The 124775-nt window shown below is 42.2% G+C and overlaps 1 protein-coding gene, 1 long non-coding RNA gene and 4 pseudogenes across 2 annotated transcripts; all 6 read left to right on the top strand.

Annotated features, from left to right (window-relative positions):
- Positions 1–10788: 10788 nt before the first annotated feature.
- Positions 10789–17132, top strand: LOC118664164 (annotated as a pseudogene).
- Positions 17133–23915: 6783 nt separating this feature from the next.
- LOC118664163 (putative selection and upkeep of intraepithelial T-cells protein 1 homolog) lies at positions 23916–27783 on the top strand. Its single transcript, XM_036323994.1, has 4 exons — positions 23916–24059; positions 24526–24664; positions 25858–26205; positions 27383–27783. Exons 1-4 carry the CDS (start codon positions 23916–23918, stop codon positions 27781–27783), a joined length of 1032 nt encoding a protein of 343 aa, XP_036179887.1.
- A 35454-nt stretch (positions 27784–63237) lies between these two features.
- LOC118664162 lies at positions 63238–65541 on the top strand (annotated as a pseudogene).
- Positions 65542–73748: 8207 nt separating this feature from the next.
- On the top strand, positions 73749–75165 carry LOC118664161 (annotated as a pseudogene).
- A 7444-nt stretch (positions 75166–82609) lies between these two features.
- On the top strand, positions 82610–93202 carry LOC118664580. The gene is made up of 4 exons (XR_004970365.1): positions 82610–82719; positions 84116–84298; positions 85843–85903; positions 93072–93202. It is a non-coding gene; the product is annotated as an uncharacterized LOC118664580 (long non-coding RNA).
- Positions 93203–93579: 377 nt separating this feature from the next.
- On the top strand, positions 93580–105491 carry LOC118664159 (annotated as a pseudogene).
- The last annotated feature ends 19284 nt before the right edge of the window (positions 105492–124775 follow it).

The raw sequence follows: 124775 nt of genomic DNA, 5'->3' as shown, positions 1-124775 counted from the left end.
AATTTTCAGGCAATAGCTACATCTGAAAATTTCAGGATGGCCAATCCTCACAAAAGCCACAAAAGTTAATTATCTGGAAAAACCTGACTAATATAGGGGGTGATGGCTAAGGTGAATTTCTGTTTGAAGTAATGAAGAGATTCTAAATACACAACTCTATGTATAGAATATAAAGCATTGAATTATACACTTTTAAGGGGTGAATTGTATGGTATGTGAATTATATCTCAAATTGGTTAAAAATATCTACAACTGCAAAATATTTTAAGCACATTAATTAAACTTATAAAGATAACATCCAAGAAAAAATGACTATAAAAGATGAAGGTTGTTTACTTGATGAACAGAAATTGCAAATGAAACCTCAGCCATTATTTCTTCAAATATTTCCTGCCTGATCTCTCTCTCTCTCTCTCTCTCTCTCTCTCTCTCTCTCTCTCTCTCTCTCTCTCTCTCTTTCTCCCTCTCGCTCTCTCTCTCCCCTTCTCCCTCTCCCTTCCCTCCCTTCTGGGATTCTAATTACATATGAGTGTCAGAATTTTTTAAAATATTGTTACACATCTCTGGATGTTCTGTTTTATTCAGGGTTTTGTGTGGTTTCTTTTCACTCCTTCTGCTCTTTTTATTTCAGTTTGGATCATTTATGTTGACTGTGTAGAGTCTACTATAACCAGGTAAAATTAATTCTTTATCTTTGATAGTACACTTTTTTTACTTCCAGCCTTGATGTCTTTTATCATAATTTCTATCTTCCTGCTGAAATACCCCATCTGTTTTTGCATGTTGTCTACCTTTTCCACTAGCTTTTAGCATGTTAATGATAGCTATCCTTTTTTATTCCTTCTCATTCTTTTTTATTTTGGTTTTTATTTGATTTTTTTTTTAAATGTTGACATTTAAATGTTTATTATCACTAAAGAAGCTTCTAGTGATCATATTATCTGAGCCTCTCAAGATTTTTTAAATTTTATTTTTCAATTACAATTTACATACAATATTATTTTGTATTAGTTTCAGGTGTACAACATAGTGGTTAGATAATCATTTCCTTTACAATGTGGTCCCTTCTCCCCCTATATATCAAGTAGCTATCTGGCACCATACATAGTTACTCCAATATTATTGACTATATTCCCTATGCTGTACTTTTATATTCCTGTGATTATTTTTTACCACAAATTAGTACTTTTTAATCCATTCACCTTTTTCACCCAGGCTCCTAACACCCGTCCTCTCTGTCAATGATTAGTGTAATCTCTGTATTTATGAGTCTGTTCTATTTTGTTTGTTTATTTTGTTCTTTAGATTTCACATGTAAGGAAAATCATGGTATTTTCCTTTCTCTGTCTGACTTATTTCACTTAGCACAATACCTCTAGATCCACTTATGCTATTGCAAATGATAAGATTTCATTCCTTTTTATGGCTGAGTGATATTCCACTGTCTATATGTACCACCACTTTTTTATCCAGTAATCTCTGGATGGGTCTTTGGGTTACTTTCATACCTTGTCTATTATAAATAATACTGCAATGAAAATGGGGTGTATATAATCTTTTGAATTATTAGTTCAGGTTTCTTCAGATATATACCCAGAAGTGAAATCACTGAGTCATAAGGCAGTTCCATTTTTAATTTTTAAATATATTTTTATTGATTTCAGAGAGGAAGGGAGAGGGAGAAATAGAAACATCCCATCAGTGAGAGAGAAACATCAATTGGCTACCTACTGCAAGCCCCCTACTCTGGATTGAGCCAGCAACCCAGGCCTGTGCCCTGAATGGGATGGAATTATGCTCTCTTGGTGCATGGGGTGACACTCAACCAACTGGCCAGGTCATTTTTAATTTTTTGAGGAACCTCCATACTTTTTCCATAGTGCCTGCCCCAATCTGCATTTCCACCAACAGTGCACTAAGGTTCCCTTTTCACCATATTCATGCCAACACTTGTTGTTTGTTCATTTTTTAGCCATTCTAACAGGTATGAGGTGATATTTAAATGTGATTTAAGTTGGCATCTCTCTAATGATTGGTGATGTTGAGCATCTTTTCAAATGTCTATTTGGCATTTGTATGTCCTTTTTGCATAAGTGTCCATTCAGGTCCTCTGCCTATTTTTTTTATTTTGTTTTATTGTTTAAAGTATTACAAATAGTAGTACATATGTCCCCTTTTTTCTCCCATTAACCTTCCCCCGGCCTCCTGTACCCCGCGCCCCTCCTTTGCCTATTTTTTAATTGAATTGTTTGTGAGGACTTGGGGGTTTTGAGTTGTATGAGTTCTTTATAAATGTTGGATATTAACCACTTATCAGACAGATCATTGCCAAATATCTTCCCTCCACTTAGCAGGTTCTCTTTTCATTTTGTTGGTTTCCTTGGTTGTGAAAAAAACTTTCTCATTTGATGTAGTCCTATTTATTTTTTAGTTTGTTTGTTTCCCTTGCCCAATGAGTTATATCAGAAAAAAAATATGTATTGCTAAGAGGAATGTCAGGTTTTACTACCTATGTTTAATTCTAGGAGTTATATGGCTTGAGACATTTAAGTCTTTGATCCATTTTGAGTTTATTCTTGTGTATGGTGTGAGAAAGTGATCTGGTTTCATTTTTTGCATGTATCTTTCCACTTTTCCCAATACCATTTATTGAATAAATTGTCTTAACCCCATTATACTCTTTCCTCCTTTGTCATGTATTAATTGACTGTGTGGGCATGGTTTTATTTCTGGGCTCTCTATTTTGTTTCATTGATCTATGTGTCTGTTTTTATACCAGTACCATGCTATTTTCTTGTACTATAGTTCAATATCAGGTAGTGTGATGCCTCCAACTTTGTTCAACTTTCTAAAGATTGCTGTGGCTATTCAGAGTCCTTTGCAGTTTCACATAAATTTTTAGATTATTTGTTCTAGTCCTATGAAAAATGACATTAGTTTTTTTATAGGGATTACTTTAAATTTATAGACTTTATGGGGCAGTATGGATGTTTTAACAATGTTAACTCTTCCTAACCATGAGCACAGTATATGTTTCTATTTATTTGTATTTTCTTCTAATTCTTTCTTATAATTTTCTAAGTATAGGTCTTTTACCTCCCTGGTTAAATTTATACCTAGGTATTTTATTTTTTGAGATAATTGTAAATAAGAAATTTTTCTTAGTTTCCTTTGCTGATAGTTTATTATTGGTGTATAAAAATGCAATCAATTTGCCCTAGCTGGTGTGGCTCAGTTGATTAGGTGTCATCCCATACACCAAAAGGTTGCTGGTTCAATTGCCTGTCAGGGCACATGTCTGGGTTGTGGACTCTATGCCCAGTGGGTGTGCAGGAGAAAGCTGATTGGGCGTCCCATTGATGTTTCTATCTCACTCTCCCTTCCTTTCTGAAATTATTAAAAAAAAAAACCACACACATATTTTTAAAGCAATTTCTAAATATTTATTTTGTATCCTACTATGCTACTGAATTCACTCATCAGTTCTAGTAGTTTTTTTGATGGAATCTTTAGCGTTCTCCTTATATAGTATTATGGCATCTACAAATATTAACAATTTTACCTCTTTCTTTAAATTTGGATGCCTTTTGTAGGGTGAGGTCAGACTAGAAGAGGTCAATGGGGGGAAGGGGGACATATGTAATACTTTCAACAATAAAGATTTTTAAAAAAATAAATTTGGATGCCTTTTATTTCTTTTTCTTGTCTGATTGCTGTGGCTTGAACAAGAGTGGTGAAAGTGGTCATTCCTGTCTTGTTCCTGCTCTTACGGGAAATGTTCTTAGATTTTCCCCGTTGAGTCTAATGTTAGCTGAGGGTTTGTCTTATTTGGCCTTTATTATGCTGAGACATGTTCCCTGTATTCTCACTTTGCTGTGAATTTTTATCAAAATGGATGCTGGATTTTGTAAAAAGCTTTTAATGCACCTATTAATATGATATGATTTTTATCATTCATTTTGTTTATGTGATGTATAATATTAATTGATTTGTGGATATTGTACCAACCTTGTATCTCAGTAGTAAATCATTGTTAACTTAATATCCTGCTTGTTGGTTCCAAATTTAGGTCATTATCTTGTTTGCTTGTATTCACTGCTTTATTTCTTACCTAGAGGCCCAGTGCACATTTGTGCAATGGGAGGGTGGGGGGTTCCCTCAGTCTGGCCTGCACCATTTTGCAGTCCAGGACCCCTCAGGGGATGTCTGCCTGCTGGCTTAGGCCCGCTCCCCACAGTCAGACATACGCCGAGGGGTCCTTAGCACTTCCACTGAGGCGGGAGAGACTCCAGCCACCGCCAATGCACTTACCAGTAGTGAGTCCGGCTTCTGGCGTTCCCACTGTGGGAGCACACTTACCACCAGAGAGCAGCTCCTGCATTAAGCATGTGCCCCCTGTGGTCAGTGTGCATCATAGTGACCGGTTGTTCCACCGTTTGGTCAACTTGCACATAAGCCTTTTATTATATCGGATAATTCTTTTCTTTTTTCTTGCTTTTTGCTTATCTCATAATGTTTGACTGAATGATGGACATTGTATGCAAAAGAACAGGAGAAAATGAGAGAAGTAATATTTGTACATTTAAATAGCTCACTTTGCCATCTGTCAAGCCACTAGTGTGTGGGATTTAGTCAGTATTGAGCTGGGTGTGTTGGTGTTTTGTTGCTGTAACTGCATGAAGTGCACCACAGACCACATTAAGCAATTCTTAATGTGAGGCATGAGGTGTCAGGAATCTTTCTGAGTGCACACTATCAGCTTTTAGCATGCACTATCTACCTTTGTCACACATGGGGGGGTCTCTGTTATTGGTCTCAGAGTAAGCTGATATGGCTTGTTTGTTGTAAGATGTGTTCTGAGGGCATTGCAAGTTCTTGGATTCCCTGCTCCAGGCTCAGTCTTAGACAAGCCCTTAAGCACTTGGACTACAGAAGTGGAACTTTCTAAACATTCCTTCCCCTTCCCACTGTGACAGGTGAATTCTGCCTTACAGGTGCTCCTATATGGGTAACTTTCCTGGAGGGCCCTTAATGGAGAAAGGCATTCATTTTCTACAATGTAGGATCCCTAGCTCAAGAGAGTTCCTAGCCTTCCCCACCAGTAAAAGATTATTTTGCTTCTACCCATTTCCCAGCAGAAATCCCATAAAAAATTCAATAAGTTTTCCTACCGCATCCCAGTAGCTGACAACTTTTACTTCATATTAGAAAAGAGTCTGGGAAGTGGATGGGGTTCTGTGCCTATGTCCCAAGGGTTACTCTTCCTGGCTTTCTGCCCTGCCTCTATCTTCTCATGAGCACTGGTGGACACCTGCAGAAAATGGCTGGTAAGGGGGTGCAGATTCCTCTTATGTGTGAACCTTCCAAGAATTCCAAACTGTCCTATCAACACTTACTCAATCTTCAGAAATTTATTAAAATCCCAGACTTTCTTTCCTTCTTCTTTTTGGGTTCTCCAACATAAAAAGAGTTCATGTGTCCTATCTCCCCTTGGAGAGGCCTGTCACCCTCTCGAACTCATTTCACCTCTTGCCTCATTACCTAGTTCTCTGATGGGCTCCAAAAAGCCTATGGTTTTATAGATCATCCTGATTTACCTGTTTGTTGAGGTATAAGTGGTAGTTTATAGTGATAATTTATAGATTTCATTTATAAATGGAAGCAGAACTCAGCATTTTTTAAAAAGTTGAAATTGGTGCCTGTTAGTCCATTCAATCTTTGTATTACCTGTGGGTCCAGGTATACAAATGCTGTCACATCCAACTCTTCCATAATCTCCATCACTGCTCCAGAAAATCTCGTCAGGGGTACCAGAAAGCATTATTTGTTGCACTCTCTGTCCACCTTGATTGTACAAGCAAGAGTATAGTCCAGGAACTCTAGATGCCCCACCAAGGCTGTCCTATACATCCCTAGTCCCAGACCTACCTCAGCCCTATGGCATGCTTCCAAGACTTTCCGTAGCCCGTGCCCTCTTCAGGCATAGCTCTGGGGCCCAGAGAAGCTTGCCCTTAGGACTTCATGGAAACAATCACTGAGAGACAGCCCAAGTGAGGAAATTGAGAAATATGTTCCAAGCAAAAGAATGAAATAAACCCCAGAAAAAGAACTAAGTGAAACAGAGATAAGCAATGTACCAAATAAAGTGTTCAAAGCATTGGTTATAAAAATGTTCAATGAGCATGGCTGTCATGGCTCAGTGATTGAGTGTCGATCTATGAACCAAGAGATCACAGTTCTATTCCTGATCAGGGCACGTGCCCAGCGTTTCGGGCTCAATCCCCAGTGTGGGGCATGCAGCAACCGATCAATGATTCTCTCTCATCATTGATATTTCTATCTCTCTATCCCTCTCCCTTCCTCTCTGAAATCAATGAAAAGTATATATTTTTTAAATGTTCAACAAACTTGGAAGAAGAATAGATAAACTCAGTGAGAACTTCAACAAATATACAGGGTATCCTTAAAAAATGTATATACATGTATTATACTTTATTAATTCCAATGGGTTAAATCTGAAAAGAAAGAAACATCAATTGACTATCAGCTCTTAAAGTGTGTATACATTTTGGGGACATGCTGAATATGTACAAATTATTTACTTATGTAATATTTCATTTAATATTTTTGTGCCACAGTTGACCATGTGTAGCTGAAACTGTGAAAAACAAAACCATGGATAAGGGGGGATTAGTGTAGTTCTTACTATTGAGCACTACATATGTGAGAGGCACTATTTATTTTTATGATGGGGAAAAAATTCTCTTTACCAGATAGTGTTGGGAAAGCTTTTGTACACTATTTTTAGGACGGGAAAATGACTGTCTCTACTAATTAGTGTTGGGAAAGCTTTTGTGCAGTGAAGAAAACCATCAACAAGACAAAAAGGCAACTTACTGAATAGGACAAATATTTGTAAATGATATATTCAATAAGAGGATCATATCCAAAATACATAAAATAATCATACACTTAACATAAAAAAACAAATAATCTAATTTTAAAATGTGCAGAGGACCTGCATATACATTTCTCCAAAGAAAACGTACAGATGGCAAACAGACACATTACATATGCTAAAAAAAAAATAAAAAAGAAAAAGATGCTCAACATTACAAATATCAGGGAAATGCAAATCAAAACAACCTGTCAGAATGTTATTATCAGAAAGACAACAAATAACAACTTTTGGCAAGAATGGGATAAAAAAGAACTTTCATGCATTGTTGGTGAGATTGTAAACTGGTATAGCCTCTATGGAAAATATTACTACTAAAAATAGAACTACTAAATTGTTGAGGAGCACACAAGACTTGTTGGAAAGTTTGTAAGGAGGACATTCTGAGAAAAGGGAATTGTGTGGAAGGCCACTCACCCTGTTTATCGAAATTCCAACTTAGGGGAGTGCCAAAGGCGGTGCCCCTAATTATTCCTTGACCTTTCCAAACAAGTCTGCGTATGTGCAGACCCCTGGTGTTTACTGGAATCCTTATGCTTAATCTTTGGGTGTCCTTGCTTAAAGGACACTGAAGACACATGTGGCCTCCCAAGATTACTTACCCTACTGATTATACCTAAAAGATAAACTTTATCTCAAACAGCTGCTACAAAAAAGCCTAATGAGACAGGCAATTGAGGCTGTCTGGTTCCTTTAGCTGGGCAGTCCCTTAGCCATCTCTTTCACAGCAAAGATTGTGTCAGATTAATCCATTCATCCATCACTCAGGGTCTGCTGGTCAGCCCCAGGACTGCATGATCCACGAATTTCACTTATGGGTATTTATGTGAAGAAAACAAAAACAATAATTCAAAAGATATATGCACCTCTGTGCTCATTGCAGCATTGTTTACAATAGCCAAGACATGGAAACAATTAAGCATCCTATGAGAGATGAATGAATAAAGAAGGTGTGTTGTGTAATATACATATAATGGAATATTTGTTAGCCATAAAAAAATATTTGGAACAATATGGATGGACCTAGAGAGTATTGCATTAAGTGAAATAAGCTGAACAGATAAAGACTAATACCATCTGATTTCACTTATATGTGTAACCTAAATAAAAAACAAATGAACAAACAAAATGAAACAAAAACAAACTCATAGATAACAAGAACAAACTGATGGTTGCCAGAAGAAAAACAAGGTAGAAAAAAAATTCAATCAGAGCAACAAAAAGCAAAAAGAATTTTTTAAAATGAGGATAGCTTAAGAAAACTGTGGGACAACATGAAACATAATAATATCAGTATCTGTATTATAAAGCCACTGTTCTTAAAACAGCTTGGTACTGGCACAAGAACAGACATATAGATCAATGGAATAGAATAGAGACCCCAGAAATCGACCCAAACCACTATGCCCAATTAATATTCGACAAAGGAGGCAAGAGCATACAATGGAGTCAAGACAGTCTCTTCAATAAATGGTGTTGGGAAAATTGGACAGATACATGCAAAAAGATGAAACTAGACCACCAACTCACACCATACACAAAAATAAACTCAAAATGGATAAAAGACTTAAACGTAAGACGGGAAACCATAAAAATACTAGAGGAATCCACAGGCAGCGAAATCGCAAACATATGCCGAAGGAATTTCTTCTCTGATAATGCTCCTAGGGCAATGGAAACTAAGGAGAAAATAAACAAATGGGACTACATCAAAATAAAAAGCTTTTGCACAGCAAAGGAAACCATCAACAAAACAACAAGAAGACCTAATACATGGGAGAACATATTTGCCAATGATACCATCGATAAGGGTTTAATTTCCAACATTTACAGGGATCTCATGAAACTTAACAAAAGGAAGATAAACAATCCAATAAAAAAATGGGCAATGGACCTAGATAGACACTTTTCGAAAGAGGACATACAGAAGGCCGAAAGACATATGAAAACATGCTCAAAGTCACTAATTATACGAGAGATGCAAATCAAAACGACAATGTGTTATCATCTCACACCTGTCAGAATGGCTATCATCAACAAATCAACAAACAACAAGTGTTGGAGAGGATGTGGAGAAAAAGGAACCCTTCTGCACTGCTGGTGGGAATGCAGACTGGTGCAGCCACTGTGGAGAACAGTATGGAGCTACTTCAAAAAACTAAAAATGGAACTCCCATTTGACCCAGTGATCCCACTACTAGGAATATATCCCAAGAAACCAGAAATGCCAATCGGAAAGGATATATGCACCCCTATGTTCATAGGAGCACAATTCACCATAGCTAAGATTTGGAAACAGCCTAAGTGCCCATCAGCAGATGAGTGGATTAGAAAACTGTGCTACATCTACACAATGGAATACTACACTGCGGTAAAGAAAAAGGAACTCTTGCCTTTTGCAACAGCATGGATGGAACTGGAGAGCATTATGCTAAGTGAAATAAGCCAGTCAGAGAAAGATAAATACCACATGATCTCACTCATTTCTGCGTTATAGAGAACAACATAGACTGATGAAAAGGGACAGATCCAATGACTGAGAAATAGCGATCAGGCTATCAATCCCCAGAAGGAAAGTAGGGGAGGGCGGGGGTAAGGGGAAGAGATCAACTGAAGGACTTGTATACATGTATATAAGCCAAACCAATGGACATGGACAACAGGGGGATGGGAGCATGAGTGTGCGGGGCAGAGGGGGGGAGGAGGTTGGGGGTTAATGGGGGGGATGAGGACACATTTGTAATACCTTAACTAATAAAAAATAATAATAATAATAATATCAGTATCATAGGCATACCAGAAGAGAAGAAAGTGAATAAGAAATAGAAACCCTATTTGAAGAAATAATGACAGAAAACTTCCCTAACCTAGTGAAGGAAAAAGTCACACAAGTTCAGAAGCAGAGGGACTACTAATCTAGAAGATCTTAAGATATATCATAATTTAAATAAAAAGGTTAAAGACAAAAAGAGAATCTTAAAGGCATCAACAGAGAAAGTTAATTACCTACAAGGAAGGTCCCACAAGGCTATAAGCTGATTTTTCAACAAAAAAAACTTCATGTCAGAAGGAATTGGCATGGTATGCAAAGTAATGTAAAGCAATTACCTGAAACCAAGAGCCTCCCAGAACAAACAAACAAAAAGGCTAAAGAACTCATTACCATCAAACCAGTAGTGTAAGAAATGTTAAAGGGACTGCTTTAAGAAAAAGAAGAAATAGTGAGAGAGGAATACATGTATTTTAAAAAGACAATAAATAATTATCTATCAATAATAACCTTAAATCTAAATGGATTAAATGATATAGGGTAACTAAGTAAATGAGAAAATATGACCCATATGTATTCTGTCTACAAGAGACCCACCTCAGAACAAAAGAGTCACAATGACTTAAAATTAACAAATGGAAAAAAATATTCTATGCAAATGGAAATGAAAAAAAATGCTGGGGTAGCAATACTCCTATCTGACAAAATAGACTTCCAAAGGCCATAACCAGAGACTAAGAAGGTCACTACATAATAACGAAGGGATCAATCCCACAAGAACACATACCCTTGTGAAATATATGCACTCAATATAGGATCAACAATAAAATCATGGTATAGGACATTAGCACTACACAAGAATACACTGGATAGCACTTCCAGGCAAAAAAAAAAAAAAATTACTGACCTTAAACACCACGCTGAACCAAGGCAGCAGAGTATACATTCTTGTTGAGTATACCTGGAACATTCTGAAAGACAGAACACATGTTAAAACACAAAATAGGTTTTAAAATATTCACGAAAATTGAAATCATATGAAGTATCATATCATAATAGCATGAAACTAGAAATCAACTACAATAAAAATAACTCAGAAATACTCAAACACATGGAGGCTAAATAGCATGTTATTAAGCAATGAAGGTGGTACCAAGGAGATCAAGGAAGAAATAAAAAATTACCTAGAAATAAATGAACTAAATGAACACACAACTACCCAATATCTAAAAGACACGGTGAAAGCAATTCTGAGAGGGAAGTTCATAGCATTTCAAGCATACTTCAAGAAGCAAGAATAATCTCAAACAATCTAACCCTACACCTAAAAGAAATAGCAAAAGAATAACAAGAAAAGCCCAGGGTAAGCATAAGGAAGAAAGAAATAAAGATCACAGTGGAAATAAATAACATAGAGTTTAAAAAAAAAAAACAAAACAACAATGAAATCAAAAGTTGGTTCTTTGAAAAGATAGGCAAGATTGATGAACCCTTAGCCAAATTCACCAAGAAACAAAGACAGAGAACCCAAATAAATAAAATCAGAAATGAAAGAAGCAAAGTAACAACTGACATCACAGAAATACCAAGGGTTGTAAAAAAGTATTATGAACAACTATAGACCACCAAATTGGAAAGTCTGGGAAAATGGACAAATTCCCAGAAACACATAATCTTCCAAAACATAAGGAAGCAGGAAGAAGCAGAACACCTGAATAGACCAATAACAACTAAAAAAAAAAAAAAAAAAAAAAAAAAATACTAAAGCAGTAAGAAATACATTTTTTAAAAACTCCCAGCAAACAAAAGGCCTGACCCAGATGGCTTCACAGGCAAATTTTGCCAAACAGTTAAAGAAAAACTAACACCTATGCTCCTCAACCTATTCAAAAAATTCAAGAAGAGGAAACACTTCCAACCACCCTTTATGAGGCCAGCATCATCATAATTCCAAAAGCATGTAAACATACTACAAAGAAAGGAAATTGTAGGCTAATATCTCTGATGAACATAGATGCTCAAATCCTCAACAAAATATTAGCAAACCAGATCCAACAATACATGAAAAAGATCATACACCATGATCAAGTGGAATTTATTCCGGAGATGCAAGACTAATACAATATTTGCAAATTAATAAATATACACACATCACATAAACAAAATGAAAGATAAAAATCACAAGCCATATCAACAGATGCAGAAAAACATTTGAAAAAATCAAGCACCCATTTATAATAAAAATTCTCAGCAAGATGGGAATAGAAGGATAATACCTCACTATAATAAAGGCCATATGTGTAAAACCTATAGCCAACATCATACTCAATGGGCAAAAACCAAAAGCATATCCCATAAGATCAGGAACAAGACAGGGATGTTTACTTTCACCACTCTTATTCAACATAGTATTGGAAGTCCTAGCCACAGTGATCAGACAAGAAAAAGAAATAAAGGACATCCAAATTGGAAAGGAGGAAGTAAAACTGTCATTATTTGCAGATGACATGATATTGTACATAGGAAACCCTAAAACTCCACCAAAAAAATTTATAATAAATGAATTCAGGCAAGTTGTAGGATACAAAATTAATATTCAGAAGTTGATGACATTTTTATAGACCAATAATAAACTCAGAAAGAGAAACTAAGAAAACAATTCCATTTACTATTGCAACAAAAACTAAGGTACCTAGGAATAAATTTAACCAAGGAGGTAAAAAACCTATATTCAGAAAAACTACAGGGCATTGAAGAATGTAATAGAGGAAGATGCAAACAAGTGGAAGCAGATACCATGTTCATGGATTAGAGAATTAACATAATTAAAATGTCTATACTACCCAAAGCAATCTGTAGATTCAATCTATTAATATATCAATGGCATATTTCACAGATCTAGAGCAAATATTCCAAGAATTTATATGAAACAACAAAAGACCACAAATAGCTTCAGTAATCTTGAGAAGGAAAAACAAAATTAAAGATATCACAATACCAGATATAAAACTATACTACAAAGCCTCTGTAATCAAAACATCCTGCTACTGGGACAAGAACAGGCATATAGATGAATGGAAATGAAGAGAGAGCCCAGAAATCAACCCATGCACCTATGATCATTTAATATTTGACAAAGGAGTCAAGACCATACAACGGAACAAAAACAGTCTCTTCAATAAATTATGTTAGTAAAATTGGACGGATGCATGCAAAAAAAAGTGAAACTAGACCACCAACTTATATGATACACAAGAATAAACTAAAAATGGATAAAAGACTTAAATTTAAGTCACAAAAACATAAAAATCATAGAAGAAAACATAGGCAGTAAAATCTCAGTTATCTCTTGCCGTAATGTTTGCCAATTTGTCTCCAAGGGCAAAGAAAACAAGGGAAGAAATGAGCAAACAAGACTACATCAAACTAAAAAGCTTCTGCACCGCAAAATAACCATCAATAAAATGAAAAAGGAATGCCAATGATTCATCTGATAAGAGGTTAATATTCAAAATATATAAAGAACTTATACAACTCAACATAGGGAGACAAACAATCCAAATAAAAAAAGGGCAAAGGACCTTAATAGACACTTCTCCAAAGAGGACATACAAATGGCGAAGACATATGAAAAAATGCTTAAAATCATTAATCATCAGGGACCTGAAAATTAAAACTACAATGAGATATTACCTCACACCTGTCAGAATGGCTACAATCAATAAATCAACAAACAAGTGCTGGCAAGGTTATAGAGAAAAGGGAATCCTTGTACACTGTTGATGGGAATGAAGACTGGTGCAGCCACTGTGGAAAACAGTATAACATTTCCTCAAAAAATTAAAAATGAAACTGCATTTGACCCAATGATCCCACTTCAGGGTATATATTCTAAGAATCTTGAAACACCAATCATAAAGAATACAGGGTGTTCCAAAAATGTATACACATACTTTGAATAAATATAAAGGCAGTCTTTATTAGAATGCATTTAATTTTCAAAATTAAGCTATCAGCTGTTAAAGTGTGTATACATTTTTGGGGATACCCTGTGTGTGTACACCTATGTTCATAATAGTGTTATTTGCAATAGCCAACATCTGGAAATGACCCAAGGGCCCATAAGTAGATGTTTGGATTAAAAAAAAAGCTGTGGTATATTTACACAACGGAATATTATGTGATTGTAAAAAAAAGAAAAAAAGGGAAAAAAAAGGAACTATTACCCTTTGCAACAGCCTTGATGAACTTGGACATTATTATGTTAAGTGAAATAAGTCAGTCAGAGGGAGACAAATACCGTATGATCTCACTAATATGTGGAATCTAATGAGCAAAATAAACTGATAAAATATGACCAGAGGTATGGATACATGGAACAGACTGACAGATTTCAGAGTGAAGGGAGGTGAGAGGGACTGAAAGAGGTGAAGAAAATATACATGCATAGATGCATAGCCCATGCACGCAGACAATAATGTGGTGATGGCCTGGAGTAGGGTAGGGGCTGGGTGGACAGGGGCAATGGGGTAGAAAATAGGGGACATCTGTAATACTGTCAACAATAAAATAAACTGTATCAATAATTAATAGCCTTCCTAAACAAGAACCACCTATCTGATATAAAGCATGAGGCCTGCATGATGGTAAATGATGCAAGAAGGTCCGAGTGGAACACAGGGAGACAAAAAAAGTTTCTATCTAGAAAAGCTATCATCTACAGTTTTGACAAAGATGAAGAGAATCACAGAAGCCTACCTTGGGAACTGTTACCAATGCTATTGTTACAATCTCACCTCACTTTAATGACTCTGCATCACTGGAATCATTGCCAGTCTCAATGAACTTAGAATCATCAAGGATCCAACTGCTATTGCTTTTGCTTATAGCTTAAACCAAAAGGTTAGAGCTGAAAGAAATGAGCTGATCTTTGAGTGAGGGGGTGGCACTTTTGATGGTCAAACCTTACTATTGAAGATGGAATCTTATCTTTGGGATTATATCTACAGTTGGAGACAGCCACTTAGGTGCAAAGGACTGTTACAATCTAATGGTGAAACATTTTGTGGCAGAGTTCAAGTGCAAGCATAAGAAGGATATCAGTGAGAACAAAAGAGCTGACCATCATCCCTGTACTGCTTGTGAACATGCTGAGAGTGCTCTCTCGCCCAGCACCCAGGCCAGTATTGAGGTTGAGTGACTTTATGAGGAAACAACTTCTTTCCTTCCATTACTGCCGGAGTCCATTCATTGTCTTCACTAGCTGAGTTTAGACAGAGACCCCCCAAAAAGCTAGTAGCCCTTGAAAGTCCTAGCAAAGGTCAGGGCTGTGCACCACCCAGTTAATCTAGGAACCACTCAGTTAATTTAGGTAATAATAGTTGAAGCATCCCCACCTTAGTTCACTTAATTCCTTAGATACTTTTGTAGATCCTTGTTGATTATTGTTAATCAGATACTCCCGGAAATCTATTGATGAGCTAATCAGATACTTTGTCTATTCCGGGAAATTGTCTGCTGATCTGTGTGTCATTGAAACCTCCTTACCCTAAGGGCTACTCCAGATCAGAAAAAGATTGGAGCGGCCTGAGCACAGAGGAAGTCCTTCGGGACTTGCCCGCCTGGTCCCCCAATAATGCAAAATTATCTCATGTCTTTTTCTCTCATTTGTTGTGCGGCTCCTCTTTCAGATACCGAACCCTACTCCACGCAGAACGTGGAGGGAGTCTTACTCGACAATTACCAATGCCCAAGTTTAAGAATTGAATGCTCACTTATTCTGTGGTACACTGGACACTGTACAGAAAGCTCTTCGGGATGCAAACCTAGACAAGTACCAGGTCCATAATAATGTTCTGCTGGGTAATTGTACTCATATTCTCAAGATTCAGAAACTTCTACATGACTTCTTCAACACAAAGAAACTGAATAAGAGTATTAACCTTCATGAGGCTATAGCTTGCTGTGCAGAGGTCCAGGAAGCCATCCTATCTGGAGACAACTCAGAAAACATTCGAGATTTGCAAGTCTTGGACATCACTCCTCTTTCTCTTGGCTTTGAAACTGCCGTCAGAGTCATAACTGTCCTTATCAAGCACAACACTATCAATCCATCCAAGCAGATGCAGACCTTCACTACCTACTCTGACCACCAGCCAGGTGTGCTCATTCAGGTTTATGAAGACAAGTGCACCATAACCACAGATAACAACCTACTTGACAAGTTTGAACTCACAGATATACCACCTGCACTCCGTGATATTCCTCAGATTGAAATGACTTTTGATCTTGATGCCAATGGCACTTTCAATGTCTTTGATGCATAAAAGTACAGAAAAAGAGAACAAGGTTGCCATCACTAACCACAAGAACCATTTGACCAAGGAAGAAAGCAAATACATGGGGCCAAGAAGCAGTGACATACAAAGCTGAATATGAGAAGCGATGGCACAAGGTACCTTCCCAAAATTCCCTTGAATTCTTTACTATCAACAATAAAAGCAACTGCCAATGATGAGAAACCTCAAGTTAAACTCAATGATGAAGATAAACAGAAGATTCTTGTCAACTGTAATAAAACTAGATGCCTGGTGCACAAAATTTGTGCAGGGGAGGAGTGTCCCTCAACCCAACCTGCACCCTCTCCAATCTGGGACCCCTCGAGGGATGTCCAACTGCCCGTTTAGGCCTGATCCCACCAGAACTATTTTTAATCCTGGTGGGATCGGGCCTAAACGGGCAGTCGGACATACCTCTCACAATCCAGAACTGCTGGCTTCCAACTGCTCACCTGCCTGCCTGATTGCCCCTAACCACTTCTGCCTGCCAGCCTGATCACCCCCTAACCACTCCCCTGCCAGCCTGATCACCCCCTAACCACTCCCCTGCCAGCCTGATCAACCCCTAACTGCTCCCCTATGGGTCCAATTGCCCCCAACTGCCCTCCCCTGAAGGCCTGGTTGCCCCCAACTGCCCTCCCCTGCAGGCCTGATCACCCACAACTGCCCTCCCCTCCTGGCCATCTTGTGGTGGCCATTTTGTGTCCACATGGGGGGAGGGGCTCTCTTGTGGGTTGGTGTGATGGTCAATTTGCATATTACCTGTTTATTATACAGGATTACTATACAGGATACTCAACTGCCTTGATAGGAATCAGAGTGCAAAAAGGGAAGAATTTGAGTATCAGCAGAAAGAGTTAGAGAAAGTCTGCAACCCCATGATTCCCAAGCTGTCCCAGCATGCAGGAGGTAAGCCAGGAGAAATGCCTGGGGTTTTTCAAGTGATTGAGCTCTTCCACCTGGTGGTTCCTCTTCTGGGCCCACCAAAGAAGAGGTGCATCATGCCAACCTGAACATGCATTTAGTTGTTGTTCCATACAAAGTATTGAAAGACCAAAGTTTATAGCAAATTCCATGGCACTTTTAAGGCTGAACTGCTACCATAAGTAACTGGAATTCTCAATACTTAAATTTGGAACAGTGCACAGAGAAAAGAAATAACCTTGCTCTTTCTGGGCACTGTATTGTAAGTGGAATGTCTTAAATCAAACTGTATTTGAAATTGTCAAATAGATACACACACACACAAAAAAAAAATAACCCCACTATACAAACCATAAACTTTTACTACATTCAGATACAGTTTAGTTCTAAGGACATAGGACAAAAACATGGAGGTATGTTTCCCTGGGCCTGAATACTGGTTAATTATAAGAGTGGAAGTTTGAGGATACACTTTGTACTGAGCACTGAATAGCATGTGACAGTGTTGTCTACATTTTCTTGATAAATGCATTTTGTATGAATTTGTGACATGTGAGGCCTCTAAAGTGTGGAACCCAAGCAAGGACCCATCTCTCCCTGGTGTTGCAGTTATTATTATTAAACCCATTTAACAGATGAGAAAACTGGGACTTGAGTGTATCATTCAGTATAAAATATAGGAAATAGGAAAATCTCGACAGGCTTTTAGCAGAATAGAATTTAATACACAAATTATTAGTTCACAAAATGACAGGAAGTCCTAGGACATGAAGGTAGAAAACTACTTTCTCCATTACAACAGAAAATGATGAAATTAAAGATAGATGAAGTTGGGCTTTGTTTTTTGGAGAGTGGGTATAGGTATGTAGATCTGATGTACAGAAAATGGAACCATTTTCATCCAGTGGCTTCTTTGGTCAATAAACCGAGGCAGTTGAGAAAACTTATAGGATGAGGTTGGAGGATTGAGAAGAAAGGAAAGATATGTAAGTGGATATAGAGCATCTTCAAGAAAACTTGTGTGGTTGGCAGACAGCATTTCAGATTCAGTTGATGATGTTAATCAAAAATTTGTAGGAAATCAATATATCTAATTATAGGCACTTTTTGTTCATGACCTTTACCAAGATACATATCTGGTTATCAGTTTCATATTCTAAAGTAGAGATGATGAAAGGACCTCGTAGTATTGCTTTGTGGAATTTAATACTTGTTCCTACCCTATTTATGCCACACATATAGTCCCAGCCCAAGTCCAAATTCCATCAGAGAATGAACCTCAGTCTCATGAAGTTCCTCCCCTTTCAGCACCTCTGCACATTCTTCCTCTAACCCAGACCGCCTCCAGCTCCTGGCCCTGAGCTCCTGAGAGAAAATTCCCTAATCAGAGCTACCACAGATCAGGAGAGACCCAGCTCCAAAGCATAAATAAAGGTAAGTCTGGAGGCCCTGCCTATGGAGTCAGTCCAACGTTGGAGAAGGAGGCAGTTTGAAGTAAAGACCAAGTTAGAGTTCTGTGAAAGGTTCTACTGCACAGAGGAGGTGTGGATGGAGAGAGCTGTGCTTTTTGACAGGAAAGTGGGATAAAAGAGGCCAGGAGGAGGGAAAGGGGTGGGGAGGTAGAACAGTAGAGGTTAGAGTAAAATAATTGTGATAATTAAAAGACTTTGGGCCCTGTTTGCCAGGGTTCAGAGGTGGGAAGTCTATTCCTAAGTGTTTCCTTTCTATTATTAATCTGTGATGCCTAGATCAGTGGTCTTCACAGTACAGTGTACATACATCTGAGGGTGTGAAAAGACTCTTCAAGATACTCAGATAGGAGTAGTGTGAACAAGGTGAATGTTCATACCCTCAGACCCCATATGTGTTCTTCCTTAACGTTGGCTAGACAGGCTTATTTCCCATTCAATCTCTCACAATCATCCTTCTTTATTTTAAAAAACAGGATAGCCTTTCCCTCCTCTCCCATTCCTTTTTTTCTTTCATTTCCCTTCCCTTCTTTCCGTTCCCCTTCCTTCCCCTCCCTTTCCTTCCCTTCCCTTTCCTTTCCTTTTCTTTCCTTTCTTGTCCTTTGTCTTCCTGAAAAGCCCAGTCTTAAACTAGTCATGTAGGCAGAGCAAAATTGATAACTGTGCTGGCACTCAGAGGAACAGGGTGTAGAAGTGGAACTGAGGTGGCCCACAGTAAGGGATCAGAGCCCAAGCAGTGAAGGGATACCAATCCATGGAGGCAGCCTTATGTGGGGGAGGTGAAAGTCCATTGTGGGAGGGAGTTCTCTTATGAGTGTCAGAGCCAGAGCACAGTGAGGCATTGGGTGGGACATAGCAGACTCCACACAAGGTAAAGAAGCGTCCATGTGGAGGGAGTGCCCCGCATAGTTCTGGAGAGGGTTGAGGAGGGCATTCATATAGGAGAAGGGGCAGAAACAGAGGTGAGAACTTGGCTTCATACAGGGAGGTTGATAATCAAGAGCTATGATTCTCACTTTCATAGAAGAAAATTACAACTATGAATGCATGGGAGGGAGGAGTAGACTAAAAGTGGTGGGAGAGACTAAAATGAAATCACTAGCTGGTGATTTCAGTGTAGCTTGAGGAAGTAGCCAAGGTGAACCAAGTGAAATCCCTGAAGAAATTCACCAAGAATATCAGACTGATCCAGCAAAGTATGATTGACAGCTGAAAAAGTACTCATCCCTTCTCTTAGAAAGTAAGGCCCCTCATTACAGCTGGTGTGCTTGAGAGTTGCCTAAGAGAACCCCAAACTGCTATGTCATCCTCCAGCTTCTCCTGAGACTTTATAGAACAAGAAGTCTTGTTTCTGTTTTCTTTTTATCAAAACCATTTGCTTTGAATTCGACTAGAAGAATATCACGTGTGGCATGGAAGAAGTACAAAGGAACTAGTGGAGAAAATGTATTGGATATTTTAATTTTTTTTTTTTACCATCCAAAATATTACTTCATTAAACATCAGCACTATTATGGTACTTAAAAAACAAACAAAAATCCTAATACCTGTTAATCTCACCAAAAAATGGCAAGGCTCATCAGCTATCAAAGTCTTAAAAAAAGCATTAAGCCAATTACGGCCCAAAAGATTTTGGGAATACTCATTGCAGCCATTATCTTGGCTGTTGTTATTCTTACTACTGCCAGCATTGCAGTTGCGGCCCTTTCTAAATCTGTGCAAATGACCACATTTGTAGACAATATGGCGGATAATATAACTAAAAATTCACTATACAACAGCACATAAATCAAAAATATTAGCTAAACTACAAGCAATAAAGGCCGCCATTAAATATCTTTTTTTAAAAAACACAAAACACTATAGCATACAGGCAAGTGCTTAATTGTAATTAAAAACATAAGCATATATATATATATATATATATATATATATATATATATATATCACCCCTTTAAAATAAAAAAAATAGTCACCATTGTTAAATTAATATTAAAAAACATCTATAAAAAGTCTTTCATAATAACCTTGCTAAAAAATAAACATATTATAAAGGCAAAATAAAAAATCCTTACTTGCTATCAATAAACATAAAAAACAGACTACTACTTAAAATACAATAAAAAAAAACAATTAAAATAAATAAACCCCACCACATGGTTTCCTAAAATCAATTAAAACCTAATTGAACTAACCATTGCTGTCATTATAATTCTCTTTGTTTTTCTTATAGTCTACAAAATTAAAACTCCAGCAATAAAACAGGCTTCGCAAACCCCAACCTTCCAAAGCAGAAAGTTCACCGCCTCCCTCTGTCTTCTGCAGCCAGAAAAACAAAAAAAGAAGAGATGTGGGAAGCACGGGACTTGGTTGGAATGTCTGTAAGGAGGATTCTCTGAAAGATCAGGGGCCTCTGAGGGGACCTTCCCTAGGGCAACAGCTCCTACCTTGATTTTTCCAAACAAGTCCCATCCCTGGTGTGTTTTGCTAGAATCTCTATGTTTAGTCTTTAAAGACCTGATCTTGTAGCAGCATATACTTTCTCAAGGGCACTTACCCTGCTGATTGTATCTAGAGATTAATTTCAGTTCAAGCTGTTGTTACAATAAAAAGCAAAGGAGGCAGGTGAACAGGACTGCTTTTACTACTGAAGTAAAAGATTCCCTTAGCACTCTGTTTCACAGAAACCTGTGTCAGAGTAATCTGTTCATCTATTGCTCAGGGTCTGCTGGTCAGCCCCGGCAATGCTCCATCATAACATGTGGATTCTCAGGTCCCCAGTAGGTGCAGCTGTAGTGATTAATTGAACCATTTAATTTAAATGTAGCTTCATGACTTCATTCAATCTTTGTTGGAAAGTGTGCATCTTCTACACACCTTGCCAATTCCATTCGCAATACTCCACGCTTAGGTCCAATCATCTTCATTGGTTGCATGGACTAACCTTGGAAGTCACTTTTCCAGTGGTAGTGCTTTAAAATACGATGGACAATTTTGAAATTCCTACATCATGACTTGTTTGCCGCACAGATTTTCTTGGACTTTGTTGATACATTTCCAGTTCCCTGTCTTGCTTTGTGGTCTTCCAGAACGCTTTTTGTGGACATTCTGAATATTAGTTCCATCTGCTTCAAACTTATCTCTAATTCAAGTGATGGTAAGTCTCATAGGGGGACCTGTTTGAAACTCCCTCACAAATTGTCTTTGTACTTCGACTGCATTTTCAAACTTCCAGTAGCATTTTAGGATGAATTTCCTTTGTTCAAAGCTGAGTCTGGCTGCCATTATTAATTCCAATGCGTTAAATCCAGCCACCAGGCCGACCCTCCCCATGGATCACAGTGGCGCACCAAGGACCAAGCGCCAAAGTGAGGGAAGGCTGCGTGCAATTGGCATAAGCCTGGATATTTTAATTTTAAAATGATTTTCCATAAAGAGGTTTTAGGTAGACTGGGCTATTTGAAGAGCTCAGCACTAATAGCCTTGAACTCTTTGCTAAGAACCTCCGCATCTTTATCAGCAATCTCAAAAGATTCCTAGGTCTCTGCATTGATTACACAGTGTCCCCTCCCTGCCATTGGTGGGGAGCTGGTTCTGTGATATGTCAGGGACGAGGGGCAGATAAGTTTCTCTAGCTCAAGTGAAACAGTTGCCATAAAATTTTGTCCATAACCTGTTATTTTCTACACTTTCAAGAGATTTGGAAACAGATACCCACTTAGTTGAAGGTACCGTTTACCAGTACAGATACCAGTAGGACTTCATGTTTCATCCTTAAGCATGTCTTATAACAATTGCCCCACCATTTGGGTCCTTCAGATGGCTTTGCAAGTTGAGCAGCAAATGGGAAGAGCAACTTCTGACAACCTCTGTTTGGTGTCTGGAACTACACACTCTGCTTGATCAACTGAAGATTTAGTCTTCAGTCCACTGCCCTGAGTGCTGCTGCCCTTCAGAAAAATGATCCCATAGATCAATAGGAAGATTTCAAAATGCAGGTGAGCAAGAAACCCATGTGTAGCCCTACCTGGAGAGAATGGGAGGAACAAAGAGGCCAGGCAGGGGTTCCTGGTGGAGCTCAAAGCAGCAGCACCCAAACTCTGTTCTCAGATATGTTTTGTCAATTTGCTGTTAATATGTGCGACCTAACTGCAAAGTGATTACCTTAAAGTTGCATGAACTTTCTACAAAGAAAAACTTATTTTGAAACATTGGATGAGAAAAAATTCAATTGGATTTTAAATCCACTCACATTTTTTAAATGTCATCATTACATTTGTAAATGAAAGAAAAGAAAGAGCTGTTAAGTTCTTAAAATACAACTTAAAAGAAAGGAAATAAAAAAGATTTTAACATTTGTAATACCTGCTTATTCACCTAAAATATCTCACCAATGGTGACTGCCAAGAAAATCAAGAAATTGAACAGATCATTACTGATCATTATAATTGAACATTGATAATTATCTGTAGTTATTTCAAGTATACAACCAAAAATCAAAAAGCTATATTTATTAAAGAATCTTCAAAAATTATAAGAATTCAAGATTTCTAGGTGTATTCCTTCTAAAATTTACATTTAACATATTTATTAATCTTTTTTATTTCATTTTCTTATAATTATACTAGTGACCTGGTGCACGGATTCATGCACATTAAAAGGAAATTAATTAGAAGGTGGCCGGCGGGGTGGGACTGGGCAAGATGGGCCAGACATGCCCTAGAGCCAACCTCCTGTGGTATCTCCCCAGGGTATTCAGAGTGAGCGGGGTCCCTCCAGCAGGTGGGGTCCCCCAGCCTGGCCTGTGGGGATCGGGCCAAAACCAGCTCTCCGACATCCCCCGAGGGGTCCCGAAGTGCGAGAGGGCACTCTGCAAAGTTGGTGTCGTACAGGGTGTGAAACACAAATGCCAGTGTGCAGTAAACCAGATTTGGGGCCAACAGTGCCCCAGCAACAACATAACCCACGGCTGAAGGTGGAATTGTGCAGCCCCATGAGGTATTGGGCTCCCTCCTCTCTGGTTTCAGGGTGCATCACCCAAGAACCACCACTGCCAAGTCACTGTAGCTCGGCAGTTCCTGCGTTGAGCGTCCACCCCCTGGTGGTCAGTGAACGTCATAGCAACCGGTCCGACACTCAGACATTTAACATATTAGCCTTTTATATATAGATAGATAATTTCAGATAATGTCATTTTTTCCCATTAAGTCCATATAGGCTAATCCCCTTCCAGTTTACTATAGTGGGCCCAAAAAATAACATCATTTTTTCTGTGTACTGTGATATAAAAAAAGTTTGAGAAGTGCTGCCTAGTCCATGGAGAAGTGATATATGCTCCATGTCTGCAGTTGGTTCCATGCTCCTTAAGACCCTGCACAATTATATACCACATGCCTCTACCAGCTCAGGATCCATTCCCCACATATAAAGCATAGTCCCCTCCACTTCATGAGAGCATGGCCTTTGAAATGTCTTTCCCTCTATTCTTTGGACCAGTTCTTCCTAGAGAGTCCCTGAACAGCAATATCTCTGGGACCCGGACCTGGGCAACTAACTTCATAGCCATGGCCACCAAATTCCAAGTTGAAGTGGTTGTTGAGGTGTGTTACAGCCCCTTCCTCACTACTACTACTAATTTACATGTTCTAGAATGGGATATCAGAAGCTGGCCTTGGCCAGTCTGGGGACGGAAGTGAGGTGGAAAATGATAGAGGCCACCTGATTTTCTGTTAGTCCAAGGTAAAGGGGCCCCTAAGCTCCTGGTACCTCTAGAAGCAGGGCCTACCGCTGGGTCACCAGACATTATGCACAGAAGGTGTACATTTGGGAGTGAGCCATCAGCATGTAGATGGTAGCTGAAGCAATGAGTGCCCTGCAAAGTTTTAAACATCAAAAGTCCCAACACTTGTAGAAAAAGGAGCAAGAATCTTACCCTGTCCCTCACCTTCCTACCATAAATGAGACATGCCCCTTACCTGTCCAAGAGTGAGATTCCTGCACTCCTTCTTTTCTCTGCCCCTTGACTTAAGTCTCAGAGTTCCCTTTTTATCTTTCTGCTCATTACAGTGTTTCCCTCCATTTCCAGTGATTCATCAGCACAACACCTTGGAATCACCCTGCCTGAATCACCTGAGGAGGCAGCGAGTCTCTACAATGTATCATGGCAGCCTCATCTCACTCTACCTCTGCCTCCAGATTGTTACAGGTTGGAATTCTTATATGAGCCTCTGATTCTCTGATATGTAAGGGAAAGAAAAAGAAAAAGGGTAGGAAGCTGAAAGGAAATTTTTGACAAAAATACAAATGCTGTGAGATCTGGGAAAAAGTAAAGAAGTTCAGTTATTCTACTTACTAAGTACCAGGCAATGTACTAGGCATTTTTACTCATATCTCTTTGTCCACGCCTGCTGGTGTGTGTGCGTGTGTGTGTGTGTGTGTGTGTGTGTTTGTGTACACCTGAGTACAAATGTGCTTAGGATGGAGCAAAGATTGAGAGAAAAAGTAAAATAAAGAAGCATAAGTCCTTAGGGTCTTAAGATAATATAGAATAAGAGTGGCAAAAATTAGCTTGTATGCCCCCATTTTCTCATCCCAAGCTCATGGCAAACATTATTAATGATTTCCAAACATTTTTACCACTGAGCTGCTTCAGATGCTTTCTCAGCACAGTTATCCACTATCCATCCAGAGCCATCGGTTCCTGTGTGATCCCTCTCTCCTACAGACAAGGACAGAACCTGACCTGAAGAAACTAGCATGTCTATTTCCCTTCTCCTGCAGTCACATTCCTCAGATCCCTCCCTAAGTTAACTGAGGAACCTGTGGCCCCAAATTTAAAACAGTTTTTTAAATATATTTTATCGATTTTTTACAGAGAGGAAGGGAGAGAGATAGAGAGTTAGAAACATCGATGAGAGAGAAACATTGATCAGCTGCCTCCCGCACATCTCCTACTGGGGATGTGCCCGCAACCCAGGTACATGCCCTTGACCGGAATTGAACCTGGGACCCTTCAGTCCGCAGGCCGACGCTCTATCCACTGAGCCAAACTGGTTTCGGCAAAAATTTAAAGAGGCATTTTCTCTCAGGTCTTGCTGACCCTAAAACCAGAAAGGGAGTGCCTCCTCCTCAATATTTCTGCCCTGAGTTCTTTGCATACCTCACCTTAGCCAGGCCTACACCTCCTCCGTTCAACATTTCCAGCTCCTTCCTAGCTTTGTGTGTATATCCATGTCCCAAAACAGACCTCCTTTTCTCAAGATTCAGCAACTATTTTCAGAATTTGTTCCCAGGACTTTGTTAGGATGAAAATAGCCAATCATGTGTGTAGTCAACCCGCCTTCATCTGCACAAATCCTGCCCCAGCCCATCCTGACTCTATCTCTGTTCTATTTTTAGGAGCATTCCAAATCCAGGGGCCCCATGAACCTATGGTGGCCATGCTGGGTGGTGACGCTGAGCTGCGCTGCCTACTCTTGCCTCATCAAAGTGTTAAAAATATGAAAATAAGCTGGACTCGATTCCTACCCTCCCAGGTGGTGCACCTATATGAGGATGGGAGGGACAAGCCTGAGGAAGCCCATGAGGAGTATTTTGGAAGAACAGAGCTTGTGACAGACTATATGGATAAGGGGGCTGTGACCCTGAGAATCCTCAATGTCCAACCTTCTGACAGCGGCCAATATCGCTGTGCATTCCAACATGGCTCCTTCTACAGTGATGCAATTATTATGCTGAAAATGGAAGGTAATGGCCCACATTTATCCCCTTGACACCCCACAGATGTGAATTTATTCTGGGAAGGGCTCCTTCCTCTGATCCAATTTTCCTGAGAAATATAAAAATAGTCTAGGAGACAGGGAGATGGTCATTACTTCTATTCACCGCATTACTCCATGTATCACTTCTTGGGGCTAAGCTAAGTGAAATAAGTCAGTCAGAGAAAGACAAATATCACATGATCTCAACTCATATGTGCAAACCAATTAACAAAATGAACTGATGAACAAAATAGATCCAGAGACATAGAAGCATTGTACAAACTGAAGAATCTCAGAGGGAAGGCGGTGGGGGGGTGGGGGGGGGAATGGGGGGTTGGTAGGGAGAGATTAACCAGGGAACTTATTACATACTAGAAGCCCAGCACAAGAAATCATGCGCAGGTAGGGTCCCTAGACCTAGCCTGAGATCAGGGCCATCTCCTGCTCGCTTGCCAGTCCCCAGTCCTGCCCTGCCGCTTCCACCCACCCGGTTCCTCTCACCAGTCCCCAGTCCCACACTGCAACCCACCCAGTTCCCCTTGCTAGTCCCCAGTCTTGCCCTGCCACTGCCACCCACCCAGTTTCCCTCGCCAGTTCCTAGTCTCGCCCCACCGCCACCCATCCCGGTTCCCCATTGGCCATCTGGCAATCGGAGCCTGCAGGCTGGGGTGGGGGAGTTGGGAGAGACCAACAGGTGGTCAATGCACCTCATAGCAACTGGTTGAGCAGTCGTTCTGGTTGTTACACCGTTATGGTTGCTGGGCTTTTATTATATAGGATATGCACAGCCCGTGGACATAAACAATAGTGTGGCAAAGGCCTGGGGGGGACAGGTGTGGGATGGAGGGGGTCATCAGGAGGAAAAAGGAGGGACATCTGTAATACTTTCAACAATAAAGATAAAATGTTTTTAAAAAGGAAATAAAGAAACACAGAGTGGGAGTCAAGAAATAGGCAGGGGCCATTTGTTTTGGATTGTGTTGGACTCCTCTCAAGCCCAGGAGTCTAGGTCCCATTTTTGTTGCCAAAACCCCTTTAGAGGCTCTGTTCCCTGTTCTGCACATTGAGATCCAGTCAGCAATAAAACCCTTCAGAAGCAGGGGAGGGACATCTGCACACAAAAATTAGCTTTGGACCCGACTTTATTTTCTTTCTCTTCCCAGTTCTCGGCTCACGTCCTCAGTTGCATGTGGAAGTCACTAAGTCCAGCCAATTCCAAATAGAGTGCAAATCAGAGGGCTGGTTCCCTCAGCCAAAGGTCCAGTGGATGGACTCTGAGGGAGAAGAAATTCCAGCTGAGTCTGAGACTCATACCCTGGATGAAGGTGGCTTGTTCCATGTAACAACATCACTGTTACTCAGAGAACCTCCTCAGAAGAATCTGACATGTTCTATCTGGAACCCAGTTCTGAATCAGAAAAAAGAAGAACGATTATCCACAGAAGGTCAGTTTTCTCTCCCTCTTCACTATGCCCACAAAATGGGCTTGATGCTCACACTCCATAAAGGTGGCAGCTCTAAGCACACAAGCTTGGTTCTGCTCTCTTCATCACACCCACACTAGTCTTGCAGCCAGGACCCAACTTCCCTCCTGTTTTTCTACCTTCTCCCATCCTTTCCTGACTAGTTTTCCAGTATTCATCTACTTTACCTCTCCATGGACTTGGACCTTCTTGTTTTAGTCCATTTAGGCTGGCATAACAAATTACCAAAGACTGGATAGCTTATAAACAACAAGAAATTATTTATCACAGTTCTGGAGGCTGGATGTTCAAGACTAAGATGTCAGCACAGTCAGGTTCTGGTGAAAACCCTCTTCCATGTTATGAGAGCCAACTTTTCTTTGTGTCCCCACATGGTGGAAGGGACTAAGGAGCTTGAGGGTGTGGGGTGGTCTCTTTTATAAGAACACTAATCTCATTCCTGAGCTTAGGACCCCCCACTGGGCATTGGGATTTCAACATATGAATATTGAGGGGACACAGCATTCAAACCACAGCACTCTTCACCAAAAAACACTTTCAGACTTTCTCCTTCTAGCTCTCGAGTAGGAAAATCTCTCCTGCTTCTCGTTTTACAATGATTCTCCTCAGTTGTTTTTTTTTTACTCAATAATATCATATGTATATTGATTTTTAGATGATAGATAAATAGATAGATGATAGATATATACAGATAGACGATAGATAGATAGATAGATAGATAGATAGATAGATAGATAGATAGATAGATAGATAAGGATCAATTGCCGGTGGCCAGTCCATCCTTGTTGCTTGACACAGTCACTGCAGGGAAGAAACATCTGCACAACATATGTTTCAAGGGACCTGGCATACTGTTCTTAATATGTTTGCTCCCCTTCTTAGCACTCTGTGTTCTAACCAAGGCCACCTCCCCGAGACAGGTTGTTTTCCCAGGTGGGGATGTTTCCCTGGAGTTAGGGATTAACAGGACTAAGGAAGGGAATAAATAAGTAAAACCCCTTAACTAAGTGCCAGTCAGGTAGTTAATCACCTTAACTACGAACAATCACGCTTAAGCTACATAATCTTTACTTAGGATAATCTCCTTAAGTTACTTCGTTGTAGCTTAACAGAACAGTAGAGTAGTGGCCTTGCAATGGAGATAACTAGCCCTAGCCTTTGGAGTAGAATGGATAGGATTAAATTCAACAGAACTAGATGGAGATGGGATTTTTGGCAAAGGTCAGATAAGAAACTATGGGCATGAAACAAGGAACTGTAGGTCAAGGGAGGACCCAAAACATACCATGAGATGATTAAAGAGGCATGCTTATAGGATCAAACGGTATAAATACAGATGTAACAGGACAATAAAGAGAGAACCTGGGGGAGAAACCAAGATGGCAGCATATGTAAACACCGGAAATTGCTGCTTCGCACAACCACTTCAAAAACACAACTAAAAGACAAAACACACATCATCCAGAACCACAGGAAGGCTGGATGAGTGGAAATTCTACAACTAGAAGGAAAGAGAAAAGCACACTGAGACTCAGAGGAGGTGCGGAAGTAAAGTGCAGAGGTACGAAGGCACATGCCAAAAGGGCTGGCAACTGAGGATGCGGCACATGTGGAGAGGGCTGGCAACTGAGGACACAGTTGTCTTTTTCAATCGGGAGGGAGTCTCAAGCTCCCAACTGCTCTGAACTCCATTTCCGGGTGAGTCTCTGGGGACCCAGACTCATATGGGGAGAAACTGGACTGTCTGGCATCGGGAAGAACTCTAGGGCAGCTTTCTCTCAGAGATGCTTGCAGCAATTACTGGGACACTGAGACACTGGGCCTCTTAGGGTAGGACTGGGGAGCAGCCATAGCTGCTTGCTCCGCCCTGTTGATCCCCTTAGAACCCGCCCCCACCCAAGCTATGTGCAGAGGCTTTTGCATATGAAAGGCCTGGCCCTTTGCAACCTGAAAATTACCTAACAAACTGCAGCTGAATCAGAGAGACCCAGAACTTCCAAAAGAAGGCCCAAGGCACCACAGCAGCTTGCATTGCTTCACAGCTGGGCCTCATCTGGGCACCTCCAAACCCCAAACAAAGAAGAGGAATCTCTCCATAGCTCCTGCTGGGTAGCCTCAGGCAGAGGCTAAATTAGCACATCCTTAGAGATCCAAGAGCCAGTGTACCAGTGGTCAGAGTGGGACCATCCAGATTACAACTCCTCAGATCCATAAGGGACACACTCAGGGGGAAGACTCAGTGAGCACCAAAGCCCCACTGAAGCAAGTCTTGCCCCAGAAGGGTGTCTCCACCACAGAAGTTCTTCCAATGCAGACAGAGCTGATTCTCACAGCCAATTGGCCTGGAGGTCAATTCCTCCCAGTGATCCTACAACAATCAAGGCTTAACTACAACAAGACTGTGCACAAAGCCCACAAAGGGGTGCACCAAGAGTGTCCACCTCAGGGAATTGGGGAGGCTGAACCACTGGGCCCTATAGGACACCTAGCACAGAAAGCCACTCTACCAACACAGGGAAGGTTAAAAAATGTGGAGACAAAGAAACAGGTCACAAATGACAGAACTGGAGGGAAGCAAACTACTGGATATAGAGTTCAAAACCACACTTTTAAGGTTTTTCAAGAATTTTCTAGAAACCGCTGATAAATTTAGTGAGACCCTCAAGGAATCTGGTGAGATCCTCGAGGTTATGAAAAAGGACCAACTAGAAATTAAGCATACACTGACTGAAATAAAGGATATTATGCAGAGTTCCAACAGCAGACTAGAGGATCACAAGAATCAAGTCAAAGATTTGAAATACGAAAAAGCAAAAATCACCCAACTGGAAAAACAAAAAGAAAAAATAATCCAAAAATATGAAGATAGTGTAAGGAGCCTCTGGGACAACTTCAAGCATACCAATATCCGAATTATGGTGGTGCCAGAAGAAGAGAGAGAGCAAGATATTAAAAATCTATTTGAGATTTGTGTTTAGTGCCTGGTACGTGGTGCCTTGTTGTGTTGTATTTTGTGCCTTTAAATCAACGCAGCAGATCCAAGAAACAGCAGCCTCCTGAGCACCACACCCTCTGTCTGAGGAACAGCAGCTGTCCGTGAAGCCTCCCCCGACCAGCCAGAAGAGCCACCACAGCTGTGAACAGCACCCACCAGAGGAGCTGCTGCCAACTGAGGAGCAGCTGCTACTGCAACTGCCCGAGGAGCAACCACAGCCCAAGGAGCCACTGCCACCCAGGGAGTAGCCACTGAACGACTCAACGTCTAGATATGTCAGTGAGATCAAACATGGGTAGACAAAGAAACCCCCAAAGGAAAGAGAAGGAGGACTCTCCAGAAAAGCAGCTAAGTAATACAGAGGCATGCAACATGACAGAAAAAGAATTCAGAATAAGGGTCCTAGAGTGCATAAACCGGATGGAGGAAAAAATCAACAACTTCTGCAAGAAGCTAGAAGAAACATGAAAAAGTCAACTACCTATGCAAGAAGGAAGAAGAAACAGATGAAAAAATTAATAACATATGGAAGAAGCTAGAAGAAACAGATGAAAAAATCAACAACTTAAGTAAGACCCAAGAAAGAATGAAGAGTGATATAGCTGCAATAAAAAACACCATTGAAAGTATCAACAGTAGACTAGGAGAAGCGGAGGACCGAATTAGTGAATTAGAAGACAAGGAAGCAAAACACACCCAAAATGTACTGCAATTGGAGAAAAAAATTAAAAGACAGGAGGAGAGCCTAAGGGAGCTTTGGAACAACATGAAACAAAACAATGTACGAATAATAGGGGTGCCAGAACAACAGAAAGATGAACAAGGATTAGAAAACCTATTCGAAGAAATAATATCAGAAAACTTCCCTGAGGTGGGGAAGAAAAAAGTCACACAAGCCCAGAGAGTCCCAAACAAGGTGAACCCGAAAAGACCCACACCAAGACACATCATAATTACCATGGCAAATGTTCAGGACAAAGAGAGAATCTTACAGGCTGCAAGAGAGAGACGGAAAGTTACATACAAGGGATCTCCCATTAGATTGTCAAATGATTTCTCAACAGAAACACATCAGGCAAGAAAAGAATGGACAGAAATTTACAAAGTGATGCAAAGCAAAGTACTGAATCCAAGAATACTCTATCCAGCCAGGCTATAATTCAAACTTGAAGGGGAAATAAGAAGCTTCACAGACAAAAAAAGGCTAAGGGAGTTTATCACCACCAAGCCAGCAATGCAAGGAATGCTAAAGGGACTGGTGTAAAAAGAAGAAATAAAAAGCTCAGAAAGAAAACAGCCACACAAAAAAAGAAATGGTTACAAACAAGTACCTTTCAATAATAACTTTAAACGTAAACGGACTAAATGCTCCAACCAAAAGACATTGAGTGGCTGAATGTATAAAAAAACATGACCCATACATCTGCTGTCTACAAGAGACCCACCTCATTAGAAGGGACTCACACAGACTGAAAGTGAAAGGATGGAAAAATATCTTTCCAGCAAATGGAAAGGAAAAGAAAGCTGGGGTAGCAATACTTATATCGGACAAAATAGACCTCAAAGTGAAGGCATTACAAGAGATAAGGAAGGCCACTTCATAATACTAAAGGGATCAATACAACAAGAAGATATAACCCTGGTAAACATATATGCACCCAGTGCAGGAGCACCCAAACTCATAAAAAAAACTCCTAGAAGATATCAAAGGAGAGATCGGCAACAATACAATCATAGTAGGGGACTTTAATACACCACTAACAGCACTGGATAAGTCCTCTAGACAAACAATCAGCAAAGAAACAGCAATCCTAAATGACTCACTAGATCAGATGGACTTAATAGACATCTTCAGAACACTTCACCCCAAAGCCATGGAATATACATTCTACTAAAGTGCTCATAAGACATATTCAAAAATAGGCCATATATTGGGTCACAAGCAAATATCCCCAAACTCAAGAAGATTGAAATCCTAAAAAGCATCTTCTCAGACCACGATGGCATAATATTAGAAATAAACTACAATAGAAACAACCCAAAATACTCAAACACCTGGAAGCTGAATAGCATGTTATTAAATATTGATTGGGTTACCAATGAGATCAAAGAAGAAATTAAAAACATCCTGGAAACTAATGACAATGAAAACACAACAATCCAAAACCTATGGGATACAATGAAAGCAGTCCTGAGAGGGAAGTTTATAGCTCTACAGGCCTATCTCAAAAAACAAGAAAAAATGGTAGTAAATCATCTAACTCTACAACTCAAAGAATTAGAAAGAGAGCAACAAGAAAAGCCCAGAGTGAGCAGGAGGAAGGATATAATAGAGATTAGAGCAGAAATAAATGACATAGAGACCAAAAAAACAATACAGAAAATCAATGAAACCAAGAGCTGGTTCTTTGAAAGGATAAACAAGATTGACAAACCTCTAGCCAGACTCACCAAGAAGCAAAGAGAGAGGACCCAAATACACAAAATCAGAAACGATAGAGGTGAAATAACAACAGACCCCACAGAAATACAAATGATTGTTAAAAAATACTATGGACAGCTCTACTCCAACAAAATAGACAACCTGGAGGAAATGGACAAATTCCTAGAAAAATACAACATTCCAAAACTTAATCAGGAAGAATCTAAAAATCTCAACAGGCCAATAACTATGGAAGAAATTGAAGCAGTCATCAAAAAGCTTCCATCAAACAAAAGCCCAGGACCAGACGGTGTCACAGGGGAATTTTACCAAACATTCAAGGAAGAACTAAAACCTATCCTCCTCAGACTACTACAAAAAATTCAAGAGGAAGGAACACTTCCAAGCTCATTCTATGAAGCCAGTATCACCCTAATACCAAAACCAGGTAAAGACAACACAATGAAAGAGAATTACAGGCCAATATCCCTCATGAACATAGATGCCAAAATCCTCAACAAAAACAGCTTAAGTGCCCATCAGCATATGAGTGGATTAAAAAACACTGGTACATCTACACAATGGAATACTGCACTGCTGTAAAAAAGAAGGAACTCTTACCATTTGCAACAGAATGGATGACCTGGAGAGCCTTATGCTCAGCAAAATAAGCCAGTCAGAGAAAGAGAAATATCACATGATCTCATTCATTTGTGGAATATAATGAACATAAACTGATGAACAAAAATAGAACCAGAGTCATAGAAGCATCGAACAGACTGTCCAACCTATGAGGGAAGTTGGGAGGAGAGGGGGTAAGAGGTCAACCAAAGGACTTGTATGCATGCATATGAGCATAACCAATGGATGGGATGGGGAGGGGAGGAAATATGTTGGGGGTGGGGCTGTGGGCAGAGGTCACTGGGGGCAAAAGAAGACTTATGTAATACTTTAAACAATAAAGAATTTAAATTTTAAAGAAGATTTTTATTGATTTTTAGAGAGAGAGAAACATTGATAAGAGGGAAACTTTGATAAGCTGTCTCTGTCACACTACCCAGTAGGTATTGAGCCCGTAACCTGAGCATGTGACCTGAATTCAAATGGCAACATCTCAGTGCACAGGGCATCGTTCGACCAACTGAGCCACACCACCCAGGGATTAAATTTTTTTATTTCTGCTTTAGGGTAGTCCATCATAGAGGCTATTATTCATTCATAGTTTTTAAGTTCATGGTTAAATGTTTGGCTACAATATTCATCTATTCTATGAAAGCATTTTTTTTAGTAAATCTTCATTATTCTTTTTCTCATTTTTCCATGTATAATCTTTGTATTGTTGCTATGCCAATTTGATTGTGTTACTCATTATTACAAGCGTTGAATTTTCCAGGGCCAGCTACTTTCACTATTTCTTAAGTCGGGGAAGCTAGCGTAGTCTTCCAGAAGAGCTGAAACTCACAATCCAACTGCTGCCACAAGACATAGGGTTCTTCTTACCAATATGGCTTGTGTATGTGAATATTTGCATATCGCATGCCCTCTGCTTCTCTAAACAAAAATATATAGGATTCACACCTCAGTTGCTGAACCATTTGTTACAAATAAGCATGTAGCTTTTGATTTTCAAGGTATGTCCTTCCTGCTCAATAAGGATATTTTTGCTCGTGCTTTTCGATATTTTAGCAGTGTTTACATATATTTTGAACTGTGGTGTTTGAAGTTTTTTAATTTGTTTGTTTGTTTTTTGGGGGGCTGACATTTTATTTCAAAAAAAAGAGGGACCACATTGCCTTATGCAGCCATTTTCAAATTGGAAATATAAAAGTTTGAATTTAAGTCAGATGTAGGGCTATTGTAGGTAATGACAAGGCCAGGAATGGCCATGAGAGCAAGTGGAGAAAAGTGCCATCAAAGTGAAAACCTACATATCTTACCCTCTCTCTAGATCTCAAACTTCATCCCAGTTTATATCCCTCTCTCACACTGAGCTCTGGGCACACTGGCTTTGACCAGGTTCGAAAGACACCAAGCTTTTTCTTACATCGAGCCTTCATATTTGCTGTATCTCTGACTGAAACACTCTATTCTGGCTTCTTCTTAGTAGAATTTATTTGAGAGGGTCGCATGGGGGTTGGGGGGAATCACACCAAAATCCGCTAGCTTTATCCTAGCTCCAGTGAACCTCTTCTCCATCCACACTCACTCTTCATTGCTTCATTCCTTTATTCTGAACTGTGTCTCACAATTACAACACAAACACACACACTAAATTATTTACTGCTATTATAGATAAAAACTCAAATTTCTTTAACGCCTACCTCCAAATTTGCCTGTCCAGACCCACAAATCCTCAGCTGAACTAAGGGCCTTTCATCTTAACCTAGTCCTTAGATGGAAGTTAAAATAAAAGTGCACTGAAAATAGTGTGTACCTGCCAGTACAATACCCTCATACATTCCAAAGAGAACATCAGAGAAAACTGACATGTAGAAGGGGAATAAGACTTGCCCATGGCAATGTGTCAAACAAAACCAACTGTAGCTGAGCACCAAACTCTCACAGGTTCTCAGTCTCCTAGCTCACAACTAATTTCAGAGAGAGGGCGATTAACAGGGATCAAGTTTGAGAGCTAGAGAAAGGGCAAATTAAGTAGGTCTTCACTTTGACTCCACCTTTGTCAGCTTGTTCTCATGGCCATTTCTGGACTTATAATTGCCCCACATGTGACTTAAACTCTTAGATTTTGAATATGAATATGGCTGCACAAGTCAGGGTGTTCCCCAGAACATTTTACCCCATTTCTATGTGGTAGTTTTTCAATTATTCTCTCTATTCTTTATCTGGATACCTACTACTTTTTCTCTAGTCTTGATGAAATATAACTTCCTTAGAGAGTCTTACTTTTACTTCCCCTCCTGCTCAATTAGGCTTCAGTATTATTCTCTCTTATAATATCCTGTTGTTTTCATAACATTGGTGCTAAAACAAATGTGTGTGTGTATATATATATATATATATATATATATATATATATATATAGTATGTATTTATATTTATTGTCAGTGTCACTCAGAATATAGTAAGTTTCTTGAAGATGGGAGGCATGAATTTTTTTAATCACTCTAAACCCACTGCCTAATATAGTGCAGGGAACAAAGAAAGCATTCAAAAAATATTTGTTGTTAAAGGCTTCAATAAAGACAATGGCAAGTGTTTTGAATGGCTTGTCCATGTGGACACTGAAGTGACTAAGGATACTGACAGACCTTGGTCTGGAGGGTGGCATGGAAGACAGGGCCTGGTGTATCCATGAATGGAGAGAATGACCATGAGACCAGACAGGGGGAGATAAACGGTAGTGCTATGAATCAAAATCAAAAGAATAGAATTTGTATATGATCAAGTTTTAAGTTGTGATACAGGCTACTCACCCCCATTCATCCTCTAATTTGAATCAATCTCCCATGGTTCCCAGTACCCCAACCCAAGCTTTTCCTCTGGGCCCTCTAGAAATTTATTTTATATACATATATATGCCTAATATGCAAATTGTCCCTTCAGGAGTTTGACTAGGAGACCCAGAGTTCGATTGCTCACTATGACATGCACTGACCACCAGGGGCTGGTGCAGGGAAGGAAGGCCCTGGCCAGCAGGCGGAAGGCCTCAATCGGCCCTGATCGCCAGCCAGGCCCAAGGACCCTACCCATACACAAATTTCATGCATTGGGCCTCTAGTTGAAAATAATTCCCAAGACATCGTCCATCTCTTCCCTTCAGTTCCATCTACCATCTTGCCTTAATTAAAATTAAAACTTAAATTTCCCCTAAGGATCCTACTCTCCTGGGATTGCATTCAGTTCCTAGGGCCAGCCCTTTCTCCTTTTCCAATCATATAAATACTTCCTGTTTTTTAAGGTTTTATCCCAACCTCCTGTTGCTCCTCTTCATTTACTTACAACTCAGTTATAAGTCTGCCATCATCTTAGCTTACTTCAAGTCCAAGGAAACAGTTTATCTAATATAATAGCATCTCAGCTCTATGAATGCCACATGTCCACCATTATACATTCATCCATAGGATAGCATGGGATATACTTTTATCCAACACATATTTATTGAGCAACTTTTGTGGGCCAGCACAATGCTTAACACGAGAGAGCCATAATTGCTAAGCATAGTTCATACTTATGAAATGTACACTCTAGCAGGAGGGAAAGGCTGTGCAAAAGAAAAAGCATTTCAGGGTTAGACCATGTCTGTCTTATTCACCACAGTAATACTGACACATATCACTAAGTGGAATTCAATGCATATTCTTTGAGTGAATTAAATTCTGCTATAATGCAATGTACAGAGCAAGCAGAGGATGCCATGAAAACTCAAAGGAGAGATATATATGGAAAGGGAAAGAGAACAAGTCAAAGTGCAATTATCAAAATGTAAAAAACATAATTCTCATAAAAATATATAGAAATCAGAAATAATTTTAATTCATAAATGAGAGAAAGAGCAGATAACAAAGCTGATTCAAAATCAATGAAAAATTCAATTATAAAATAAGAAAGTACTAAGTTAATGTTCTGTAGGTCAATAAAATCATAATAAAATTCTTATTTTCCTAAGTCAGATGATCCTTACATAAATTGTTATATAATCTTTTAGCATGATATTAAAAAGACATGGAATTTTTTTGCCTTATTTTCATATTATATGCCCTTATTTTCAGCAAAGGCTTCTTTGAGATATTATTGCACCTGATGACTGGAGAGGGAGTAGAAGTTGTCCATTAGGAATGGTAAAGGGAAAGCCAACAAGTATTCCAGGAACAGAGACAGTGCAGAGACCCACATCACTTCAATCGCCCACTGCCAGTGTCAGAGCCTGGGCTTGATCCAAAAGTAAACATGTTTCAATTCTAAAAGATTAAATTCCAATATCTTGCATTTTTAGCAGAACTTTCAGTTCCTCCAATTTTTATACTTAACCTCTTTTACACAGGCTTTTCAGCCTCATAGAGATCTCTGGTGCCTTGATTCTTTCATGCTATCCCAGGTACCAGCTTCAGTCCCATCTAACCTCCTTGGATTGACTCCCTGACCTACTCTTTTCCCAATACTCTCAATTCTGTTACATACTGTTACATTGCTACTCTCCCATGGAAGAAAGGAATTATTTGCTTAAATTTATTTTCTGACCAAGTAAGCTGAGTAAGATAGCAATTAAATGGAGGCTTGAACTTACTAATTAATAATAATCTGAAAGGGATATGGAGGTAGAGGGAGGATCCATGATGTATTCCTGTTAGAGGGAACATGATTGGGGAGTCACTGAGCAAAAAGTGAATGTGGGAACAATTCTCTTCAGGGAAACTGATTGTGGGACATCTATATTTCAGTTGCTGCATCCAACAGTACAACACTCAACGCCATGATAATAGTTTTGGCAACACTTGTGATAGTGCTGATTATTTTCATACCCACTGGACTTTATTTAAACAGAATCGGTCTCAAAAACAGGTAAAGGTATTTCTTTTTCAATATTCAAATATCCCTTCTCAAGGTATCTGTGCTTTACCTGTCTGCTTAGGAACAAGATCAAAATCAGCAAAGGCTCTGCTCAGAGGAAGTCACACCAATAAGATGATAACACCTAAAACAAATATATGAAAAATAATATTTTATTTATAGAACTTCTGTGTGAATTAAAAGAAATAATTTACATAAAGCATCCATGCCTCATACCAACACAAAGGCGTTCAACAAAAGGCTATTATTATTGTTATTATTATCACTTTGTGGGAGAAGGAGGAGGAGGAGAGATAAAGGATGGAAAAAGTGACGGCAGGACCAAATATTCATGATACACAAAATACGCATGAGGCATATGAAGCACTCATTTATGAGGTCTGAAATTGAGCACCCATGTGAAATACTCATTTTGATATCATACATATTTTGTACAAGAAATGAGGATAAAATATATAGCTGCTCATTAGGCCAACAAAGAGCTACAACTATGCTGGGTATACTTGCCCCAGAAGTATGGGTATTGGTCCAGCTAACACATTCCTTATGCCCCCTGTTCAAGGTCACTTTAGTCTTTAGACCATACAATCAGCAAGAGGATTGATGAGTCTGAGAAAAACAGGACCTATGAACAGTGCTCAATACAGGATTTGCATAGTGTGCTTGCAAACTCTTGTAATGTGTTCATCTAAAGCATCTTTCCCTTGGCTTCTTGCTATATCTTAAATTGATTCAATAAACTCTGTTTGGAGCTTCTTAATTTGGCATAGAATTGTTCAAAACATTTCCTTATTACTCTTTTAATGTTAAAGGGTCTGTAGTAATGTCCTGTCATTCCTGATATTGAAATTTGTGTGTTTTATCTTTCTTCTTTGATCAATCCCCCTAGAAATTTATTCATTTTATTAATTTTTTCTAAGTACTATCTTTTGATTTGTTGAATTTCTTATTGTTTGTAATTGCTTTAAAATATTTATTGTTTAAAGTATTTCATATGTCTCCCTTTTTTCCCCATTGACCTCTTCTAACTTCCCAACCCCCCACCCTGTGTCCATGTGTTATGCACATATGCATACAAGTTCTTTAGTTGATCTTTTCCCACCCACCTGTACTCCCCCGCCTTCCCTATGAGATTCAACAGTCTGTTCCATGCTTCTATGTCTATGGATCTATTTTGTTCATTAGATCTCATATGAGTACGATCATGTGATATTTATCTTTGACTGGCTTATTTCCCTTAGCATAATACTCTCCAGGTCCATCCATGCTGTTGCAAATGGTAGGAATTCTTTCTCTTTTACAGCTGCATAGTATTCTAGTGTGTAAATGTACCACAGCTTTTTTAATCCACTCATGTGCTGATGGGCATTTGGGCTGTTTCCAAATCTTAGCTATTGTAAACTCTGTTGCTATGAACTTAGGTATGCATGTATTCTTTCTGATTGCTGTTTCCAATTTCTTAAGATATAGCCCCAGAAGAGGAATCCCACTGGGTCAAATGGGAGTTCCATTTTTAATTTTTTTAGGAAACTCTATATTGTTTTCCACAGTGGATGTACCAGTCTGCATTCCCACCAGCATTGTACTAGGGTTCCCTTTTCTCCAAATCTTCACCAACACTTGTTTGTTGATTTGTTGATATTAGCCATTCTGACAAGTGTGAGGTGATACCTCATTGTCATTTTAATTTGCATCTCTTGGATGACAAGTGTCTTTGAGCATTTTTTCATGTCTCTTGGCTATCTGTATGTCCACTTTGGAGAAGTGTCTATTTAGGTCTTTTGCCCATTTTTTAATTGGGTTGTTGACTTTGGCTCTTAATTTAATTGTATCCTTCCTCTTTTAATTTAATTGGCTCTTCTTTTGCTAGTTTCTTGAGGTAGAAGCTAAAGTGATTAGTCTTTTACTTCTTTCATCATATTATCATTTAAACATATAATCCTATAAATTTCTCTCTATACGGATATTATGCTAAGTGACATAGGTCAGAGAGAGAAAGACAAATACCATGAGCTATCACCTATATGTAGAATTTAAGGAACAAAATAAATGAACAAGAAAAACAGAAACAAACTCATAGATATAGAGAACGAACTGATGGCTGCCAAATAGCAAGGGGATTGCATGGGTGGATAAAAAAGGTGAAGGGAGTTACGAAGTAGTCACAGGAATGTGAAGTACATCAGAGGGAATGTAGTCAATGATATTGTAATAACTATGTATGGTGTCAGATGGGTACTAGATTTATCAGGGTGATCACTTCATAGGTTACACAAATGTCTAACCACTATGCTGTCCCCCTAAAACTAATCCTATATAATAAAGAAGTAATATGCAAATTAACCCTCACATTGTTGCACAAGATGGCCGCCCCCATGTGGTCAAAGATGGCCGGAAGGGGAGGGTAGTTGTGGGCAACCAGGCCAGCAGGGTGTGGCAGTTGGGGGTGACCAGGCTAGCAGGGGAGGGCAGTTAGGGGTGACCAGGCTGGCAGGGGAGGACAGTAAGGGGTGACTGGACCTGCAGGGAGGGCAGTTGGGGATTACCAGGCCATCAGGGGAAGGTGGTTGGGGGAAATTGGTCTGGCAGGGAAGCAGTTATGCATCAATCAGGCTGGAAGGGGAGTGGTTAGGGGGTGATCAGGCTGGCAGGCAGGCAAGTGGTTGGGAGCCAGCAGACCTTGATTGTGAGAGGGATGTCTGACTGCCGGTTTAGGCCCAATCCCTATAAGATCGGGCCTAAAACGGCAGTCGGGCATCCTCCTAGGGTTCCCAGATTGGAGAGGGTGCTGGCTGGGCTGAGGGATTCTCCCCCAACCCGTCCCCCAGTACACGAATTTCATGCATCGGGCCTCTAGTATAAAATAAAATATCAAAAAAGTACTTTAGCATTGGGGCTAGCAGAACCTTCCATATTAGATGAGTTTGTGAACAAATTAGACTGTTCTACAGTAGTCAAACAATTCTTCTAATATCCAAAATTATAGTTAAAAACCTATCATTAAGCAATATTCAAACCTAATTCAAAATAAAGTGAAGAAAATGTAGTATTTCTGATCTATCATTAAAAAATCTTTGAACCCAATTCAACAACTATATTTATAAAAAATCAGCGACCAGAATGCCATAATGACCAGAATGACCAGTTGCTATGATGCCCACTGCAGCCAGCGAACAAGCCCAATCTTGGAGGGGGCTGGGCAGCCAACCTCCTGCGGCCTTTCCCCCAAGCTGGTGCCACCCCTTATCAGCCTCTCCCACCCTGATGGAGGGAGGGGCAGCTGTCCAACCCCCTCCCCTCCTCGGGCACTTCTCCCTGGCCAGCCCTGTCCCCGATTATCCCCTACCCCAGTAGGGGTTGGGGCCAGATGGCCAACCTCCTGAAGCCCTTCCCCCCAGCCTGCCCCATGCCGATGGGCCCCCACCACCCTAATCGGCCCGCAGCCCCTCCTCCATCCAGCCCCACCCCTGATCACACCCTCACCCTAATAGGAGGCGGGGCCTACTGGCCAACCTCCTGCAGCCCCTTCCCCAAGCAGGCCCCACCCCAGATCGATCCCCCCCCTATCAGGGACAGGGCCAGCCAGCCAACCACCCATGGACCCTCCCCAAGGCCGCTGGTCCCCTATCGGCCCCCCCCACCCCATTTGGAGGTGGGGCTGACCGGCACATTGCCCACAGCCCCTCCCCACAGCCAGCCCCACCCTCATGGGCCCCCCCATTCAGAGCCCACCTACTACAGCTCCTCCCACATCCCAATCCGGGGCAGGGCTGCCGGGCAATCACCCATGGCCACTCATTCTGGCCAGCCTGGCCCTGATCGAGCCCCAATCAAGGCGGGCTGGCCGGCCAACTTCCAGCCATCTCCTCCTGCAAACAGGCTTGGCCCCAATCCACTCAATTGGGGCTGGACTAGCCAGACCCCACCCATGCATGAATTCATGCACTGGGCCTCTAGTAAGGTAAATAAAATGTTAAAATAAGTTTTTCTCTAGCTGTATCTCATGAATTTTAATGTATTATAGTTTTATTATTCAGTGCAAATATTTTCTAATTTCTTTGGTATATTTAGGAATATTCAAGATAGTTCTAGTTTTATTCCACTGTGGTCAAAGAACATGATTTTCTGTTATTTTAATCCTTTTAAGTCCAGTGAGACTTGTTTCTTTGTCCAGCATACGGTCTAGCTTAGTAACATAAATCAGACAGAAAAAGGCAAATACCACGGAATTTCACCTATGTGTGGAATCTAAGAACAAAATATGTGCACTTATAAAGAATTTATTATTTTATCTTTAATATTGACCTATTAAGTATACTTTTTTGTTTCATTTCTTTATTGGTTTCAAATATGCATCTCTAGAGTTTAAAATAAGCATCTCTAACTTGTCCCATTCTACCCTGAAACAATCTTATCTAATAATAGACAAACATGGTAATTAACTGTAACTTCGCTACCCTTCCCATTGGCTAATCAGCAAGATATGCAAATTAACTGCTAACCAAGATGACGGCCGGCAGCCAGGCAGCTGAAGCGAATAGGAGGCTTGCTTGCTCCAGTGACGGTGGAAGCCAAGGTTCCCCGCCTGCCGCTACTGGGCCTCTGAGCTGCAGTCTAAGAAACAATGTTGCAATTATAGAAGGTAAATAAACCCCAGAAACCTGCTTTCAGCTGTCAGAGCTGGAGCAAGCAGAACCGCAACAGTGTTACAATTATAAAACCCAAACAAACGCAGATACCTGCTTTCAGCAGCCGAGGTCTCAGAGCTGGAGCCGAGCCTCAGAGCAAAAGCTGGCTCTCAGCTCCAGTGACAGCCATAGAAGGTAAATAAATCCCAGAATTAAAAAAAGAAGAAAAGGAGAGGTTGGGAGCTTCAGTCACTTGCCAGCCTGAAAATGGCTCTTATCCCCTCACCCAGACTGAACAGGCACCCCAGTGGGAACCCCCACCCTGAAGGGGGTGTGACCAGCTGCAAACAGCCATCATCCCCTCATCCAGGCTGCCTAGGCACCCAAGCGGGTCCACCACCCTGAAGGGGGTGCGACCAGCTGCAAACAGCCATCATCCCCTCATCCAGGCTGGCCAGGCACCCAAATGGGACCCCCACCCTGATCCGGGACACCCTTCAGGGCAAACCAGCCGGCCCCCACCCGTACACCAGGTCTCTATCCTATATAATAAAAGGGTAATATGCAAACTGACCCTAACAGCAGAAAGACTGGGAATGACTGGTCACTATGACACACACTGACTACCAGGAGGCAGACACTCAATGCAGGAGATGCCCTCTGGCAGTCAGGGCACTCTCACATGGGAGGAGCTCTGTTCAGCCACAAGCAAGGCTGATGGCTGCCAATACAGCGGTGGTGGTTGGAGCCTCTCCTGCCTCCTCAGCAGTGCTAAGGATGTCTGACTGCAGTTTAGGCCTGCTCCCCGCTGGCAAGTGTGCATCCCCCGAGGGCTGCCGGGCTGCCAGAGGGATGTCTTATTGCCATCTTAGGCCCAATCCCCCGGGGAGCGGGCCTAAGCCAGCAGGTGGTCATCCCCTGAGGGGTCCCAGACTGTGAGAGGGCACAGGCCGGGCTGAGGGGCTCCCCTAGCCCCCAAGTGCACAAATTATTGTGCACCGGGCCTCTAGTCCTATCTAATAATAGAAAAACATGGTAATTAACTCTACCTCCGACACGCTTCCCATGGGCTAATCAGGGCGATATGCAAATTAACTGCCAACCAAGATGGCGGCCAGCAGCCAGGCAGCTGAAGTGAACAGGAGGCTTGCTTGCTCCAGTGATGGAGGAAGCCAAGGTTCCCTGCCTGCCACTGCTGGCCTCTGAGCTGCAACTCTAAGCAACTATGTTGCAATTATAGAACCTAAACAAACCCCAGAAACCTGTTTTCAGCCAGCCGGGCTTCAGCCAGCAGGATTGCAACAGTGTTACAATTATAGAACCCAAATAAACCCAGATTCCTGCTTTCAGCAGCCGAGGTCTCAGAGCTGGAGCCGAGCCTCAGAGCTAACGCTGGCTCTCAGCTCCAGTGATAGCCATAGAAGGTAAATAAATCCCAGAATAAAAGAAAAAAAAAAAACAAAGGAAAGGTTGGGAGCTTCAGTTGCCCTCCAGTCTAAAAACAGCCATCATCCCCTCACCCAGACTGGCCAGGCACCCCAGTGGGGACACCCACCCTGAAGCAACAAGATGGCGGCTAATTTGCATACTGAAGGTGGGCAGCAGCGGGCAAGGCTGTCCGCGGTCTGGGACCAGATCTGTGACCCTGCTGGGCGGGGGTCAGTGCTTGAGGGTGTCCGCAGTCCAGGACCCGGATCTGTAACCCTGCCGGGCGGGGGACAGTGCTTGACGCTGTCCGCGGTCCGTACCAGGATCCGTGACCTAGCAGGTGGGGGGGGGAGCGCTTGAGGCTGTCGGTGGTCTGGGACCCGGATCCATGTCCTGGCTAGCAGGGGGCAGCGCTTGAGGCTGTCCTGGTCCCGGGACCTGGATCCGTGACCCTTCCCGGCAGGGTGGCAGCTCGCAAAGGGGTGGATCAGCTGGGGTTGGGCAGGGCAGGATGCCTGGCTTCTGCCCACCCCTAGTCATTCTGGGCAGGTGAGCAGCACAGAGAGCCTCTGGAGAGGGGAGGCAGGCCGGCGGAGGGCGGCCTGTACTCCCCACATGGCGGTGGTGACAGCTGTGAGGGCATCAAGCGGAGCCTGCAGGCTGAGCTGAAGTAGCACCTGCAGGCCATCAGCACCCAGGAGTGACTGGGCAAGATCCTCCTCCTGGCCCAGAAGGTGCAGGATCACAGGGACAGCCACTGTGGTGGGCCAGACTGACGTCCTCCTGGCCGCACCATGGGGGTTTGCGGATCTGCAAAGCCAAAGGCTTCCCATGTGCACATCCCCCCACTGGCATGCGAACATCCCCCATCACACTGTCACCCTCCCACGCCTGCAACAGTTGCAAACCAAGGCATGCACAAGTTCCCCCCACCTCTCCACCGCACTTCCATCAACCCGGCATGCCTAACACCCCCACAGGATGTGCACACATCCCCTCTGATGCGCTCACGTCCTTTGGAGAGTGTCTGGGTGTTCTGGGTGCTGAGGGCGGGCGCCTGTGAGATGACAGTGAGAGGGCGGAGTGGTGATGCCCTGTTCCCACGGAGGCCAGTGCAGCTACGAGATCACCTCTGGGGGGTTAATGCAGGTGCTGAGGCAGGAGCAGGTGCAGACAGACACACCTGGTGGGTGCGGGCGGCCCTCGCTGAAGTGCCTTCGGTCAGCGTTCAAGATCAAGAACCCAGAGGCGGAGAGGAATTCTGTCCTCTCAGTGAAACAGTGGGATAGTCGGGGCAACTGTAGAGGAGGAATGTGCACTTTGGGTGCCAGCACCCATGAGCAAAGGCTGTCCTGACTGAGCCTCGCTTGCTTGGGGCCTAGCGCACTCCTGCTGGGCAGTGTGTGACAGGACATGGTTTTCCAATTAATGAGAGAAAACGTTGATTCTCCTGCTGCCCACGAAGGTGGAAAGTGAAGTGGGGAGACATGTGGGGAGTGAGCGAGGTTCCCTGTCTGGGGGTTCCAAATCTGCTGTTGGTTTCTTTCACCACTGAATAGAGATATACAGGGTGTCCCCCCAAAATGTATACACACTTCGAATACCTACTAATTCCAATGGTTTTAAGCATAAGAAAGAAACAACAATGGAGCTGTTACCTGTTAAAAGTGTGGGCACAAACAGGTAGTTGGACATTCCCTGAGGGGTCACAGATTGGAGAGGGTGAAGGCCAGACTGAGAGGCCCTTTTCTCCCCGCTACCCCAGTGCATGAATTTCGTGCACGAGGCTACTAGTATTATAATATTTTATGACTAGCATACGAATCGCACAAGGAGAAATAAAATAATTTTTTTCTAGACAAAACAAACTTGTTTCCTCTTTTTATAAAAGCAGGAAATACCTGGGTGTCCCATGTCACAGCACAAATAAGACCACCACCGCCACCACCACCACCACAGCCTATGCCCAGGTCCCTGAATGCGACCCTGTTGAGACCAGTGCTGACACCCTCAGAGCCACCCCTGCCCAGGGCATCAGTGCTGCGCACCCTAACCAAGGGGCTGCCAGCACCAACGCCTCGAGGACCGCCCAAGCCAAGAGCATCAGTGCTGTGCACCCTGACGAAGACACTGCCAACACCAAAGCATCGGGGACTGCCCAAGCCAAGGGCATCAGTGCTGTGCACTCTGACCAAGACACTGCCAACGCCAACGCATCGGGGACTGCCCAAGCCAAGGGCATCAGTGCTATGCACTCTGACCAAGACACTGCCAACGCCAACGCATCGGGGACTGCCCAAGCCAAGGGCATCAGTGCTGTGCACTCTGACCAAGACACTGCCAACGCCAACGCATTGGGGACTGCCCAAGCCGAGGGCATCAATGCTGCCAGCACCAACCCGTCCCAGGCCGCCCCTGCCAAGGGCTTCCATGCTGCACACCCTGACCAAGGGGCTGCCAACACCAACGTGTCAGGGACTGCCCAAGCAGAGGGCATTGATGCCGCCAACCCTGACCAAGATGCCACCACAGTTAACACATCGGGGGCTGTCCCCCTACACGCGGAAACCCCCAATGACACCTACGCAGCTGATGCCGATGTCAAGCACCGGGTCCAATCCGAATATGACACTCAGAAGGAGGTGGAACTCCGCAGCTGGATGGAGGGACTCACAGGCCAGTCTATTGGTCCTGACTTCCAGGAGGGTCTGAAGGATGGAATTATCCTATGCACTCTCATGAATAAGCTTCAGCCAGGCTCAGTCCCTAAGATCAACCAACCCATGCAAAGCCACACCATGCACACCTGGCATCAGCTAGAAAATCTCTCCAACTTCAACAAGGCCATGGCCAGCTTTGGCATAGACTCCATGGACCAGTTTGAGCCCAATGACCTGTTTGAGAGAGGGAACATGACGCAGGTGCATGTGTCTCTTCTGGCTCTGGAACGAAAGGCCAAGACCAAGGGGCTATAGTGTAGCATGGACAGCGGCATCAGGTACTTGGAGAAAGCAGGAGCAGGAACATGGATGATGCCACCATGAAGGTGGCCAGTGGATCATCAGGCTCCAGATTGGCACCAACAAGTGTGTCAACCAGTCAGGCATGACAGCTCCCAGGACCTAGTGGCACACCCATGACACCAATCTGGAACCGCCAGGTGTGACAACTCCTCCATGTCTCTGCAGACAGGCTAGCCTCAGGGTGCCAAGCAGCGCAGCCAGGTCTTGGCCTGGACCAGGATACAGGAGTTCAAAGTATCTGAGGCAAAGCCAGATAGATACACACACCTTCCCCTTGCATAGTGTCCTATTTCCTTCACCAAGTACTGCACAGGGACCCCCACCAGGATGACCTCCCTGGGACAAGCCCCACATAGGAGAACTGGGACCAAGAGATAATGTTAAATACCAACTGTGGACCACAGGCAATAAAAGACTCTTTTTTAGGGGATAAGAAAAGTAAATCCCTAAATTCAGTTTTTGGTTTTTTTTAATCTATTGTAGTGTAGTCACTACATATGCAGAAATCCATTAACAGCTCTTTGAATCACCCCTGTAGGTACTGGGGGACATGGGAGATGGATGCAAATGAACATGAACTTTGGTGTCTAGTTTGCCATGAGTAATAAAGTCCTTTCTCTCTGATCCAGCAGTCTTGTTTCTTCTGTTGGCATCCAGGAAGCAATAACAGACTGACTTTTTAGCATCTAAGTAAGTAAAATGCTAGTCCCTGCACCATTCCTGAAGAATTTCTTAAAGGAGGTAATACATTCTTTTCCTTTTGATTTTCACATTTCTCAGAAATTACTGGAGGAAATTCTAAGACTGAGTTTCTGCCCATACTGAAATGTATTAAGATTAGTTATTCATTTTTATACCATTGAACTTGGGAAGTAAAGAAACAACCATTTCATTTTTCTCCTGCCAGTCCATATGTGTCTCATTTCATTTTGGTCATACATTCATATTCCTCTATTTCTGAGGAACTGAAGAAACTGTTGAAAGATCATAGTAAGGGTCTATTCCTTCCTCATCCTCCTCAAATATTCATTCTCCCTGACTCTGGGTATTTCATTGTGTCTCTCTATTCCCTCTTCAAGTCTGTCCTATTGTCAGTATATGTCTTCTCCCCATCTTGAGTCGTGTGTGTGTGTATGCGAAAGAGAGAAAGAGAGAGAGAGAGAGAGAGAGAGAGAAAGAGAGAGAGAGAGAGAGAGAGAGAGACACTTTAGAGCCCATCTTTCTCTTGATCCCCTAAAACTTTCAGGACCTCATCTCCTGGTAGAGGGTCTGGGAGAGCAGAGCCAGGATCTGGCTGTTTGTAGGGAGAGGGAAACATGTTGGGGCAGTGTGAGGTGTTCACAATCAGTCACCCTGAACTTGTGACTACAATTCCAGTTGCTGGGACAAACACCAGTCTACATGTTTCTGTGAAGGTACTTTTTAGATTTCATTGACATGTAAATCATCAGTCTTTGAGTAGAGCTGACTGCTATCTCTAATGGGGATGGGCCTCATCCAATCAATCAAAGGCCTTAAAAGACTGAGATCCCTTAAAGAGGAAGGAATTCCAATGCAGACTGTTAATACTACAATATCTACTCTGGATTTTACAAATACCTTCTGGAATTTTTAGCCTATAGCTACATCTCAAAATTGCATACTTTCCAGTCCTCAAAATAGCCACAAAAGGCAATTCTCTCGAAAAACCTGACTATTACATGGGGTGATGGCTAAGGTATATGTCTTTTTGAATAAAGAGTTTCTAAAATGTAAATACACAACTTTGTGCATATAATAAAAAGCAAAGAATAATATTCTTTTAAAGGGTGAATTGTATGGTATGTGAATTAGATCTCAAATTGGTTAAAAATGTCTACAACTGAAAATAAAAATATTTTAAGCATACTAATTAAAGATATGAAAGTAACATCCAAGAAATATGATTATAAAAGATTGCCAGGGCTCATGTCCCAGCATCAAGAAGAGTTCAGGAATCTGAAAAAGGGGCTGTGCGCAGATGACATAGGAATCCAGAGACTAATAAAGAGTCCAGAGACAAGATATAATTTTGAAAGGCATTAGGGGTCAGAGGACCTTCAGCTAAAGGAACTGAAGAGTGTCCCTCCTTGTCTAGGACCATTGCTTTTATTAACACAATTTGTCCTAAGGCAAGGTAGAGACAATACACTTCAAAGGGTAAGGTTTCAAAGGGTACAGAGTCCATTGTCAGAATGGGGGAATAGCCTATGGCTGTTCAGGTGTTTGGCCAGTAGGAGGCAATAACATGTAGATTATGATGACCTTTAACTGTCTGGCAGCTACAACCAGATTCCTATTCAGATATGGGGAAATGCCTTTAACCATTCCCAACACGTGACTGTATGTGTGACTCAACCATGTTTAGTCCCCAAGTCTCATCAACCTTTTGATGAAACTCTTGAAATTATGACATGCTGGAATTGGTCTATGGCAAAAGATGAACATTTTTTTCCCTGGCTAGTGTTTCTCAGTGGTTGGAGACTTCAATTCCCAGTCAAGGGCACATAATGGGTTGCAGGTTTGAACCCCAATCAGGGGTGTGCAGGAGGCAACAAATTGATGTGCTTCTCACATCAATGTTTCTCTCTCCCTCCCTCAACTACCTCCCTCCCTTTTACGTTCTCTGAAAATCAATGTAAAAATTATTCTCAGGTGAAAATTAACAAAAGAGGAAGAGAGAAGATGGCGGCGGTATAGGCAGATGCGTCCCAGGTCTTGTCCCAGAGCAAATGGAGTAAGCAGCTGAAACTAATAACACCCACCCCGAATTGGCAAAATTACTCAGCTGGAGAGACAGTGTACAGCCAGGAAGGGCAGAGCTCCCCTTGAAAGGTAAAAAACCAGGGATCTGGGCAGGAAAGTTTGCCAGACCTCTGAGCCCAGAGGGTCAGAGGGAGACCGCATGGCAGACAGCCGCGTCTCTTGGGACAGGCACAGCCCCTGACTGGGGAAAGGAGATCCGCGGGATTCCTGGCGCCGGGGGATTTGAGAGCTGGGTTCTGTAATTACGGAGGACTAAGCCTAAAAGGGGCAGCCTGAAGAGCTGACCAGACCATGCAGTGGAGGTAAGAGAGGAGCTTACAGAGACTCAGCCTTCCCCATTTCCATGGCCGGCGTTTGTTTGTTTGTTTTCATTGAACCCTGTTCATAGGACATTTCGGATACAGACACTCACCTGTGCTGAAGAGAGGGAGAAGGTGCGGACGAGTGGAATCTGGAGAGAGGCTGAGGAGAGAAGGGAGGCCAGGAGAGGTGGCAGCAAATTGAGTGCTGAGACACCCCTGAGCCCAGGACTAAGGCAGCCATTCTCTCCGGAGGGTAGGATTCCTCCCCTCAGCCCCCAGGCAAGGAGCACAGCCACACCCAGATTCCACCCTGAACAAGATGAAGGATTAAAATAACCTGATTAGCCCCTGGGAGTTAACAGGGTCTGGCCTATAGAGGGACTTTCAGTCCCAGCAACAACACAGAGCAGGGTAACGATTAAAGAACCAGCTCTGGGCAGTGGACTTCCCCAAACCAGTTTTAAGTGCAATCCTGTCTAATAATAGAAAAACATGGTAATTAACCATACCTCCGACACACTTCCCATTGACTAATCAGGGTGATATGCAAATTAACTGCCAACCAAGATGGCAGTTAACTGCCAACAAAGATAGCGGCTAATTTGCATACTACAGGCAAGGCAGGACAGCGCCATCCTGTCTGCCCCGCTGCCATTCGGGCCTGCTATCTGTGACCCAGGCATCAGGCAGCCCATATGGGACCCGATTCCAGGGTTGGCCGGGGCGACCACAGCTATCCACCACCAGACACGCCCACAAATAGTCCTCCCATGGGGATCCGTGGCTGGCAGGTGCTAATACACCGATCAGCCAATGGCCACGCCCACAAATGGCCCTCCCGCAGGATCCCGGGTTGGCAAGTACTAATGCACCGATCAGCCACTGGCTGCGCCCACAAATGGCACACCCGGGGATCCTGGTTGGCGGTTGCTAATGCACCGATCTGCCAATGGCCACACCCACGAACGGCTCTCCTGCGGGGATCCGTGGCTGGCAGGTGCTAATGCACCAATCAGCCACCAGCTGCGCCCGCAAACGGCCTTCCCATGGGGATCCAGGGTTGGCGGGTGCTAATGTACCAATCTGCCAATGGCCATACCCACAAATGGCCCTCCTGCGGGGATCCCGGGTTGGCGGGTGCTAATGCACCGATCAGCCACCAGCTGGGCCCACAAATGGCCCTCCTGCGGGGATTCCAGGTTGGCAGGTGGTAATGCACTGATTCACCACCAGCTGCACCCACAAACGGCCCTCCCACGGGGATCCTGGTTGGCAGGTGCTACTGCACCGATCAGCCACCAGCTGGGCCCACAAACGGCCCTCCTGCGGGGATGCCGGGTTGGCGGGTGCTAATGCACTGATCAGCCACCAGCTGCGCCCACAAACGGCCTTCCCATGGGGATCCCGGGTTGGCGGGTGCTAATTCACTGTTCCGCCACTGGCTGGGCCCACAAACGGCCCTCCGGTGGGGATCAGTGGCTGGCAGGTGCTAATGCACTGATCAGCCACCAGCTGCACCCGCAAACGGCCTGCCCGGGGATCCCAGGTTGGCGGGTGCTAATGCACCGATCAGCCACCAGCTGCACCCGCAAACAGCCTGCCCGGGGATCCCGGGTTGGCGGGTGCTAATGCACCAATCAGCCAATGGCCACATCCACAAACGGCCTTCCCGTGGGGATCCTGAGTTGGCGGGTGCTAATGCACTAATCAGCCACCGGCTATGCCCACAAACGGCCCTCCCACGGGGATCCATGGCTGGCAGGTGGTAATGCACCAATCTGCCAATACGCACACCCATGCCACCTTTGCCCTGTGCATACTATGCAGCTGGGAGAGGGAAGTGGGGCTGCTGGGAGCAGGGCGGGAACTGCCCAGGGCTTGAGAGCGGAGTGCAAACTATGCAGCCAGGAGAGGGGCCAGGAGCCACTGAGAGCAGGGTGGGAACTTCCCGGGGTTTGTGTCAGGCAGCCCAGAGCAGAGTGCGAACTATCCCAACCGGTAGCTGCTTGCTCATTCACTTACTTGCTCATTCATTCACTCATTCACTCACTCATTCATTCACTCATTCACTCACTCAACAAACCCTCTCAGGTCCCTGGCACCAGGCCAGGCACTGAAGGTGAAGCAGGATAAGACAGAGCTATGTCCTCAAGATGTTAGTTATTCAGTATGCAGCCAGGAGAGGGGTGCCAGGCCACTGGGAGCAGGGCGGGAACTTTCCTGGGGTGGGCTTCAGGCAGCCAGGAGTGGGGCCGGAACTTCGGCCATGTTGCCATGGCAACGTGGCAGAAGTTCCAGCCCCTTAGCTCTTGCTCCTTCACTTACTTGCTCATTCATTCACTCATTCACTCACTCATTATTCACTCACTCAGCAAACCCTCTCAGGTCCCTGGCACCAGCCAGGCACTGAAGGTGAAGCAGGATAAGACAGAGCTATGTCCTCAAGATGTTAGTAATTCAGTAGGGTGAAGCAGGCACATGAATGAGGCAGTTGTATGCACAGATGCACTGTACTGGGTTCGGTGAGGGTGGTAACTAATGCCAACTTTGTTCTCTTGATAAAATGGGGCCTCGGGAGCCAGGCCACTTCAAGCCTGTGGGCCTGTGCCTAGGCCAGGAGTGCCCAGGTTCAAGAACATGACAGAGGGTGCAGGTCGGGCTGAGGGGTCTGGGCCCACCCCTCACCCTCACCCCCGAGTGCACAAATTTTTGTGCACCAGGCTACTAGTATAGAAAATAAACCCTTGCTACTGGATGGAGAGGCCGTATAGCTTCAGAGGCCAATCCAAAAACACTGTCTCCCAGAGGCTGAGCCACAAACTGACGCTTAGGTAAATACAAATTAAGGCAGTCTAGGACACAAATACAGCCTGCTTTAAAATCAGGACTGTGGTTTACAACACAGAGGAAAAGTGTATCACCGGGAAATTCAACACTCTCCTGAATGCCTGGCAGGACTAAGGTGAGCCAGACTAAAGAGTAGAAGAACCGAAGGACCTTCACTACTGCAAATTTTTTTTTTATTCTTTTTTCACCTTTTAACTAAGAAACCATTTTTTTTCTTTTTCCATCACCTGATTTTACCCTTTTAATTAAACATTTTTATATTTAACCAGTATTATTACTGCTACCATCTTACCATTTTTCAAAGTGCCATTTTATTTTCTCTTCATTTTATTTTGGGATTAGTGTTCTCCATTCTATTTTCATCGTTCCTTTAGCATCATTTTTCTCTACCTCAATTTTACCTCTATGCTAAAACCCTCTTCCTCACTTTTCCCCTTTTGTTGTCCTGTTTCTCTTACACTATTCCTGCTTTACATTTTCCCTATTCCTTCTTTTTACCCCCTGTCAAAATTTCACCCTACATATATATCCTATTTCCAATCCACTGCTCTAAATCCTTATACACCTCTCCCTTATCCTTCTTCACTATCCAAATTTTTTTTTCTTTTCTCTTTCTATTGTTTTGTTGATGTTTGCTTGATTGTGGGTATATTGTTTTTTGTTTTGTTTTGTTTTGTTTTAGGATTGGTTGTGAGGTTCTTTTGCTTTTTATTTTTATTTTTTTCTGCTGGTTTTCCCCTCCCTGCCCCCCCACCCCCCCACGGTTATTTTAGTGCTTATGTTTTCCCTTGCCTCACTTGATATTATTGGTTGTTTGTAGTTTGCAATCATCTCCAGGGATCTGTTGCTGGAATTTGTTGAGATTAGTGGCGGTCCTATTGGAGTTTTCTCCTCATATAGTCTCTTCCCCTCTCCTACTTCATTCTTTCTTTTGCTCTTTTTTTCCTGCTCCTTTTTCCCAATTTCATTTTTGCACTCATTTTTTCTCTTTTTTTTCTTTTCTTTTTTCTCTTTTCTCTTTCCTCTTCTTTCTTCCTTATGCCCCAATTCTCTTAATTCGGGTGGTCACTTCTATTTGGGGTTATTAATATCGTGAATACATTTGTGTTCAGTGACTGGTACGTTGTGCCTTGTTGTGTTGTATTTTGTGCCTTTAAATCAATGCAGCAGATCAAGCAACAGCAGCCTCCTGATCACCACACCCTCTGTCTGAGGAACAACAGCTGTGTGTGAAGCCTCCCCCAACAAGCCAGAAGAGCCACCACAGCTGTGAGCAGCACCCACCAGAGGAGCTGCTGCCAACTGAGGAGCAGCTGCTACCACAACTGCCCGAGGAGCAACCTCAGCCCGAGGAGCCACTGCCACCAAGGGAGCAGCCACTGAACAACTCAACATCTAGATAGGTCAGTGAGATCAAACATGGGTAGACAAAGAAACCCCCAAAGGAAAGAAAAGGAGGACTCACCAGAAAAGCAGCTAAGTGATACAGAGGCATGCAACATGACAGAAAAAGAATTCAGAATAAGGGTCCTAGAGTGCATAAACTTATGGAGGAAAAATCAAAAACTTATGCAAGAAGCAAGAAGAAACAGATGAAAAAATAAATAACTTATGTAAGACCCAAGAAGAAATGAAGAGCGATATAGCTGCAATAAAAAACACCATTGAAAGTATCAACAGTAGACTTGGAGAAGCGGAGGACCAAATTAGTGAATTAGAAGACAAGGAAGCAAAACACACCCAAACTGTACTGCAATTGGAGAAAAATATTAAAAGACAGGAGGAGAGTCTAAGGGAGCTTTGGGACAACATGAAATGAAACAACATACGAATAATAGGGGTGCCAGAAAAACAGAAAGAGAAACAAGGATTAGAAAACCTATTCAAAGAAATAATATCAGAAAACTTCCCTGAGGTGGGGAAGAAAAAAGTCACACGAGCACAAAGAGTCCCAAACAAGGTGAACCCAAAAAGACCCACACCAAGACACATCATAATTACCATGGCAAATGTTCATGACAAAGAGAGAATCTTACAGGCTGCAAGAGAGAGACTAAAAGGTACATACAAGGGATCTCGCATTAGATTATCAAATGATTTCTCAACAGAAACACATCAGGACAGAAATTTACAAAGTGATGCAAAGCAAAGGACTGAATCCAAGCATACTCTATCCAGCAAGGCTATCATTCAAAATTGAAGGGGAAATAAGAAGCTTCACAGACAAAAAAAAAGGCTAAGGGAGTTTATCACCACCAAGCCATCAATGCAAGAAATGCTAAAGGGACTGGTGTAAAAGAAGAAATAAAAAGCTCAGAAAGAAAACAGCCACACAAAAACAGAAATGGCTACAAACAAGTACCTTTCAATAATAACTTTAAACGTAAATGGGCTAAATGCTCCAACCAAAAGACATCGAGTGGCTGAATGTATAAAAAAACATGACCCATACATGTGCTGTCTACAAGAGACCCACCTCATTAGAAGGTACGCACACAGACTGAAAGTAAAGGCATGGAAAAATATCTTTCAGGCAATGGAAATGAAAAGAAAGCTGGGGTAGCAATACTTATATTGGACAAAATAGACCTCAAAGTGAAGGCCATAACAAGAGATAAAGAAGGCCACTTCATAATACTAAAGGGATCAATACCACAAGAAGATATAACCCTGGTAAACATATATGCACCCAGTGCAGGAGCACCCAAATCATAAAAAAAACTCCTGGAAGATATCAGGGGAGAGATCGACAACAATACAATCACAGTAGGGGACTTTACTGCACCACTGACATCACTGGATAAATCCGCTAGACAAAAACTCAGCAAAGAAACAGCAATCCTAAATGACTCACTAGATCAGATGGACTTAATTGACATCTTCAGAACACTTCACCCCAAAGCCACAAAATATACATTCTTCTCAAGTGCTCATGGGACATCTTCAAAAATAGATCACATATTGGGTCACAAACAAAGTATTCCCAAATTCAAGAAGATTGAAATCATACCAAGCATCTTCTCAGACCTCAAGGCCATAATATTAGAAATAAACTACAATAAAAACAACTCAAAATACTCAAACACTTGGAAGCTGAATAGCACATTATTAAATATTGATTGGGTTACCAATGAGATCAAAGAAGAAATTAAAAACATCCTGGAAACTAATGACAATGAAAACACAACAATCCAAAACCTTTGGGACGCAATGAAAGCAGTCCTGAGAGGGAAGTTTATAGCTCTACAGTCCTATCTCAACAAACAAGAAAAAATGGTAGTAAATCATCTAAATCTATAGCTCAAAGAATTAGAAAGAGAGCAACAAGAAAAGCCCAGAGTGAGCAGAAGGAAGGATATAATAGAGATTAGAGCAGAAATAAATGACATAGAGACCAAAAAAGCAATACAGAAAATCAATGAAACAAAGAGCTGGTTCTTTGAAAGGATAAACAAGATTGATGAACCTCTAGCCAGGCTCACCAAGAAGCAAAGAGAAAGGACCCAAATAAACAAAATCAGAAATGATAGAGGCGAAATAACAACAGATCCCACAGAAATACAAATGATTGTTAAAAAATACCATGGACAACTCTACTCCAACAAACTAGACAACCTGGAGGAAATGGACATATTCCTAGAAAAATACAACATTCCAAAACTTAATCAGGAAGAATCTAAAAATCTCAATAGGCCAATAACTATGGAAGAAATTGAAGCAGTCATCAAAAAGCTTCCAGCAAACAAAAGCCCAGGACCAGACGGCTTCACAGGGGAGTTTTACCAAACATTCAAGGAAGAACTAAAACCTATCCTCCTCAGACTACTACAAAAAATCCAAGAGGAAGGAACACTTCCAAGCTCATTCTATGAAGCCAGCATCACCCTAATACCAAAACCAGGTAAAGACAACACAATGAAAGAGAATTACAGGCCAATATCCCTGATGAACATAGATGCCAAAATCCTCAACAAAATCTTAGCAAATCGGATCCAGCAGTACATCAGAAAGATCATACACCACGACCAAGTAGGATTTATCCCAGGGATGCAAGGATGGTACAATATCCGCAAATCAATAAACGTGATACATCACATAAACAAATTGAATGAAAAAAACCACATGGTCATATCAATTGATGCAGAAAAAGCATTTGACAAAATTCAACACCCATTTTTGATAAAAACTCTCAGCAAGGTGGGAATTGAAGGATCATACCTCAACATAATAAAAGCCATATATGACAAACCCACAGCCAACATCATACTCAATGGACAAAAACTAACACCATTTGCCCTAAGAACAGGAACAAGACAGGGATGCCCACTCTCACCACTCCTGTTCGACATAGTACTGGAAGTATTAGCCATTGCAATTAGACAAGAAGAAGAAATAAAAGGCATCCAAATTGGAAAAGAAGTAAAACTGTCCTTATTTGCAGATGACATGATATTATACTTAAAAAACCCTAAAGACTCCATCAATAAACTATTAGACTAAATAAAAGAATTCGGCAATGTAGCAGGATACAAAATTAATGCCAAGAAATCTATGGCATTTCTATACACCAATAGTGAATGTGCAGAAAGAGAGACTAAAAAAGCAATCCCATTTACAATCACACCAAAAAAATTAAGCTACCTAGGAATAAACTTAACTAAAGAGGTAAAAGACCTCTTCTCAGAAAACTACAGGACATTGAAAAAAGATATAGAGGGAAGACATAAAGAGATGGAAGAACATACCATGTTCTTGGATTGGTAGAATCAACATCATTAAAATGTCCATACTACCCAAAGCAATCTATAAATTCAATGCACTTCCCATTAAAATACCAATGGCATATTTCACAGATCTAGAACGTACTCTCCAAAAATTCATCTGGAATAAAAAACGACCCCGAATAGCTGCAGCGATCCTGAGAAAGAACAAAGTAGGTGGGATCTCAATACCAGATATCAAGCTGTATTACAAAGCCACTGTTCTCAAAACGTCCTGGTACTGGCACAAGAACAGACATATAGATCAATGGAATAGAATAGAGAGCCCAGAAATCAGCCCCAACCAATATGCTCAATTAATATTTGACAAAGGAGGCAAGAACATACAATGGAGCCAAGATAGTCTCTTCAATAAATGGTGTTGGGAAAATTGGACAGATACATGCAAGAAAATGAAACTAGACCACCAACTTACACCATACACAAAAATAAACTCAAAATGGATAAAGGACTTAAATATATGATGGGAAACCATACAAATACTAGACGAATCCAAAGGCAACAAAATCTCAGACATATGCCGAAACAATTTCTTCACTGATACAGCTCCTAGGGCATTGGAAACTAAAGAGAAAATAAACAAATGGGACTACATCAAAATAAAAAGCTTCTGCACAGCAAAAGAAACCATCAACAAAACAACAAGAAAACCCACTGCGTGGGAAAACATATTTGCCAATGTCATATCTGATAAGGGCCTAATCTCCAAAATTTATAGGGAACTCATACAACTTAACAAAAGGAAGATAAACAATCCAATCAAAAAATGGGCAAAGGATCTAAATAGACACCTTTCAAAAGAGGACATTCAGAAACCCAAGAGACATATGAAAACATGCTCAAAGTCACTAATCATCCAAGAGAGGCAAATCAAAACAACAATGAGGTACCATCTCACACCTGTCAGAATGGCTATCATCAACAAATCAACAAACGACAAGTGCTGGAGAGGATGTGGAGAAAAAGGAACACTCGTGCACTGCTGGTGGGAATGCAGACTGGTGCAGCCACTATGGAACACAGTATGGAGTTTCCTCAAAAAACTGAAAATGGAACTCCCATTTGACCCTGTGATCCCACTTCTAGGAATATATCCCAAGAAAACAGAAACACCAATCAGAAAGGATCTATGCACCCCTATGTTCATAGCAGCACAATTCACCATAGCTAAGGTCTGGAAACAGCCTAAGTGCCCATCAGTAGATGAATGGATTAGAAAACAGTGGTACATCTACACGATGGTATACTATGCTGCTGTAAAAAAGAAGGAACTCTTACCGTTTGCAACGGCATGGATGGAACTGGAGAGCATTATGCTAAGTGAAATAAGCCAGTCAATGAAGGAAAAATACCTCATGATCATGCATAATAAAGACCATTATAAACTTATGAACAAAAATAGATACAGAGGCAGAGCAGCCTCAAACAAACTGTCAAACTGCAGCGGGAAGGCTGGGGAGGGTAGGGGGGCACAAATGGGGGGTAAGAGATCAACTGAAAGACTTATATGCATGCATATAAGCATAACCAATGGACATAAGACACTGGGGGGTAGGGGAGGCCAGGGGATTGTCAAGGGTGGAGGAAAAAGGAGACATATGTAATACCCTTTGTAATACTTTAAGCAATAAATAAATAAATAAATAAATAAATAAATAAATAAATAAATAAATAAATAAAATTAACACATTGTTTGCGGGTAGTTTTTATCTTGCGCTAACAGGTGGTGCGGGCCATTTTTGCTAATTTTTTGCGCAAATGGCAACATTCAGTAAAATTACGATAACTTTAGTTTACGTATTTATACGTTACCCGCATTCTACTGCTAGTCTATAAAAAACGTATTAATACGTGTCCCGCGCTCTACTACCAGTCAATGTAAAACGTATAAGTAAAATGTATAAATATGTTTCCCGCATACAATGTGTTAAAAAAAGAAAATTAACAAAAGAAAAAAAAGAATGTTCCTTTTTTAATGAACAGAAATTGCTGATGAAACCTCAGATATTATAACTTCAAATATTTCTTCTACCATATCTCTTCTCTCTCTTCCTCTCTCTCTCTTCCTGTCTTTCTCTCTATCTCCCTTTAGAATTCTAATTACATATGAGTGTTAGAATTTTATTTAAAAACTAGAGGCCCATTGCATGAAGACATTAATGCAATAGGCTTTCCCTTCCCCTGGCTGCCGGCACTGGTTTTTCTCCGGCACCCGGGATCCAGGCCTTTGCTCTGACTGTTCGCTCCAGCTGCAATGGAGAAGCCAAACCTCTTGAGTCTTCAGTCATCTTCAGCCTTCAGTCTTCAGTCTTCAGTCCACGCCTGCATATGCAAATTAACCACCATCTTTGTTGGGTTAATTTGCATGCTCATCCGATTGGCTGGTGGGTGTAGTGGAGTGACACCAATTTGAATGTTTCTCTTTTATTAGTGTAGATCAGTGATGGCGAACCTTTTGAGCTCGGCATTATTTTGAAAAACCCTAACTTAACTCTGGTGCAGTGTCACATATAGAAATTTTTTTATATTTGCAACAAAAGTAAAACAAAGATTTATATTTTTGATATTTATTTTATATATTTAAATGCCATTTTACAAAGAAAAATCAACCAAAAAAATGAGTTCGCGTGTCACCTCTGACATGCGTGTCATAGGTTCATCATCACTGATGTAGATCATTCCACATCTCAAATGTTCTGTTTTATTTGGGGTTTTATCTTTCACTCCTTTCACTGTTTGCATTTCAGTTTAGATCATTTCTCTTGACTGACCAGTGATTCTTCATTTTGCTGTAGCCAGTCTACTATAAGCTTGTAAATAGAATTCTTTATCTTTGATTTTATAGGGTTTTAAATGTATTGCCTTGTTGTCTTTTGTAATAATTTCTATCATTCTGCTGAAATGCCCCATCTTTTTTTGCATGTTGTCTATCTTTTTCACTAGATCTTTTAACATTGTAATGATAATTGTTATTTTCTTCCTTCTCGTTCTTTTTTTCTTTTTCTTTTGGTATTTATTATGTTCTGAGAAATGTTGACATTTGAAAATGTTTATTATCATCCTAGCCAGTGTTGCTCAGTAGATAGAGCATTGGCCTGTGCACTGAAGGGTGGCGGGTTTGATTCACAGTCAAGAGCACATACTTGGGTTGCAGATTTGATCCCTGGCCCCAGCTGGGTCACATGTGGGAGGCAACCAACCAATGTGTTTCTCTTATATCGATGTTTCTCTCTCATATCAATGGTTTTATCTCTCTCCATCCTCACTCCCTTCCACTCTCTGTATAAATCAATGGGAAAAATGGCGGCTTAATAGGCAGACCTTCTTGCACCTCCTCCCAGGGCCAGACTGGAAATAAAACTAAAGTGGGGAACTTACACCCAGAATTACCAATTGAGGCCCCTCTGAGGAGGATGCTTATATCAAGAAAAGACAGAAAATACCTGTAGAACAGTAGGATGAGGGAGTTCACTAAAGGAGCTGACCCAGCTCCCAGGGACAGCAAGCCTGTAGGCCAAGAGTGAGGAGGGAGCTCACATCAAAGGGAGGGTCTGTTCCCTCAAAAGATAGAGGCCCAGACCAGGGTTGTGTTCCACAGGCCAGAGCACCAGAGCCAAGATCTACGGCCCATGTAACATCCAGCCATGAAAGGAGCAGGGCTGCTGGCCACAGCAGAATCTGGAGTTCATAGACCAGAGCCAGTTAGAGAGAAAGCCGCAGTTTCGGTTTTCCCCTTTTTTCTTGTTTCTTTTTTAAATCCAGAGCACAGGAGTTTTCATTTGCTGCAACTCACCCAAGGTTTCGGTGCAGGGAGGGAGGGCTGGGGTGGGAAGCATTTTGGGGAGACATGGAAAAGCATCAGCCAGAAGTCCTACATTTGGTCAAAGGCCCCCAAACCAAAATGGCCATTTTTCCTGAGAGGAGAGGAGTTAGCCCTAGTTCCCAGTAGTTAAAGGGCAGGAATTGGAAAAACAAGCAAACAAGAAAAACACCCTAGGTCCATGGTCGGCAAACAGCAGCTCACGAGCCACATGTGGCTCTTTGGCCCCTTGAGTGTGGCTCTTCCATTCCACAAAATACCATGTGCGGGCGTGTGAAATTTCCTGGCCCATGCGCAGAAGTCAGTATTTTGTGGAAGAGCCACGCTCAAGGGGCCAAAGAGCTGCATGTGGCTCGCGAGCCACAGTTTGCCAACCACTGTCATAGGTGATACATCTGGCGCCACCCTCAAGAGCCCTAACTGCCACACCCTGTATTTTGGCTTCTGACCTTTCCAGGAAAAAAAACAAAACCAGACACCAAGGCTTTGGGTTTGAACAGTCTGAGGGAGCATCAGTGGCTGGATTGGGGGAAGGGCCTTCCACCTCACTATCCTGGGAACCTGACTGATACTTTCCCTGCACAGAAGAGCTGAGAGAAACTCCAGATTTTCCAGCCAATCCCACTGGACTGCATACAAGGATCTCTGCCCAGCTGAGGGCAGAGTAATATTTTGGGCCACTCACACAGGAGTAGCTCTAGGACAGGGAAACACACCAACCACATTTCCTGAAATCTGAACAGCATCTCCCCTGCCTAAAGCCCTTTCAGAAACAGACTTTTGAGTGATTAAGATTGACAGCTGGCTAGCTGGCAAAGGCAAACAGAGGTGGGCCCAGGGAACCAGGGGAAGTTTGCTGACCCAGACCTGGGCCCCATGCTACTAGCAAACCTGCTCTAGAGGGCAGATTGGCCCCTCCTGCTTGCAGGCAAGTCATTTGGAGACAGAAACTGTAGATTACTTGGAGCTTCAAGCATGTTGCTGAAAGGCAAAGGAGCACAGTTTCTGACAGTGGTTAGCACCTAAGTACCTCACAGGAAACCCAGAATTCGCAGACAGAACAGTCAACCTAAATTTTCAGAAAATTAGAATCCAAAAGGAGCTCCCATGGGGCACTAAACTATGCTGAAATGAACACCACTTCACCTTTTTATTTTCTTTTTCTTTTTTCTTCTCTTTTTATTTATTTTTTCTCTTTCCTTTCTTTTTTTAAAAATTTATCTTCTTTATCTGTTTTATTGAATTGTTATTATTCTTATCTCTATTGTTTGGCCCATATATCTAATTTTCCTCTTTCCATTTACTACTCAATCTGTTTTTTCTTTCATTTCCTTTCCTTCTGCTTTCTAATCTTTTTCCTTTTCTTATTTTGGATAAATCTGCATTCATTTTCAAACTTTTTTCTTTTCTTTTTTTCCTTCTTTATTTTAAACCAGTTTCCTTTCCCTATTCCCTAATTCTTTACTCTTATTTTTTTATTTCAACTCTACACATATGTATTCCTTTTTCTCCACACCCCCTTTTTTGTGTGTTTTGTTGTTGTTATTGTTGTAGTTTATGAGTTTCTTTGTTTGTGTTGTAATCTTTATCCTCCTAACTTTCCTTTCTTTCTTTTCTTCTCATTTTTACAATCTTCTCTTTCCTAATTCTGTTTTCTATGGTGCTTTCTTTTGTTGTTGCTGTAGGAGTCTTGTGTATATTTTTGTTTTATTTGTTTCTTTTGTGTTGTGTTGTATTTTACTCTGTTCTGTCAACACCTACACAACAGCTCATATGACATAGTCAGGAGTGAGCCACATAGTCAGCCAGCCTGCTGGAGATTCCATCCACAAATGGAACAGTAACATTCAACTACACCAAGAGAACCCAAATAACACAAGCAAGGGGCTCTCCTAGACCACGTTGCTCAGGAGATATAAGAGACTGCAAAACTGGGTCCCACAAAACACCTACAACAGAAGACCACACTACAAAGTCTGGGAGGCATAGCAATTTGTCTTACATAAAAACAAATACAAAAGTTCAAAAAAAATGGAGAAAGAAACAATCTCCAAATGAAAGAAAATGATGAATCACCAGGAAAGAAACTAAATGAAATGGAGGCAAGCAATCTGTCAGATAAATAATTCAAAGTAATGGTAATAAGGGTGTTCAAACAATTCAGTGAGAACTACAAGCAACCTAATAGAATTATATGGGACTTAATGAGAGCTACACCAATATGACAAGAGAGATTGAAACAGTAAATAAGAATCAACTGGAAATGACGATGGCATTGCTGAAATAAAGAACAACCTGGAAAGATTCAACAGTAGACTAGAAGAAGCTGAGGATCAAATCAGCAAATCTGAAGATGAGGTAGGAAAAAACACTCATTCTAATGAGGGAAAAAATTAGTGGGGAAAAAATTAAGCAGGAAGAGAGTTTAAGAGAGCTTTGGGACAACATGAAATGGAACAACATTCACATCATAAGGGTCCCAGAAGGAGAGGAATTTGAGAAAGGAATAGAACCTGTTTGAAAAATAATGGCAGAAAATTTTCTATAACCTGGTGGAGGACAACTTCTATACTTCCCCCTTGCTGAATTTGAAGAATTTAATGCTCAATTATTCTGTGCCACACTGGAAACTATACCAAAAGCCCTTCAGGATGCCAACCCATACAAGTTCCAGAACCATGATATTGTCCAGGCAGGTAGTTCTATTTGTTTTCTCAAGTTTCATAAACTTCTGCAGGACTTCTTCAATGGAAAGGAACTGAATAAGAGCTTTAAGCCTGATGAGACTGTTTCTTGCTTGGCAGCTGTCCAGGCAGCCATCCTATCTGGAGACAAATCTGAAAACTTTGGAGATGTGCTGGTCTTAGATATCACTCCTTTTTCTTGAACCGAAGGTGCCAGCAGAGTCATGACTATCCTCATCAAGCCCAACACTACCAATTCTACCAGGCAGGTGCAGACCTTCACTACCTTCTCTGACCACCAGCCAGGTGCTCATTCAGGTTAATGAAGAAGACTGCACCATAACCAAGGATAACAACCTATTTAACAAGTTTGAACTCACAGACATACCACCTGCACTCTGGGGTGTTCCTCAGATTGAAGTCACTTTTGATATTGATGCAAATGGCATCTTCAATGTCTGATGTGGATAAGAGGACAGAAGAAGAGAACAAGTTTATCATCACTAACGACAAGAACCATTTGGCCAAGGAAAGACAGCAAACATATATGGTCTATAAAGCTGAGAAATACAAAAATGAAGGTGAGAAGCAGTAGAACACGGTATCTTCCAAAAATTCACTTGAAGTCTTTTCAATCAGCATAAAAGCAAGTGCTCAAGATGAGAAACTTCAAATTAAGCTCAGTTGTGAGCATAAACAGAAGTTTCTTCTTAAATGTAATAAAATAATCACCTGATTTGATAAGAACCAGACTGCAATAAAGGAAGAATTTGAACATCAGCAGAAAGAGCTGAACAAAGTCTTCAACCCTATCATTCAAAAGCTGTCCCAGAGTGCAGGAGGCAAGTGAGGAGGAATGCCTTGGGGCTTCCCTAGTGATAAGGCTCCTCCACCAATGAAGAGGCTGATTAAGGCAACCCTAACATACATTTAGTTGTTGTTCCATTCAAAATGTTGAAAGACCCAAATTTGTAGGAAACATGGCAATTTTAAAGCTCAGCTGCTATAGTACATAACTGGCAATCTCTGTAATTGAATATGGAACATATGCACAGGAAAATGAAATAACCTGTCACTTTCTGGTTACTGTATTGTAAATGGAAAGCACAATGTCTTAAAACAAACTGCATTTGAAATTAACACACACACACACAAACTGCCACTATACAAACCACAAACATTTACTGCATGCTGATACAGGTTTGTTCTAAGAATACAGTACAAAACTCTGGACATACGTTTCCCTGAAGCCTGAATACTGTTAATTAGGAGAGTGGATGTTTGTGGGTACATGTTGCACTGACCACGACTACCGAGTGACATGCTGTCCACATTTTCTTTAATAAAAGTATCTTGTATTATTTTTGATATGTGAGGCCTCTAAAGTGTGGAGCCCAAGCTAGGATTCAACTTTCCCAGCTATTGTAGGCATTATTATTAAACCCATTTAACAGATGAGAAAATGGGGACTTGAGTTCATCTGCATAGAATGTAGGAAAAAGAAACATCTCTAGAAAGTTCAAGCATAACAGGATTCAATACTCATATCACGAGTTCACAAAATGATAGGAAGGCCTAGGGCATGGAGATAGAAAGCTACTTTCTCCATTACAACAAAAATGGAGAAACTATAGACAGGTGTAGCTGGGCTTTGCTTTAGGGAGAGTAAGCATGGATATTTAGATATGATGTAAAGGAGAGAGAAAAGTTTCCATCCAATGGCTTCTTTTGCTCAGTAAGATGAGGCAGCTGAGAGGACTAGCAGTGAGGTATATGAGGTTTGAGAAGAACATTTGAGATAGAATGGGGGCGCCTAGAGACTATTATGCTAAGTGAGATAAGCCAGTAAGGGAAAGACAAGTACCACATATCTCACCTAAATGTAACATCTAATGAACAAAATAGGTGCAGCAGCATGGAAACTTGGCACAAATTGACAGATCTCAGAGGAAAGGAGTGGAGGGAGCAGGCATAGAATAACCAAAGAATTTATATGCATATATGCACAATCCATGGACACAGATAATAGAATGGTGAAGGCCTGGGGTGGAGCAAGAACTGGGTGGAGGGGAAGAATGGGTGTGTAAATGGGGGACATCTGTAATACTCTCAACAATAAAGATAAAAAGGACTTTAAAAGAAGAAGAATGGTCAAATGAATGAGATGTGTCTTTGAATTAAAGAACAAATAAAATAGTTGTCATATAATGAATATTTTCTAAAAAAAAAAAGAAAAGATATGTAAGTGGAGGTGGAGCATGTTTAAGGAAGTTAGTGTGATTGCTAGACAGCTTTCAGATTTACTTGATGATGTTACTCATTAATTTGTGAGAAATCAATCTGTCTAGTCAGGTGATATTTATTTTTATGACCTTTACCACATTACATGTCTGATTTTTAGATCATAGTCTAGAGAGATAAAAAACACTCATAATATTGCTTTGTGGAACTTAGTACTTGTTTCCACCCTAAATATGCCACATACACAGTCCCAGCCCAAAGTCCATCAGAAACTACATCTCAGTCTCATCAAGTTCTTCTCCTTTCAGTACTAGATATCCTTCCTCTAACACAGACCTCCTCCAGCTCCCAGCCCTGAGCTCCTGAGAGAAAGTCTCTAACCAGACCTACACAGATCATGAGAGACCCAGACCCATGGCAGAGGCAGAGAGGTAAGTCTGGAGCCCCTGCCTATGGAGGGGGTCAGTCCCAAATTTGGAGGAGGAGGCAGTTTGAAGAAAGGACCGAGAGTTCTGTGAAAGGTTCTCCTGCACAGAGGTGGTGTGGATGGAGAGAGCTCTGCTTCTTCACAGGAATGTTGGATGAAAGAGGACAGAAGGAGGGAAAGGGGGTAGAACTGAAGAAGTTAGAGAAAACAAATTATGGTACTTGAAAGGCTTGGGGGCCTGTTCGCCAGGATTCTGAGGTGGGAAGTCTCCTCCTAGGTATTTGCACTCTATTACTTAATCTGTGATGCCTAGATCAGTGATCTTCACAATAGAATGCATACACCTGAGGATGTGAGGAGACACTGCAAGTTACTCAGATAGAGTAGTGTGAACAAGGTGAGTGTTCCCAGCCTCACACTCCACATGTGCTCTTCCTTAAAATTGGTTGGAGAGGCTTCTTTCCCATTCTATCTCTCACAGTTCTCCTTATTTATTTTAGAAATCAATTAATTTTACTATTCCAAGTTTTGTTTTTAAGGGAGCTATGGGACAACATGAAAGAAAGCAACATACGAATAATAGGGGTGCCAGAACAACAGGAAGAGGAACAAGGCTTAGAAAACCTATTTGAACAAATATTGTCTGAAAATTTCCCTGATGTGGGGAAGAAAAAATTCACACAAGCACAGAGAGTCCCAAACAAGATGAACCCAAAAAGACCCACACCAAGACACATCGTAATTATAATGGCAAATGTTCAGGGCAAAGAGAGAATCTTAAAGGCTGCAAGAGACAGACAGAAAGTTACGTACAAGGGATCTCCCATTAGATTATCAAATGATTTCTCAACAGAAACACATCAGGCCAGAAAAGAATGGAAGGAAATTTACAAAGTGATGCAAAGCAAGGGACTAAATCCAAGAATACTCTATCCAGCAAGGCCCCTGATTGGCAAACTGTGGTTCGCGAGCCACATGTGGCTCTTTGGCCCCTTGAGCGTGGCTCTTCCACAAAATACCATGTGCAGGCACACACGTACAGTGCAATTGAAACTTCATGGCCCATGTGCAGAAGTTGGTTTTCGGCCTAGGCAAGTCTATTTTGAAGAAGTACTGTTGATATTTGGCTCTGTTGACTAATGAGTTTGCCAACCACTGAGCAAAGCTATCATTCAAAATTGAAGGGGAAATAAGGAGCTTCACAGACAAAAAAAAAAGGCTAAGGGAGTTTATCACCACCAAACCATCAATGCAAGAAATGCTAAAGGGACTGGTGTAAAATTAAGAAATAAAAAGGTAAGAAAGAACACAGGCACAAAAAATAAAAATGGCTACAAACAAGTACTTTTCAATAATAACTTTAAACATAAATGGACTAAATGCTCCAATCAAGACATCCAGTGGGTCATGTAAAAAAACATGACCCATATATATGCTATCTACAAGAAACCCACCTCAGAACAAGGGATTCACACAGACTGAAAGTGAAGGGATGGAAAAATATCTTTCAGGCTGGAATACTATGCTGCTGTAAAAAAGAAGGAATTCTTACCATTTGCAACAGCATGGAAGGAACTTGAGAGCATTATGCTAAGTGAAATAAGCCAGTCTATGAAAGAAAAATACCACATGATCTCACTCATTTATAGATAATTAAGAACATTATAAACTGATGAACAAAAATAGATACAGAGCCCTAGCTGGTTTGGCTCACTGGATAGAGCATTGGCCTGAGGACTGAAGGGTCCCAGGTTCGATTCCAGTCAAGGGCATGTACCTTGGTTGCGGGCACATCCCCAGGGGGGGGGGGTGCGGGAGGCAGCTGATTGATGCTTCTCTCTCGTCGATGTTTCTAACTCTCTATCCCTCTCCCTTCCTCTCTGTAAAAAATCAATAAAATATATTAAAAAAAAATAGATACAGAGGCAGAGCAGCATCAAACAGACTGTCAAACTACAGTGGGAAGGCCAGGCAGGGTTGGGGGTGGGGAGGGTATGAGATCAACTGAAGGACTTGTATGCATGCATATAAACATAACCAATGGACACAAGACACTGGGGGGTAGGGGAGGCCAGGGGACGTTCAAGGAGAGAAGAAATAGAAGACATCTGTAATACTCTTTTTTATACTTTAAACAATAAAACAAAATTTTTAAAAAAGATCACTTTAGGGGGTAGTGTGGAACAGATATTGGAGGCAGGCAAGAATGGAAAAAACTGTAGTGGTGTGAACTAAGATAAGGATAGCAAGTTGCATTACAGTATCCTATCTAATAAAAGAGAAACATGGTAATTGGTGTACGACCGCTACCCTTCCCATTGGCTAATCAGGGCAATATGCAAATTAACTGTCAGCCAAGATGGCGGCCGGCAGCCAGGCAGCTTGAAACTAACATGAGGCTTGCTTGCTTCAGTGACGGAGGACTCCAATGTTCCCCGCCTGCCGCTGCAGGCTTCTGAGCCTGCAGTTTAAGAAACATTGTAACAAATATAGAAGCTAAACAAAACCCCAGAAACCTTCCCGGCTTCAGCCAGCCGGATCACAACATTGTAAGCAAAGGCCAAAAACCTACTTTCAGCAGCGGAGGCCTAAGAGCTGGAGCCAAGCCTCAAAGCTAAAGCTGGCCCAGAATTAAAAAAAAAGAAAAAAAGGAGCAGTTGGGAGCTTCAGTCACCCCCAGCCTGAAAACAGCCCTCAGCTCCTCACCCAGACTGGCCAGGCACCCCAGTGGGGAACCCCACCCTAAAGGGTGTGTGACCAGCTGCAAACAGCCATCATCCCCTCACCCAGGCTGGCCAGGCACCCCAGTAGGGACCCCCACCCTGATCCAGGACACCCTTCAGGGCAAACCAGCCGGCACCCACCCATGCACCAGGCCTCTACCCTATATAGTAAAAGGGTAATATGCCTCCCAGCACCGGGATCAGCGGAGCCGCGAGGCCTCCCGGCACCGGGATCAGCATGACAGGGGGCAGCGCCCAAACCCCCTGATCGGCCCTGCTCTGTGTGTAACAGGGTGCGGCGCCCCAACCCCCCCACCCCCCACGGGCCCTGCTCTGTGTGTGAGGGGATAGAGCCATAACCTCCCCATCGGCCCTGCCCTGAGTGTGAGAGTGGTGGCACCCCACCCCCCTGATGGGCCCTGCTCTGTGCGTGACAGGGTACAGAGCCCCAACCCCCCTGATGGGCCCTGCTCTGTGAGTGACAGGGGGAAATGCCCCAACCCCCTGATTGGCCCTGCTCTGTGCATGACAGGGGGTGGCGCCGCAACCTCCCCATCGACCCTGCCTTGAGTGTGACAGGGGACGGTGCCCCAACCCCCCAATCGGCCCTACCCTGAGCATGACTGAGGGTGGAATCACAACCTCCCGATCGCCCTGCTCTGTGTAGGACAGGGGGCAGCGCCCCAACTCCCCAATCGGCCGTGCTCTGAGCCTGACCAGGGGCTGCACCTAGGGATTGGGCCTGCCCTCTGCCATCTGGGAGCAGGCCTAAGCCAGCAGGTCGTTATCTCCCGAGGGGTCCCAGACTGCGAGAGGGCACAGGCCGGGCTGAGGGACTCCCCTCCCCCCAGAGTGCACAAATTTTTGTGCACCGGGCCTCTAGTATATATATATTCTGATTTCACTTTTGCTTTTGAAAGAAGATACAATATGTATTTCTGTATTGTCCAAATTTTTTTATTAAGAATGTATTCATGCACTACTAATATAATAAAAATTTAACAAAGTAAAAACAAAAAACATTATAAACTGATGAACACATATAGATACAGAGGCACAGAAGCATTAAACACACTGTCAAACTACAGCAGGAGGGTTGGGGAGGGTTGGGGTGGTGGAAGGTAAAAGAACATCCAAAGGACTTATATGCATGCATATAAGCATAACCAATGGACGCCAGACACTGGGATGGGGGCGGAGTGAGGGCATGTGCGGGGGGGGGGGGGGGGGGGGGGGCGCGGGTAGGAGAGCCTGGGGGAAGGTCAATGGGGAATAAAAGGAGACATATGTACTACTATTTATAATACTTTAAACAATAAAATAAAAATTTTAAAAAATGACCCTCAGAAGGAGGAGGAACTCTGCAGCTGGATAGAGGGAGTCACTGGCCTTCCCATCAATCCTAACTTCCAGAAGGCTCATGCACTGCTGGTGGAAATGTAGACTGGTGCAGCCACTGTGGAAAACAGTATGGAGTTTCCTCAAAAAACTAAAAATGGAATCCCATTTGACCCAGTAATCCCACTTCTAGGACTATATGCAAAAAAAAAAAAAAGTAAAACCAATCAGAAAGAATATATGCACCCCTATGTTTATAGCAGCACAATTTACCACAGCTAAGATTTAGAAACAGCCTTAGTGCCCATCAGCAGATGAACGGATTAGAAAACTGTGGTACATCTACACAATGGAATACTATGCTGCTGTAAAAAAAGAGGGAATTCTTACCATTTGCAACAGCATGGATGGAACTGGAGAGCATTATGCTAAGTGAAATAAGTCAGTCAATGAAAGAAAAATACCACATGACCTCACTCATTTATGGATAATTAAGAACATTATAAACTGATGAACAAAAATAGATACAGAGGCAGAGCAGCATCGAACAGACTGTTAAACTACAGCAGAAAGGCCAGGGAGGGTTGAGGGGAGGGTAAGAGATCAACCGAAGGACTTGTATGCATGCATATAAGCATAACCAATGGACACAAGACACTGGGGGGTAGGGGAGGCCAGGGGAAGGTCAGGGGGTAAAAAAAAAAAAAGGAGACATATGTAATACTCTTTGTAATACTTTAGGCAATAAAACAAAATTTTTTAAAAAAGAAAAACATGTTTGCCAATGATTCCTCTGATAAGGAGTTAATTTCCAATATATAAAAGAACTCATACAATTCAACATTAGAAAGACAAACAATCCAATTTAAAAATGGACAAAGGACCTCAATAGACACATCTCCAAGGAGGATATACAGATGACCAGTAGACATATGAACAAATTCTCATCAGGGAAATGTAAATTAAAACCACAATGAGGGATCATAGCACACTTATCAGAATGGCTACTATCAATAAATCAGCAAGCACCAATTGCTGGTAAGAATGTGGAGAAAAGGATACCCTAGTGTACTGTTGGTGGGCATGCAGACGGGTGTAGCCACTGTGAAAAACAGTATGAAATTTCCCCCCAAAATTAAAAATGGAACTGTCTTTGAACCAATGATCCCACTTCTGGGTAAATATCCTAGTATCCTGAAACACCAATCAAAAGGAAAATATGCACCCCTATCTTCATAGCAACAATAGTCAAGATCTTGAAATAAACTCAGTTCCCCTCAGTAGATGACTGGATAAGAAAGTTGTGGTACCTTCACCCAATGGAATACTACATGGCTATAAACAACAACAACAAAAAAATGAACTCTGACCTTTTAGGACAGCATGGATGGACCTGGAGATTATTATGCTAAGTGAAATAAACCTGTCAGAGAAAGGCAAATACCATATGTTGTCACTAATATGTGGAATATAATGAAAAAAATAAACTTTCAGAAAAAAAATAAGACCAAAAGCATGGATACATAGAACAGACTGACAGATCTCAGAGTGGAGGGGTGTAGGGTACTGGAAGAAATTAACAAAACACATATATGCATATATGCATAGCTCATGGACACAGATAATAATGTGGGGACCTGGGGTGGGATGGGACTTCATGGAGGTGAGCAAAGGAGAGAAAATGGGGGACATATGTAAGACTGTCAAAAATAAGAAGAGAAACTACATCAATAACTAATAAACTTCCTAAACAAGAACCACCAGTCTGATATAAAGCACTGGTCCAGCATGATAATGATTGATGCAGGCAGGTCCAGGTAGAACACAAGGAAGAGACAAAATATTTCCATCTAAAAAAGCTGTAGTCTATGGTTTTGACAAAGATAAAAAAATCACAGAAGCCTTTCTTAGGAAGACTGTTGCCCATGATTTAGTCACACTATCATCTATTTTAATATCTCTTTGCATCGCTGAAACCATTGTCAGTCTCAGTGAACTTAGAAGCTTTAAGAATTCAATTGCTGTGCTGTTGCTATTGCTTCTAGCTTAAACCAAAAGATTAGCACTGAAAGAAATGAGCTGATCTTTGACTGAGGAAGTGGCACTTTTGATTGTCAAACTTCACTAATGAAGATGGAATTTTGAAGTTAAATATACAGCTGGAGAGAGCCACTTAGGTGGAAAGGACTTTGACAACTGAATGGTCAACTATTTTATTACAGAGTTCAAATGCAAATATAAGAAGAATGCAAGTGAGAACAAGAGGGCTGTTCATTGCCTCTGTACTGCTTTTGAACATGCTAAGTAGGCTCTCTCTTCCAGCACCCAAGCCAGTGTTGAGGTTTAGCCACAATATGAAAGCACCACCTTCTGTACTTCCATTACTTCTGCCAAATTTGAAGAAGTTAATGCTCACTTATTCTGTGGCCTGCTAAAAACTATACAGAAAGCCCTTCAGGATGCCAACCCAGAGAAGTCCCAGATATATGATATTGTCCTAGCAGGTAGTTCTACTTGTATTCTCAGGATTCAGAAACTTCTACAGGGCTTCTTCAATGGAAAGGAACTGAATAAGAGCAGTAAGCCTGATGCGTTGCTGTGCAGCTCTCCAGGCAGCCATCCTATCTGGAGACAAATCTGAAAACTTTGGAGATGTGCTGCTTTTGGGTATTACTCCTTTTTCTCTTGCAGAGTCATAACTGTCCTCATCAAGCCCAACACTACCAATCCTTCAAAGCAGGTATAGACCTTCACTACCTACTCTGACCACCAGTCAGGTGTGCTCATTCAGGTTTATGAAGAAGAGTGCACCATAACCAAGAATAACAGCCCACTTGGCAAGTTTGGACTCACAGACATACCACTTGAACTCTGTAGTGTTGCTCAAATTGAAGTCACTTTTCATATTGATGCCCAAGGCACATTCCATGTCTTTGTAGCTAAGAGGTTAGGAAAAGAGAACAAATTTACCATCCCTAACCCCACAAAAACTGTTTGACCAAGAAAAACAGTGAACATATGGTCCATGAGGCTGAGAAACACAAAGATGAAGGTGAGAAGCAGTGGAACAAGGTAGCTTCCAAGAATTCACTTGAATTCTTTGTAATCAGCATAAAAGCAACTGCTCAGGGTAAGAAATGTCAAGTTAAGCTTAATGATTATCATAAACACAAGATTATTCTTGAATGTAATAAAATAATCAGCTGGCTTGATAAGTACCAGACTGCAATGAAGGAAGAATTTGAATGTCAGCAGAAAACGCTGAACAAAGTCTGCAGCTTTGTCATTACTAAACTATTCCAGAGTGCAGGAAGTAACCCAGGAGGAATGCCTAGGGGTCCCTTAGTGAGAAGATCCTCCAACTACTGGTTCCTCTTCTGGGCCCACAAGTGAAGAGGTTGATAAAAGCAACCTCAACATAAATTTAGTTGTTGTTCCATACAAGACACTGAAAGACGCAAATTTTTTCACAAATTCCATGGCAGTTTAAAGCTGAGCTGCTACCTTAAGTAACTGGCAATCTCTATACTTGAATATGGAACATGTGCACAGGGAAAGGAAATAATTTGGCACTTTCTGGGCACTGTATTGTAAGTGGAAAACACAATATCTTAAAACGCACTGTATTTGAAATTAGCACACACACATAAATAAACCACCACTATACAAAACATAAACTTTTACTGCATTCACATACAGTTTTGTTCTAAGAATATAGCACAAAAGTATGGAGGTATGTGTCCCTCGAGCCTGAATGCTGTTAATTATGAGAATGGAATTGTGAGGGTATATGTTATACTGAGAACTGACTACCAGGTGACAGTGCTATTTACATTTTCTTTAATAAAAGTATTTTATATATTTTTTTATGTGTGAGGCCCCTAAATTGTGCGATGCAAGCAAGGACTCAAATTTCCCAGATATTGTAGGTATTATATTATAACCCATTTAACAGATAAGAAAACACAGACTTCAGCGACCTAGAACGAACTCTCCAAAAATTTATCTGGAATAAAAAAAAGAACCCAAATAGCTGCAGCAATCCTGAGAAAGAAGAACAAAGTAGGAGGGATCTCAATACCAGATATCAAGCTGTATTACAAAGCCACTGTTCTCAAAACTGCCTGGTACTTGCACAAGAACAGACTTGTAGATGAATAGAATAGAATAGAATAGAATAGAATAGAATAGAATAGAATAGAATAGAATAGAATAGAATAGAATAGAATAGAATAGAATGAATAGGATACAATAGAATACCCAGAAATCAACCCAAGCCACTATGCTCAATTACTATTTGACAAAGTAGTCAAGAGCATACAATGGAGTCAAGACAGACTCTTCAATAAATGATGTTGGGAAAATTGGAGAGATACATGCCAAAAAAAATGAAACTAGACCACCAACTTACACATACACAAAAATAAACTCAAAATGGTTAAAGGACTTAAACGTAAGATGGGAAAGCATAAAAATATTAGAGGAATCCACAGGCAGCAAAATCTCAGACATATGCTGAAGCAATATCTGCACCGATACAACTCTAGGGGCAATGGAAACTAAAGAGAAAAATAAACAAATCGGACTACATCAAAATAAAAAGCTTCTGCACAGCAAAAGAAACCATCAACAAAACAACAAGGAAGCCCACTGCATGGGAGAACATACTTGCCAATGTTATCACCGATAATGGTTTAATCTTCAACATTTACAGGGAATTCATACAACTTAACAAAAGGAAGTTAAACAACCCAATTAAAAAATGGCTAAGGAACCTAAATAGATACTTTTATAAAGAGGACATACAGAAGACCAAGAGACATATGAAAACAGGCTCCGAGGCACTAATCATCTGAGAGATGCAAAATTAAAATTACAATGTGGTATCATGTCACACCTGTCAGAACGGCTATCATCAACAAATCAACAAACAAGTGCTGGAAAGGATGTGGAGAAAAAGGAACCCTCCTTCACTGCTGGTGGGAATAAAGACTAGTGCAGCCACTATGGAAAACAGTATGGTGTTTCCTAAAAAAATTAAAAATGGAAATTCCATTTGACCCAATCATCCCACTTCTAGGAATATATCCCAAGAAATCAGAAACACCAATCAGAAAGAATATATGCACCCCTATGTTCATAGCAGCACAATTTACCATAGCTAAGATTTGGAAACAGCCTAAATGCCCATCAGCAGAAGAGTGGATTAGAAAACTGTGGAACATCTACACAATGGAATACTACACTGCTGTAAAAAAGAAGAAATTCTTACCATTTGCAACAGCATGGATGGAACTGGAGCAAACAGACTGTAAAACTACAGCGGGAAGGCTGGGAGGGTTGGGGGTGCTAAGAGAACAACCGAAGGACTTGTATGCATGCATATAAGCATAACCAATGAACGCCAGACACTTGGCGGTGGGTGCAGGGGGTGGCATGGGGTGAGGGCATGTGCAGGGGGGTAGGAGAGGCTAGGGAAGGCAATGGGGGAAAAAAAGGAGACATGTGTACTACTATTTGTAATACTTTAAACAATAAAATAAAAAATTTTTTAAAATGACCCTCAGAAGGAGGAGGAACTTCACAGCTGGATAGAGGGAGTCACTGGCCTTCCCATCGATCCTAACTTCCAGAAGGCTCGTGCACTGCTGGTTGTAATGTAGACTTGTGCAGCCACTATAGAAAACAGTATGGTGTTTCCTAAAAAAATTAAAAATGGAAATTCCATTTGACCCAATCATCCCACTTCTAGGAATATATCCCAAGAAATCAGAAACACTCATCAGAAAGAATATATGCACCCCTATGTTTATAGCAGTGCAATTTATAATAGCTAAGATTTGGAAACAACCCAAGTTCCCATCAGCAGATGAGTAAATTAAAAACCAGTGGTAAATCTATAGAATGGAATACTAGGAAGCTTTTATGCTGTGAAATAAGTCAGTCAGAGAAAGATAAGTATGACATGATCTCCCTCATATGTGGAATCTAATGAACAACATAAACTGATGGAAAAAAAAAATAGATCCAGAGACAGAGAAGCAGCGAATTCACTGTCAAACCTCAGAGGGAAGGCAGGGAAGAGGGGAAAAGAGAACAACCAATGAACTCATATGCATATATGCATAACCCATATATACAGACAATAGGGTGGTGAAGGCCTGGAGTTGGGAGATGGGAAGGGAGAGGTCAATAGGGGGAAAGGGGACATTTGTAATACTTGCAAAAATAAAGATTATTTTTAAATAGGAATATTTTAAGTTGGCTTTCAGAATTTTCAACATCAATGTATTTAAGAGGAGTGTAAATTCTAGTATGTTGTAAATAATAATATTTAAAAAGAAAGAAAGAAAAAAGATCACACACCATAAGCGGTGAGATTTCTTCCAGAAATGCCAGGCTGGTACAAGATTTAAAAATCAATAAATATGACACATCACATAAACAAAACAAAAGATAAAAAATCACATGATCATATAAAAAGCTGCAGAAAAAAGCCAACACCCATCCTAATAATGGACAAACATGGTAATTAACTGTAACTTTGCTACACTCCCCATTGGCTAATCAGGGCGATATGCAAGTTAACCACCAACAAAGATGGTGGTTAATTTGCATACTCGCAATGATGGGAGGCGAAAGGGGAAGGATGGAAGACAGTGATCAGAAACCCAGGCACAGGCAAGAGCCAGGAAGCAGGGCAAAGGTCGGCCCTGGAGGCCACCTTTGCCCTGCCACCAGCGGGTGATCGGAGAAGCCTGGTGGGTGGGGCAGGGAAGCAGACAGAGACAGCGGCCATGACCGCAGAAGCCGGAGGCAGGGGCAGGGAAGATGCCGCCGCCAGCGTCCCCGGCCACAGCTTCCCTGCCCCGCACCCGGCTTCTATGATCGGTGACTGCAGAACCTGGGTGCAAGGACGATCACAGAAGCCAGGGGCATGGGCAGAGAAGCAGCCGCTGCCAGCGTGCCCGTGGCGTCCCTGCCCCGCACCCGGCTTCTGTGATCGGTGACTGCAGAAGCCGGGTGCAGGTCAGGGAAGAGGCCACCACCAGCGTCACCGGCCGTGGCTTCCCTGCCCCGCACCCGGCTTCTATGATCAGTAACCACAGAACCTGGGTGCAGGGGCGATCACAGAAGCCAGGTGCGTGGGCAGGGAAGCAGCCTCCCCCAGCTTCCCCGGCCGCTGCTTTCCTGACCCGCACCCGGCCTCTGCGATCGGTGACCACAGAAGCCGGGTGCAGAGGTGATCACAGTAGCCAGTTGCATGGGCTGGGAAGCAGCCGTCACCAGCATCCCTGGCTGTGGCTTCCCTGCCCCACACCTGGCTTCTGAGATTGGTGATGCCTATGTTTGCATGACACATAACTGACTGCCCTCCCTCGAAGCACAGAAGAAGAAGCCCCTAGAAGAAGAAGCCGCCCACCTTTGGTCCAGGTGCCAGCACCTGGGGCTGGCTGCAGCCCAGGAGACGGACAAGCTACCGGTCAGAGGTCCCAGGCTGCAGCCGCCCGGAGAAGCTGCCAGCCCTGTGGTCCAGGGCGCCAGCACCTGTGGCCAGGGGAACAGGTTCCCTCTTCTCCTACTGTAGTCATTACTTCAATATTCCCCTTCTGAATTTCTCTTCTGTGCTGCAACCCAACTCCAGCTTTCATCAGAAGGATACAAAACAGAGAGAGCAGTGTTAAAAACTTACATTTTTAAGCCGGTAAGGGTGGTACTTAAACATATAAATGGAAAACTAGAGTTCTTAAGGTAACAAAGGCTACAAAGGACAGGGACAGCGCATGACCTATTATATCCAGCAATCCATATGGGGACTGAAGACTTTGCAATGATGACAATTACTGAAGATATGAATCAACTAAAATAGTTGACAGGGACAATTCTTCCATCTTTGAAAATATCTACATCAAATCTGTTTAAATAGATTTTCATCTGCATAATATAACACATCCTGACAAGGCCACCACCACCACCAATGTGGTCAGTGTTGTGTCATAAAATGTTTAATAACTGAGGGCCCCCACCCCCCGAGTGCACAAATTTTGTGAACCGGGCTACTAGTCCTATCTAATAAAAGACAAAAAGGGTAATTGACCATACCTTTGCTACGATTCCCATTGGCTAATCAGGGTTATATGCAAATTAACTGCCAACAAAAATGGCGACTAATTTGCATACTGCAGGCAGGGCGGGACAGTGCCAGACGCCATCCGGGCCCCCATGTGCGGCCCTGAGCAGCCAGGCTTAGGCGGTGCGATTGCATCACCTAAGTCCCGCCCCAGCCGGGACCCCCGTGTGCAGCCTAAGCCCCGCTGCCAGCTGGTACCCCATGGCAATCCCAGAGCAGGCAAGTGCGGAGGGCAGGCAGCCCCCATGTGGGCCTGCTCCTGGGATCGCCATGGTGATCCCAAAGCAGGAAAGTTCCCCACAGGCAGCACCCAGCAGGGCCTGCCCCTGGTCTCTGCAGTGATCCAGTGATCCATGAGCAGGAAAGCGCAGCCTGCAGGCAGCACCCCACCCTGGCCACAGCTCAAAGGAGAGAAAAACACGCAGTGGAGGCCAGGAGCCTGAGAGATCAACACAGAGGGGCACCTGCTCCAAGCCTCCAGGGTGTGACTGGGGGCAGGCCCCCAGCGGACACACACACTTACACACATACACACACACACACACACACACAGCGCCTGCTCTGAGCCTCCAATGCGGCTGGGGGCAGGCCTCCAGCGGACACACACACACACAGGACACCTGCTCCGAGCCTCTGCTGCCAGACTGTGGCCGTCAGTAGGACATCCACTGAGGGCTCCCAGACTGTGAGAGGGGCAGGCTGGGCTGAGGGAACCCCAACCCCCAGTGCACAAGTTTCGTGCACCGGGCCTCGAGTTTATGATAAAAAGTCACAGAAAATTGGGAGTAAAGGAATCATATGTCAACATATTGAAGGCCATACATGAAAAATCTATAGCAACATCATATTCAATGGGCAAAAGCTAAAACTATTTCCCCTAAGAAGAGGAACAAGACAGGGATGTCCACTTTCACCACTCTTAATCAACAGAGTGGTGCAAGTCCTAGCCACAGCAATCAGACAAGAAGAAGAAATAAAGGACACTCAAATTTTAAAGGAGGAAATAAAATGGTCATTATTCATAGATTACATGATATTGTACATAGAAAACTCTAAGGACTCCACCAAAAAAACCCTATTAGATCTAATAAATGATTTATGCAAAGTAGCAGTATACAAATGTAACATCCAGAAATTGGTGGCATTTTTATACACTAGTGATAAACTCTCAGAAAGAGAAACTAAGAAAACAATCTCATTTACTATTGCCAACAAAACAAAAAATAAGGTAACCAGGAATAAACTTAACCAAGGAGATAAAATACCTATACTAGAAACTGTGGTACATCTACACAATGGAATACTACACTGCTATATAAAAGAAGGAATTCTTACCATTTGCAATAGCATGAATGGAACTCAAGAGCATTATGCTATTAGAAATAAGCCAGTCAGAGAAAGATAAATATCACATGATCTCACTCATTTATGGAATATAGTGAACAACATAAACTGATGAACAAAAACAGATCCAGAGACAGAGAAGCATCGATCAGACCGTCAAACCTCAGAGGGAAAATAGGGGAGGGTGGAGGTAAGGGGGAGAGATCAACCAAAGGTCTTGTATGCATGCATATAAGCCTAACCAATGGACACAGACACCAGGGGGGTGAGGGCATGAGTGGTGGGTGAGGGGGGAGGCAATGTGGGGATAAGGACACATATGTAATACCTTAATCAATAAAGAAAAAGAAAAGAAATGTGGAGTTGAGTGTAAAAGTCAGCATAAAATGTAGGCAATAGAAACTTTAAGCATGGAGCTCCAGTGGCGCAATCGGTTAGCGCACGGTACTTATACAGAAACTTCAAGCAGAACAGGATTCAATACATAAATTATGAGTTCACAAAATGATGGGAAGGCCTAGAGCATAGAGATAGAAAGCTATTTTCTCCATTACAACAGAAAAGGGGAAATTACAAACAGATGTACTTGGGATTTGCTTTGGAGTGAGTGGCTATGGATATGTAGACTTGATGTAAAGGTAGGGAAAAGTTTCCATCAAATGGCTTCTATTGCTCAGTAAGGTGAGGCACCTGAGAGGAGTAGCAGTGAAGTATGAGGTTTGAGAAGAAGCTTTGAGACAGAATCGGGGACCTGGAGAGTATTCTGCTAAGTGAAATAAGCCAGTAAGGGAAAGACAAGTACCACATGATCTCACCTAAATGTGGAATCTAATGAACAAAACAAACCAGCGAACAAAATAGGTGCAGAGGCATGGAAGCATGGCGCAAACTGACGGGTCTCAGATGAAAGGGGGTGGGAAAGCGGGCAGAGAATAACCAAAGAACTTAAATGAAAATATATAGAGATACAGATAATAGTGTGGTGAAGGCCTGTGTTGGGGCACGAACTGGGTGCAGGTGGGTAATGGGGGAAAACTGGGGACATCTGTAATACTTACAACAATAAAGACAAAAGGCACCTCAAAGAAAGAATAATGGTCAAACGTTTGAGATTATGTTTGAATTAAAGAAGAAATAAAATAGTCATCATATAATGAATATTTCCTAAAAAAAAGAAAAGATATGTAATTGGAGGTGGAGCATGTTCAAAGAAGCTAGTGTAATTGCCAAACAGCTTTCAGATTCAGATGATGATGTTTGTCTTAATTTGTAGAAGATCATTCTGTCCAGTTAAGTGCTATTTATTTTAATGACTTTGCCAAGATACATGTCTAACTTTAGATCATAGTCCAGAGAGATGAAAAGCACCATAATATTGCCACATACACAGTCCCAGCCCAAAGTCCATCAGAAACTATACCTCAGTCTCATGAAGTTCCTCCCCATTCAGTACTTAACATCGTTCCTCTAACACAGACCTCCTCTAGCTCTCAGGCCTGAGCTCCTGAGAGAAAGTCCCCAGACCTACACAGATCATGAGAGACTCGGCCGCACAGCAGAGAGGCAGAGGTAAGTCTGGAGCCCTTCCTATGGAGGGGGTCAGCCCGAAAGTTGGAGGAGGAGGCAGTTTGAAGAAAGGATCAAGTTAGAATTCTATGAAAGGTTCTCCTGCACAGAGGATGTGTGGATGGAGAGAGCTGTGCTTCTTGTCAGGAAAGTGGGATGAAAGGAGACAGAAGGAGGGGAAGGGGGTAGAACTGACGAAGTTAGAGAAAACAAATTATGGTACTTGAAAGACTTGGGGGCCTGTTTGCCAGGGTTCTGAGGTAGGAAGTCTCCTAGGTATTTGCACTCTATTACTTAATCTGTGATGCCTAGATCAGTGGTCTTCACAATAGAGTGTATACACCTGAGGGTGTGAGGAGACAATGCAAGATACTCAGATAGGAGTTGTGTGAACAAGGTGAGTGTTCCCAGCCTCACACTCCACACGTGCTCTTCCTTAAAAATGGTTGGAGAGGCTTCTTTCCCATTCTATCTCTCACAGTTCTCTTTTTTTTTTTTAGAAACCAACTAATTTTACTATTCTAGTTTTGTTTTACAAAGTGTTTTCTTTAATTTACCTTTATTTTTGATACTATTACAGATGTGCCCCACTTTTCCCCTATTGCCCACATCCACGTGGCTCCCACCCCACCCCTAGCCTTCACTGCACTATTTCTGTGTCCATGGGCTATGCGTATATGTATATAAGTTCTTTTCTTTTTGCCCCTAATTCTGTTTTATTTTTTATAAAAATATTTTTATTGTTAGTATGACAGATGTCCTGCATTTTCCCCAACCTTACCCTCCTCCACCCATCCGCTAATCCCCCCAGGCCTTCACGACCCTATTTCTGTGTCCAAGGGCTATGCATATAAGTTCTTTGGTTTATCTCTTCTCATCCTGCCCACCCCTACACTGAGTTATGTCAGTCTGTTCTGTGACTCCCCCTAGCTCCCTTTCCCTCCCTCCTTCCCACTCTGAAAAGCAAAGGAAAAAAATATCCTTGGGTGAAGAATAACATTAAAAAAAAAAAAAAAAAACCAGCCCAACTTGGCACTCACTGTTTCAGTGCTGCTGGCCCTTAGTGGGCAAGGCCTCCTCCCAGTCTCTGTTCAGGCCAGAGTCCTCCCTGCTGCCAGACTCAGCCACAGGGGAGCAGATTTTGGAGCCCAGAGCCTTTCCCACTTGCCTCAGGTAGTGGAGGGTGAGGCAGAACCAGCCCTTCCACAGGCTGTAGAAGGGGATCCTCACCTGCACTAGAGGTGGGCAGGGCCTCCTTCCTGTGCCCACTGTCCACTCCCAGTCTGGCTCTCTGCTTAAAATGCCTCTAGAAAGTAAAGAGTCCCTCAGGTTCACTGGTGGGTTTGCCTGTCAGACACCTGCGCTGACCCTGAGCTCTGCTGCATGGCTCCTTCTACAGGCACATGGGTGCTAACTTCCCAAAAAAAACAATGATGAAGTGCTCTTCCTGTCCAACTGGCAAGTCTATGACTTTAACTTCCACCGCTGAGCTCCCAGAGCACAACCAGGACTGACCTGGCCATCTCTATCTACTCCCTGGGACTCTGTGGTTCTTGGCGCCTGCACCGGGAGGATTCCTCAGGTAAATCCAGAATGGCTCACGCTCCAAACCTGGAGCTACAGGTGCTGGGCCTGAGGCATCAAGTGGTAGCAGGTGCTACTTGGAGCTAGTCCCCACACAGACCACTCACACACAATAGCACTCACACTTGCCCACGCACATGCTCTCTCTCAAATACATACTGACTCCCACCCTCACACCTGTCATGCCACCAACTTGGATCATTTCAAAAATGTTTTCTCTGCCCTGGATGGTTTGGCTCAGTGGATAGAGCGTCGGCCTGCAGACTGAAAGGTCCCAGGTTCGATTCCAGTCAAGGGCATGTACCTTGGTTGCGGCCACATCCCCAGTGTGGGGTGTGCAGGAAGCAGTGGATCGATGTTTCTCTCTCATCGATGTTTCTAACTCTCTATCCCTCTCCCTTCCTCTCTGTAAAAAATCAATAAAATATATTTTTTTAAAAATGTTTTCTCTTTCTTTTATTTTATAAGCAAGGGATAGCCTTTTCTTGGACTTCCATCCCTTTTTTTTCTATTCCCTTCTCTTTTCCTTCTTTTCCCTTCCCTTCTCTTCCTGAACAACCCAGTCTGAAAGTGTACAAGTATGCAGCGTAAGTCCAATCTGTTCTGGCAGTCAGAAGGACAGGGGGGTAGAAGGCGAACTGAGGTGGCCCCCAGCAAGGGGTCAGAGCCCAAGCAGTGAAGAGATACCAACCCATGGAAGAAGCCTGACATGGAGGAGATGAAAGTCCTGCGGGAAGGAAGGTCTCTGATGGGTGTCAGAGTCAGAGCACAGTGAGGAAAGGGTAGGACATGCCAGAGCCCACACAGGTAAAGAGGCATCCATGTGGAGGGAATGCCCAGCATAGTGCTGGAGAGGGTTGAGGTGGGTGTTCATGTAGGAGACTGGGTAGAAACAGAGGTCAGAAACTGGCTTCATACAGGGGGGTTGATCAAAAATATTAAGGATTAAGAGCCAGGATTCTCTCTTTCAGAGCAAAAAGTTACAAATACTGAGGTGTGAGTGGGTACTAAAATGAAATCACTAGCTGGTGATTTCAGTGTAGCCTGAGGAAGTAGCCATGGTGGACCAAGTGAAGTCCCTGAAGGAATTTACCAAGATCATCAGAGTGATCTAACAATGTATGATTGGCAGCTGGCAAAGTACTCTAACTCCCTGCTTAGAAAGTTGGACCCCTACGTGGAGCTGGGGTGCTGCTACTTGAGAGTTGCCTGAGAGAACCTCAAACTGCCACATCATCTTTCAGGTCCTCCTGAGACTTTATAGAATGGTAAGTCTTGTTCCCACTTTCCTTTATTCAACACCATTTCATTTGAGTTCCACCATAAATTTACCACTTGTAGTGTAGAAGTACAAAGGATCAATTAGAGAAATTGTATTGGGCACTTGAGTTTTGCAGAAAGTTTCTATAAAAAACATTTTGGTCAAGACTTAGCTCTGTGAAGAGCTCAGCACTAACAGCCTGAAACTCTTTGCTAAGATCCTCCCCACCTTCTCTATCAGCTCTTTCAACAGCTTCTTAGATCTTTGCATTGTTTCCACAGTGTCCCATTTCTGTCATTGGTGGGAAGCTGGCTCTGTCCTGTAGGAGAAGGCAGAAACCAGGTAAGTTTCTCTTGCCCAGGTGAGATAGTTGACATAAAATGTTGTCCCTGACCTGTCATTCTCTACACATTCAAGAGATTTGTATACAGGACCCCACTTAGTTGAAGGTACCATGTGCCAGTACAGACACCAGTAGGACTTCATGCTTCATCCTTAAGCATGCCTTATAACAATTTTCCCACAAGTTTGGGTCCTTCAGATGGCTTTGCAAGATGAGCATCAAATGGGAAGTGAAACTTATGACAGTCTGTTTGGTGAGAGCCACTACACACTCTGCTTGATCAACTGCCTAGATTTAGCCTTCAGCCACCTGCACTGAATGCTGCTGCCCTTCAGGAAAAGGACGCCATAGAGCAACAGGAAGAGTTCAAATGCAGGTGCTCAAGGAGCCCATATGTGGCCATACCTGGAGTGGATTGGAGGAACAAAGAGGCCAGGCAGGGATTCCTGGTGGAGCTCAAAGCAGCAGCACCCAAACTCTGTCCTCATTTACATCAGATATGTTTTGTGAAGTTGCAGTTCATACAAGCAAACTAACTGAAAAGGGGTTATCTTAACATTGCATGTACATTCTACAAATTAAAACTCCTCATTTTGAAACCCTGGATGAGAAAAAAATCAATTGGATTTTAAATCCATTCACATTTTTACAAGAAATTTTAATATTACATTTGTAAATGAAAGAAAAGAAAGAGCTGTTAGGTTCTTTAGCTACAATGTAAAAGAGTGGGATTGAAAAAGATTTTAATATTTGTATTACCTACTTACGTAACTAAAATATCTCATCAATTATGGTTATGGAAAATTGAAGACATCATTATTAATAACCATAATTGAACACTGACAGTTATCTGCAGTTATTTCAAGTATACAATCAGAAATCAAAAAGCTACATTTATTGAAACAACTTCAAAAATTATAAAAATTGAAGATTTTTAAGTGTATTCCTTCTAAATTCATATTTAACATATTTCTTACTTAATAACTTCTATTTCATTTTTCTTATAATCATACTAGAGGTCCAGTGCACGGATTCGTGCACCAGTGGGTCCCTTGTCCTGGCCTGCATGGATCGGGCCAAAAGTGGCAGTCTGACATCCTCTGAAGGGTCCTGGAGTATAAGAGGGCACACTGCAAAGTTGCTGTTGCTCAGTAGCTCCTGCATTGAGCATCTGCCCCATGGTGGTCAGTGCACGTCATAGCTATCAGACGGTTAGACGGTCATACAGTCACTTAGGCTTTTATATAGATAGATAATACAGAGAGAAAATGTTATTTTTTCCCATGAAGCCCATATATCCTAATCCCCTTCCAGTTTACTACTGTGTCCCTAACAAAAAACATCATTTTTGCTGCATGCCATGATATCAAAAAGGTTGAGAAGTGCTGCCTAGTCCATGGAGAAGTAATATATGCTCCATCTCTACAGTTGCTTCCAAGGTCCTTAAGACCCTGCACTATTATATACCACATGCATCTGCCTGCTCAGGATCCATTCCCCACATATAAAGCCTATTTCCCCTCCACCTAAAGAGAGCATGGCCTTGGGAATGCCTTCCCCCACTCCCATTCTTTGAGCCAGCCCTTTCTAGATAGTCTCTGAGCAGCAAGATCTCTGAGCCCTGGGCCCTGGGCAGCAAAATTCACAGCCATGGCCACCAAATCCCACATTGTCCTAGTTGTTGATGTGTGTTATAGCCCTTTCCTCACTACTACCACTAATTAACCTGTTCTTAAAAGTACTAGACTGGGGACAGAATGAGGCAGGGAATTATAGAAAACACCTGCTTTTTCTGTTGGTCCAAGGCAGAAGGACCCCTAATCTCCTGGTCACTCTAGAACAGCGGTTCTCAACCTGTGGGTCGCGACCCCTTTGGGGGTCGAACAACCCTTTCACAGGGGTCACCTAAGACCATTGGAAAACATATATAATTACATATTGTTTTGTGATTAATCACTATGCTTTAATTATGTTCAATTTGTAACAATGAAAATACATTCTGCATATCAGATATTTACATTATGATTCATAACAGTAGCAAAATTACAGTTATGAAGTAGCAACGAAAATAATTTTATGGTTGGGGGTCACCACAACATGAGGAACTGTATTAAAAGGTCACAGCATTAGGAAGGTTGAGAACCACTGCTCTAGAAGAAGGGTCCTGACCCTGGATCATCAGACATTATGTACAGAAGATGTCATCAGTATGTACAACGTAGCTGACGCCATGAGTGCCCTGCATAGTCCTAAAGAGCAAGGGTCCCAAAATTTACAGAAAATGAGCAAGAATCTTACTTTGCCCTTATCTAGTCCCATGGATAACTTGTGCCCCTTACCTGCCCAAGAGTGAGATTCCTGCATTCCTTCCTTTCTTTCCCCCTTGCATTAAGTCTCCAAGTTCTCTTTTATTTATTTTTTATTATGATGAAAAACATATAACATACAATTTTCCATCTTTTTTTAATTATAGTTCACATTCAATATTATTCTGTATTAGATTCAGGTGCACAACATAGTCGTTAGCCAGTGGTTCTCAACCTTCCTAATGCCGCCACCCTTTAATACAGTTCCTCATGTGTGGTGACCCCCAACCATAAAATTATTTTCGTTGCTACTTCATAACTGTAATTTTGCTACTGTTATGAATCATAATGTAAATATATGCTATATGTGTTTTCCGATGGTCACAACCCACAGGTTGAGAACCGGGCAATCATATATTTTACAGAGTGGTCCTCCTGATATTTCAAGCACTGCCCCCCCGCCCCCAGCCTGTACATAGCTATTGCATTATTACCTTTTTCCTCCATTGACCTCCCCTGGCCAATCCCACCCCCCTGCACATGCTCTTACCCCCCTAGGGACTGTGTCCATTGGTAATGCTTACATGCATGCATACACGTCCTTTGGTTGACCTTTTACCCCCCCCCACCCCACCCCTTACCCTCCCTGCCTTCCCTCTGAGGTTTGACAGTAAGTTTGATGCTTCTCTGTCTTGGATCTATTGTTGTTCATTAGATTCCACATATGAGTGAGATCATGTGATACTTATCTTTATCGGACTGGCTTATTTCGCTTTGCATAATGCTCTCCAGGTCCATCCATGCTGTTACAAATAGTAAGAGTTCCTTATTTTTTACAGTTGCCTATTATTCCATTGTGTAGATGTACCATGATTTTTTAATCCATTCATCTGCTGATGGGCACTTAGGCTATTTCCCAATCTTAGCTATGGCAAATTGTGCTGCTATGAATATAGGGGTGCATATATCCTTTCTGTTTGGTGTTTCTGGTTTCTTGGGAAATATTCCTAGAAGTGGGATGACTGGGTCAAATGGGAGTTCCATTTTTAATATTTTGAGGAAACTCCATACTGTTTTCCACAGTAGCTGCACCAGTCTGCATTCCCACCAGCAATGCACAAAGGTTCCTTTTTCTCCCCATCTTTGCCAGCACTTGTTTGTTGATTTGTTCATGATGGCCATTCTGACAGGTGTGAGATGGTACTTCCTTGTCATTTTGATTTGCATCTCTCAGATGATTAGTGACTTTGAGAATTTTTTCATATATCTCTTGGCCTTCTGTATGTACTCTTTTGGAAAGGGCTATTTAGGTCCTTTGCCCATTTTTTGATTGGGTTGTTTATCTTCCTTTTGTTAAATTGTATACATTCCCTGTAAATTTTGGAGATTAAATCCTTATTGGAGATAACATTGGCAAATATGTTCTCCCATGCAGTGGGCTTTTTTGTTGTTTTGTTGACGGTTTCTTTTGCTGTGCAGAAGCTTTTTATTTTGATGTAGTCCCATTTGTTTATTTTCTCCTTAATTTCCATTGCTATAGGAGCCGTATCAGTAAAGATATTGCTACACCATATGGCTGATATTTTTCTGCCTGTGTTTTACACCAAGGTTATTATGCTTTCCCATCTTACATTTAAGTTCTTTATCCATTTTGTTTATTTTTGTGTATGGTGTAAGTTGATTGTCTAGTTTCATTTTTTTGCATGTATCTGTCCAATTTTCCTAACACCATTTATTGAAGAGACTGTTTTGACTCCATTTTTTGTTCATGCCTCCTTTGTCAAATATTAATTGACCATAATGGCTTGGGTTGACTTCTGGGTTCTCTGTTCTGATTTATATGTCTGTCCTTGTGCCAGTACCAGGCAGTTTTGAGGACAGTGGTTTTGTAGTATATCTTGACATCTGGTATTGAGATCCCTCCTACTTTGTTCTTTCTCAGAATAGCTTTTGCTTCTTAGGGAGCCTGGCTAGAGGTTCATCAATCTTGTTTATCTTTTCAAAGAACAAGCTCTTGGTTTTATTGATCTTTCGTAGTGTTTCTTTGGTCTATGTCATTTATTTCTGCTCTTATCTTTATTATTTCCTTCCTTCTGCTCACTCTGGGCTTTTCTTGCTGCTCTCTTTCTAATTCTTTAAATTGTAGAGTTAGATAATTTATTACAAGTTTTTATTGTTTTTTGAGGTAGGCCTGTAGTGCTATGAACTTCCCTCTCAGGACTGCTCTCACTGTGTCCCATAGATTTTGGATTGTTGTGTTTTCATTGTCATTTGTTTCCAGGATGTTTATAAGTTCTTCTTTGATCTCTTTGGTAGCCCAATCATTGTTTAATAGCATGCTATTTAGCCTCCAAGTGTTTGAATTTTTTTATTGTTTTTATTGTAGTTTATTTCTAATATTATGCCATTGTGATCTGAAAAGATGCTTGATATTATTTCAATCTTCTTGAAATTGGAGAGATTTTGCCTTTGTCCTAATATGTGGTCTATCTTTGAGAATGTCCCATGTGCACTTGAAAAGAATGTATATTCTGTAGCCTGGGGGTGAAATGTTCTGAAGATGTCAATTAAGTCCATCTGATCTAGTGAGTCATTTAGAATTGCTGTTTCTTTGCTGACTTTTTGTCTAGAGGATTTATCCACTAATGTCAATGGGGTATTAAAGTCCCCTACTATGATTGTATTGCTGTCAATCTCTCCTTTGATATCATCCAGAAGTTTTTTTATGTATTTAGATGTTCCTGCATTGGGTGCATATATGTATGTTTACCAGAGTTATATCCTCTTGTTGTATCGATCCCTTTAGTGTTATGAAGTAGCCCTCCTATCTCTTGTTATGGCCTTCACTTTGAGGTCTATTTTGTCAGATATAAGTATTGCTACCCCAGCTTTTTTTTCATTTCCATTTGCCTAAAAGATATCCATCCCTTCACTTTCAGTCTGTGTGAGTCCCTTGTTCTGAGGTGTGTCTCTTGTAGACCCCATATATATGGGTCACATTTTCTTATCATTAAGCCACTCTGTGTCTTTTGATTAGAGCACTTAATCCACTTATGTTTATGGTTATTATTGATAGGTACTTGTTTGTATCCATTTTTATTCTTTGAGCCTGTGTTCCTTCTTGCCTTTCTATTTCTTCTTTTTACCACAGTCCCTTTAGCATTTCTTACATTGCTGTGTTGGTAGTGATAAACTCCCTTAGCCTTTTTTGTCTGTGAAGCTTTTGACTTCCCCTTCAAGTTTTAATGACAGCCTTGCTGGATAGAGTATTTTTGGACTCAGTCCCTTCCTTGGCAATGCTTTGTATACTTCATTCCATTCCCTTCTGGCCTGATATGTTTCTGTTGAAAAATCATTAGATTATCTAATGGGAGTTCCTTTGTAGGTTACTTTCTGTCTCTCTCTTGCAGGCCCTAAGGTTCTTTCTTTGTCATTAACGTTTACTATTGTAATTACAACATGTCTTGGTGTGGATCTTTTGGGTTCATCTTCTTTGGAACTCTGTGCTTGTGTGACTTTTTTCTTTTCCAAATCAGGGAAGTTTTCTGTCATTTCTTCAAATAGGTTTTCTAATCCTTGCTCTTCTTGTCATTCTGGCACTCCTATTATATGTATCTTACTTTGTTCCATGTTGACCTAAAGCTCTCTTAGACTCTTCTCCTGCTTTCTAATTTATTTCTTCACTAGCTTTTCAGATTCAGTGTGTTTTGCTGCCCTATCTTCAAATTCACTAATTCGGTCTTTTCCACTTCTTGTAGTCTACCGTTGAAACCTTCCATCGTGTTTTTTTATTATAGCTATATAATTTTTTTATTTTCTCCTGAATCTTACATAAGTTGTTGATCTTTTCATCCATCCGGTTTATGAACTGTATGACCATTATTCTGAATTCTTTTTCTGAGAAATTGAATGCCTCTGTTTCATTTAGTTTCTTTTCTGGTGATCTTGCCTTTTCTTTCCTTGGGGAGTTGTTTCTTTATCTCCCCATTCTTGCTATCACTGGTCTGAGGTTCACTGTCAGGATGTGCAGAGCTGGGTGATGCCATGGTCTTGGCAGGCAGGGAACAGTCAGAGGGTGGCCTGCATAACACACGGGGCCAGGGCATCACTGCAGCTTGGAGGGCAGGGGACTCAGTCAGAAACTGGCCTGCATGATGCACGGGGCTGGGATGATGCTGTGGGCTTGGAGGGCAGGGGACTCAGAACCTCACCTGCAGGACTCATGGGGCCAGGGCCTATGTCGCTGTCATGGTGGGCAGGGAGTGCAGTTCCAGGTTTATTGGTGGGACCTGCAGGGATGGGGCGACACTATGGGCTTGGTAGGCGGAGATGACTCAGTTCAAGACCCAACAGTGGGATGCCCTGGAATGACATGGTAGTCTGGTGAAAGAGGAGTGCACTCCAGGTCCCATATGAGCCCATGTCTGAGGAGGCTCGAGTCCTGATTTCTGTGGGTCTGTAGCTAAGGTAGCAGGTCTTTGGCTGGAGTGCTTGTGGGGTCTGGGATGGCATCTGAGGCTTGTCTGGGTGGTGGTGAGGCCGGGCTCCTAGTCACAACAGCTCTCCCCTTCAAGATGGCATGGTTTCTGTTGAGTTGGATGCCCGGAAGTGATTTCAGCAGTAGCAGGAGCTCTCCATCTAAGAGAGCCTGGTCTTCCAGCACTGAATGCCCTGCAGGGTCAAACTGTCCCTCACTCACACACATACACACACACTCACACACACACACACACACACACACACACACCACAAGTCCACACACTCCCCTTTTGCTCCCTCACTCACTCCCTCACCGCCTTCCTGCTAGATGCCATCTTTTCTCTCCCTCAGATTTCTCTTTTTATTTCTCTCCTCATTACAGTTTTCCTCCTTGTCCAATGAGTCATCAGTCAAAGACTTGGGATTGCCCTGCCTCAGACACCTGAAGAGGCAGTGAGTCTCTACGATGTATCATGGCAGCCTCATCTCACTCTTCCTCTGCCTCCAGATGGCTAAAGGTATGAAATCTTATATGAGTTTCTGATTCTCTGATATGTAAGAAGAAGGAAAAAACAAAAGGGGGGTAACGCTATAATGGAAAATTTGGACAAAAGAGCCAATGATTGGAGGTCCTGGAAAGTAAAGAACTTAATATTATTCTGCTTACTAAGTACCAGGCAGTATACTAGGCATTTTTACTTGTATCTTCTGGTCCAGGCCTGCGCTGGTTGTGTGTGTGTGTGTGTGTGTGTGTGTGTGTGTGTGTGTGTGTGTGTTGTGTGTGTGTGTACATCCAAATACAAATGTGCATGCAGTGGGGCAAAGGTTGAGAGAAAGCAAAAGAGCCCAGATGATAATAAAGAAGCATAAGTTCTTCAAGACTTAAGATAATGTTGAATAAGATTGGTAAAATTTAGCTTGTATGCATCCATATTCTCATCCCATGCTCATGGCAAATTGTATTAATTCTCAAACATCTTTACCACTCATCTACTTCAGACTCTTTCTCAACACAGTTATCCACTATCCATCCAGAGCCATCTGAGGTCGTGTGTTATCCTGAGCTGAGGGAGCTAGCAAGTCTATTCCCTATCTCCTGCAGTCACATCCCTTAGGTCCCCCCAGGGTGAGGAGCCTAGGACACAAATTATAAAGAGGCACTTCCCGTCAACAGCTTGCCAACCCTGGACGTGTACCCCAAATGTAACTGTCTCCTAAATATTAATGCCTTAAGTCCTTTACTTGCCTCAGCTTAGCCAGGCGTAGACCTCCTACGTTCAACATCCCCAGCTGCCTCCTAGCTCTGTGTGTATGTTCATGTCACAAAAGTGAACCCCAGGATCCAGCAGCTATGTCCTTTCAGACCCTGTTCCCAGGATTGGTTAGGATGGAAAAAACCAATCATGTATATAATCAATTCCACTTCATCTGAACAAATTCTGCCGACAGCCCACCCTGACTCCATTTCTGTTTCCTTTTCAGGAAAATTCCAAGCCCATGGGCCCAATGAAGCTTTGATGGCCATGCTGGGTGGTGATGCTGAGCTACCCTGCTTCCTCATGCGTCATCAAAGTATTAAAAATATGAAAATTAGCTGGACTCGATCCCTACCCTCCCAGGTGGTGCACCTGTATGAGGATGGGAGGGACAAGCCTGAGGAAGCCATGAAGGAGTATTTTAGGAGGACAGAGCTTGAAATGTCATGCAGAAGGGGATTGTGGTCCTGAGAATCTTCAATGTCCAACTCTCTGACAGTGGGCAGTATCGCTGTGCATTCCAACATGGTTCCTTCTACAGTGATACAATGATTGAGCTGAAAGTGACAGGTAATGGCCCACACTAGTCTCCTTGACACCCCACAGGGGTAAGTTTATTCTAGGATGGGCTCCTTCCTCTATTCCAATTTTCTTTAGAAATATAATGAATTTATAAGATAAAGAAAGATGGCCATTAGTTCTTTTCACCCATTACTCCATAAATCACTGCTTGGGGCTAAAGAAAAGATAATAAAGAGATTCATAGTGAAAGTCAAGAAATAGGCAGCAGCCATTTGTGTTGGATTTTGTTGGACTCCTTTCTAGCCCAGCAGTCTAGGTCCCATACATTATTGCCAAGACTTTTTTTTAGAGCCTCTGTTTCCTGTTCTGCACACTGAGGTCTAATCAGCAGCAAAAACTCTTGAGAAGCAGAGGAGGGATGTGTGTGCAGGAAAATGAGCTTAGGACCTGACTTCTCTTTCTTACTCTTCCCAGCTCTTGGCTCACATCCTCAGTTCCATGTAGAACTCACTAAGTCCAGCCAACTCCGATTAGAGTGCAAGTCAGAGGGCTGGTTCCCTCAGCCAAAGGTCCAGTGGCTGGACTCTGAGGGAAGAGAAATTCCAGCTCAATCTGAGACTCATACCCAGGACAAAGGTGACTTGTTCCATGTAACAACATCACTGGTACTCAGAGAACCTTCTCAGAAGAATCTGAAATGTTCTATCTGGAACCCAGTACTGAATCAGAAAAAGGAAGAACAATTGTCCATAGCAGGTCAGTTTTCTCTCTCCTCTCACTGTGCCCACAAGAAGGGCTTTAATGCTCACATACACATCTCTCGTCCCTTTCTCCCACTTGTTGTATGTCTGATCACAGCTGCTTTTAGCAGCCTTTACACCAATTATAAAGTCTTGAATTTGCAATTTTTTTATTTTGTTCTTTCTTGTGTGTGGTATTTTATTTCTGAGAAAATAAGAAGAACACAATAATTTTTTGCAGCCATATTCATATAGGAAATCTAAACATTTAAATTTAAGTCAGATGTGGGGCTATTCTAGGTAATGACAAGGCCATAAATGGCCATGAGAGCAAGGGGAGAAAAGGGGAGTCAAATTGAAGACCTATGTAATTTGGGCACTCTTTCCAGCTCTCACATTTCATCCATTTGTCTCCTTCTCTCTCTCTCCCTGAGCTCTGGGCACACTGGCTTTGGCAAGTTCTCAAAGGTACCAAGCTTTTTCTTAAATTGGGCCTTCGCACTTGCTCCCTCCTCTAAATGGGACACTCTATCCTGGCTTTTTTCTTAGTACAGTTTATTTATAATTTAAGAGGGTGACATGGTGGGATAATTCCAACATCCTGCTATATCCCTAACACCAGTCTCCCTCTTCCCCTTCCATACTCTCTCTTCATTGCTTCATCCCTTCCTCCCTGAACTGTTTTACACCCCAGGACACACACTGAATCATTTACTTCTATTATCGAGGAAAACAACTTTATTTGACTCCTACCTCTAAATTTGCCTCTCCAGACCCATTAAACACTCAGCTGAACCAAGGGCCTTTCATGTAGTAACCTTAGAAAGAGGTTAAAATAAAAGTGTGATGAAAATAATGTCTATTTGCCAGTACAATATTCTCATACATTCTAACAGAATGTCAAAGAACACTGACAAGTAGAAAGAAAATTAAAACTTGTCTAAGGCAGTTTGTCCATCCAAACCAGGTGTAGCTGAGCACCAAACTCTCACCAAACTCTCACCAAACTCAAGTTCTCAGTCTCCTAGGGCAGAACTGTTTTCAGAGAAAGATTAACTGGCATCAAGTTTGAGATCTAGGGAGAGGGCAAATTACATAGGTCTTCACTTTGACTCCACTTTTCTCTACTTTCTCTCATGGCCATCTCTGGATGTATCATGACCTACAATTGTCCTACATGTAACTTAAATTCAAAATTTTGTATTTCCAATATGAATATGGTTGCATAAGTCAGGGTGTTCCCCAGAACATTATACCCCATTTTTAGGTGGTAGTTTTTCAGTTATTCTCTCTATTCTTCATTTGGATAACTACTATTTATTCTCTAGTTTTGGATGAAATATTATTTCCTTAGAGAGTCTTACTTTTACTGACTCTCCAGCTGAATTAGGTTGCGGCATTCTTCTCTTTTATACTACAATGTTGTTTTCATAACACTGGTACTAAAACAGATGCACTTATACATAAATTTCCTTGTGCATTAATATTCATTGTAAATGTCACTCAGTATGCAGTAAATTTCCTAAAGATAGGTGGCATGATTTAAAATCATTCTAAACTGCCTGGATGGAATGGGTCAGTGGTTGAGAATCGACCGAGGAACCATACTCAGGTTGGGCACATGCTCAGGTTGCAGGCTCAAACCCCAGTAGGAGGCGTGCAAGAGGCAGTTAATCAATGGTTCTTTCTCATCACTGATGTTTCTGTCTCTCTCTTCCTCTCCCTTGCTCTCTGAAATCAATAAAAATATATTTTAAAAAACATAATTCTCATAAAGATACATAGAAATCAGGGGCCATAATTTTAATTAACTCATAAGTGAGAGAAAGAGCCTCTGAAAAAACTGGTTCTATTGATTTTTTTCAGAGAGGAAGAGAGAGGGATAGAGTGTTAGGAACATCAATGAGAGAGAAACATCAATCAGCTGCCTCTTGCACACCCGCTACTGGGGATGTGCCCACAACCAAGGTACATGCCCTTGACTGGAATCAAACCTAGGACCCTTCAGTCCACAGGCTGATGCTCTATCCACTGGGCCAAACCAGTCAGGGCATCAGATGATCTTTAGATACATTTTATTACATAATGCTCTAGCATGATAATAAGACATGGAATTTGGGTTTTTGCCTTATTTCCATATTGTAGGCACTTTTTCTCAGCATAGGCTTCTCTGAGTTAATATTGCACCTGATGACTGAAGAGGGAGTAGAAGCTTTCCAGTAAGAATGGTAAAGGGGAAGGCAACAAGTGTTCCAGGAATAGGGACAGTGCAGAGACCTACTTCACTTCAATCGCCCACTGCCAGTGTCCGATCTTGGGCTTCATCCAAAAGTAAAGTGTTTTAGTTCTAAAACATTAAATACCAATGTCTCACTTTTTGAGCATAGTTTCCAATTCTTCAAACTTTATACTTTACCTCTTCTTACACAGGCTTTTCAGCCTCATAGAGACCTCTGGTCTCTTGATTCTTTCATGCTATTCCAGGTACCAGCTTCAGCCTTCTCTAAACTCCATGGGTCACCTCACTGACCTAATTGGTCTTTTGTCAATTCTGTTACATGTTGTGACACTGCTACTCTTCCAAGAAAGAAATTAATTTATTTGCTTAAATTTTTTTTCTGAGCAAATAAGCTGAATAATATTTGAATGAAAGCTTGAACTTACAAGTTAACCATATTTGGAGAGGGAAATTGAGATAGAGGGAGGATCCACAATGTATTTCTTTTAGAGGGAATATGATTGGGGAGCCACTGAATAAAAAGTAAATGTGGTAACAACTTCCTTGGGAAACTAATTGTGGGACATTTGTGTTTTAGTTGTTGATCCCATCAGTACAACAGTCAATGAGCCCATCAATACTACAATCATTCCTGTGGTTACATCTTTGACAGCACTTCTGATAATGCTGATTTCCATTGGACTTTATTTACTAAACAACAGGCTCAAAAACCGGTCCAAAAACAGGTAAAGGTATTTTTTTTCCAATATATAATTATCCTTTCTCAGAGATATCTGTCCTTCACCTTTCTGCTTAGGAACAACATAAAAATCAACCAAGGTCTATTCAGAGGAAGTCACACCAATGAAACTCTAATACCTCAACCATAAAATGTGGAAAATAAACTTTATTTATAGAACTTCTGTGTAGATTAAAAGAAATGCTTTACATGAAGCATTCTTGCCTTGAACTACCACAAAGGTATTCAATGAAAGGCTATCATTAATAATGTTGTGACAGAAGAAGGAGGAAGAAAGAAATAAATGGAAAGATGATGGAAGGATCAAATATTCATGATACACTGAATATCCATGAGGCATATCAAGCACTCATTTATGAGATCTTAAATTGACCACCCATGGGAAATACTTATTTTTCTATCAACAACTTTTGCACAAGAAATAAGGGTAAAATTTATAGCTGCTCATTAAGCCAAGTAAAAGCTACAACTATGCTAGGTATATTTGCCCCACAAGTATGCGTGTTGGCCCAGGTAATACATTATGAGCCTCCTTGTTCAAGATACCTTTAGTCTTTAAAACCACACAATCAGCAGAGGATTGATGAGGCAGAGAAAAACAGGACCTGTAAACACTGCTCAATTTTTTTTGAGACTTTACATGGTGTGCTTGCAAACTCTCCTAAGTGTTCATCTAAATCATCTCTTTCCCTTGGCACTTTGCTAAATCTTAAATTGATTCAATAAACTGTGTATTTAAAAATAAATAAACAAACAAACAAACAAACAAACTGTGTATTTTTGCCCTGGCCAATGTAGATCATTGGTTAGAATATTGGCCCGAGAAACAAAGGATCATGGGTTCACCTCCAGGCCAAGGGCACATACCTGGGTTGCATGTTCAATCTCTGGTTCCAGTATGGGTGTGTGCAGGAGGTAACCTATCAATGTGTTTCTGTATCCCTCTCACACAGGTATCTCTCTCTCTCTCTCTCTCTCTCTCTCTCTCTCTCTCTCTTGCCCCCCTCCTTCTTTTCTGCTCTAAAAAAAAAAAGAGAAACACAAAAACAATGAAAAATATATGCTCAGGTGAGGATTAACAAATAAATAAATAAGTAAACTCTGTATTTTGAGTTTAGTAATTTGGCATAGAGTTGTTTAAAACATTTTCTTATTACTCTTTTAATGTCTAAAGTGTCTGTAGTAATGTCCTCTCCTGATATAGAAATTTTGTGTTTTTTATCTTTCTTACTTGATTAAGCCACCTAGAAATTTATCAATTTCATTAATATTTTCAAATATCTTTTCTTATCATTATTTACTAACAATATTTCATTTATTTTTGCTGTTAATTTAATTATATCCTTCCTTCTTTGTTTTTAATTTGGTCTTCTTTTGAGAGTGGAAGGGAGGGAGAGGGATAGAGAGAGAGAAACATTGATGTGAAAGACACACAATTGGTCGCCTCCTGCATGCTTCCTGACTGGGCCAAGGATCAAGGCTGCAATGGAGGTATATGCCCTTGACTAGAATTGAACCCAAGACCCTTCAGTCCTCGGGCTGATGCTCTATCCACTGAGCCAAATCTGCCAGCGCTAGAAGCTTCTTAAGTGATTGGTTTTTTATGCTACTTCTTTCCTAATATCAGCACTTAAACATTTAATACTATAAATTCCTTTCTAAAAGGGTACTATGCTAAGTGAAATAAGTTTGACAAAGACAAATACCATGTGATTTCACTAATATGTGGAATCTAAAGGACAAAATAAATTAACAAGAAAAACAAAAACAGACTCAGAGAACAAACTAATGGTTGCCAGATAGGAAGGCAACCTGGATGGGTGGGTAAAAAAGATGAAGAGATTAACAAGTACAAATTTGTAGTTACAAAGTAGTCACAGGAATGTAAAGTACAGCACAGGGGATATAGCTAATAATACTGTAATAACTACATACGGTGTCAGATGTGTACTAGATTTATCAGGGTGATCACTTCATATGTTATATAAATGTCTAACCACTATGTTAGGCACCTGAAAGTAATCCTATATAATAAAATGCTAATATGCAAATTGACCAAACGGTGGAACGACCGGTCTCTATGACCCGCACTAACCACCACGGGGCAGATACTCAACACAGGAGCTGCCCCCTAGTGGTCTGTGTGCTGCCACTGGGGGAGCACCACTCAGCCAGAAGCCGGGCTCACGGCTGGCAAGCACAATAGCAGTGGCAAGGGCCTCTCCCACTACCGTGGCAGCGTTAAGGATGTCCAACTGATGTGGGGAGCAGGCCTAGCCATCCGTTGGACATCCCCCAAGGGCTCCTGGACTGCAAGAGGGCACAGGCTCCGGGTTGAGGGGAAACCCCCATCCAAGTGCACAAATTTCATGCACCAGGTCTTTAGTATAAAATAATATTGAGTCTCAAAAAAAAAACAAACAACCTTTAACATTGGGGCTATCAGAACCTTCCATTTTGGATGAGTATGTGAACAAATTAGACTATTCCACAGTAGTTGACCAATTCTAATACCCATAACTATCATTTAAAAACCTATCATTAAAAAATCTTTGAACCCAATTCAAAATATGGTGAATAAACTGTACAAATAAAATATCCTCTAGCTTTAGCTGTATCTCATGAATTGTAATGCAACCCAGGTATGTGCCCTTGACTATGAATCAAACCCATGACCCTTTGGTCCAAGGGCCAACATTCCCTAATCACTGAGCAAAGTGGCCAGGGCATGTGTTGTATTTTTATTATTCAGTTCAAACATTTTCTAATTTCCCTTGTTATTTATTCTTTGATCTATGGGTTCTTTATAAATGTGTTAATTTCCATCTAATATCATTGCCCTTCTACCTGAAGAAACTTTTACATTTCTTGTTGTGTGTGAAAGCTGGTAACAAATTCTCATGGCTTTTGTTTGCCAAAGAAGCCTCTCTTTCCACTTTCTTTCTTTTTTTTCTTAAGACTATTTTCACTTGATATAGAGCAAGTGTAGAGTAGCCTTTATTGTTAAAGCTAGTTTAGTCCTATTCCAGTCAATCTTTCTGGGCTCTCTATTAAAAAGCAAGGTATCTCAACTCTGACTAGTTGGAACTATAATGTCTTTCAGTTCTGTGCGAGCTCTGAGGATTGTCCAGTTAAAGTTCCCATTAGTATTTTGCCTCACCTCATATATAACACAGTATTCAGCAACCAGTTCAGAAAATCCCTGTGTAGATTTCTGGATATCTCTCTCTCTCTCTCTCTCTCTCTCTCTCTCTCTCTCTCTCTCTCTCTCTCTCTCTCCCTCTCTCTCTCTCTTTCTGCCTAGCTTCCTTTTCTCTGGTATTCTGCTCCAAAAATTCTACCCCTCAGCCTCCCTGAACTCTGATCTCTGTCTCTTCATCTTCACAAGGCAGCTCTGTCCACGGGATTCTCTTCTCTGCTCTGCAGTCTAGAAATAGTCCCAACACAGTAGGGACTGAAAAATTATGTTGTTGCTCTTTGCTGCAGGATCATAACCCTGTGGGGCTATTATTTACTGTCTGAAACAGTTTTAAAATATGTTTTATCTGATTTTATTAGTGTTTATGCCAGGAGGGCTTGTCTAGTCCCAGTTACTTCATTATAGCTGGACGCATGTCTGTTATTCTTTCTACAGATGGAAATAGTCCTTTGACTTCTATGACTCTATTAAAGGTCCTCCTGCCCTTAGAGCCTGCCCAAGAGTCTGAGGAAAAGAGCTTAGGAAGGCCAAACACAAAGTGAGAGGCAGGCTGTCATGGGCCCTGAGCATCCAGGCACTCCTCCCAGGACTAGGCTGAAGTAAGGGAGGTGCCTAAGACACAACATTTAGGGAGACACTAACTCAGGTTCACATAAATGCTGCCCCTGTTCTTGCATGACACTGAGAATAAATGCCTCCTTCTACTTCACATCACCTGCCTACACTAGTCCCAGCTCTGCCCTGGGCATTCTTGCTAAGTGTGTAAAAAAAATGCAATGCCCGGGGTTCTCTACTTGGATCACTTCTCAAAGCTGAGTTTGCAGTGAGCAACCTTGAGAAATAAAATAATTTCTTTTCTGAGCAAAAAGCAAACTTGTTTCCTCATGTTATAGAAGCGGTAAACGCCAGAACGACACCCACCATCGCACCTGCCAGGCCACCCCTCCCGTGAACAGGGATTATTCCGCAGTCCCTGCCGACCACTTGGAGTTCTATGCTAAGTCCGACTCTGAGGGCGCCAGTGCCAACGCCCCCGGGCCTGCCATCCTGGCCTACGCCTGTGTTGCTTCCACCAACCCTGACCAGGACGGTGCCAGGACCCACGCGCCCGGAACTGCCCCCGCCTCCCAGGAGGAGCACAATACCAGCCCTGACCAGGACGGTGCCAGCGCGGACCGCCCAGGACCACCCTTGGCAAGGCTGCCATCGGAGCAGACAGCCCCAAGGCCACCGATACAGATCTTGACCCAGAAGCCGCCTGCACCTACCCGCCTGGGACTGCCCCCACCCCCCAGGAGAACCACACTACCAACCCTGACCAGAACAGCGCCAGCATGGACCTGCTTGGGACCACCCTGGGCAACGCTGCCATCAGAGCAGACACCCCCAAGGTCACCGATGCAGATCTTAACCCAGAAGCCACCTGCACCTACCCGCCTGGGACAGTCTCCGCCGCCCAGGAGGACCACACTACCAACCCTGACCAGGACGGTTCCAGCGTGGACCCGCCTGGGGCTGCCCTCCCCAACGCCGCCCCCACGGCCACCAATGCAGACCTTGACCCAGAAGCTGCCTACACCTACCTGCCTGGGGCAGCACCGGCTAAGGTCCATGTCACCATCTCCTCCAGCGTCTCGAAAGCCTTTGCAAAGGTTTGGCTCTTCTTCAAATATGACCCTAAGAAGAAGGCGGAATTCCATGGCACTACCGAGAGATTCACTGGCCTGTCCATGGGTCCCTATTTGCAGAAGGTCTCGAGGGAATTATCCTGTGTGAGCTCACAAATAAGCTGTAGCTCGGCTCAGTCTTCAGGATCAACCACTCCCATGCCAAGCAGGCACCCGCTAGAAAACCTCTCCAACTTCAATAAGAACATAGTCAGCCACCTTGAACCCCAGGTGGCGGTTCCAGCCCAATGACCTGCTTGAGAGCCTCATGAGGCAGGGGCAGGTGTCTCCCCTGGCTCAGGCTCTGGCCAAGACCAAGAGGCTGCGTGTGGCATGGACATCGGCACCAACTACATGGAAAAGCAGGAGCGGAACGTGGATGATGCCACCTTGAAGGTGGGCCAGCACATCATGGGGCTCCAGAGGGGCACCAACAAGTGTGCCAGCCCTTCAGATATGATGCCATGTGGCATGAGAAGGCACATATGTCTACCTCTGCAAGGATCATGTCCTTCCACCCATGGGCCATGCAACCATCTTCCTGCAAAGGGCCACTGTTAATGTAAGGAACATTCAAACCTGTAAAGACTTTTTGTGAGCTCATTTGCACTAAACTGTGGACAATTGCTGGGAAGCAGAATCTCAATAGATTCAGATAATGCCCCAGAGAATGGCAGTTCTTCCCCTTGTTGTATACATTACAATGAAAGTGTTAGGGGCAGAAATAGAATATTGGGGACCAGCTATATTTATAAGCTATATTTATAAGAAATATAAATCATGCTCTATTAACCTCAATTGCCTTGTTCTGATTAAACAAAGGATACCTGGCTGGGAGTTGTATGCCCCCAGGACCTTGGAGTCAACCTTGGAATAGGGTCCATTCTCATTCAAGAACTGCCTATTATCAGGGAAATATTAACAATCTTGTTGCCCAAACAATGGAGTTCTTCCCAGCCCAGTTTTACCTCTTTCTTTAAATTTGGATGCCTTTTGTAGGGTGAGGGCAGACGAGAAGAGGTCAATAGGGAAAAGGGGAACATATACAATACTTTCAACAATCAAGATTTTTTAAAAATAAATTTGGATGCCTTTTATTTTTTCTTCTTGTCTGATTGCTGTGGCTTGAATAAGAGTGGTCATTCTTGCCTTATTCCTGCTCTTAAGGGAAATGTTCTTAGATTTTCCCCATTGAGTCTGATGTTAGCTGAGGCTTTGTCATATTTGGCCTTTATTATGCTGAGACATGTTCCCTATATTCTCACTTTGCTCAGAATTTTTATCATAAATGGATGCTGGATTTTGTAAGAAGCTTTTTATGCACCTATTAATATGATCATATGATTTTTATCATTCATTTTGTTTATGTGATATATATTAATTGATTTGTGGATATTGTACCAACCTTGCATCCCAGCAGTAAATCATGGTTATCTTAATATCCTGCTTGGTGGTTCCAAATTTTGGTCATTATCTTGTTTGGTTGTATTCACTGCTTTATTTCTTAATAATTCTTTTCTTTTTTTCTTGCTTTTTGCGTATCTCATAATGTTTGACTGAATGATGGACATTGTATGCAAAAGAACAGGAGAAAATGAGAGAAGTAATATTTATACATTTAAATAGCTCACTTTGCCATTTGACAAGCCACTAGTGTGTGGAATTGAGTCCATTTAGTCAGCATTGAGCTGGGTGTGTTGGTGTTTTGTTGCTGTAACTGCGTGAAGTGCACCACAGACCACATTAAGCAATTCTTAATGTGAGGCTTGAGGTGTCAGGAATCTCTCTGAGTGTACACTTTCAACTTTTAGCAGGCACTATCTACCTTTATCACACATGGCCGGGGGCGGGGGGGGTGGTCTCTGTTATTGGTCTCAGAGTAAGATGATATGGCTTGTACATTGTAAGATGTGTTCTGAGGGCATTGGAAGTGCTTGGTTTCCCTGCTCCAGGCTCAGTCTTAGACAAGCCCTATGCACTTGAACTACAGAAGTGGAACTTTCTCAACATTTCTTCTCCTTCCCACTGTGACAGGTGAATTCTGCCTTACAGGTGCTCTTATATGGGTAACTTTCCTGCCCCTTCCTTAATGGAGAGAAGCATTCATTTTCTATAATGTGGGGTCCCAAGCTCAAGAGAGTTTCTACCCTTCCACACCAGTAAAACATTCTTTTGCTTCTACCCATTTCCCAGCAGAAATCCTATAAAAGGTTCCATAAGTTTTCCTACCCCATCCCAGTAGCTGACAACTTTTACTTCACATTAGAAAAGAGTCTGGGAAGTGGATGGGGTTCTGTGCCTATGTCCCAAGGGTTACTCTTCCTGGATCCTGCCCTGCCTGTATCTTCTCATGAGCACTTGGTGGACACCTGCAGATAATGGCTGGTAAGGGAGTGAGAACCTTCCAAAAACTCCAAACTGTCCTACTAACACTTACTCAATCTTTAGTAATTTATTAAAATCCCAGTCTTTCTTTCCTCCTTCTTTTTGTGTTCTCCAACAGAAAAAGAGTTCATGTGTCCTATCTCCCCTTGGAAAGTTCTGTCACCCTCTGGAACTTGTTTCACCTTCTTGCTTCATTACCTAGTTCTCTTAAGGGCTCCAAAAAGCCTATGGTTTTATAGATCATCATGATTTACCTGTTTGGTAAAGGTATAAGTGATAGTCTCTTGTGGCTTTTATAAATGGAAGCAGAACTCAGCATTTTTTAAAAAGTTGAAATTGGTGCCTGTTAGTCCATTCAATCTTTGTATTACCTGTGGGTCCAGGCATACAAACGGTGCCACATCCAACTCCCATAATCTCCATCACTGATCCAGAAAATCTCTTGTCAGAGGTACCAGAAAGCATCATTTGTTGCACTCTCTGTCCACATTGATTTTACAAGCAAGAGTATAGTCCAGGAACTCTAGATGGCCCACCAAGGCTGTCCTAGTACATCTCTAGTCCCAGACCCACCTCAGTTCTTTGCCGTGCTTCCAAGACTTTCCATAGCCCATGCCCTCTCCAGACATAGCTCTGGGCCCCAGAGAAGCTTGCCCCTGGGACTTCCTATGTTCCCAGTACTCTCGGTGGCTCATAACCACTCCAACTTCAGCTCTGGACCCCAGCAGGCTTTCTCCTGGGACTACCAGCCAATGGAGTTAGCACCAACTAGAGCTTCTGTCTATGAGTCTTATCTCCTGGATTCCCCGTAGACCATGCCCACTTCAACTATAGATCCAGGCTCTGGCACAACTTGCCCCTAGCACTTCCACCAGCTCCAGCTCCAGCTCCAACTGGATTACCAAGTTGGCCCTGGTGCAACTTGTCCCAAAGTGTATGTGCAACCCATGCCAAGTCCAGCTCCAGCTTCAGCTGGCCAAAGATACCCCGTACACACAGTCTACAAAAGGGAAGTTACTACACAAGGCAACTCTAAGACTGGGAGTGGTTGCTATTTCACCCAATTCATGGAAACAATCACCGAGAGACAGCCAAATTGAGGAAATAGAGAAATATGTTCCAAGCAAAAGAATGAGATGAAACCCCAGAAAATGAAGATAAGCAATGTACCAGATAAAGAGTTCAAAGCATTGGTTATAAAAATGTTCAACAAGCATGGCAAACATGGCTCAGTGACTGGGCTTTGACCTATGAACGAGGTCACAGTTGGATTCTTGGTCTGGGCAAATGCCAGGGTTGCAGGCTTGATTCTCAGTGTAGGGCATGCAGGAGGCAGCCCATCAATGATTCTCTCTCATCATTGATGTTTCTATCTTTCTCCCTCTCCCTTCCTCTCTGAAATCAATAAAAACGTATTTTTTAGAAAGAGAGATGGTTTTCAGAAGGAAGTAGTGGGGTGGGAGGATGGATGAAAAAAGGGAAGGGGATTAAAAAGTACAAACTTTTAGTTATAAAATAATTCACAGACCCTGGCCAGGTAGCTCAATTTTTTGGAGCATCATTCTGATACACCAAGCTTGTAGTTTTGATCCCCAGTCAGGGCACATACAACAATCAACAGTGAATGCAAATATAAGCAGAATAAGAAATCTATCCTTTTCTCTTTCTCTCTCTTTCCCTTCCTCCCCCTCTCTCTAAAATCAGTAATTTTTTTTTAAAAAAGTCACAGGGATATAATGTACAACATAAGGAATACAGTCAATAATATCATAATAGCTGTGTAAAATGACAGATGATTACTAGAATTATCACTTTATCTATATAATAAAAGCCTGCTGGCTGGTAGACATCCCCCAAGGGGTCCTGGACTGCGAGAGGGCGCAGGCCAGGCTGAGGGGACCACCACCACCCCCCAACCCCCCCCCCCCCCCAGTGCACTGGGCCTCTAGTAAGGTATAAATATTGAATCACTATGTTTTACACCTGTAACTAATATAATGTTGTATTTCAACTATAATTAAAAATAAATTTTAAAAACCCCAAAACATTAAAAGAATTATTTTACAAACAGAAATAACCCAGATGTGATGCTTGGTATGGCTTCAAAATTACTATCTATGATCATTTATCTGCAGCTATACCACTTCACATTCCCACCAACGGTTTACCAGGGTTTCCTTTTCTCTACAGCCTTGCCAACACTTGTTATCTCTGGTGTTTTTTATAATAGCCATCCTAACAGGTCTGAGGTGACATCTCATTGTGTTTTTATATGCAGTTCCTTAATGACTAGTGATGTTATGGACCTTTTCATATTCCTGTTTGCCAATTGTGTGTCATGAGAAATGTATATTCATATCCTTTGTCCATTTTTAATGAGTTATTTGGTGTTTTGCTAATGAGTTGTAGGAGTTTCTTATATATTTTGGATATTAACCCCTTACCAGACATATACTTTACAAATCCTTTTCTCCCACTCAGTAGAATGTCTTTTCTTTGTTGATTGTATTCTTTGCTATGCAGAAGCTTTTTACTTTGATACGGTCCCACTTGTCTGTTTGCACTTTTGTTGCCATATCAAAAAAAGTCATTCCCAATTAGCTTTCCCCCCTATTTTTTTCTAGGAGTTTTACAGTTTCAGATTTTGCATTTAAGTCTTCATACATTTAGAGTTGATTTTTGTGTGGGGGGTAAGATAGGGTCCAATTTCAATCTTTTCATGTGACTATCCAGTTTTCCCAACACCATTTATTAAAGAGTCTATTCTTTCCCCATTGTGTACTCTTTGCACCTGTAAACAATTAGTTGATATATTCATAGGTTTATTTCTGGGATCTCTATTCTGTCCCATTGGTCTATGTGTCTGTTTTGATTGCCATAGATTTGTAATATAGTTTAAAATGTGGACATTTTTTTAAATATATTTTATTGATTTTTTACAGAGAGGAAGGGAGAGGGATAGAGAGTTAGAAACATCAATGAGAGAGAAACATCAATCAGCTGCCTCCTGCACATTCCCCACTGGGGATGTGCCCACAACCAAGGTACATGCCCTTGACCAGAATTGAACCTGGGACCCTTGAGTCCACAGGCCAACGCTCTACCCACTGAGCCAAACCTGTCAGGGCAAATGTGGACATTTGATGTTTCCAGCTTTGTCCTTCTTTCTCAAGATTACTTTGGCTATTAGAATTTTTTGGTGACTGTATATGAATTTTAGGATTGGTGCAGGGGTTTTTATTTCTAGGAAAAAAAAAATGCCATTGATTCTTAACACATTGTGGACCAGTAGTTTTATTGCTAGCTTTACCCAGTGGCCAGATAAGTTTCTATTGAATGAGTACAAAAAATGTTTTACATAAATGTTAAAGGCACGCTTTAAAATTAAATACCCATTGCATTCTGAAGTTAGTTATTATATGTTTTTACAAGCTAATATCTTTTTAAAGTATGATACTTTGTAAAACACTGTGTAATATGAAGCGAGAATTTTCCTGATCCATCTGCAATGTTTAATAGGGCCTGCAGTGAATCTATAGATCATTTGGGATAGTGTGGACATTTTAACAATATTAATTCTTCCAATCCATGAACTCAGGGATATCTTTCATTTATTTGTGTCTTCTTCAATTTTTTATATCAATGTTTTATAGTTTTCAGTATGCAGATATTTCATCCCCTTGGTTACATTTATTCCTAAGTATTTATTATTTTTATGCAATTGTAAATGGGATTATTTTCTTCATTTGGGGGGACAGAGAGGATGAGTAAATTCATCAAAGTCAAACCACTAGTAAATGGAGGAACTAATACTTAAATCTGGTTCTGAAAGACATCTAATTCCATGTCCTCTGTTAAAACTCCATTTCTTTATAGTAAATCAATGACAAATATGTACATCTTCCTCCAAAACTTCATTCTGGAAAACTTTTTAAGGTTTTTATTTCAGTGGTCGGCAAACTCATTAGTCAACAGAGCCAAATAGCAACAGTACTTCTTCAAAATAGACACGCCCAGGCCGAAAACTGACTTCTGCGCATGGGCCACAAAGTTTCAATCGCACTGTATGTGCGTGCCCGCACGTGGTATTTTGTGGAAGAGCCACACTAACAATCATTTAGATGTTAATGACTTATTAACATCTAAACCAGCGGTTCTCAACCTGTGGGTCGAAACCCCTTTGGCAGTCGAACGACCCTTTCACAGGGGTCGCCTAAGACCATCCTGTATATCAGATATTTACATTACAATTCATAATAGTAGCAACATTACAGTTATGAAGTAGCAACAAAAATAATTTTATGGTTGGGACATGAGGAACTGTATTTAAAGGGCCAGAAGGTTGAGAACCACTGATCTAAACAACTTCACTACAGAATGCAAGCCTCCTAAAACTTTTGAATAATTGCATCCTGATGAACCCCATTGAAGATCCTCTATGTTATCGGGGTAAGTGTTCAAAAGGCCAGGGAAGTAGATGGTGTGGCTGAACACCGGGGTCTTGTAAGCCCAATTAAATCAGGCTCACTCACATGGCGACTTGAGACTTTTTCCAAAGCCCCTCTATGTATAGGACTCCTCAACTTAAGAAGCTAAACCTTGTTACAGGGAAAGGAATATCACCCACTCCTATTTGCATGCAAATGGTCCCAGCAGCATAAAAAGGGGGGCAGTGAAAGTGATGACACTGATCTAATTATCTGGGGGCCAATATCACCAAGTTTCTGAAAGGAGCCCACAGAATGGCCTGACACAGATAAACAAAATGCAGCCAGGAAACAATTGGGACCTTAGCAACAAGGCAGAAACTGACTCCTCTCCCCATGAAGATCTGTTTTATGAGAATTTTCTATTATTTTCAGTTTGGTCCCACCACCTCCCCCAAAGAAAGCTGCAGCCTTTTTTTTCCAGCTTTACTGATATATAATTGATATTAAAATACAGTGTTAGTTTAAGGTGTATAATGCTTTGATTTGATACACTTATAATATGCTAATTAGACCAAACAGCCAAATGACCATCTGGACGATATTCCGGACGACCATCCGGACAACCTTCCAGATGAAGCCGGGGCTGTGAGGGCTGAGCCCCTTGCATGAATTTTGTGCATCGAGCCTCTAGTTACAAAATAATGACCACCACAGCATTAGCCAAAACCTCTATCCTGTCACATAATTACCATTTCTTTTTTGTGATGAGAACTTTTCAGACCTACTCTTTTAGCAACTTTCAATTATAATCACCATGCTGTATATTAGATTCCCAGAACTTATTAATCTTATAAATGGGGAGATTTTTTACCAATATCTCCCCATTTCCCCAAGTCCCCAGTCCCTGGTAACCACCACTCTATTTTCTGTTTCTACGAGGTCAACTTTTTAAGATTCCACTTATAAGTGATATCATACAATATTTCTCTTTCTCTGTCTTATTTCACTCAGCATAATGCCCTCAATGTTCATACAAGTTATTACAAATGGCAGAAATTTCTTCTTTCTCATAATATTCCATTGTATGTGTAAACCACATTTCTTTATCCATTCATCCACTGATATCCACCTAGGTTGCTTTCATGTCTTAGCTATTATGAATAATGGTGCAGTGAACATTGGGGTGCTGATATACTTTCAAGATCCTGTTTCCCCTTTCTTTTGATATATACCCAGAAGTAGGATTGCTGAATTGTTAAAAATAGACAAAGCACATAAGAATAACACTTCAGGAGGTACAGAGCCTCAGCATACAAAAATGTACTTCACAAACTTTCACATGATCTTCATAACCGCAGACTAAGGCAAATGTTAAAACTCCCACATTCAAAATGAGGAAAGTGAAATTCAGGGATATGAGTCCACTTGACAAAACATTCGAAGTAGCAAGGAGAATGAAAGGAGTCACTGCCTCCTCTACTAGCCTGTGAGCACCATGAAAGTTAAGATTCCTTATATTCTACTACACCACAGCTATGTTGTTAATATATCAGCAAAAGGATGAAATGAAAGATGTTCCCTAAAGAGCAACATTCAGGCAGTTCAGCACAGAATTTAGTTTCCTGAATCCAGACTACTGGACCTGGGTTTCAAAACCCAAAACTTCAAGTTTCCTCTCCCAGTGGCCCTCCCCGTCTCTCACCACTACCTCCCCCACTTGGCAAGCTCTAGTCCTACCTCACATCCTGTTGCTGCCTTAACCTAGTATCATCACTGCCTGGGACCATGTCATGCCCTGCCCTGTTTTCCAGATAAAGATTTTTGCCCCTAATACCAGCTCGGATCAAATCACACTCATCACAACCTCTTAGGCTCTTGGCCATGTCTATTAGGGATCAGACTGACAGACAATTTAACTTTCTCCAGCTCCAGCCCTAAGTCCAACTCCATTCACTCTGATATCAAGGTCCTGCACCTTGTAGTAGTGGCAATGTAGGGTAGGCAATGATTATAGGCTTTGGAATCAGGCAGACAAACCTGGATTCAAATCCCATTATATAAAGCAGACAACTTATTTTATCTCTATAAACTTCTATTTTTTTTTCTGCCCATGGAGAATGATACTATATACCTTGAGAGGAATCAGCACAGAGTTCGTTCAAGGTCATAACTCTCATTTATACTTAATCAAAATTCTTCCTAATGTTATTTAAGGATATTTTTACATTTAAATTCAATGGGAAAAAATTGCCTTACTACCTAAAAACAGCTAACACCCCTTAAGGAATGAATAAAGGACTAAATGAATGATGAAATAACTGAAAAAATCAAACCATTGGATATACTTGATATACATTAATCCATTCAATGAAACAAATATATATTAACTACTATTATACATACTAGAGGCCCGGTGCACAAAAATTTGTGCACTCAGGGGGGTAGGGGGGTCCCTCAGCCCGGCCTGTGCCCTCTCGCAGTCTGGGACCCCTCGGGAGATAACAACCTGCTGGCTTAGGCCTGCTCCCAGGTGGCAGAGGGCAGGTCCAATCCCGAGGTGCAGCCCCTGGTGGGGCTCAGAGCAGGGCCGATTGGGGAGTTGGGGCGCCACCCCCTGTCATGCACAGAGCAGGGTGGATCAGGAGGTTGCGGCAGCACCCCCTGTCACGCACAGAGCAGGGCCCATCAGGGGGTTGAGGAGCTCCCCCCTGTCACTCACAGAGTAGGGCCGATAGGGGAGTTGGGGCACCGCCCCCTGTCACACACAGAGCAGGGTGGATCAGGGGGTTGGGGCACCGCCCTCTATCACCCACAGAGCAGGGCTGATCAGGGGTTTGGGGAGCCGCCACTGTCACACTCAGGGCAGGGCCGATGGGGAGGTTATGGCTCTACCCCGTCACACACAGAGCAGGGCCCGTGGGGGTTGGGGGGGTGCCACACCCTGTCACACACAGATCCTCAGGGCAATCAGGGAGTTGGGGAGCTCCCCCCTATCAGGCACAGAGCAGGGCTGATCAGGGGGTTGGGGCGCCTTCCCCTGTCACAAACAGAGCAGGGCAGATAGGGAGGTTGTGGCCCCGCCCCCTGTCACACACAGAGCCACAGGGCGATCAGGGGGTTTGGGCGCTGCCCCCGTCATGCTGATCCCGGTGCTAGGAGGCATATTACCCTTTTACTATATAGAATAGAGGCCTGGTGCACGGGTGGGGACCGGCTGGTTTGCCCTGAAGGGTGTTCTGGATCAGAGTGGGGGTCCCCACTGGCACTGGAGTGCCTGGCCAGCCTGGGTGAGGGGATGATGGCTGTTTGCAGCTGGTCACACACCCTTCAGGGTGGGGGTCCCCACTGGGGTGCCTGGCCAGTCTGGGTGAGGGGCTGAGGGCTGTTTTCAGGCTGGCGGGTGACTGAAGCTCCCAACCTCTCTTTTTTTTTTTTTTTTTTTTTTATTCTGGGCCAGCTTTAGCTCTGGCTCCAGCTCTGAGGCCTCTGATGGCTGAACCCAGGCTCTGGTTTGGGTTCTATAATCGAAACACTGTTTCAACTCCAGCTCTGAGATCCCAGCTGGCTGAAAGCAGGTTTCTGGGGTTTTGTTTAGCTTCTATATTTGTAACAATGTTTCAAACTGCAAGCTCAGAGGCCAGCAAGGCAGGCGGGGAACGTTGGATTCCTCTGTCACTGAAGCAAGCAAGCCTCATGTTAGCTTCAAGCTTCCTGGCTGCTGGCCGCCATCTTGGCTGGTAGTTAATTTGCATATCACCCTGATTAGCCAATGGGAAGGGTAGCGGACATACGGCTAATTACCATGTTTCTCTTTTATTAGATAGGATATTCTAGGCACTATGAACAAGGAAGACAGGATCCTTGCCCATATGGAGCATTTAGTCCAACAATTTCTCTCTCCTTCCTTTGGTTTTTGACATGAAATCTATTATGACATTGAACTAACTACATTGAACTATTTATTTTGTAAACTGCCTCCTCTACTAGCCTGTGAACACCATGAAGGTAAAAGCTAGGTCTTGATCACCTGCCTCAGGGCCTGATAAGGATTAATGACTTCATGTCACATCCCTCATGGAGACTTTGCTGTCTCCTTAGGACTTTCCTTAAGTTTGCACAATCCTGTTTTTTGCTCCCTGACAAAAATTCAGGCAGGAGGAGGCCCTAGAATTTATCCCTCGTGATCTGGTGGGAATAAAGGTTTAGGTAGGGAAACACTTTTGTGTCCAGTACAATTTATGGATCCAGAGAGAAAAATGTTATATATATAAAAGGGAAATGTTGATATGTGACAGAAAGGTAAGCCCAAAATAGTATGCCAAATGAAGAGAGCCAAGTGATTGATAAGAGCCAAAGAGGTGCCCTGGCCGGCTTGGCTCAGTGGATAGAGCATCAGCCTGTGGACTGAAGGGTCCCAGGTTCAATTCCAGCCAAGGGCACATGCCTGGGTTGCGGGCTCGATTCCCAGTCGGGGGTGTGCAGGAGGCAGCCGATCAATGATCCTCTCTCATCATTGATGTTTCTATCTCTCTCTCCTTCTCCCTTCCCCTCTGAAATCAATAAAGAAATATATATTTTAAAAAAAAGAGCCAAAGATGGCACTTGGGAGCAAGGAGTGGTGGATCAGAGCAAGCCCATGGTGGTGCCCAAATTAACTATGGAGATCCAGAGCCAATCCTTTTGTATCCTCCTACCATGTATTTGAGTAAGTGGGCCCAGAGTAGTTAAAGGTATAGAACTATGTGGACACTGTTACCTTCCCCAGTGACCAAACAAAATTTGGACCAAGACTGAGTAAACTTGGGAGTGGCCACTCTTTACCGGACAGGAAGATTAGCTCTGGGAAGACTTAGCTTAACAAAGAGAATAAATTTAATCAACTGTTGGACACCTGAACAAACAGGACGTTCCAGGGTGTCTTCGCCTTCTTTCTGATGTCATAATTGGGGAAAGGACAGATAATAAGGACTAACGATTATTTGCACTAGTACAACAGATGGAGAGCAGGAAGCTTGGATGCAACTGCCTCAACCCTGTCAGAACTTGTAGCTGCAGATCGTGGACACCTGAGAGCATGTGATTTCAACTGTTTCACAGAGGAACCCTTCAGAGTAAGGGTGCCCAGTAGGTCATTTCATAAAGCAGACAGCAGCAGAGCTCTTGTGGCCGGAGTGAGGCTGTAAGGTCTGCAAAACCAACTGCTCAGCACCCTCCTTGTTCCTTGCTGTTGGTAGGGGTGGGCAGAAGGGAGCAGGCATGGAGAGAGAGCTGGGAAAAGGATGAGGAGGTTGTGGTTCATAAAGAGAAACCACAATGCTGCAGAGCATTTAGGGATTGGATAGTCTTTCCGGGTTTTACATGTCAAAACAATGGTGAATGAGAATGATCAGGAATGAGTAAGAGCTGGCTGCCGGATCCTCCTTCACCATGGTGATTATCTCCCAGCCAAAGTCAACAGGCAGCAGACGATAAGAGACACATCAGTTCTTCTGTTCACAATCCATTTAGAGCTTTTTCTTTTTAAATGTGGAAGCCAATTTATTCAGACTTTCGGGTTTCCAGTCAGCACAGGGGCATTTGTCCCTTATCCCTCATCCTCTCTGACTTCTCAGAAACAGAGAGGAAAATGTGCCAAACCAGCTGGTCAGAAAGGTCTGAGTTCACATAGAACCTTCTTTCAAAAGCTTTGAAAACAGAAGCCTGTGTAACTGCATTCACCTGTGGCCAAGCACCTTCTGAGTCCCCATCTGCCACCACACCCCTGCTATGGGCAGCTGCTTCCCAGCTACAGTGGGTGCCAAGCTTCAGACTACAGAGAGGGAAATAAACCATTACCATTTATCACCTGTCAGAAATTCAGACTCCACTTGTCCTGAACAGCACAGCCAGACACACAAAAATCAACCACTGGTCAGAGGACAGGAGGACATGAAGGAGAGCCAAGGTGCCTGTATCCCACTTACAGGGAAGATGACGGGAATATAACAGAATGACTCTCTTCCTGTCCTTGAACTAAACAGGAAGGTGAAGTCTTCCATGTGTGATGCTCATTAAGAATAAAAAGATCTGGCTGAGGGTCTCCATTCTACCCGGTAATGGTGTGCCTTCCGGAAATTTACTTGATTCTTCTAAAACCTGGTTCCTTCACCTTAGAACAGCGGTTCTCAACCTGTGGATTGCCAACCTGGGGTTGCAACCCCTTTGGGGGTCAAACAACCCTTTCACAGGGGTCGCCTAAGACCATCAGAAAACAGATATATAATTACATATTGTTTTTGTGATTAATCACTATGCTTTAATTATGTTCAATTTGTAACAATGAAAATACATCCTGCAAATCAGATATTTACATTATGATTCATAACAGTAGCAGAATTACAGTTATGAAGTAGCAACAAAAATATTTTTATGGTTGGGGGTCACCACAACATGAGGAACTGTATTAAAGGGTCGCGGCATTAGGAAGGTTGAGAACCACTGCCTTAGAAGGAGGATAATATGAACACCTGCTTCTAGGTTTTTGTGAAGGTCAACTAAGGAATGTGATGAGCTTTATGATCTATAAAGCACTGTGTATGTGATTATTAAGAATGTCTAAAGACTTTCTGGAGATGACCCGAGTGTGTTTACCACTTTACCATTCCCCGGTCTCTGCTCCTTCCTGTGTATGACGTTTGCCCAGTGCGACTGAAGGAGCCAGTGACTTCAGCTCTGCTGGGGATGACAGCTCAATTAGGTGACCAAAGGAGGGTCAAGCTATAGCACAAGGCTTTACAGGTCCATAGGTTGGGGTCCCAGTACTGCCTGCTGCTTACCAGCTGTGTGACTTCTGATACAATATCGATCTCCAAGTTTCTATATAAGATAGGGCTAATGGTACACACCTTCGAGATAGTTTAAGTGACTCACTGTCTAAACGCCTAGCTTATCATAGTGTGAGGTAAAGATAAGTAAATCTGATGGTCCCAGATCTGTCTCTTGCTTCAACAGTGTTTGGATCAAACAGAACCAGGGACACCCCTTCTTCCAGCCTCCGACCACTCTCCAGCTTCTTATCCAGTCACCACCTTTGGAACCACCTCTGAGACAGGCCAACACACCACAGGTTTTTTTTTTACCTTAATTCCTTATTGCCGAACAACCATGAGCTCCCAAATTCGTCAGAATTATTCCACTGAGGTGGAGGCTGCCATCAACTACCTGGCCAGCCTGCATCTGCAGCCCCCTACACCTACCTCTCTCTGGGCTTCTATTTCAACCACGATGATGTGGCTCTGGAGGGCGTGGGCCATTTCCTCTGTGAGTTGGAGAAGCAAGGGCTCCAAGCGGCTCTTAAAGTTGCAAAACCAGCGCAGTGGCCGCATTCACTCCCAGAACGTGCTGGAGCTTCCCAAGATGAGTGGGCAAAACTCAGGGCGCCCTGGCCTTGGAGAGGAACCAGAACCAGGCCCTTTGGGAACTGCAGGCCCTGGGTTCTACCCGCACAGACCCTCATGGCTGTGACTTCCTGCAGAACCACTTCCTGGGTGAGCAGGTGAAACTCATCAAGAAGATGGGTGATCACCTGACTCACCTTTGCAGGCTGGCTGGCCCCAGGCTGGGCGGGAGAGTATCTCTTTTAAAGGATCGCCCTCAAGCACAGCCAGGAGCCTTTGGAGCCCTCTGCATCCCCCTGGCTTTTGTCTGACCCTTTCTCCCAAACCCCTAGACATTCTTTTAGCCACCATGAGGCCCACTCTCATACATTGGACCAAATGGAAACAATAAAGCTTTTTGCAGAAAAAAAAATAACAACAACAATAAGTATAATCTTGCTTGCCAAGTTCACCAAAACAAAACATCTAGAAATTCGTATACGTGTAATAGGGAGGCAGATTTAACAAACTACCATTTCATATTTTTAATTGCTCCAAACTTCCTCAAAATATGCTTAGTACATAGAACAGTGATGGCGAACCTTTTGAGCTCGGCGTGTCAGCATTTTGAAAAACCCTAACTTAACTCTGGTGCTGTGTCACATATAGAAATTTTTTGATATTTGCAACCATAGTAAAACAAAGACTTATATTTTTGGTATTTATTTTATATATTTAAATGCCATTTAACAAAGAAAAATCAACCCAAAAAAATGAGTTCACGTGTTACCTCTGACACGTGTGTCATAGGTTCACCATCACCAACATAGAAGGAAACCAATAAATAGTCATTTCGTTTTAACTGTACATGACCACCGTGGGTCCTCCTAAAGACCCAATTTTTCTTGATGAAAAGTCCCAGGTACATTCCCACCTAGACTACAAGCTCCATGAGGGTAGAGACTGCACCTGCCTCATTCATAGTTCTGTCTCCAGTACCCGGCATGATGCCTACTACATAGTCGGTGCCGGGAAATGGCTGTTGAATGAATAAATTAGTAATGAGTGATGAAATAAAGGCCCTACAGCTCAGGCCCAAAATGCCATTGTCATGTCCAGAACATCTCCCTGTACTTCTCTGGGGGAAGGCTTAGAGCTGTTCACTTCCTTTAGCAGTTGGCAGACAGAAACTGCTAGTTCATCACCCTGGCCCAGCCAGCAGGGCTCCGCCCTCCATGGCTCGCCTTGGGTTAGAGGGAGAATGAGAAGGGCAACTATAGATCGTGTTTCAGTGAGGGGGACAACACTTGCTTCCGCAAAGAAAATATCTTCTTTAGTCACCTTCACCTCAGCTCAGTAGAGTTCCCCATCAGCCAGCTTTGTCCCCGGACTCTTTCTCCTCGTTCTCAGGAAGCCAGGAGCCAGGGCCCACTCCCTCTTTTCTGGTGTGTGGTCTGAGTTTCAATTCTGTCTGGCAGACAGTATGGAGGACTCCAGGTCAGCAGGGTCATCAGAATGCTAAGCGCAAATCTGATTGATGAGCAAGTGTCAGAGGGAATGAATGGGAGCCTTAATTAATGACTTCTGCCCTGTTTCAAAGAAAGGTTCCCTTACACCCAGTCCTTGCTTTTCTCTGAAGAAAAAGAAAACTTGGGGTGGGGTGAGGAACTGAGGAAGAAAAGGAGGAAAAAACACCCCTATAATCCAAAGTTTTCTAAACAACATAAAGGAAACTTCAAAGACAGACATGGTTGGTTTTTTATGTGCGAGACCGGTTCAGTGATTCTCCCCTCTCTTTGTTTCCATGGACAGCTAGGCTCCATTCCAAAGCTAAAAAATAAAAGACCACATTGTTCTGAGGGGAGCTAGCCTTTACAAGAAATTTCCTCCTCGCCACTGGGATAAATTAACTGCCTCAGCCCGGGGTGCCCCGGGAGCATTTCGCCCAGGATGGCTCAGCAGGCCAGCCTCCCACTCCTGCTCTGCTCACTCTTACCAGAAAACAAGCATAGTCCACCGAGTCCACCCAACGGGCATGGCAAATGACAGGTGTGTTAAAGGATCACAAGTCAACATGATAATGTGTAAACAGGTCTGATCAAGGTTCATGTGCAACAAAGAGGCAGCATTCGGTTACAGAAGAATTCCTAGAAGAGGAGGTGCCTAAACTGAAATTAATGTTTGGAAATACTGATATTGGTTTCAATTCAGCATTCAGTATCTGTCACGTACCTGGTTATGGAGCTGGCTGTTGCAATAGACTATAAAGACAGTTCAGCAAGTCACTTAAACTCTGCTCTTAGAATCCTCTCCTACAAAGTGAATTTCCTAATATCTACTTCCAGGGATTGCTGAGGAAGGAGAGAGAGAGAGAGAGAGAGAGAGAGAGAGAGAGAGAGAGAGAGAGAGAGAACAGGTACAATTCTTATATAATACTTGGCATTCAGAATTTAATCAGGGATAGTTTAGAAAAGAGGTGGGGATTTAGTCTCTTCCTGGAAACCCTCCCAGCCTAGTGAGAACAACATGAAAAAAACAAGTAATTACATTGTCTTAGTCAGTTCTAGCTGCTATAACAAATTAGCATAGATCGTGTGTCTTATAAACAACAGAAATTTACTTCTCACAGTTCTGGAGGCTGAAGGCCAAGGTCAGCATGCCAGTATGATCAGAACCTGGGAGGCCCTCTTCCGGGTTACAGACTGCTGCCTTCTCACTGTGTCTTCATTCGTGAGGACCCCACACTCATAATCTAATCACCTCCCCAAATCCCCAAGTTGGCAATAGATTGGATGGACATGAGGTTGAGGGCAGAGGAAGAAGCCAAAGATGCCTGAGGGTGGGCATGGTGGCAGGAAGATGGCAATGCTCCAAATCAATCTCATGGGGAACAAGGCAGGGCCATTCATTCAAAGCACAGGTGAAAAAGCAGGCTGAGTGGATGCATAAAGCCAATCCAATCGTGCGTTTACATGCTTGCATGCTTCTGGAAGTGATGAGCTAAGGGGAGGACATGTAGCTGGCTTTGGCCTACCAGCCTCAAATTATAGCAGACCCCACCTCTGCTGTTCCATCACTTTTTTGAATTACTATTGAAACCCTCATCAGATATTCCTCTAGCAACCTTGACAGCTGTCAGCTTAAAGATCAGAAAGCTGGAACAATGAATAGCCATTTACTGAAAAATTATAGGTTTGTTTTAATTAAGTTAATTAACTTAACTTACTGTGTTTGCGTTAACTTCCAGGGATTCGGGCTGCTGAATTTCATGAAAATACCTGAAACTAGTAAGTCAAATTGTTTTCCACCCTGGCTGGGGAGTTTAGTTGGTCAGAGCTTTGTCCCAATAGGCCAAGATTTCGGGTTTGACCTCCGGTCAATGCACATACAAGAGGCAATCAATGAATGCATCAATAGGAGGAACAACAAGTTGATGTCTCTCTCTCTCTCTCAAATAAATAAAATTTTAAAAAATAAATATATAGTTAAATTCAGAATACTCATGTTGTAATGGTGATAGGTAAATCATTTACAACTCTAATGGGAACATTAAAACACAAAAGCATTAAAAATAATTTTAAGTACAGCAGTTTGTTAATGGATACACAATAATTTTATGAGGCCAGCATTACCCTAATACCACAACCAAATGAGGACAATACAAGAAAAGGAAATCACAGCTCTGGCTGTTTGCTCAGTGGTTAGATCATCGGCTTTCAGATCAAAGCGTCCTGGGTTTGATTCCTGGCCACAGGCACATACCTCAGTTGCAGGCTTGATCCTCGGCCCCAGGTAGGGAGCCTGCAGGAGGCAGCCAGTTGATGTGTCTCTCTCACATCGATATGTCTCTCTCACATTTATATTTCTCTCTGTTTTTCCCCTCTCTCTTCCACTCTGAAAATCAATGGAAAAATATCCTCAGGTGAGTATTAGCAAAAACAAATTAGAAAGGAGAAAGTAAAACTTCCTCTATTTGCAGATGAAATGATAATATATATAGTAAAATCCTAAAAACTTCACCAGAAGACTGTAAGAAGTAATCATCAATTTCAGTAAATTTGAAGGATATAAACTCAACCTTAAAAAGTCAGTTTGGTCCTGACCGGTCTGGGTCAGTGACTAGGCAGGAGTGGGCAAACTTTTTGACTCGAGGGCCACAATGGGTTCTTAAACTGGACCGGAGGGCCGGAACAAAAGCATGGATGGAGTGTTTGTGTGAACTAATATAAATTCAAAGTAAACATCATTACATAAAAGGGTACAGTCTTTTTTTTTTTAGTTTTATTCATTTCAAACGGGCCGGATCTGGCCCGCGGGCCGTAGTTTGCACACGGCTGGGAGCGTCGGCCTGTGGACTGAAGGGGCTGGGTTCGATTCCAGTCAAGGGCATGTACCTTGGTTGCGGGCACATCCCCAGTGGGGGGTGTGCAGGAGGCAGCTCATCAATTTTCTAACTCTCTCTCCCTCTCCCTTCCTCTCTGTAAAAAATCAATAAAATATATCTTTTAAAAAAAAGCTCAAGTTCCTTTTTTTTTTAATTAAATCTTTATTGTTCAGATTATTACATTTGTTCCTCTTTTTTCCCCCCCATAACTCCCCTCCTCCCAGTTCTCGCCCCACCCTCCGCCCTCACTCCCTACCCACTGTCCTCATCCATAGGTGCACGATTTTTGTCCAGTCTCTTCCTGCATCTCCCACACCCCTTTCCCCCGCAAGAATAGTCAGTCCATTCCCTTTCTATGTCCCTGATTCTATTATAATCACCAGTTCATTCTGTTCACCAGATTATTTATTCACTTGATTCTTAGATTCACTTGTTGATAGATGCATATTTGTTGTTCATAATTTGTATCTTTACCTTTTTCTTCCTCTTCCTCTTCTTAAAGGATACCTTTCAGCATTTCATATAATCCTGGTTTGGTGGTGATGAACTCCTTTAGCTTTTCCTTATCTGTGAAGCTCTTTATCTGACCTTCAATTCTGAATGATAGCTTTGCTGGATAAAGTAATCTTGGTTGTAGGTTCTTGGTATTCATCACTTTGAATATTTCTTGCCACTCCCTTCTGGCCTGCAAAGTTTCTGTTGAGAAATCAGCTGACAGTCGTATGGGTATTCCCTTGTAGGTAACTGAGTTTCTTTCTCTTGCTGTTTTTAAGATTCTCTCTTTATCTTTTGCTCTTGGTATTTTAATTATGATGTGTCTTGGTGTGGTCCTCTTTGGATTCCTTTTGTTTGGGGTTCTCTGCGCTTCTTGGACCTGTAAGTCCATTTCTTTCACCAGGTGGGGGAAGTTTTCTGTCATTATTTCTTCAAATACATTTTCAATATCTTGCTCTCTCTCATCTTCTGGCACCCCTATAATTCTGATGTTGGTACGCTTGAAGCTGTCCCAGAGGCTCCTTACACTATCCTCGCATTTTTGGATTCTTTTTTCATTTTGCTTTTCCGGTTGGGTGTTTTTTGCTTCCTCGCATTTCAAATCATTGACTTGATTCTTGCGCTCCTCTGGTCTGCTGTCGGGAGTCTGTATAATATTCGTTATTTCAGTCTGTGTATGCTTAATTTCTAGCTGGTTCCCCAATATAACATCGAGGGTCTCATTAGTTTTCTTGTAGATCTCATTAAGTTTATCAGCGGCTTCTAAACAGTTCTTGAGAGACCTTAAAAGTGTGGTTCTGAACTCTATATCTTCCATTGACAATTTTGTCCTGTTTCTTTGTCTCCGCATTTTGTTATGCTTCCTTGGTGCACCCTCTAGTGGTCTTTGTGCGCAGTCTTATAGTTAAACCTTGATTGTTGTAGCTAATACCAGGGAGGGTTTGACCTCCAGGCCAAGTGGCTATGAGAATCAGCTGTGTCAGCAGTGAGAGAACTTCTGTCCTCTAGGGAGGTGCTAATCTAGCCTTTGCCTGAGGCTATCTGGCAAATGCCTCTGTGCAGGGCTTGGGCTGGGCGGGTCTCACAGGATCAACTCTGTGCAGGGCTTGGGCTGGGCGAGTCTCACAGGATCAACAGAGTGGGCCGGAGAGAGCAGTTATGGCGGCTCTCAGTCCTGTCCCCAGGGGCTCTGCCTCTCTGAGTCCCAGCACCCGCTGCAAAGCTCGGAGAGAAAGCTGCACTCGCTCTGACCGAAGCCAGACAGTCCCGCTTCTCCCGTTTGAGTCTGGGTCCCTAAAGACTCGCCTGTATCTGGAGCTCAGAGTCTGGGACTCCCTCCTGATTGAAAACGCCAACCGCGCCCTCCGCCGCCAGCCAGCTCCGCGCACTCCGCACCTCAGAATTTGACTTCAGCACTGCGCCTCCTCTGAGTGTCCGTATGCGTTTCTCTTTCCTCCTAGTTGTAGGACTTCCACTCAGCCAGCATTCCTGTCATTCTGGGTGATATCCGTTCCGTTTTTTAGTTTCACTTTTGAAGTAGTTGTTCAAGGCAGCAAACTCCGGCGTTAACCTATGCCGCCATCTTGGTTCTCCTCAAGTTCCTTTTAAAAAAAGAAAAAAAAGCTCAAGTTCCTTTAAAAAACAAAAAAGTCAGTTTGTTTTTATACACTAACAAGGAACTATCAGAAAGAGAAATTAATAAGTTTATTTATATTAGCATCAAAAACAATAAAATATTTAGGAATAAACTTAACCATAGAATCCAGATATCTATACACTGTAAGAGCCTTATAAAAGAAACTAAAAGAGATACAGGATATATATAAAAGATATTCCATGCTCATGAACTGGAAGAATTAATTTTGTTAAAGCTTCTGTATTATTCAAAGGAATCTACATGATGTAATTTTTTTTTTGCCACACCCACCCAAAATTTCAATGGCATTTTTCACAGAAAAAGAACAAATAATCCTAAAATGTACATGGAACCACAGAAGACTTCAAATAACCAAAGCATTTTTTTAAAAGAACAATGTGAAGGCATCACACTTTCTAATTTTAAAATATATCACAATGTTATAGTAATCAAAACAGTATGGTACTAGTATAAAAACAAATATATTAACCAGTGAAACAGAATAAAGAGCTCACTAAATAAACCCACACATTATGGTAAACTGACCTTCAATAAGGGTGCCATTAATACACAATGAGGAAAGGGTTGTCTTTTCAATAAATGGTGCTGGGAAACTGGATAGCCACATGCAAGAGAATAAAATTGGACCCTATTTTATACCATATATTAATTTAAACTCAAAATAGATTAGAAACTTAAAAGTAAGGCCTGAAACAGTCCTAGAAAAAAACATAGGAAAATGTTTCTTGGCATTGGCCTTGGCAATGATTTCTTCAATGTGGCATTAAAAGCAAGGGTGACAAAAACAAACATAAACAAGTGGGACTATATTAATCTAAAAAGCTTCTGCACAGCAAAGGAAACCATTAACAAACTGAAAAGGCAGCCTATGAAATGAGAGAAAATATATGCAAATCATATGACTAATAACTGGTTAATGTTGAAAATATTTTTTTATTGCTTAAAGTATTACAAAGAGTATTACATATGTCTCCTTTTTTTTCTTTTTTTTTTCTTTTCTCCCCCTCGACAATCCCCC

The sequence above is a fragment of the Myotis myotis genome, unplaced genomic scaffold (genome assembly GCF_014108235.1).
Source record: "Myotis myotis isolate mMyoMyo1 unplaced genomic scaffold, mMyoMyo1.p scaffold_m19_p_10, whole genome shotgun sequence".
Taxonomy (NCBI): domain Eukaryota; kingdom Metazoa; phylum Chordata; class Mammalia; order Chiroptera; family Vespertilionidae; genus Myotis; species Myotis myotis.
The sequence above is the reverse complement of the archived record's forward strand: the minus strand, read 5'-3'. Positions and strand labels throughout refer to the sequence as shown.

What these genes read in the sequence shown, in the direction of transcription:
- LOC118664163 (XM_036323994.1), top strand. Translation starts at nt 23,916, where the DNA reads ATGGCCTTTGAAATGTCTTTCCCTCTATTCTTTGGACCAGTTCTTCCT. An exon ending in AAGTTGAAGTGGTTGTTGAG is followed by an intron (nt 24,060 to 24,525) that starts GTGTGTTACAGC and finishes TGCTCATTACAG; the next exon opens with TGTTTCCCTCCATTTCCAGT. An exon ending in TATTATGCTGAAAATGGAAG is followed by an intron (nt 26,206 to 27,382) that starts GTAATGGCCCAC and finishes TTCTCTTCCCAG; the next exon opens with TTCTCGGCTCACGTCCTCAG.